Here is a 144,179-nt window from a genome sequence, read left to right as displayed (position 1 = left end):
TTTGGAGTTAAGGTCTATATTTAATAGTCATCAACCCACTTGGGCAGATGTCACTTGTCTTACAGAAATTATACTATCCCCCAGTGAAATCGTAGATATTGTCACATCAGGAAATTCCTTAGTAGACTCAGGACAAGCTTCAACAAAATGGCCTCTCCAGGAAACAAACTGGGATTATAATGATCCCTAGCAATTTCAAGAATTAGAAAAAGCTAGGGAAACACTACTAAAAGGAATGGAATCCTGTTTTAAGAAGTCTGAAAACTGGCAAAAAATTTTTAAAAATCACTCAGGAAGCCCAACGAACAACCGAATAGATTTTATGATAGACTTTACAAAGTTGCTAGGCAATTTACAAGACTGGACCCACTAGATTCAAAGGACTCCTATATCATACTTAATACATTTGTCCACCAATCCTTGCCAGAAGTTCATAAATATTTTATAACAGTGTCCAGGCTGGAAAGATATGACTAGAAAAGATTAAAGCTGCCACCTATATCTAATCAGATCTTTCTGGCACCAGCACTTTCAAGCCACGTATTTAAAGGTCAGTACAAAACCCCTAAGGTGTGTCATTAATGTGACAATGAATGACACTCGTTGAGAAATATAGAATTAGAAAGCAAGAACTTAGGCAGGCAAAGACAGTCTTGAAGATTTTCAGGGGAAACCAGAATAATTATGGAAACTTTTACCAGAATGGAAACAATCAAGGTAATTACAGGCCTTATTACAAACAGAATAAGTATAATTGTAGACTATCAGGGAGGTACAGAAGGACAGAATCAGGGTAACTCTAGAATCCCTCAAATGGAGGGAGGAATGAGGGTGTACAGGGGAGGAATGGACAAGACACTGAAAGTTTTCTTTTTCCAGACCCTGAATATATTAACCCTTTTATACCAATCCATTCACCTCCCCAGAGTAATGAGCCCCATGTGACCCTCAAAGTTGGGGGACATGTATTATGATTCTCTTACACCAATTTAGAGGCTCCTGTACCTTAGTGAGGAAACCAGACACTGGATGCAATGCTATTGGATCTTTAAATGTGGTAGGAGTCTTGGGTAGGGCCCAAAGAGTGGCAGAATTAACCCCTTGCTTGGTATCTATGGGGCCTTTAACAGTAGAACATTCATTTTTACTTATGCCCCATGCCCCTGCAAATCTATTAGGGTGTGATCTCTTTTGCAAGCTTAGAGCAACCATATTTGTGCTCCAGATGGGGCTGTCTCTCTGCAGTTGCCAGAGGATACTGTTCATTTGTTACCAATTTTGATTGCAGACACTCAAAGAGCAGTAGGGGATACATCCAAAATCTCCTCCGATGTTCCCGAGTCCGTATGGGCCTCATCCTCTACTGAAGTGGGGCTCCCTAAGTCTGCTATGCCTGTTACTATTAAAGTTAAAGGGGGACCACCTCCATCCATTCCACAATATCCATTGTCTAAAGAAGCTATAGAAGGGATCACTTCTCTGAAGAGCCAGGGTATTATTGTCCCATGCCATCATTCTCCATGCAATACTCCCATTTTGCCAGTTAAAAAACCCAAGCCTGGCCCAGATGGAAAACCTGTTTGTTTTGTACAGGATCTTGGAGCAATTAATTATGCTATACCTAGACATGCCATAGTCCCTAACCCTGCCACCCTAATTTCTTCAATCCCATGTGAGGCTACATGCTTCAGTGGTAGACCTCTGCTCTACCTTTCTCTATACCAGTGCGTGACAACTTCCAATATTTATTTGCTTTACCTGGAGAAGGCAAAAAGTGGACCTAGACTAAACTTCCACAGATATTTGTAGACAGTCCTAGATTATTTTCTCAAGTTTTACAGCAGAACCTGGCCTCTATTAGTTTCAAAGGTTCCACTTTAGTGGAACATGTTGACTATTTACTTTTAGCCTCCCCTGATGCTGAAACCTGTCAGGAAGACAGCTGCCATTTATTATTAGAACTATAAAAGAGAGGCCATAAGGTCTGAGTCAAAGGTGCAATGGTGCTTACCTCAGGTAGAATATTTGGTCTTCATTCTGGCTTCTGGAACTTGCCGTCTCTCCTAAGAGAGTCCAGGCTATTCAACTTTCTGCTTCCTCTACTAAGAAGTAGCTAAGGGCTTTTCTGGGAGCATTCGAGGATTGCAGATAATGGATACCTTGTTTTGGTGAGATTACCAAGCCTCTTATAGCTCTAACCAAAAATTCTGTCCCAGAACCTTTATAGCTGGATTCCCAGCATCTTTCAGCAATAGAATTGAAATGGGCATTGTTATCAGCACCTGCACTAGGACTCTCAGACTACACTAAGTCTTTTACTCTTTGTACATGAACAGAAGGGAGTGGCTTCTGGGGTCATGACTCAATCATTAGGACCTGTCCAGCACCCAATAGCTTATTATTCCGGCCAAATAGATTCTGTGGCCTCTAGGGTACCACCTTGCCTCAGGGCAGTGGCAGCTACAGCCCTTTTGGTAGAAAAAAGCCTCTGATTTGGTCCTAGGTAATCTTCTTACAATACAATGTCCCCTCTCTTACTACGCCATAGAACACAAGCCTTTTCGGATCAAAGGCTGGCTAAGTATGAAGTAACCCTGTTAGGTCATGAAAATCTCTTTAAAACGCTGTACAGTCCGTAACCCAGCAACACTGCTCCCTAACTTACCACTCTCGGGGGAGCTGTTGCATGACTGTGCCTCTTTAGTTGATATGGCTGAGAAACCCTGTGATGATCTTTTGGATACACCTTTAGAGAACCCCGCTATTGTCCTCTATAGGGAGGAATCTATTATGAAGAAAGGGACCCATTACACTGGGGCCACCATAGTTTCTAATTACAATATTATCTGGGCAGCTTCTCTGCCTTCACATTTTAGTGCACAAGCTGCAGAACTTGTGGCTTACATATACCTGTAACATAGCCAAAGGGAAGAGAGCTACCATTTATACCAACTCCAGATGCCTTTGGTATATGCCATGCTGTAGGCATATTTTGGCTACAGAGGGGCTAACATCCTCTAGCAAAGCTATTGCTAACGGAGACCTTATCAAGGACTTCCCATCTGCCCTGAAACTTCCCTCTGCTCTAGCAATTGTACATTGCCCTGCCCACACAGGGAATAATTATCCTGTTTCAAAGGGGAATGCAGGAGCTGATTCAGCAGCTAAGCTCATTACTTTAGAAGCCCCTGAACATGTATTTAATCTCTCACCTTCTGAGGCCATTTCTCTCCACCTAACCTATGATGATTCTGAAGTAAAAAGGTAGATACAGAAATTCAAGGCTAAACAGATCAATGGAGTCTGGATGTCTTCAGAGGGAAGACCACTTCTTCCCCAGAAATTCTATCACCAGGTATGCCTCTCTATTCACAGGAAAGGCCATTTTGGCACACAAGGCATTGCGGACTTAGGAGGACCTGGATAGCACCAGGCATAACACAGCATCTCAATCAAGTCTGCTTGGGCTGTTCCACATGTCAATCTTACAGTCAACATGCCTTCCATGCTAAAGCATATGGAGGATGCCCTTTGCATATACACCTTTTGAACATCTACAAGTTGACTTTATTTATGCCTAAAGCAGGACATTATAAATTCTGCCTTGTTATTGTTGACCAGCTCACTCAATGGGTAGAGGCTTTTCCTGCCCCATGAGAAACTGCTGTCTTTGTGGCCAAGCCTCTCCTTAATAATTGTCCCATGCTTTGGGCCACCAGCATGCATTGATTCTGATAGAGGTACACATTTTACAGATTCAGTTCTCTGCCAGATTTATTCTTTCTTGGGAGAAACTCCTAGATTTCATATTCCTTATCACCCTCAAAGCTCAGGCCAAGTTGAATGTATGAATAAAGAGCTTAAGAGGATGATTGGCAAATTATGTAATGAACCCCATTTAAAATGGCCCGATGTTCTACCCTTGGCATTATTCTATCTTGTAGACCAAGTGGAGAACATATTTCCTTATGAGATGCTTTTTGGTCACCCTCCTATCCAAGCTAAAACTTTTTCCCCAGTTCATACATCATTGGTGGGAGATGATACTTCTGTTGCTTCCTATATACAGGAACTACGTGAAGTCCATGAGGCAGGAGTCACTGTACAAGCTGGTCCTGTAGACTTTTCCTCACATGATTTAAATCCTGGAGACAATGTATCTAATAAGAATTTTCAGTGGATCAGTGGGGCCCAGCCCGCTTGGGAGGGACACTTTCAGGTATCAGCAAAAATTCTTACTGCTATTAAAAATTGGAGAAAAAGAATCTTGGATTCATCGTTCCCACATGAAGCCTGCACCATTTGTGGGTAAAGTAATTTCAGATAAATCTCAATCAGCTGCTAAAGAGCAAAGAAACCAAACAGAGCCTAGAGGTAGAGTTCCAATTTGCAAACCTTATCACTCAATTGTAAACCTTGGGACTCAAACTCTGTAAGATATCAGGAGATGGATATTGTCTTTTCAGAGCCCTTGGAGACCAGTTAGATCATTCTAGAAACCATATCAAACACAGACAAGAAACTGCTAATTATGTGCTCGGTTAAAGACTTTGGGTCTTTCATAGAAATAAATATTCCCTTTGAAGAATATGTTGCTGATTTTTAAGAAGCTGGTACGTTTGCTGGGAACGGCGCAATTGTAGCCTTTGCCAAACAACCAACTGAATATAATCGTTCATCAGTTGAATAAACCCTTATGGCAAATTTGTGGCATAGACAAAGCCAACACTAAAGAACTCCATATTTTCTACCATAATGATCATTTTGACAGCATTAGAAGAATCAATGCTTCAGAAACCCCTGCCACTTTGGCATGCAGAGAATTGGGGAAGAAGTTTAAAAAAATGTGGTATACAGGGGCAGCTAGATGGCACAGTGGATAGAGCACTGGCCCTGGAGTCAGGAGTACCTAAGTTCAAATCTGGCCTCAGACACTTAACACTTACTAGCTGTGTGACCCTGGGCAAGTCATTTAACCCCAATTGCCTCACTTAAAAAAAAAAGAATTAAAAAAATGTGGTATACCCCAAATTCTAGCAATATAAGCTCTTACCTTGAATAAGCTTTTCCTTCTACAGGTAAAGAACTTTTCCACCAAGAGCACATGGCTCTAACTTCTAAAAGTATTATTGAACCCTATTGCTTGATTTGTAAGGCAATTAATGAACATATTGAGTCTCACTCATGTTTTATTTCCTTTTGATAAATTGTTTATCACTAACAATTGGAATGATGCCACCTGCTGGAGATTTACTGTAGGAAAGCTCCACCATGAGGAGATCCCTTGGCCAAGCCCCTTAATCTTCCCACCAGGGAAGTCCAGAGATCTAAGCATGTACAGCTTGATCTAAGCAGTCAGGCTCAGCCTGGCTGAGCTTCTGACTTGACCTGCTGTGGTTCTCTGAAACCAACCTTGGAAAACCTTTTAAATTCCAGATATGCTCATTTTGTTCATAGTTTTGTTAACCTGCTTCCGTCTTTAATTAGTAGCTGAAATTAACTGATCCCAAAAGATAAAGATGTTTGTTCTGAACCTTTCAGGTGTGGAACAGGTGTCTGGTTATCAACTTTGACCTGCCAGTGGACATGGGCCTTATCCCCTATTGAAGTGGGGCTCCTTAAATCTGCCATGCCTGTTATCTTTAAAGTTAAAGAGGGGGCCACCCCCCTCTATTCCACAGTATCCATCATCTAAGGTATAGAAGCTATAGAAGGAATCGCCCCTGTAATTGAGACTTTGAAAAGCCAGGGTATTATTGTTCCATGCCATCATACTTAAAAGTCCAACTCTTGCTAAAGCTTATAATTTATTAGCTACCACTCATATTTTAGACAAACTAGCTAGAATCTTAGCCCCTTACATCACTTCAAGTACCTGCTATTGTCATTCTACTAGATAGAGAATTCATGGACAAGATGTGGTTTACTTGTTTAATGAAGATTCTGTAAATTTTAATACTATCAGTCCTTTACATTCATTTATCATTTATATCATGGTGACTACTTATACTCTGGGTATGATAGTGGCTATGTAGAACAGTCACTTGACATAGTCCAATTTCTTCCTCTCTCCCTTCAAAAATGGCCTGGTATCATGGTAACTCCAACACATGCACCTGGTTTAAAACTTGGCTTTTTTACTCAGTCTAGTGGCATGATCAGAATCCATCCACCTGAGGCCTAGAACAATTACTGGATGTCTACAGAACCATAAGATGTGGTATGGTAAGCTTTCCATATTTTCAGGTGTCATCACGGACACATTACCAAATTTGGCCTTGATTCAGATATATGGTAGTAAAGTGTTATTTGATATATAACTGACACCTCTATATTGCATTTGGGTATAAGTATCCTACACAGGGGGATACTTATGTATATCATATATACATATATACATACTTGTTCTATAAGAGTTATATTTTGAAGAACTCTCCATTTAGTTTGATCATTGACAATGTTATACTAAAGATTAGTGGAAATCCAGCAGTTCAACAGCTCAAGAAGTAAAAGTATCCAGAGACAACCAGAATCCAGTCTCCCTGATGGGATCTTAACACTCAAAGATAAGATTTCAAGGATTGTAACAAACATTTGTTTTTTTTCCTTTTCCTTCTGTTACTATATACACCATCTGTAATATGTATTTTCTGCAGAGGCAATCCCTCTGTAGACATTGTCAAAGCAATGAGTCCATGAGGGACTGCCCCTATGGACAATTTTCCCTTTCTCCCTTTCCTATGTTGTTAGTATATTGTTTGTTAGCATAGGTTATGATATTCTGTTCTATTTTATTTTGTTTTACTGCTTCATCAAGGAAGCACCCTGTTTCTTGATGAAACAAGAGGGGGAATGTAAAGAATTGTGATTTGAAGTTTCTATGAAAACCATCTTTGGGTCAAATTAGAAGCCCCAGCACACACCCTGGCCAGCCTCAGGCACCACCCCCCCCTCCTCGTTGGCAGTAATCCATCCACCAGCTGCAGCTACCACCATGGCACTGCAACTCACATCACTATGTGCTGATGTCTACATGGGCCTGGCCAAATTACCATGACTAGAAGCCTGGTGAGGGCAGTCAGGTGACCTTTGGCATCTGGAAGCTGGGGAGGCTGGCAGTTCTACAGCCACCTGTTAATTAGCTTGCGGCTGTGTTTCCTGGGAAGGAGAAGGAAAGAGTCATTCTGGAGTGAGAGGGGAAGAGAGGACACAGCTGTTTGCTCTTTGGGAACTGTCGAGTCTGGGAGGAGGTGCGATCGCAGGTTGTGTAATTTTCCTTCTCCTGTTCCTTTTGTTTGTCCCTAGTTTTATTTACCTTGTTTTAAATTTGTTCCCATCAATAAACCCCGTTTTGTTTTTTCTGAAAGAGGGTGTTGATCTTAATCAAATATTACAGGGAGCTGCCCAATTAATTCCCCCATATTAAATTTGGCCCTTACAGTGTTAAGGGCTTTCTACCTTCTTAAGCAGGTAGTTTTTGATGCTGGCAAGGGGTGGGTCGAGTTCTTCTAGCCACATGAAATTTGGGCATGGTAGGATATCTAGTTCTTCACTAATTTTGGAAAAAGTCAGCCCAGTTCTAATTCACCACTGCCAAACATGGAGGCCACCAAATGCGTTTAACATTGCACTGGCCAAAGGCAGTAGGGTCTAGTTGTTCTGTTAATGCCAAAGTTAGCAAATAAATGATATCTTATGCTCATTTTGGAGCTCATCCTCAGCCACCAAATTCTTACAAGTATCAAGCAGGTGTGGATCCACTGCTTGTCAGCTGTCCTGAGGTAGAGAATGCCTCGTAACAGGCATCCGTGTTCCTAACCCCTCCTCAGCAAACTTTCAAGGAGGTTTGAGAGCATGAGGGGTACCAAACAGAATAGAGCTTGTCTCCAGGGGCCTCAGTGACCAGATCCATAAAGCATTTTAAAAATTAACAGGCCCTTCTGTGCATTAGATATTTACTTGTCCTGTGAAGATCTGCACCTGATGAGTGATTCAGTAGCTTAAAGCAAGATTACCCAAATCTAGAGATTTCAGTTTACTCATTTGCTTTGCTAAAACTGGCATGCCTCCCCATAATTCCTCAAATAGCACAAGTTCTCCCCAAGGTTAATGGGAATAAGGTTTTAGAAAATGGCACAACCATAGAGGTCAACATCGCCAATGAATACCTCTCTTAACTAGATAAGACAGTCTCCATCAACCATAGGCTTTAGACCAAGTGTGAAAGATACTTCAAGCTGAAATGGTACAAGAAAGTTTTTGGATAGGCCAAAGAAATTTGTTCATGTCTCATAGGTTGTCTACAAGTTACCAGCCTAGTTAAACCTGGATTCATTTGGATTGTTGGAACAAGCATGAATATTAAAGCTAATGCCCCTGAGAACTGCTGAGGGGCTCCAGACAGTCTTCCTATCCAAGGAGGAGTACCTCACAAAGTTTGAATCTAGAGAATTTTGAACTTCAGTGTTTTAGCAGAGTCTCCCAGATGAACAGTGTCTGTACTACAATGCTGACAGACTAGACAGATTATACAGGTTCATAAGGAGCCCAAAGAAGCTATATCATAGCTTAAGGGAAACCTCTTGAAACTCTCCAAATAGATGAGAAAAAACTTCTAGCAACTCAGTGCTGTGAATTTGAGCCAATCCAGATTTGCTCTTTAAATTTAGGTCCATTTTCCCCATTGGCACTCTTGGAACCTTGTTATGATGGGGGCAGAGAAGAACCAAGAAGGGAATGTAGGATGGCTAAGGCCTCAAGTGGAATGCAAGTGTATATTGAATCTATAGTTAATCAGTACATGCATCTTGAAGGTGGGGATGGGGGGGAATCATGTTTATGAACGGGGAAAGGCAAAACTTTTAAAAAAATTACTTTGTCATGTCAGAGATAAAGGTTTTGTATGTTTATAGATAAGCTTTTGAAGAGTTGATGGGGGTCTGGGTGGAGCATTCACAAATAGTCTTCTACTCAATGATCCCAGAAAATGGACAAAGTACTTTGACACCCAGCTCTCCAGCTTGGAATACTATGAGAATCTTAACCAGTCCTTTATCAACTAGGGGAAGATCCAGTCATGGGGGCGGAAGTGGGCGGAAAACATTTGGAGTTCTTTTCAGGACAGATTGTAGTAAGATTTACCTTAAGGAGAAAATGTGATATTCTAGAAGAGCCCAGATCTCCTCCCAGGGAAGCTCTAAAAAGGGATATGTATGTATATACTTCTCTCCTAGGGAAAGGGCTAGATCAAAAAACAAAAACAACCCTTAGATTGCTGGATGGAAAGTACAGCACAAAAGCAGCCTGGTCCCACAGACAGAGTAACTTGAAAGCCCAGGGAGGCAATAGAAGATAGGTCTCAAGCAGAATTCTGCTTAGGGGCAATCTCAAACCCTACCAAAAGCAGAAGAAAGCTTTCTAAGGGGAGGGAAAAGCCTCAGCCCCAGCAGGAAACCCTAGCCCAATAGCCAAGGCAGCCTCCTACTGTTAAAACCATAGGTGACAAGCCAGATCAATTTCTGCAAAAAAACAAACAAAAAACACCTAATCTTAGTCACTACACTCGAATACCAAAGCAGGCTCTGCCCACACTATTCAAAGAACGCAGATTTTGAGTTGAACCCAAGCAAAAGTGCCCAAACTAGACACAGAGGCTAGTAATGTAAGCCAACTAAAGAAATTACTGCATACTAAGCAATCTCTGGACTGAGACGTAAAAAGTGGCAAACCCAGAAAAGTCCATAACAGGTCTAAGGAGATCCTCAGAGAAAACGTTCTGGCCATAAGAACTACAAGAGAATGGGGGAGGGGCAAGACTAACTTGGGAGAATAAAAATGGCAAGAACTACTACCTTAGAAAGTGGTAAACTTTACTAAGAAAGTAATACCTTGAAAGTTAGAATGGACTAAGATCCATAAGGAACACATTAAAATATTCAAAAGGTATTGAGAGGCAAGCACAAGGAATATAATAACCAAAGTTTACCATGAATACCCATCAGGAATATATAATCTAAGCAATGTCAGACTGAAAGTCATAACAAAAAACCAAAGACCCTAAAAAACCCTTGAATACTGTTTTTCAAGAAAAAAGTGGTAACTTACTAGATCTTAGAGAGTTGGAGGACCAAAGGTCAATAAAAATGAAACAGGTCATCTAAAGGAAACGTGTCAAATGACTATCAGCCAAAAATCCAGAGCTTTTGGCAAAGCTAAAAGCAAAAAAAAACCCCACAACTGCAAGCAGCCAAAAAACATTCCAAGTTCTAAATAAAAAGAATCACAAAAAAGATTTGGTGGCTGTCACTATAAAAAACAAAGGGCAACTTTGAATGACATTTCAAAAGGAAAGATAAGTGGCTTACAACCAAGAAGAAACGCGGGGGGGGGGGTGGGGGGGGGAGAAAGACATGTTCGGGGGAAAAAACACTCAAAACATGATTTTCAAGCAATCCAAACAGAATGGAGCCAACACTGAAATTGGAAACGGGAACTAAGAAATTAGAAGTACATACATTTCTTCAATTGGGTCTGTGAGAAATGAGTCTTCTCAGCACTCCACTATCTGAGAGTCAGAGAAAGCCAAGTAGGACAAGACCTGGAGTGGGTGTGGGATTCTGTTCCATTTCTCTTTGCCTTTAAAGCCATAGAAACAGAAGGGAAACCCCTCAAATTAGGGTTTACATAAGATAAATGCTTTTCATACTTAGAGGAAGAGACTGGTGCTGGGAGGGGAAGTTCTCTTGAACTCTGGATCAAAGGGAAGGTTGAGCAGAAATTCTACATGTAAGAAACAGGTAAACTGAGGCACGATTCCTGGCTGGTGCAAAGCAGGAAGGCCATTTTATTACAATCTTGCAAGAAAGGGCATACTTCCAGAGAAGTTGCGCAAAGTATGCTCATCACAGCAAGTCTTATTGGGTCAAAGATTCCCTCCCCTATTTTTCTGTTTATTTGGCTCCTTGGATTCATATTCTTCATGACACTCTTAAACATGTACCCCAACTCATGGGACAACTTCTAGATGGGGATTTCAGTTATCTGTCTTTAAATAACTGCTAGCTCACCAGGAAAGGAATAGTGCAGAAGGGAAAGAAGCAGCTTCCAGGACTTGAATGTAACTTGCCCAATATTTCCTGAGGAGAGCACATTGCATTCATTCTTCTCATACATATCCCCAAATGACATCTTGTCACTGCCTAGAGGACAATAATTATATGAACATATTATGCTGTATTCAGTCACTTTGACTTCTATTTTTGCCACTACAAAAGAGCCATGAATGGTTTTGGATATAGAGAGCACACTTTTTTGATCTGTGGGGTATAGGCTTAGTGGTATCACTGGTTCAAAGGATGTGCCATTTAGTGAATATTCTTTGTGCATGGTTCCAAGTCACTTTTCTGACTAGCCGGACCAATTAAAGATTCTACAGACAGTGCACTGATGTGCCTACTTTCCCTCAGCCCTTCCAAGTTAGACAGCTTTTCTTCAAGCTCTCAACCGTTTCAGGCAAAAGGTTTAAAAGGCTTTTCTTCAAGGCAGCTAGGTGGCGCAGTGGATAGAGCACCGGCCCTAGAGCCAGGAGTACCGAGTTCAAATCTGACCTCAGACACTTGACACTTACTAGCTGTGTGACCCTGGGCAAGTCACTTAACCCCAATTGCCTCACCAAAAAAAAAAAAAGGCTTTTCTTCATGATGCAGTAAAGAAATAGTAAACTATGAAAGGAAAACCTGAAAGCCTTAAATTGGGGCCATTTTTACACTACACTCTCATGATGTGCTTGAAGCAGGCTCACAAACTCCCTAACTAAAGGATATAGATGGGCAAGCAGGCAGAGGCCGCTACTTCTAACTTATGCTCTGAAAATTGGGCCCTTAGTGCCTAAGTTTCCCTACCTTTCTGTACAATCTACACTAAGAGTTAGCTTAGGAAAAATTTGTTTTTTTTTTTTAATTTTCAAATTTTTTTGGGGGGTGTACAAGGCACTGAGGGTTATGTGACTTGCCCGGGGTCACATAGCTTAGTGTGAAGTGTCTGAAGCCAGATTTGAACTCAGGTCCTCCTGAATCCAGGGTTGAATTCTTTATCCACTGTACCACCTAGCTGCCCCATCAATTATTTTTAATCTTTCAATTGACCATTATTGAATTGAATTTTTATTGCATTATGCTCTGAAGAGCTTGTGTTTACTATTTCTGCTTTTCTTCACCTGGTTTTAATTTGTGTAGGTCCCATGTACTCCTGAGAAGACTGTATTCCTTTCTATTCCCACTTGATTTTCTCCCGAGATCTATCATATAACTTTAAGAATTTTATTTATTCCTTTACCTTCTTGGTTTTTTAAACATTACATTTATAAAGTTCTGAGAAGGGAAGGTTAAGGTCCCCCACTAGGATAGTTTTATTTCCTCCTGTAACTCATTCCACTTTCCAAACATTTGGATACTATACCATTTGGTAAATGTTAAGTATTAATATGACTTCATTATCTATGGGTCCCCCTTTCAGCAAGGTAGTTTATCTTTTAAGGAAAAAAGGGGCTTAAAAAAACAGATCCCGTGTGACCCCGGGCAAGTCACTTAACCCCAATTGCCTCACAAAAAACAAAACAAAAGAACAGATCAATAAATGTTTCCTTTGTAGTCTTATTTTGCTTTACTTATTTTAAAACAAATGCGTCTGTAAGCTTTCATTAGCCTGTTGAATCTGTCCATAGTGAACACACCCATAATAGCTACACTTCACCTGTGAGAAGTGAAATAATGTCACACCAGAAAAATGCTATTCTCACAAGATGGTGGAGGAAAGGCATTAAAACACACAGGGCTCCTGATACAATTGCCCCAAAAATATCAATAAAGGAACCCTTGGGGCAGAAAAACACAAATATGGCCCCGAGAGTGTTCTCCAACTATAGAGAAGTTTCAGGGGGCTGTGCTGGGCCACAAATAAAGCCTAACCCCACAATCAGGCAGGCACACCAGATACTCACCAGAGTAATTTGCCCCAGTGCCTCTGAATTGGCTGCATCACCAGAGTCTTCTAGAACTGAGCATGTGGTCAGGCTGAATGGCTGGCAAGTGCAGGGGTACCAGTGGACTGGGGTGGGGAAGGATTTGGCTGTCCCACCCCAGCAACCAGGAAGAAAACCTGAGCAGCTGAAGGCCCAGGTTGGGGAGGGGCGCAGGGGACCAGGCTCATTGGAAGCTAAGAACCACACCACAGAAAGCTTTGCTGGTTGGTTGCTTAGTATGTAGGCCTGAGGTTAGAACAGGCCAGGTGAGATTAAAACCTGCCCCTCCCCACCAAAACCAAAACACCTGGGACCCTCTGAAGCTGGGAACAGAAGCAGAGCCTAGAAGCAGCCCCCCCCAACCCCACCCCCATCCCCCAGTGGAGAGTTGAAAAATCAAATGAAAATGAGGCCAGGCAGGCTAAGAAGCCCAACCATCCCCTGGGCCACACTGTAAGCTTGAACAGTGTGTCCCGGAAGCAGCACCACACTTTAAGGAGTTAAAAGCCAAGAAATAGTAAGCCAGGATGAGTAGGCAGAGAAAGCAGAAGACCAAGAAAAACATGAACTGGTCTCAGGCCATGGAAGCTCTCAAAAGGGACTTTGAGGAGAAATTAGGAGAAATAGAAAGCTAGAGAAAGGGAGGGAAGAATGGAAAGGGAGATGAGAGCTATGCAGGAGAGTCATGAGAAAAAAAAGTCAGTTTGACAAGTCAAATGGAAGAAGAGATTAAAAAACCTGTCTGATGAAAATAACTGCCTAAGAATTAGGCTTGAACAAATGGAAGCTAGTGACTTTATAAGAAACAAAGACAGTAAAAGCAAATCCAATTGAATGAAAAAATAGAGGGCAATGTGAAATCTCCTTGGAAAAACAGCTGACCAAGAAAATAAATCTAGGAGAGATCATTTGAAAGTCATTGAACTACCTGAAAACCATAACCAAAACAAAAGTTTTGTTACCATCCTCCAAGAGATGGTGAGGAAAAATTGCCCCGATATTCTAGAAGCAGAAGCCAAAATAGAAATTGAAAGAATCCACCAATCACCTCCTGAAAGAGTTCCCAGGGGCAGCTAGGTGGCACAGTGGATAGAGCACTGGCCTTGGAGTCAGGAGTACCTGAATTCAAATCAGGCCTCAGACACTTGACACTTACTAGCTGTGTGACCCTGGGCAAGTCACTTAACCCCAATTGCCTCACTAAAAAAAAGTCCCAAAAGGAGAACCTCCAGAAATATTACCCAAATTCCAGAACTCTCAGGTGAAGGAGAAAATACTGCAAGCAGCTAGAAAAAAGGAATCCAAATACTGTGGCACTTCAATAAGGATAAAGCAAGATCTAGCAGCTTCTACATTAAAGTACTGAAGGGCATGGAATGATATTCCAAAGGGCAAAGGAACTAGGACTACAGCACAAAAAAAAAATCATACCCAGCAACTGAGTATAATCTTTGAGGCAAAAATGGGATTTCAGTTAGGTCTTTCAAGCATTTGTGATGAAGACCTGAATAGAAAATTTGACTTTCAAATACAAGACCCTAGAGAACCATAAAAAGGTAAACAGGAAAAAGACTTCATGAGGGATAGTAAAAGATCAAACTGTTTACATTCCTACATGGAAGATAATACTTTGAAATCCTAAAAACTAGCTCAGTAAGGAATTCAGAAGATACAGGTCTGAACTGAATATGAAGGGATGGTATCTGTAAAGCATTTATGTTTTGTTCTTTGTGGGGCAGACAGGGTGGGATGTCTTATGTCTGGGGCTGGTGCTTCATCCACTGTGCCACCTAGCTAATCCATGACATCATTAAAATAGGGTTGAGGCGTAGGAGGAATAGACTGGGGGAGGGAGAAGGAGAGATGGTCTGGGGAGAGGTAGTTCACATGAAGGAAACTAGAAGAAAGCTTATGGAGGAGAGTAGAAGGGGAAGGAGTTGGGGAGTGAGGGAACCTTAATATCATAAGAATTGGCTCAAAGAAGGACTGACATACATACTCAAGTAGGCATAGTAATCTATTTTTGCCCTGAGGGAGGGGAGGGAGAAAAGGGGAGGTGGGAAGAAGGGAAGGAGGAAAGGGCAGATTGGGGGGAGAACAGTAAAAAGCAAAACACTTTCAAGGAAGATGAAGATGTTCTGCTTTACTACACCAGTATGATATATTGAATTGCTTGATCTCATAGGGAGGGAGGAAGAAAAATTTAGAACAAAATTAGCTCAGGGATCCTGGGCTCATTGGAGTGGGCTCATGGAGGGAATAGCTTCCATACCCAATTAGGAGGAGTAATCTATTTACCCCCCTGCAGGAAAGTGGGGGGGGGGAAGAAAAGAGGATAAGAAAGGAAGGGTGAAAAAAGGGAGTGCAGAGTGAGGGAGAGGATAGTCAGAAGTAAAACACCTCTGAGGAGGAAGTAAAGAAGATAGAGTAAATATCATGGGAAGGGAGTGGGATGGAGGGAAACAGTTATGACTCTTGATTATAATGGCAAAATGCATGGTACCCACTTTGAAGAAAATTCTGTCAAGCTTAAGTTACTATATACAGGTCATAATGAACAGGATATTATCGGAAAGACCTACATGAACTGAAGCAGAGTGAAATGTTCTGTATACAAAATAACAGAAATAGTGGGGGATGATCTGCTGGGAAGCATGTGGTTATTTTCAGCAAGGCAATGATCCAATATAACCCTGAAGGGCTTATGAAGATTGCAGCCCATCTGCAGAGAAAGAACTGATGGTACCTGAAAAACAGATGGAAATACATTTAAAAACATTTCTTTTCTTCTTCGAAAACTCCTTAATCTGGAGTTTGGGGTTTTTTGACCATTTTCTCACAACTAGCTAACATGGGAACTTTTCCATGACTACTCATGCATAACTTATTTTGAATTGCTCGAGTTCTTGTGGGTGGGGGGAAAGAAGCTGGGACAAAGTTTTAAAAAAAAAGTTGATGTTAAAGTTTTGTTTTTACATATGTTTTGGAAAATAAAATTCTATTCAAAAAAAATCACAGGAAAACTATCTGGAACCTAGCAGGTTAGAAGTAAATGTGGTGGTAGTATCAATTATAAGAGTCATTAAAAATAAAAGGAAAGGGAAATTTAAAAAAATGGTATTCTCAGAAAATGAGAGGGAGAGGAGTCTTGGTAAGAAAGGAGGATTGCAGAAAGGAGACCAAGGCTAAAAGATCATCTTGCAGATGCCTAAAAGTAGGTGTAGAAAAAAAAACCCAAACTTCAAGGCTAGTAGTCTAACTATTCCAAGTGTGCCAAAGGTTAAAGCTAGTTTGTACTGCCCTTGCTTAGTTTATGCTTATTAACTGCCAAAATTCTCAAACATGAATTATGTAAACAGGAGGGTGGGGACATGTTAAGGGGAAATATGTAGAGGCATTCCAGGAAGATGGTAGGCTTCAATCTTCAACCAATGGGGCTAAGGGGGGAAGGGACCTTTTCACTAGGATTAGGGATTAAGAAGTAGTTTGCTGTGGCAAAGCATACCACTCTTCTAGATAGCATGCCCATTCTTGCTAGAATGTAAGCAAGCCTTCATATATTCACCAGATGGGAAACTCCAGTATCTTTATTTCCGACACCTGTCCTCCAAAAAGCTAATTTTATACAATTAATCTAATCCTATTAAGATCCACATAAATGTGATTTCCCTCAGATAAACTTGCTTTAAGAAAAACACCTGCAGGAAGAATCTATTCAGACCATCACGAGGTAAATACTTTGGAGCCTGAATTGGAGAAAAATCAGTTCCTAAAAAGTGGGGAAAACCCTGAGGCCATGGAGCCTACACTTAGATAAATTAAGCTTTTGTTTTAGTGGGGCAGTGAAGGTTAAGGGACTTGCTGTGGGTCACAATGCTAGTACAGTCAAGTGTCTGAAGCAGGATTTGAACTCCGGTCCTCCTGAATCCAGGGTTAGTGCTTTATCCACTGGATCATGAAGCTGCCCCAAGAATTAGCTTTTTGACGGCAGAGATTGTTTCCATTTTTTTCTTCCTATGTAGTCAGGGCAGTAGCAGAATATGTGATAGGAGCCTAATAAGTGTGTTATTAGGCCAAGTATTTGTGGTTAGAGAGTATAGTGAAGGGGATATAAGTATACCTTCCTACTATTTCAACAATTTATTTTTAAAGAAAACTTAGCTCATTATCTTAGTAGCTATTATAGAGCCCCTTTCCCTATGAAAGGGTGAGAAAATGGGTAGTTGTCTCCTCTCAATGACCATACTCCTCCTGACCCATTTGTAGGACAAATGTCTCAGATCCCCTTCTCCCCCTCAGGCTAACAAAATCATATGGTTCAAGGAGCCCTGGTCTCAATAAGGTCCCATCTGGAGTTGTCCATACAACAAAGTATAAGGTCCACTCCCGAGTTATGCCCTTACAAGGAAGGGGGTGGGGTGGGAATACTGCGTTCCAGTTAGCTAGTTTTTGCCTGTAGATTGGAACCCTTGAGTAATTGGGCCAAGTATGAAAAAGGGGAGGGTCCATTCTCATTAGGGAATGGGGTATAACAGGGCCTTCGAGCCCCTTTTTTCTTTGTACCCACTAGCTGCACACTAGGGTGCCTCCTCACGAGAAGGAAGTAAAAGAGCCTTTGGTCAAATTGCTGCTGAGTTCCTGAGAATTACTGAGGAGAGGATCGATTTGCCCCTCACAGAGGGCTTGTTAGGTCTTAAGATCTGTCTCATTTTGATAGTTGACAAGAACTTTAGGTCATCAGATACTACTTCCCCTCACCCCTAATGTGGGAGCCTTTTTTTTAATACAGAGGGCATAATGAATTGCTTGACCTCCGATTAGCTACATCGTGCATAGCAGGGAGCTTACTACTTGCTCTTGTTATTGGGCCACCTTTCTATGGACCAGAAGTTCGTTTTCCTTCCACTTCACTTCAACACACCTTGGGGTTCTAATTCTATGCTCTGTGGAGGGGGAGGAATGAGTTGACTCCCCATGAGGTCCCCACACTACTTTTCTTGCTCCCTCCCCCCATACATCCCTTCCCCAAATAAGCTTCCCCTTTTCCCTCCCCACCCCCACCCCAATACTCCCCCTGCTTAAACAGCTATATTGCTCCTTTAATTTCCCTTTATAACAGAATTTAAACACTCAAGCAAGCTTGTTTTAAGAAGTTTTGGATCAGGGAATTGGAGCAAAGAAGGACAAAACTTTTGCATACTTCTCTTGTTCTATTTGCTTCCCCTTTTCTGGAGTTTCCGAATTCAGCATCCAGTCACTTGGGAGGAGCTGCTTAGTTGAATGTTAAGAGAACTTTCTTTGAAGTTTTAATGAAAGATCAGAAAGCTATTGAACATTGTGTTACATGCTGGGCACATGAACATTTAAACAGGCAAGAGTATGTCTTACTGAACATATTCTACTTGAAGGAATAAATAAAAGCTTCATGTTGAAGCTTTAGAAAGCCTTAATATCTTCCCACCAAGGAGATATTAGCGAACTTAGAGCGGACTTGAGGTAGAGAAGATCGAGATCCAAGCCCCATTTCTGACACTGGTTCAGCGATGCCGAGAGGCGCTTGACACCCCACTGTCCCACCTGTCTAAAAAAAACAAGCCAAAGTTCAGTTTTTGGTTGTAGACAGCTTTAATCAACAAGATGCCGCAGTTTTCTCTATACTAATAGAGCCATCAGTTGGCCTATGAAGAAGTCTTAAAGTCAGTATCAACAAACCCCTGGGATCTACTTGAGTCTAGGTCAGATGCCTGAGGACAAGAAGGCAGCTAAAGTACTTTGCCCCCAACATTCAGCTTCCCTAACTGTAAAATCAGGTTGAATTCCAGCTGGTACTTCTGATGTCCCAAGAATTGTTGGGACAATTAAAGTGACGGAATGAGTTAGAAATAGTCTGAGGCTTTCTAGTTCAACTTGTGCCTCACTATACTTAAGATAGCGCTAAGCATTAGTACTTTAGAAAGTACTTCCTTAAGACGTAAATTTTCCATAGGACTTTCAGATAGCCCAAGAAACTCCTTTGCCTCAACTAGCCTAAGAAACAAGATAAGGAAGAGGCTCGAAAAGTAAAATGACGATCCAGCTGCTAGAAAAGATTTAGACAGAAGGGAGAAGAAGTTTTTAGTGATGATCCTCTGCCTCAATATTGAGGTAAAAAATGCCAGTTTCTAGAAAACTAGACTTCTCAGTCAAGTTCAATCCAAAAAGCATTTCGGGAGCATGTAGGATATTCTAACCTCTGTGTTCACAACTAAGTAGAATCTAGGATTTGAATCCCAGTCCTGACTCAAAGCCAATACACTTCCAGCTACCCACAAAGTTTCTAGAAGAAAGACGTTCGTAGGGCAGGCAAGAAAAGAAACCTTTTGAGAGAGAAAAAGGGGGGGGCTAGAGGGGAAATCCCCCCTCTTTTTTTCGTAAGAAAAAGAAAAAGGGAAAAGTTAGAAACCACTCCCTACTACTTGAAGTACCTAAAAGAAAGATCTTTGGGGAAAAAAAAAACAACCCACATTTTCTTAGAGAAACACCAAACAAAACACTCTTTTCCACTGTTGGACTCTCTTCCTAACAAGAACATTAGGAGCCTAATACCTCTCAACCCCATGTTCTCTCTTCTCTTACCTGCGCCAGAAGGCTGCTTTTAAAGTTTAGGGGGCCCACGCATGCTCATTTTGGGTTGGGGGAGGTGCAGATTACACACAGCTGAGGGCTTTTTTCTTCCTTTTTTCCACCTACCTCGTGCAGTAATGCTTCTCCCTTTTACCTGTGATAGTTTGTTGAGGATAAATGGTGGTGTGGCCACTCTTAGATTGGGATTAAGTTCCAGGTGGAAATATTTTGGGATCTTTTCCCTCCCCTGAATTAGAACAAACAATAGTAGCAAACTCCTTCTGGAGGTCAACTCCTGGGGTAGGTAAGAGGCCAGCTTGGCTCTGTAGGATTTGTTAGCGTGATCTTTGTATCCCACTATCCAACTCAGAGTGCTGAGTTCTCGGTTTTTTCTATCATTCACTTATTTTGTTAGGTGTCCTTCTCTTTTTCCTCTCCTCCCCCTTACAGTTGTGTAGGGGATTCCTAGGGTAGGATGAAGAACGACTGGCAAATCCCTTATTAGTAGCAGCTTTTGCCAGGTGAAACCTAAACATTTAGAGGTTCCCAATTGAGGACAGCTTGGGAGAGAGTTCCAGGGCCCCGTTAAGCCCCTGTAGGGGCAGGGGGTGTTAAATCCAAGAATTTCCAGTTTTAAATTCCTCTCTGGGAGGGTGACTGCTGAAGATTCCATTCAATTTGATTGACTCAATAAATGTGTAAATTGGTTGTTTACTCTTGTCCAGCTCTTTGTGACCCCCCCATTTTCGGTTTTCTTGACAAAGATACTGGAGTCGTCTGCGATTTCCTTCTATAGCTCATCTTACAGATAAGGAAACTGAGGCAAACAAGGTTAAGTGACTTGTCCAAGATGACACAGCTAAAAAGTGTCTGAAGTCAGATTTGAACTCATGTAGTAGTCTTCCTGACTCCAGGTCCAGCACTCTATCCATGATGCCACCTAGCTGGCTTTTTTTTTTTTTAAAGATTGGAAATTAGACCTATTATAGCAGAACCAACAGTGGCCCTAGAACTGAAAGTGTCAAAGTATTAAAATAGAGATCCTAGGCTTTGAGCCCAGAGAGCCCTGATAACATCACATGTTAGCATATAGGAACATAACCCTAAAGCTTGTATGGGGGAATCTTAGAAGTCATTTTGTGAAATGCCTCTTTATAGGTAAGGGAGATTAGTTGACTTTTCTACTGGCACACAGGCATTAGAAAACAGAGATGTGGCATTAAACCCTTCAACATGAAATGTCTCCTTGGAAGAGAACCTAGAACTGGAATCATCCGGTACCTTAATTTTTTGGAGGGTAAAAAAAACGTGACCTGCCTAAGGTTCATCTCCAAAGACTTATGTTAGATTCTAATATCTTTTACTCCCCTTCCCTTTTTTGGGGGGGTTGGTGGGAGGTGGGGAGCATCTTTTAGGAAATGTAAGCCTAGTTTAAAGTAGGCAAATCTGTCTTGTTTTAATTTCTGGACCTTAGGGCTAGTATCTGCCAGTTCCCTTTCCTTCTCTGATTACTTCTACATATTAAAGTGCTTTATGGAAGGAAAATAAAAAGCTTTTAGCTTGAAGGATAAAGCTATTAAGAGAAATTTTTAATCCATATGTATGGCATTTTTTTTTTTTTGCAGGGGGGGAAGGGGAATGGGAAGAGGGATTTTGCGTATGAGTACAAGCAGGTGAAGAAAAGTCAATAAGAGCTCAGAGAGTCCTGTACTAAGAGTCAGAAAGGATAGCCTCCACTTTTAGCTGAGCTGATCTACCACTTACTTTACGTCTCCCTTATTTTAATTTTATTTTCATTATTTTTTTCAATTAATAAGTCTCTATTTTATCTTCCTCCCCGTCCATTCACCCAACTAAACAATAAAAAAAGAAGAAAACTCTCTTAGCAAATATGCATATTGGGCAAAACACATCCCCATACTAGCCATGCCCCCAAATCAATGGCTCATTCTGTATTCCATCACCTTTCTGGCAAGAGATGGGTATTGAGCTTTATCTTCTGTCCTCCAGAATTGGAGTTTTTCAGTGCAGTGATCACAGTTTTCAAGTATTCCAAAGCTGTTTCCCCCCCGCCCCCATTACATTGTTTTCCTTGTTCTGTTTACTCAATATCAGTTTGTAGAGATCTTACCAATTTTCTTTGTAGCTCACAATTTTGTCACATTTTAGGATTCAATAATATTCCACTATATTCATATTCCATAATTTGTTTAGCCTTTCCCTAATAGGTGGGCCTCCTCTTAGTTTCTAGTTGGGATTTACTATGAAAAAGATCCTCATTTGTCATTTTCTCCTTTGTCAACTCTGCCAATCTAATGGCTGTGAAGTAGAGCCTGAATTGCTTTAATATGCATTTCTCTATTTCTGACATTTTCTCCATTGATCATTCTTTTCCATCTACTCTATGGATAAGTGACAACAAAGGTTCCTTCTGGATAAGAGGTGAACAAGATGTAACTGAGGGAAATCCCTTCTAAATCCCAATGAGATGATGGATCTGAAAGCACCTAGTGAATTGTAAATTGTAAGGTGTCATCAGTGGAAGTTCTAGGCTAGCTGTTCTCAAACTTTTTTGGTCTGAGAACCTCTTTATCCTCTTAAAAATTAGTGAGAACCTCTTTATAGTCTTAAAAAATATTGAGAACCACTTTATCCTCTTAAATTATTAAGAACTTTTTTATCCTCTTAAAAATTATCGAGGACTCCAAAGAGCTTTTGTTGTAGCTATCAATATTTAACATATTAGAAATTAATTTGATCATTTAAAAATATTTATTAATTCATTAAAAACCAAACCCTTTACATGTAATATAAATAACATTTTTAGTGAAAAAGAGCTATTTTCTAAAACAAAGAGAAGAGTGAAAAGAGTGGCAGCATTTTACATGTTTTTACAAATCTCTTTAACATCTGATTTAATAGAAGACACTTGGATTTTCCTCTGCTTCCACACTTGATCAGGTGTGCTATGTGATTTTACTTGAAGTATGCGAAGAAAATTTGGCTACATATGAAATATGAAGTTGGAAAAGGGAAGAGTGTTTTAACAGGCAAATCACAGCTTAGTATTATGAACTTTTTAACCACAAGAGAGCCCAGAAAGGATTTTGGCAATCCCCAGGGGTCTGTGAACCACTCTAGATTTCTTCCATTGTGCTCCTTTGGATTCTGCATCATTCCCCAGGAATCTCTTCATCCTGAAAGATCACATTAGCCCAGTGCACCTCACTGGCACCCTATGCCCCTGGCTTTCCTCTGACTGGAGGTGGGAGAGCTACTCCCAGAACTTCCACATAGGACCAGCCATCTCCTAATTTCCCACCCTGTCCTTTCCCCTTCCCTTTGCAGCTTCCTTTTGTGTGTTGTCTTCCCCCAATAGATTGGAAGCTCCTTGAAGAGAGGAACTGTCTTTTTCTTATTTGTATTCCTAATGCTTAGCACAGTGCCTGTCATAGAGTAGGCCTTAATGTTAGTTTATTGACTGACTGATTTTGAGAAATACTGGTCTAGGTTATAGTTACTCATTTTATGGTCATGTATTAAACACATACATTTCCAATATATTCTTTTCCTCTGCACTTTGGACATGGGCCACACTTAGAATCATAAGTTCAGTCCATAGCTAGAGATCTAAAGCTGAAGGGAAATTAGGGCCATGTGGTCCAGCCCCTTCATGGTATAGATGAGGAACCTGAGACCCAGAAAAATGAAATGACTTAGCTAAAGTCACAGGGGTAGCAAGAGGCAGAGGGTGAAATTGAACTCAGGTCCTCTGGCTCCAAAAACCATTGCTCTTACCACTGTATCACATCAATCATGTGTATCTCCATTGCTCTTAAGTTCATCTGCAATTTAGGTTCTTCACACAAATTGTGTATCCCCCTCCCCTCCCCTATTATCAGTTCATCAAAAAGAGAATATTAATTTTAAAAGGATGGATTTGTAACAAGGAATATTGTATGTCTGTGAAAAACTGTTTCTAAATGAAATCTAGCCTGCTGTCCTGTTTGATTCTAGGCCAGTTCATCATTCATCTGCAGTTTTTATCCAAGATCAGTGTACTGAAAGGCTGACCCATGGGATCAAAATCACAGATTTCAGAATAGGAGTAAATCTCAGAGGCCATCTATCTGACTCCTGTGAAGCAGACAGAAAGGCCAAGGAAGATATCCATCCACACACAAAAGGGACTCTTGGTCTGGATGTACCGCAGACCAAATTCTTCCTAAGAGAGTCTAATCCCTAACAGATGGGGGGAGAGGAGGTCACATTTCTGTCACTCTCTGGCTCATTACAGCCATTCAGAGTGCCTCTGGGGAAAAAGCTAAAACAAAACTCAGATATGGTTTCTATCTAAGGTCTCTCCCCAGAGTAGGTAACAGGTATTTTGTATATATTTTTTACTTTTTAGTTTGAACCCTATAAAGCATAGAACAATAGATCATGATAGAACTTAATTAAAACACAAAATTTGTGTATATTAACAAGTAAAGAATTATGAAACAATAAGCAATCACATGCATCATCTTATCTGGGAGTTGAAGATAACTTGGTAGGTATGCCAAATAGATATTTAGAATATTCACTTTCAACTTGCAAAGACTGAGAGACAAGTCTGTATCCCCTGACTAGCCTATGTGTGGTTCGAGCTTACATTGGACTTTTCCTGCAGAATCCTCCTGACAGGGGTGTTCCTTTTCATGATAAATGATAGAAAATCCCAGGGGGGCAGCTAGGTGGCGCAGTGGATAGAGCACCGGCCCTGGAGTCAGGAGTACCTGAGTTCAAATCCGGCCTCAGACACTTAACACTTACTAGCTGTGTGACCCTGGGCAAGTCACTTAACCCCAATTGCCTCACTAAAAAAAATAAAAAATAAAATAAAATCCCAGGGGATGAGATTTGTCCTTGGGCAGTCAATGAGAGCTCTTTGACATGAATGTTATGAAATTCTAGATTGTGTGGGTAATAGCCAATGCAAATTCTAATGAGACTACCAGGCACATTTCTCCAAAAAACAATCATGGCCAATGCATTTTTTCATGGAAAAAGTATTCCTTTAGTGGGTGTAGGATGATACTTCTCAATGAATACTCAGCTCTTTGTGAGCATCATTTTTTTTTTTTTTCTGATGCAACTCAAGTCCTGTTACAAATTGATACCCTGGAGATGAGCAGAACCAGGAGGACATTGTACACTGTATCAGCAACATTGTGTGTTGATCAACTGTGATAGACTTGATTCTTCTCAGCAATACAATGGTCCAAGATAGTTCCAAAGGACTCATGATGGAAAATGCTCTCCAAATCCAGAAAAAAAAAAGAACTGTTGAATCTGGATGCAGATCGAACCATACTATTTCTATTTTTGTTGTTGAGGTTTTTCTATTTTGCCCTGATTCTTCTCTCATTACATGACTAATGCAGAAATATGTTTAATGTGATTGTACAGATATAGCCTATATCAGATTACTTGCTGTCTTGGAGAGGAGGGGAGGGAGGGAGAAAAATTTGAAACAAGAAATCTTATAAAAACAAATGTTGAAAACTATCTCTACATGTAACTGGAAATAATAAACTGTTTATATGAAAAAAAAACAAACCAAAAAACCAAATTGATACCCTTTTCTGGTGACACATATGTGTATGGATATACATGTATATACTATTGACTGTTATCACCAGATTTTCCCCTGGTGACATATACTGCCTGTCATGTACGTATGTGACCACCTGACTTTTACAGATATGATAATATTTCCCACCTTTGGCCCAGATATCTTGGGGTCTCTCGTTAGGGACACTATGTTTTTCTTACAACCAGAATGAAGCAAAGTTTCTTAGTCCCATCCTCAGTCAGACCAAAGTATGTAGCTGTGTTTGGCCTAACACAGGCTTTTGAACACTTGCTCCAAAGACATGTTGAGTCAATGAAAACCCTGTTAAACGGAATGACTTAAGTATTCTCAGTAATATGATGATCCAAGATAATCCCAAAGGACTATTGAAGAAGCATATGATCCCCCTCCAAAGAAAGAACTGATATTGATTGAACACGAACTGAAGCATGCTGGTTTTCACTTTCATATTTTCCTTTTATTCATTTTCTTATACAAAATGACTAATATGGTAATTTTGTACATAATTGCACATGTATAACCTATATCTGATTGCTTACCCAATCAGGAAGGGGGTAGGGGAGGGAGGGAATGAGTGATAAAATTTGGAACTCAAAACTTTAAATAAAAATGTTTATTTTTTAAAAAAGAAAAAGAAAAACCTGTTAAAGAAAGCAGTTCTGAGTGTCATGGCTGAATGTGCTCCTCTCAACATTTTGGTCTGTCACTGCTTGATGCTGCTGTTACCACCTTAATTTGGGGGTAGGGAATGGAAAGGGAATCATACTTTTATTTTAATAACTGCATAGTTAATAAAAACTAATACTCCACTTTTCAGCTAACATGAATTATTCTCTGCCTATCTGGGATCACAACTAAATTTATCATTCCATAATCCTAGCACAGGGGGTCTATTCAATGTACTGGCAGTCTTTCTTAGGTTTACTTGACTTTATGATGTTAGCTAGAAATACTCAGTAGCTTTGTGTTTTTTCTCTTTTCTAATTCTTTTCTCTGTTATTTCTTGCTTGGTCATTATAATTCAGGCAATAGTGGCCTTAAATGTGCCTAGATTGGGGGCAGCTAGGTGGTGCAATGGATAGAGCACTGGCCCTGGATTCAGGAGGATCTGAGTTCAAATCCAGCCTCAAACACTTAACAATTACTAGCTGTGTGACCCTGGGCAAGTCACTTAACCCCAGTTGCCTCACCAAATGAAAAAAAATGTGCCTAGATTGGTGATTTTATCCTTAGGAAGAGGATGTTGGTCAGGAGCCCCTCAGGACAATGAATATATTTGGAAGTTTGTTAGGGAAAGGACAAAGGACTAAAGACCCAAATTTTTGAGTATCCTTATTGATAAAAGACCTCATTCTTTCACCTTACTTCTGGGACCTTAGTTGTCTGGCATCTTTTCCAAGAAACCTTGAGTTTGTTCTATTTTGGGGCTGTTCATAGTTATTAAACACAAAGATGATGCTCTATTAAAATAAAGATGACTGCAAAAAAAATTAAAAAGGGCAGCTAGGTGGCACAGTGGATTCAGGAGGTCCTGAGTTCAAATCCGGCCTCAGACACTTGACAGTTACTAGCTGTGTGACCCTGGGCAAGTCACTTAACCCTCATTGCCCTGAAAAAAAAAATAAAGATGATATTACCAAGGGAAGGGTCTGGGCTTTATGGAAACCAAACCAAAACATCTGTTCTTAGAGGAATGCCCATGAAAAGAGATGTTTGGCTTTTCCCTCTCATCTGTCCTCCTCTACTCATACTCACCTATGTCTCCCCCTCAAAATCCCCTTCATCTTCCCTAAGGTGACTCCCATTAGTCTGAAGATAAATCCTGTCCTGCTTTGGAGCATGTATGTTAATATTCCATCTAATACCTCTTTAGCTGGTGATTGCTCTTCCCCTCTGTAAATAACGGGGTTTCTTTTCTCACTTTACTGATCTTTTCACTGGTCCCTCCTTCTAGTCTGCTGCAATCTGCTTCTTTCCCTCCAGCAGTTGTGACAGTCTAGAAAAATACATGGGTATCATGAGGAAGAAAGTCTTTGTTATGGGCCATTTGACTCCTTCTCTGAACCAATGTTACTTTTGGAAGTTTGGCAAAAAGATCAGTTCAAATTTCTTGGTCCCTATTCATATCCTCGCTTGACTGGCATATTTACTGCACCAATGGTTCAAGATTCTCTTGGGGGACAGCTAGGTGGCGCAGTGGATAAAGCACCGGCCCTGGATTCAGGAGTTCCTGAGTTCAAATCCGGCCTCAGACACTTGACACTTACTAGCTGTGTGACCCTGGGCAAGTCACTTAACCCCATTGCCCCGTTTAAAAAAAAGAAAAAGAAAAAAAAAAGAAAAAAGATTCTCTTGGGAGAGTTAACCATATTGACTAATCTTGTGAGTGCTTACCTATCACTACAGGGAGCCAATGCTTAGCAGGATAGAATGTGCCCATTGAATGAGTTAGACTTCATTGGCAAGCATCATCAGCTGCCAAATGGGACATCAGTGCTGACTTTTATTGACTTGTCCTGCTAAAATTTTTTAGTTATCTATATGTTTGATAATATGATCAGTGGTTAAGTTTCACATGAGGAATCAACCTCATGATCTTCAGACTGATTGTGGAAGAATTATTAAGTATACCCCACCAACTTCTATAGTTCATGTTACCTACCCTTTCAACCTCTCAGAGGATACTTCCTTGTGATGGCTCAATGATTCCCTCAAACATGAGTATCCCTGGCAGCCTGGACTTTCAGACTTTTCTACTTTATAAATGGCATAGTGAATCATTTGACATGTCTGTATTTGTATTAACCATATTTCCAGGTAGTTGGCTCTATCTGAGGCATCAAGGAATCCAAATTAATGTTTCTGGGTAGACTACAGTCAATAACCAACTGTTGGGCTCAAACAACTCAAGACAATGAGAGAACTAGGGCAAGGTGGTAGACACCTACAAAGTCAGGCCTCTGCTATTTAGCTCCAGGTCAATAATTGAGGCCATAAGAGAAAAATCAGTTCTTCTGTGTCACCAGGAAAAAAAAAAGAGTAGCAGAGCCACAAGGCTCCCACTGTCTTTGTTCTCTTGTCTTCCAGCCTGTGGAGGCTGGAAGAGAAGCATTAGAGTCTTACATCTCCCAGGCCATGGGGAGAGACTGGTGGGAAAGACTAGGGCCCTTACACTAGAAGTCCTGCCTCTTACTTTGGATCAAACTAGGTTGAGTACTCCTAAGTCCCCCTCAAATCTAGCTCCTGAAGATGACAAGGCTTCCCTATACTAGAAACTTGGGGCTCATGCCTCTTCATACTACTTGAACAAATCAGTTTGGAAGGGACAGAGATCTTCTTTCTCCTTGGGGCTCAAATTATTGAGTCAAGAAGATCTATGTCTGACAAGAAGCCACTGTTCTGACCCATTTATAACCAGTCCTGTCTTGAGAAGGAACTAAGCTGGTACGTAGACTCTTCTCTCATCCTTATTCCCATTCAAACTGCCTGATGGTATCTGTTGTTTAAACTTTCCTACCTTTTTTCTGGGTGGGAGTTGAGGATTCAGCTCTAATAGGCCTTCTTTTTAAACCATGGCATTACTAAGGAAAGTAGAGAGTATGGGACATCTCAACGCCCTCCCCTTCCCCCACTGATGTGTTGATGCCCATTATTGTATCTGCCACGTTATGAAATATGAGAAGATTAGAGTACAAATTAGTCCCGTGATAGAAAATGAGAATGTGAATTAAGATCATTTCTTAATTTCTTGTGCACCGAGATAATTTCTTCATTTCTGTCCTCTATTTTTCATTGTTTTCTTGTTCTAAATAGTTTCAAAATTAAAGAACAAAGCAAAACATTAGCTTTCTGTAAAGGAGCCCAGACAATTTTTTTGGGGGGGGGAAGACATAGAGGATGTACACTTTTATGCTTTGTTCTCATGGAAGGGAAAATTTGCAGGATGGAGAGGAATGACTACATAGGGGGATTCCAACTGGGGACTTCCTGTAGTTGGCACCACTCTCCTTTGTCCAGGATTCTGGGATGCTCCTCTATCTAGGGCAACCAAGCCTCTCAAAGGCCCATGAATATCTCATTATTCAGGTCTCCCTGTTTGTGTGTTGTCATATAGCTGCCCTATAAGGTCCCTTCTGCAAGCACTTCCAAATTCTGAGGGCATTTTGGCTAATCCTATCCCATTCCAATCACTGTGTGGCATTTTCCATTTATTTCAAATTTGAATAAAAGGTTGGGTTTTTTGTTGGTGAGAGGGTGGTACTAGGAAAAAGACCAGTTAGATTATTAGGCTAGCCCATATTGATGAATAGTAGTTGCATAAAGAAGGGGGATGGGGCAGCTAGGTGGCACAGTGGATAAAGCACCAGCCCTAGATTCAGGAGGACCTGAGTTCAAATCTAGCCTCAGATACTTGAGACTTACTAGCTGTGTGACCCTGGGCAAGTCACTTAACCCTCATTACCCTGTAAAAAAAAAAGAAAGAAAGAAAGAAAAGGGGGGGGATGGAAGTGGAAGTAGACATAGAGAAGAAAGAACAGTTGAGATATCAGTCTGAAGTGGTCATATTGGACAGTGAGCTGGGTATAAAGGTAAAAACAGAAAGATGTCTCTGAAGTTTTGATCCTGAATAGAAAATAGAGTCCTAAATAGGAATAAGGATATTCAGCTTGTCCTTACTCTTATAGTTCTGTTAAGGATATATAGAGTTTGAAAAAATTGGGCATGATCAAGGGGTAGATCTTGAGCAGGTACTTAAAGGGGAGTTTAAGAGAAATTAGGAGTAGAGATAGATTTGTGATTCATCTGAATAGAAGTCAGGAGATAGTATAGTGAGATGAAAAGACTGAGCATAGAAATGTGGGGAGGGAATGGATGCCCATGATTAAGGGGCTCAAGGAGACCAAAAGGCTAGTTAAGAAGAGATAAAGGAAAGGCAGAGAAATAGGTAAGACGTCATGGACATCTGGTGGGCATAGAGTTTACTAAGTTGGCAATCCTCAGTGTCCACAACAGAAAGATGAGAATATGAAGACCGAGATAAAAGCAATGGAATTTGGCTGCTTGGAGACTTGATTTTTGGATCTACTACATTTGCCCTTTCTAGTCTGGAAGACAGTGAAGAAATAGTAGGTGGTATGGAAATAAAGTCACTGAATAAGTCTTTCTACTAATTTGGTGGTGTTACAGAAGAAATATATAGAATGACAGTTTGAGGGGGAAGAGGAAGAGTCCCCAGGTTCTCCATTGACTGCCAAGATAATATGAGCCCCTAAGAGAAATGATTATTTTTCTATTATATTAATAACCAGTTATTAAATTAGGATGGATATTTTCCTTTCTATTTCCTTATTCAGGGACCACTGCCTGTAGATCATTCAGCCAGTCTCTGAAGGATAGATGAGATTGCCCAAATCCTCTAGGTACATGCTCCTTGATCTTGGGCAGGACCCTACCCAACTAGAAGACCAGATTTCTATTTAAAGTGTAAATAGAATCTAATCTAGGTGAATTCTTGTCCTGAGGGTATAAGCCCATATCATAGTACCCCTCCATTGGAGTCTAGGGCAACCTAGTTTATGAAGAAGAAAACCAACCAGAGTGGCCTGGATAGAGATGGATCCTTTATCCAGATTGCTAAAAGTGGCTGAATCTCGTGATCAAGCCACTTTCTCAGCAGGGGGAGCTAAAGACTTTTAGCCTACCTCCTCATTAATATGTCTACCCCCTCACTAATTGATAACCAATCAGGGTTGATTTTCACTTGCCAGGGTCACTTCCTTTTCCAAAGGTATTTAAGCATTTAGTGATATCCCTAGTTTTGTCTTTGGTTACTGAGAGAAACCACTAATCATCAATTTATTGATTAGTTGCTAGCCAAATAACAAATTGATTATCAATTTTCTATCTAGAATCTCTGTCTTTCAGGCTTTTCATTCATCTCACTATTTAAACAGGCTTCAGAGCCCAAGATCATGATTTCCACAACCCTTTCTTAGGTGGGCCCAAGGGGTGAGAACCAGTGGCATATACTAGTGGAGCTAATTCAAGATTCCATGAACCTAAGGCCATATGGATTTATAAGCTGATTTGACTAATGGAGGGCTGAATATTTATATATACTCACAGCTATGAGATCATTCTGTAACTAAGCTATTTAGCCTGGGTCTGTGGCCCTTTCCTTCTCTGTGACTGGACCCCTTAGTAATTTACAAGATCTGTCCTACTTTTTAGAAGGGATGGGAATTTCCATGTGTGTAATTTAAGATTCTAAATGTGGGTTCTAATCTGTTCCCCCAGTTTTGGGGAAAATTGACTAAAATCACTGATAAAAATGAGTTTAGGTTTTTAAGGGTTTATTGACAGGTAGAAAGAGAAAGATTGAGAACAGAATTCCAACAGCATGGCAATTCTATCTTTCCTCAATTTTCCTATGAAGTCCTCTGTCGCCACCACCACCACCATAAAGTCAGGAACCAAAAAGAGACAGACCTCTCTGAGCAGCCCTCCTTCCTCCTTCCTGTTCCCTCCCAGAAAATGGGAGGCTCCTCAAGTTGATTGGCTGGTAGCCTTGGTGGACAGTACCCATGGGCAAATGTTACTTCCTGATGCCAAGGAAAAGCCACATGGCCTTGCCCTCTGAGGCATTCTCCTCATGGTGGAGCTTTCCTATAGTAAGTCTCCAGTAGGTGGCGCCATTCCAATCATTACACATGGAGAATATTTTCAATATTCCCTTGATGATGGGATCACTGGTTAGGTGCCCCATGAGGAAATGGGTATCTAATCCATGCCTTTTAGACTAATTTAATGAGTTATTCTGTATACCCCTATCATGCTATCTTAGCATTCATTTTACTCACCCAGGAGCCTCTCCCATTAGGAGATTTCTCAGAGATCCCCTCCAAAATACAAACATTCCTTGAATCCTAAGTTTTTAGTCCTCTCTTCTTTTCCTGATAATTCTTTTTTTTCCCCCTTTTATTATTATTTTTTTGGAGGCAATTGGGATTAAGTGACTTGCCCAGGGTCACACAGCTAGTAAGTGTCAAGTGTCTGAGGATGGATTTGAACTCGGGTCCTTCCTGACCCCAGGGCCAATGCTTTATCCACTGCACTACCTAGCTGCCCCCATTGCCTGGTAATTCTAATCCAGGTGAAGACCATAGATAAGGCTATCACATTGTAGATGGTGTTCAATGACTCAATTCTAATATATCTGGACAGGCCCCAAAAAGAGCTCATTTCCTTACCTACTTCAGGTACCTTAAGGACTGTGCTAATTTGAATGTGAGTCCTACCCTTAAGGAACTCTAAGGATTAAATTCCATCTCTACCCCACTCCCCATCCCTACTTCTGCTGTCAACACATTTTGGGGGGTCATGCTTCCCAGTTTCTTTACTACTTTTTAATTTAATTTAATTTAATTTAAATTTAAATTTTATTTTTTTTAGTGAGGCAGTTGGGGTTAGGTGACTTGCCCAGGGTCACACAGCTAGTAAGTGTTAAGTGTCTAAGGCCGGATTTGAACTCAGGTACTCCTGACTCCAGGGCTGGTGCTCTATCCACTGCGCCACCTAGCTGTCCCTCTTTACTACTTTTGGTAGCTATGACTCTGACATGAGGAAGGTGAGGACTCTAGCCCATAAACTGGATGGCAGACTATGTGAGCCAAGTTTCATGACTAAATACTTACCCTTGTGATATCTTGGCATCTTTTCTGTAGCATCAGATATTATCCATACTGAAATAAGGGGGATAAATCTGTCTTTTTCATGATCTGAAGCTTCTAGATAGAGGACCCAGGTGCTTTCTCTATCTGCTGCACTATGGGCTCTCTGTGCTCCATGCATGGTTGAGAACTCTTCTAGCCTCTCTGTCTGTCTCTTGTGTTTATCTCCTTATTACTTTCTTTTCTCTGTAGAATCTTCTGTATTTACTGGCTCTGGCTCACCCTCTTCAATGAACAGAGGACCATGCCTATCAACAAGTTCTTTATATGAGGTACTTTCCCTTGAGGATGTTTATCTCTGCCCCATGTAGATTCTGCCTTAACTAACAAATCTAGTGAACACACAATCTGATTTTGATCATGATGAGTTAAGGCAACCTCTTCCCCAGTGGAGTTACTTTCATTTTTATTTTTTTTGTGAGGCAATTGGGGTTAAGTGACTTGCCCAGGGTCACACAGCTAATAAATTGTCAAGTGTCTGAGGCCAGATTTGAACTCAGGTCCTCCTGACTCCAGGGTCGGTGCTCTATTTACTGTGCTACCTAGCTGCCCCCCCCCCAGTGGAGTTATAACCCATTGTCCAACAAGGAAGCAGGGCCTGTACTTTAGTCAACAAATATTTATTAAGCAACTACTATGTGCTAGGTACTGGGGGTGCAGAAGGAAATCAAGTAGTCTTTTCTCTAATACTCTAATTCGAGTTTAGTTGAGGTAGACAATCTACATATATGTAGTTCTATACAAAATAGATACAAGGTGATTTCAGAAAGGCAGAACATGGCTTTTTGTCTAGATATGACTTGTAGGAGCCTCTTGTGATTTTAGGGTGCCGTCAGAACTCTGGCCTTTGTCAAGGATCCTTGAAGATCTGTCATACAGCTCCCTTGCCTTTTGGAGCCTGGTTTCCACTGAATTGAAGTCAGGTTCTGCTTTTGGTGTTGCTCTGAAAGAAGAGAAAATAAGCATATCTTGGGTTTATTCCATCATTGTCCAACAGTCCCCTTCTCTGAGGCATGGGATTCTTCATGAGGTATATCTAGTGGAAAGTGAGGAAAATACAGATAATAAGTGTATGACTGCCCTGCTAGTCAAGACTTCACTAAGGATGTTTATAGGAAGAAAGAAGTTAACCAGCTTTGCTGGAGTTTGGGGGCAGGGAGGAGAGCTTTACATTGCTTGTTCAAAGCAGAAATATGAGGTTTTACTGCTGCCTTAATTCTTTGGCAATATATTCTGTTGAATAGGATGCTGAGAGAACATGACACAAACCTATTCTACCCATGACATACTGGAGGGAAGTTTTCTGTTATTATTTTGGGCCTCTGCCGACCTCAAATGCATAACTTCGTGGAGTGAGACGCGCTGGTAAGGTGAATGTGGGGTGAGACAAATAAAAATCCTGAAAGACAGAGTTTCTGGGCGATTAATAATCAATTTATTAACACATATAAATGATGAGGTAGGTTAACAAGTCTTCAGCTCCTCCTGCTAAGAAAGTGGCTTGATCATGAGATTCAGACACCTCCAGCAACCTGGATAAAGGAATCCATCTCTACCCAGGCCATTCTGGTTGGTTTTCTCCTTCATAAACTGGGTTACCCTAGATTCCAATGGAGGGGTACAATGACATGGGCTTATTTCCCCAGGGCAAGAATTCACCTAGATTAGATTCTATTTACACTTTAAATAGAAATCTGGTCTTCTAGTTGGGTGGGGTCCTGCCCAAGATCAAGGCAATCTCATCTATCAGCAATGTCCTTCAGAGACTAGCTAAATGATCTACAGGGAGTGGTCCCTGAATGAGGAAATAGAAAGGAAGATATCAATCCTAATTTAATAATTGGTTATTAATATAATAGAAAAATAATCATTTCTCTCAGGGGGGCTCATATTGTTTTGACAGTCAATAGAGATTCCATTAGCTACATATACTGTTTGATCTCCGTAAGTTATTGCTAATTGAGTCAGGAGGGACTCCACTGAGGATCAAGGTACAGAATCATGAAGGTAAGTTCCTTCATAAATGAGTTTATCCTACTTTGATATAGCTGGCTTGGAAGATGGCATTAGCAACTATATGGACCAGGAAAACCTCATTGAAAAGGAGGTAATGAGCTGAAACAAGTAAAGGTGAAGAAGGAGAACATTCCAGCGATGAGGGAGAGCCTTGACTTGGCAGACTTGAACTCGAATAAGAAAGTGTAGGATAGAATTCATCCAATTACTTAAGCTTGAGAAAAGATTCCAAATACCATCTCAAAAGGATGTGGAATCAGTAGCTGAAACTTGGCATTGTCTCCATACCTGGATTTGTATTTTTTCTATATTAAGCTCCATGTGTTATAAGGGATTAACATAGGTGCAACAAGAGGTATTAACTAGGATATAATCATCACCCTGATGGCATGTCAGAAACAGAGCCTTTGGGGGTTTCTGCAACAGCCAAGATAAAGACATTGACTTTTGCTTGAATTTTTTCCAGGGCTTGTTAAATGCTATTCTTAGTCATTTCCACAATAGCAGAGAGATTCCTTTATGATCTTATGTTTGCTCATTCCCAGACATTGTATTAAATAAATGCCACTATGTTTCTAATTGAGTGCTTGTTGAGGTCTTGGCTCTACCAAAATGTTCCTCCTGCTTATATTAGGAATAGTAGAAATAACCCAAATTTCTGGCTTTCCAAGTACTGATATTAGTATACCACTTATAAAAAGAGGTAGTGATATATAAAAGAGGATCATCTAGACCAGTTTTCAGGAAGATGTTTACAGATTTTTCTTCCACAGAGGAAACACAACACAGGACAAAGGATGATGAGGCAAAGATCATAAGATATGAAATCTGTTTGGACTTTCTTACCCTTTGTGGGGACCTGTACCTTGGTTACATCAGAAAGGAACATTTCCTGGTACCATTATGCCTGGTGGCATAGTAATGACATATTGGCTACATACCCATTATTCCTAAAAAGCATTAACTCATAAAAGTGGCCATTAGTCAGGAAAAATGAGGCTGTTACTCAAGAAAGACCAATCATGGGGTGGCGCAGTGGATAAAGCACTGGCCCTGGATTCAGGAGGACCTGAGTTCAAATCCAGCCTCAGACACTTGACACTTACTAGCTGTGTGACCCTGGGCAAGTCACTTAACCCCAATTGCCTTACTAAAAAAAGATAATTTACTTTTCTAATAATTATCAGATTTATTTTAGGCACTATGTTAAGTACTTCACAATCATTATATAATTTGGTCTTCCCACAAACCCTGAAGGTAGGTACTATTTTTATCCACTTTACAGATTAATACACTGAGATAAAGAGGTGAAATGATATGGCACTCAACCAACAAATATCTTGATGCCAAATAGCAATTGCAGTTTGTATTAAATTCTGAAATAGCACAATTACCCATATAGGGATAATACATTTAGTCTACGTTATGATTTCATTTCAGGACAGATTTTGACCAAATCAAATCTGGCTTTTGTAACCACTAATGGTAGCATTTAAAATCTGAAAAATTTCTAGCATCACTTCAAAACTGAAAGCCTATATATTATCAATTAGCTTATTTTCAAAGACATGTGGTGGCATTCCCAGCTCCCTATAATCTTTTCTCTCTTTTTAAATCGCCCAAAGAGCTGGATCAATTCCTTTTGTGTTCGTAACTTAGTCTACATTCTCTAACTTGTCCCAGAGGTTTTTCAGTTTTAACCCTGGAAGAGAGAGATAGGGGAAGGCTCCACATGAAAGTTTTGCATTCCCATTCCCCTGCTTTGCATTCTGGGAATTTCATGCTGCAATTTTATTACTATACTTTCCACATCATAAAGAATAAACACAGGGCAGCTAGGTGGCGCAGTGGATAAAGCACCAGCCCTGGATTCAGGAGTACCTGAGTTCAAATCTGGCCTCAGACACTTTACACTTACTAGCTGTGTGACCCTGGGCAAGTCACTTAACCCCATGGCCCTACACACACAAAAAAGAATAAACACATAATGTTTCTCATATCCTTCTTATTTCAAGAGATCAAAAACCTCCTTCAAACCTCTCTTTCAAAATTCCAAAGCCCTTTTACCTCAAACTGTTTAAATTTACTTCTTGAGTTGCATAGTTTATTACAGCTCAGGCAACTGAGGTACTAATTTACTCAAACAATTATTTCAAATTACTTTCAATTCTCTAGTAGGTAAAATCAGCTCTATAACTAGATATGTCTATTACCTCCAATAAGGGGAGATGTTTGTGCTTTGTTCTTATATAGCTGCTAATCTCCCGGAATCCATTCAGATGTTTTTTAGCAGTTATATAATAAACCTTTAAACCATAACACAAAATTTACTGTAAAGATGCTACATTTCAGTTACAAATCCCAATTTCTAATGCATTTATAATGCCACCTCACAGTTTTTCCTTAAGTTGGGTGCAGTCAGAAGGGGTGGTACAGGTTGCAGGACCCAGAGGTCTAATAGGTCTGTACACAGAACACAAGGCAGGAAGCCTGCAGTGGTTTATCCCTTCCATTGAGGAACAGGACAGGGAATCTAAGTTCTCTCAATACTAGTTAAAAGCTGGCAAAAGCCTGGTACAATTAAACTCAGTTATATCATTTACAGAAGTAACACAAAACATTTTTCCAACATAAATTTTACTTATTTTAATTTACTTGTAATCTCACTGATGCCACTTTTCACTTTTTAGAATCTAGATTTTCTCTGCAGATTCAATATTCCCCTCCTTTCTTTAAAATACCCAGATGATATTCTGTAATTTCCAAATCAAGAGTCACATCTTTCAATTCTCAACATTTGTTATACAATGGTTTTATAATAGTAACATATATTTTAAAATACTAACTGTTGACATTATAAATCGATTTTATTCAAGGCCAAGATAAGGAGATCTTAATCAAAATATACTTTAAGGAAAAGGACTTCTTTTTTTCAGTTTTTAAACACATTGCCCTGATGTCAAATATTGGGCAGCAACATGAAAATTAAGCTCAACATCAATAATCTATATCTAATACACCCCAGGGATAGTTTTATCTTATGGACCACCTTTATTTCTGAAATCCTTCTTTTTTTGTGCAGTACCTATTCTATAAAGATAGTCATCTTTTCTTTTACAATTCTTAACATTATTTTCTTTCAGATAGTAGAAACATCTTATCTGGACCCTAGGCTTAGATTTGTCTTGTTCTTGATCTTTTCCCTTATAGACACTTGTAGGCTGTATATTTTAAATCATCAATTCTTTTCTCATGCCACCCTGCGCAATCCTTAAAAAAAGTTTCAGGATACAACTAAATATGGATTTAAAATCAATTCTACTTAAGCTATTTAAAAGTAAGGAGTAAATGTCCCTCACCCTTAAGTTGCTCCTTTATTTAAAAGAACTAACCATAGGGATGCAAAGATCTTAAAATTCAAATTGTAAACTTGTTTTGAAATATAGCCCAAACTGATTTGCCTTTCTTTATTCTTACCATCATCTACACAGAAGGTGATGGTCTTTAGTTCCCAGATGGTCTTTTTTGCCAATTAGGGCACAAAACATACAAATACCATCTGGTCTCTGGTAGGGATTGCTTTACAAAAGCAAGTCTGAAAGGGTTTTTTGTTTTTTTTCCCAAGCAACATATGGTTTGGATGAGTCTAGTCCTCCATAATACTTAATGTTTTCACAATAATCTATTATAAAAGAGGTTAGGGAGTCCTTCTGGGAATAAAAAATGCCCAAAATTTGGGGGTGGATACCACAAGTGAGCATAATCTAAAACTTTAATTTTGGGACTCAACTAAACCTGGATTTACACTTTCTAGACAGCTAGATGGTGCAGTGGATGGAATGCAGGGCCTACAGTCGAGATGACCTGATTTCAAATTCAGCCTCAGTCATTAGCTGAGTGACCCTGGGCAATTCACTTAACCCTGTTTGCCTCAGTTTCCTCATCTGTAAAATGAGCTGGCAAAGGAAACAGCAAACCACTCCAATATCTCTGTCAAGAAAACTCCAAATGGTGGGGTCACAAAGTCAGACACGACTGAAAAAATGACTGAACAGCAAAATACTTTATCAGGAAGAGGGGTAAGTTCCTAGAGCTATTCAAAATCCTCAGAGGTTGTTTTTTGTTTGTTTTTATCTTTTTAAATATATTGGAGAAAGGGAAGCACTGGAAAAGATATCAAGCACTTGTGTCAAATCTGCTTATCTCTTATTTCTCATTTTTCCTTTTTCTTAAAACAAATTCTACATAATGGTACTCATTACAATATTTCAGCATTTATAAAGACATCCAAACCACAATTTGCAAATCCACAGTAAAGAGATTATCTTTCTGAAGACTTAGAAAACTCAGGTTTCCATTCTTTCCCCAGGAAAAAAGTTTACAAGACACAGAGAATCATTTGCTATTGTTGCATGTAAAATTATCTGTGGTCACCTTATTTCTATCCCAAGTTTGGGGAAAATTAGCTGGGGTTTCTAATATATTACTACTTACAAATTAGAAGCTTTAGCACCAGTTTTGGGGCATTAAGCATTTATTAAAGCATATTAGGTATTAGTAAAGCTAAAGCACGTTGTCCTGAAAATTAAGAAAGCCTCACTAGGATCTAGGGAAGAAGAGTCTTCACCTATGAGTCTTAGGCCAAAAAGGAAGTCTTTTCCCTGTGTGACCAGAAGCTTCCTGCAGGTCCCAATAAGAGGCGGTCCTTACACACTGCTCCAAGCTAATTGGCTAGCATCACCCAAATTCATTGGTTCACTGGACTTGAGGGCAGTCCATAAACAGAATGTGCCTGAGGTCAGAGTTCAGAGAACACACCCCCTGAGGGCCGGGTTCTGAGGTAGGTGTGGTTTCAATCAAGTCAACTTTAAGTGAGTTAATCAGCAAAGTCAATACAATCAATCCCAATATTATTCTCTTGAGGGGGCCTCTGGGTATCCCCAAACCCATTATTTTCTCACACTATTGAGGTTTTTCCTTCTCATCTCTGTGCACATCATTTTCTATATATACACACAAAATGTTTTGTCCTTCAACCTTGAAGAGGTTGTGTGATGTCATTAGTGTGATGTCATGACTTGTAGTGAATTGGATTTAAGTGAGACAAGGCTGTGCAAAGTCACCACCCTTACTCTCTCCTACAAAGCCATCTGGGTCCAGTGGCGAGATATATATCAAGATGACTGGAGATGGCCTCGGATGTTTAAGGCAATTGAGGTTAAGTGATTTGCCCAGGGTCACAAAGGTGAGATTTGAACTCAAGTCTTCCCACTTTCGGGGCAAGTGGTCTATCCACTGTACCACCTAGCTGCCTCAACACACAAGAAGCACAAATAAACAAACACAGGGCTGATGGATGTTTGTGGAGTGTCTGTTCCCTGCCCCTGTCCAAGTCCCTGTTGTTTTATATCAATCAGGCTGCTATTCTCAGTTTGACCATTAGGTGTCTCCAGAGACCATGCTATAGATTCAAAGCCCTAGCTCCTAAGGGGGTGGAGAGGACATTTTAAGCTATATTTTGGTCTCTCCTTTTTACTCAACTGGGAAGGCAAGCTCCCCATACCTTTAATGGGAAGAACCTCTCTTGATTTAACATTGAAAGCCCTCTGCAGAAGGAATTCTTCAAGGTGTAAGCATCCTCCTAGCCTAAAGGTTTAAGAATCTCCTCCTGGTCTAAACCAGGGGTCCCCTGAAATAAAGTTTGTATGCTTGTTTTCAGGTGATGAATATATAATTACCAGTCTGAACCCTTATTTCTCCAGACTTAGTTGGCTTTGGGAGCTGTCTGAATATTTAAGGAAAAGCTAACCTAACTGACCTAGGGGTAAGGTTCAGGATATTGTTTCTACTACACTCCATTCATTGATGCTAAGATCCTTGAGGTCTTCTAGAGCAGTGGTGTAGTTTCTACACTCACTAAACCATCCATAAGGATCCCTGAATGCTGTAAAAAGTGACTTAGAAAACCACTTAACAACATATCCCTTTGCATTTTTATTTATTTTATTAAACATTTTCCATTTCCATTTTGACTTTTTTTTTATGACCCTCCTGCATCTCTCTCATTTCTCTTTCTATTTTTTCCTCTACCTCTCTTACCTTATCTTCAAAGTCCTTTCTGAGTGTTTCCATGGCCTGAGACCAATTCATATATTTCTTGGAAGCTTTGGATATAGGAGCTTTCACTTTATCTTCTTCTGAGGGTTTATTGTGATCTTCCTTGTCACCAAAGAAACTTTCTAGTGTCCACATTTTTGTCTATCTGGTCATTTTGCCAGCCTGTTTCTTGACTTTTAATTCTTTCTTAAAGTGAGGCACTGCTTCCAGGGCACTGCTTCCAGGGCACGCTGTCCCAAACTTCAGGAGGTCCCAGGTGGGATGATTTAAGGAGAGGCATGTTCTACACTTTCCTGACCTGTGCTCTGGTGTATAAGTAACCACAGGCCTGCTTGCTCTTTAACCTGGAAACAGATTTCTGTTTTACTGTGTTTGCAGGCTCCGGTGTGCCTGTGCCCCACCCCAACTTGGGTCACCACTTAAGACTGCTTCCTGGATCAGAGCAGGGCAACACAACATGAGTTCTGCCTCAGAGCTGGCAGAGACCCCTGCAATCTCCCGCCAGCCAACCACTAGACCCCCTCACTGGTCCATGAGCTGAATTCCAGAAGTAGCAGCTGCCTCAGCTGATTCCAAGGCTCTGGAGGCCTGATTCTCTGGGGCTGGGGCTGGGTTTGTGTGGTACATCCCAGATTTGCACTCTACTTTCACCCCAGTATAACAGACCTTTCCTGCTGACCGTCTAAGCTGTCTTTGTCTGGAAAATGATCTCACCCCATCCTTTTGTAGGTTCTACTACTCCAGGAATTGTCTTATTTTTTTTTTGTTTATTTTTTTTGTTTTTGTTTTTTGGTGAGGCAATTGGGTTAAGTGACTTGCCTAGGGTCACACAGCTAGTAAGTGTTAAGTGTCTGAGGCTGGATTTGAACTCAGGTCCTCCTGACTCCAGGGCCAGTGCTTTATCCACGGTACCACCTAGCTGCCCAGGAATTGTCTTATAGCATTATTTGAAGGGATTTGGAGGGATTTGGGGGAGAGCTCTGAGGAGTCACTGCCCATCCTTCACCATCTTGGCTCTCTCCATTTCCATTTTAACCTGGTTCTAGGTTCATTAGGAGTGTTTGATGTCTCTGTTCTAGAGAACCTCTACCACTTAAATGTCATTTAAGGGTGTTACTGGTCAACCTTGACCTTCAGTGTTCAAGAACCCTGAAAAAGGCAACACTCAAGGAGGGGAAAATAAAAACTAAGACAGGAACATAAAACAAATAATGGTAACAGTTTCTGGAGTAATTGAATTTAGGAGATCCTAAGGAAATAGTTCTTAATAGTTTATGTCTTTTTGTTTACTTATTTTTCCAGCCTTACTTTGTGAATGGGGACTTTGTGTTAGGGCCAGGGTGTAAACAATTAGGTCCTTGTGGTAGGTGATAAGAAATTGTTGCAGTTCACTATGGATCTCTCAATGTAAAAAGGTGACATAAGCAGGAGCAGAATCAAAAACACTAGGGCTACATCATAGGTCAGAGAGAACTGCCCAGTACTACTACCCATTTAGTATTCCCTGGCCACATGGGAGTCCTATGGGATTGAGGGGTAGAATATAAAACATTTACCCCATGAGAAGTCTCTGCAAAATTGTTCCCCATTTTCTATAGGGACTTATTAGAAATTCTGCCCTCCCCCCTTAAAGCCATAATGAAAGCTCCTTCCCAACAATGCCACTCCTTGCTCCTCCATGACATTCCTAGGGAGGAGCTATAAAATGATCAGTGGCTATTGTGCTAGAAGCAATATGGAAGTTCCAAAAGTTTTACAGTATGATAAGCAATGGGCTATGGGGGGTTGGCCATATGGTGGGTCCTTTGCCATTTGGGTATTGTACTTGCCGTGGACTAGTTTTCTGTCACTGTTTCTGGGAGCTGGCCAGTACAACCAGGCTCCTAAGTTTCTGCCTTGTGCCCTGACCACTTTTGGGCTTCCACCCTCCAATGCAGAAAGCTACTGGGGGCCTGCACTATTACTGTCCTCCTGTATTTGGCAGGAGTGCAGTAGGTACTGCTACTACTGTAGACATATCTTGCCCTCTTATCTGTATGAGTACATCTGTAAATGAATATACTAACTACCTTGACTTGCTTAAGTTCCCCAATTATCTAGGTAACCAAGATGAGCTGTATGAGGACTGGCTATATTAACTAAGACACAGAGTGGCTTGACATACCAATAATCCTTTACACTGACCTTGACCAAGAGTAAACCCAACAGAAAATCAGCAACTCTGAAGCTAATTAAGATTATAACAGCTTTGAAGCAGACCCTGTGCCACATTGGTGGTTTACAGACCTTCCGGAGACATCCTTATCTTTAAAGACTCTTTTAACTGTTGGTAATGGGATTCTTGGACACATCCTATTTTATGGTTTTTGGAGCTATCCTTATCTTCAGAGACTCCCCTAACTTTGGCTATGGAATTTTTGGACACATGTTTTTGGAGACACCCCCTTATTTTATTGTCTGTGTTCAGGCCTTAAACTATGGACTGCTTCTCATCAAGAATGCCTTTTGATTTGTATACGAAAGGGTCACAGTTCTGACACTTTAACTTTCTCACTCCCCTTCCCCTTGGGGATGGGGTTTACTCACTCATTCCTTTCTAAGCCCACCTTTCCCCCCAGATTCCTTACCTTCCTTTGTTTAAAAGGTATATAAACTCTTCCCTCTGTTACTTGGTGTTCTGTTCAGCATAGGCTGGACAGTTCCCATACTCAAGTTTGTTTTCTTCCCTGCTTAATAAAAACCCTTCTTTAATTTCATAGGTATCCCCTTTCTCTGGTTTTCTTCCCTTTAGGGAAAACGGAGATTTAGATCTTGAGAACTGGCCTTTGAGGGAAAAAAGATCTAAATTTCTTAAAGAGAGCACCTGCCTTGCATTTTCTTCATTTGTGTTTTAATTTGGAATTTGAAAGAGCAGCAAAAATTTATTTTTTCCACAAAGATTTTGTTGTGATTCTTTGGTGCAAGCCCTTGGGGAAAGAACTTGAAAGGACAATGCAAAATTCTTCCAGGATCCTAGAGATACTTCTAGAATTGGGGATATGGACAACTGTGCCAATTACATCCCATTGTAATTAGCTGAGAAGAGGTAGGGGATTCTTTATCAGTTTAAAAAGTTTATATTCTCACCCCTGAAATGTGAACTATAATTCATATTTCCTTTTCCTTCCTCCCCCTCTTCCTCTTCATCTGTGTTCCCTCTGGTGAACAAAACTCAGGTCCTAGGAGCATTTACCCCAAAGGCAATGGGTATTTGCACATGATTGGCCTAGAGCAAAGCTTTTAATTCATTCATTCATTTTAGCAAAGCTTCTTAAACTGACCCATATAGGGTCAGGTAACTGAATGTGGGGGTCTTTGGCAAAGGCAAAGTTTTATTTTATATATCTATAGACCTGGGGTCACAAATTTCTCAGTCAAAGAGGGGTCTTGAGTGGAAAAAAATTTAAAAGCCCTGGCCTAGAGGCACTGGTTTGTTTCATTGCTTTGTGTCTTTCTTCAAGGATAAAAACATCACTTCTACCAGGAAAATAAGAGTTCATTTTAAATTTAATTTTATTATTATTTTTTCTTTTTTGGTGAGGAAATTGGGGTTAAGTGACTTGCCCAGGGTCACAGAGCTAGTAAGAGTCAAGTGGCTGAGGCTGGATTTGAACTCAGGCCCTCCCGAATTCAGGGCCGGTGCTTTATCCACTGCGTCACCTAGCTGCCCATAAGAGTTAATTTTTAAAAGGGGAATTATGACTTCTTCTCTTTATCCTTCCCTTTTTTTTTAGTTTAGCTTTATTGATAGCTTTTATTTCTATATTACACTTATAGATTACACTCCATTCCCGAGAGCTCTCTTGTCACAAAGAAAAACAGTTAATTAAAACTAATAATAGTGACCTCATCTGAAAGTTCATGTAACAATGCATATCTGTAACAAGCTGTCCCCTCCCCCGCCTCTCTATTAAAAAAATAATTAGCAGAAACTTATTTTTTCCCTCCTACCCCATTGAAGAAAAAAGCGAATTTCTTGTAACATACATAGTCAAACACCACAAATACTCCCAATGGCTGTACACAAAAATATCTCATTCTTCGCCTTTAATCCATCTCCATTTCCTTCCCATCTACTCCCCTCAAAGGGGGAGGAGAAACTTTCCCTTGCAATATAAGTAGTCATTTAAAACTTTTTTTTTTCACAGCCAATTAGTGAATCTGTCTCATTCTACATTTCTTGTCCATCACGTATATGCCAAGAGATGAGAGGGCGTTCAATCTTCCGGGGGTCTGTCATGAATCATGAATGATCATGGTATTGATCATATAAAGTTCTTAGAACTTTCACCTCTTCCCCCCGCCCCCCCCCATAGTGTCGTCACATAAATTGTTCTCCGGATTCTCCTCCTTTCGTTCTTCGTTACTTTAGGGAAAAAGTTCTCAAAACTGTTCACTTGTATATTGATATTGTAGTAGAAACCGTTTTTTCTACTTCACCCTGCATCAATTAATGCCTTTTACATAAAAATATTTCTTTTCCCAGAGCCCTTACAATTCCCGCCTCCAGCCTCTGATTGGTGGGTCTCTACAGGAAGGCTTCTGATTGGTCGGTTCTGGGAGGCTACCGGATTGGTTGGAAACTGGAAACAGAAAACAACGCAAAGAAAGGGGGTACTGGGAGAGAGCGGAGGGAAAGCCGTTGGCGGCAGTCGCTGCTTTTCAGCAGGGGCGCCCCAGCGTGCGGTGGAGTCGGTTGGGTCCTTGTATTTGTTGTCGGTTGGGTAACTTGTGTAACTGTTTTGGTTTTTGGTCCAGCCCACATGGAAAAGATGCTGAAACTTGAGGACAGCTGTCTATGTCGCACCCCCGACTGACCTGTTTCCCACCGCCCCCGCGCTCCCGCCTCCGCCCCCGTAATGGTCTTGTCGGCGGGGCGGAAGGACGGCTTCCGCTCTTCTTTCCGGTTGGGCCGCGGGGGCAGGAGGGGATTTTCATCTTTCACGTCATCCGCTCTGGATGAAGCTCGGGCCGCCTCGTTCTCACTTCTCACTGTATCAACCAGCGTGACTGGACCTCCGGGAGAGGCAGCCGCCTACCCCGGCCTCAGGCTTGGTTCCGGAGCGAGTCTGTGGGTTGGGCAGAGCTGCCCGAAGAGGCTCCTGGTTCTGGTGGCTCCGAGTAATATCCCCGCAGTAGAAAGAAAGGTTTCGGTGAGCGGGCTACAGCTTGTAGCCCACCACAGGGTTCCCGAGCCTCTAATCACCAGCCTCTGACACCGAAGTACAGACCTACCTCCCTTCCCCCCTCATTGGATTGTAGTGAGGGTCAAGTGAGGGAGCATGGAAAGCGCTTTACAGATCTTAAAGCGCCGTAGAAGTGCCGGTAGTAGAAGTATGTTAGTCCGTTTAAGGATGAACAAGCACTTCGTTCTGCCCACCTATTCTCAAAAAACAAAAAAAACCAAGCAAACACAATTTTTTATTATGAAGTTTGCAAATAAGATGCAAAGTAGAAAGAGCCATATGAAAAGTACTACAAATCGCCAATAAAATGTATTGTTATTGAAACTCAAAGCAGCTTTGTACTTTAACAACAGACCCATCCTATGAGCTCTAGGCAACCAAGACTAAGTTGCCCAGGAGGTAAATGACTTGTCAAGGGGACAGCCAGTAATGCAGAAAGAGGCACAACTTGAACTCTGGTCTTCCTGGCTAGAGGATGATTCTTTATCCATTGGGGTTAGGGACTGGATCTGTAATTTTAATGGTATAAAGAATTTACCAGGTTGAGAGAATCCTCTCTACCATTACAGGTTAACATGTGCCACTTAAGTTTAAGGAGAGGTGCTTAGAGCCCTGAGAGGTTAAGTGGTTTGCCTAGGGGTCACATAACTAGTGTGTGACAGGCAGGACTTAAATCTAGTTCTCAGCTTTAAGCTAGTACTTAACACTTGGTACCAAGATACTAATGCAGCTTGTTAAGTAGCCACTGTTGGAAGGGTTGAGGGAAGTCAGGCATGCTGATAACTCTGTGGTTGATCTGTGCATTGGTGAAAGTCTTCTAGAAAACAGTTTAGAATTATGCAAGAAAAACTACCAAACTTTTCAAACCTTTAACCCAGCTACCCTCCTATTGGCCACATAAGCCAGAAGTTGAAGTCAGAAAACCAGCAACATATATACCAAACTATTCTTAGAAGCAGCACTTTTTGTATCAGCAAACTCCCCTGCAAAGTAGATGCTCTCAAATTGGGAATGGCTAGATAAATTGTGATGTATGAATCTATATTAATACTGTCCTAGATTCCCCCCTCCTCCCATGCTTTTGGTATTCTCCCCTCTCTTTAGATACTTTTGTGAATTGATTCCTCAATGTGTTCACAGCTGTGTGTTCTCCAGCACTTATATCTGTTATGTACAGATGCCAGCTGCTTTTCTGATCTTTGTTTTCTTTAGTACCATTTCTAATTCCTATGTTAACATATTTGGGACTGTGACCTCTTTGCCTTAAAGCTCTATGCAGACTAGTCCTGAAGCTAACTTAGACTTGGCCAATACCTCTTCATATCGTATACTCTAATGGCTTTGTCGGTGTTCCAACAACAATGTAGATTCCAACCCATTTATTCCTGCCCATTTCTTATTCTATATCCTCCTATAAGTTTATCACATATTTTACCCAAGGCACAGGGACTTGACATCAATTTCTCTTGATAATGATTTCTAGAATAGCTGGACAAATTCATAACTCCACCAACAGCACTGGTAGCTCGGAAATGTGGAACTGTGCACCAAAAGTCATTAAACTATGCATATCCTTTATATGCATAGTGATTCCACTACTAGGCCTACTCCTCAAAGCCCTCAGAGAAAGAGGAAAAAGACCCATAATATACAAAAATTTATATCAGCTCTTTGAGTATAAGCAAAGAATTGGATGAAAGTGCCCATCAGTTGAAGAATGGTTGAACAAATGATGGTTTATGAATGAAATGAAAGACTTGTGCTGTAAGAAATGACTAAAGGAATGATTCTCTTCCAAGAGAAACCTGTGAAGACTTGGATCAAATGATGCAGAATGAAATGAACAGAACCAGGAGAACATTTAATACCATAACAACTGCATAAAGACAAACAATTTTGGAACATTTAAGAACTCATATCAATGCATTGATGGGGCAGCTAGGTGGTGCAGTGGATAAAGCACCGGCCTTGGATTCAGGAGGACCTCAGTTCAAATCCGGCCTCAGACACTTGACACGTACTAGCTGTGTGACCCTGGGCAGGTCACTTAACCCCCATTGCCCCGCCAAAAAAAAAAAGAAGAAGAACATATCAATGCATTGACCAGTCACCATTCCAGAAGACCAATGTTGTACATGAAATAGAAGCATTGGATTAAAAAATTCCTATCCTAACCATGTCCAAAAATGTCATTCTGTGTTGTCTTGTTAGATCATGCATATAGGGATCCTGATTTTCTTTTTAAATGAGGCAGGAAAGGAGAGAAAATAAATTTAATAGAAAAAAAGATACAATGAAGCAGTATGGGTTGTTCCATGGTTATCCCTCACTCTCAACATGTCCATCTCTTTTTAAATCATTCATTTCTTTGATTTTATTTATTCCATTTACTTATAATTCTGAGTTTAGTGTATGTTGTGGCTTGTTCACCTATGTTGTCTTCTTAGTGATTCATAAATTCATGTATTTGGGAACCATAATGTTCATTGATGGCTATTCAACACCAGCTGAAAAATATGGGTATTAAAAAGATGAGCCTCCTTCAAGGAGAAGATAATGGTTGTTGCAAAAACTTTGCAGTTTCCCAAATGTAGTCTAGACTATTCTCTTACTCCTGTTCCCTATGCAGTATCTGATTATTTATATATACATAATACATACATACATATACACACATATAAAATAAGATATATCACATCAGATACATAATCAGACATATGTATATAAATGTGTATGTGTATGTACACACACACTTTAGGAAATTGTAAAATTTCTCCTCTGTACCCCTTAACTACCTTTCCTTGTAGCAATAAGTATTGTCATGTGAAACAAATTAGCAAATTAGTTGGGTCTGAAAATGTGTCTTTCTGTACCTTATGGTCTATACCAGAGGTTTTGAGACATACTGCAGGTAGCCTGCAAAACTCCTAACTACTGCCAGAACCAGACTGTGAGAAATGTTTAATAAAATAAATAAAAATACAATATAATATAATGTTAATTTGTGGTTTTATAAGTCAATATGAGGTAGAAAGGATCCATTCTATTTGAGTTTAACACCTCAGAGGTGTTCACCAGTGCCCCCAGAACACTCCAAAGGACCACTGAAACCAAATTAAACAAGTCATTGGAAAACATTTGACAAATAAAAATGCAATAAAACACTATTACTTTTTTGGGGGGCAGGGCAGTGAGGGTTAAGTGACATTATTACTTTTTTTTTGGTGAGGCAGTTGGGGTTAAATCACTTGCCCAGGGTCACACAGCTAGTAAGTGTTAAGTGTCTGAGGCTGGATTTGAACTCGGGTCTATCTACTGCACCACCTAGCTGCCCTGACACTATTACTTTTTTAAACTAAGTATGCAGTCAGCAGGGATCCTTATATATGGATTAGTAGCATAATTTCCATTTTGACACCACTGGTCCATACCTCCTTTGCTTAGCAAGCTTTATCAGCAGTCTTCTAGAGCTATGACCTGTCACTGCATTGATCAGTTTTTAAGTCTTTCAAAGTTGTTTTCCTTTACAATATTAGTCATTGTACAAATTGTTCTGGTCCTATTCACTTCAGTTTACTTCAGTTTATAGGTTTCCCAGGTTTCTCTGAATCTGTCCAGAAGAGCCACCTACCTCATCAGAGACTAAAGGAGAAGATGGTGGGAGATGTCAGGATATGAGATGAGAAGGGATGTAGAAGGTTCAAGGTCTCTCTGCTGCCCCCTCTCTCAAAATCTTAGCATAGCCCTCAATTTCCAGGCCTTATGGCTGTATATCTGGTTGAAGGATGGAAGGGGTTGCTGGGTCTCCGTAGTCCTGAAGCTGAGCCTTTCTGCAGGAGACATTGATATATTCCTAGATTATGAGGCAGCTTTTACTTATCTGCTTAATGTTTTATCCTTAAGAAAAGGTAAGCTCTTTGAGGACTGTTATTTTAATTTGTGCCTGTCTAGTAGATTGTCTTGTTCTTAATAAGTGCTTTAAAATGTCAGTTTGAATCTCACTCAACAATGGAATCACTGAGTCAAAAAGTGTGATCAGTTTTATAACAGTATAGATTTTTTGCTATCATCCTTCCTGGAATGTTTCTATGATGGTGCTGGGCAGAAATCACTTCTCCTCTTCAAGCTAGAACTCCATGATGATTGTTCTTTCTTCCATAACCAACTGTACACAGCCATTAACTAGACTCATTAATTTTTGTTCCTAAGAGACCCCTGGGTAGGTAGGTGACCCAGTAGATAGAACACAGAGCCTGGAGTCAGGAAGTCCTAAGTTCAAATTTGGCTTCAGATACTTACTAGCTGTATGGCCCTGGGCAAGTCACTTAACCCTGTTTGCCTTAGCTTCTCATCTGTAAAATGACCAGGAGAAGGAAATGGCAGAATGCTCTCGTATCTTTGCCAAGAAAATCCCAAATCAGGTCACAAAGAGTCGACACAAATAAAATGACTAAATGACAACAAAGAGGCCCATAAGAGGGTCCTAATTGCTAGTCTTACCTCAGTTTCTTACTTCCACAGCACAGTCTAGAACCATTGTCTTATTCATACAGATAAGGTAGATGCTCAGCTTTTTCTTACCTTTTTTTGTCTAATGGAGTTCTAAGTTCCTAAGTAAAAAATGCAGTATTGTATCTTGCACAAAACTATCCAATTACAACAGAATTTCTACTTTTAGTTTGTAGTCCTATGATACAGAGAGCCAATAAATAGTTTAGAGGATGTTTGTGTGTGTGTGTGTGTATGTGTGTTTGTGTACATATGCTTGTGCTTGCACACACAAGTCACACACAAGAAGGGACTGTCACTTCTGAGTTCTGGGGTTTGTTTCATCCTGTGTATTGCTAGGTTATTTTCAGCTGTTGCCTAGTTGGCTCATTCCAGCCATTAGGATTCCTTGACCCCCAGTAGAATTCAGCTTAGCTGTAGCACCACTATCTCCTTTCCTTCTGCCAATAAGGGCAATGTCCTCCATGTGTATACTCTCCACAATGGTAGCTAGGGCCCCTGAGAGTAAAGCCTTCTCCACTATCAAATTTGAATCATTCTGAGGCATTAGGACTAAAGAAATACTCCCAAAGGCTATGGAACTGGGTTTTGGAATCAGATAATTGCCTTATACTCCACTGTTTGGGAATTATGGTACAAGCAGGAATAAAGATTAGAAAGGGAGAAGTAGGGCCAGTTCACAGTCCGAGACACTTGGTGAATCCAGGGAGAATAAAGAAGGAACTTTCTTTTGGAGATCTGGACTTAGCACAAAGGGAATTCATATTTGAGCTCCCCACTGAACCCATACGTAGCATAATCAGGGACCAATTTTGGTCCATCTAAAATTGTAACCAGGGGCCTGATGATGATTTTACTGATAGAACTTTCCAAATTCCTCATCAGCCATTATTTAGAATTGCCCAAGGAGAATGAGAAGGAAAGCTTTCAGATTTCTTATTTGGGAAAGGAGAGTCCTAATTCAGAGCACTTTCTTATTTCACTTATGGTGGGTTGCTTTGTTAGTCCCTAAAGACTTTAGAAAGGCCAAGTATGTCCTTAGTAGTTATTGTTAGAGATAGGGAAGGCTTATCCAGATAATCATCCTCTCCAGTAGAGTGGGTGAAAACAGAAAGCCTTTATCTTCTGTTTAAACCCCATTAGACAATCTTCACCTAATGGGTTTTCCATGATTTTTCTTTTCTTGGTCCCCAAAGAGCTTCTTAAAATTTTGCTGATCTCAGTTTCTGTACTCCCCTAGTTGCAATGCTCCTTGAGTTGTATTTAAGATACTCAACAAGGCAGCTTAACATTTGGAGAAGTAATCAGAACATGAAATCTGGCAGCTCACTGGTACATTTTTAAGCCCAAGAAGTTTTATTAGGCCAGAAACTCCTCATGTGTGATATGTTTTAGTTTTTGCTGTAGGGCATTAGTAACTTTAAGAGAAACAGCCTCTCATTTGCCTTCTCAGTTCATCAGAGACTTATCAGACCATAGGATCACCCACTGAGAACCTACAAGGGACCTTAGAGATCATCTAATTGATGCCTTTTGCTTTTATCATATTCATTTTCACATCTATCCCTTTACCCCTTCCCTACTCATAAACCAACCCTCGTAATAAAGGTTGAAAAAGAAAAAGAAAAAAAAAGGCAGTTTAGCAAAATCATCCAACACCAACAGTGTCTGACAGTATATTCATTACTCTATGCCCATTGATACTCAGTTCTGCAAAGAAGGGAGGGAAGTACATTTTTTTTTCATCTCTGTGTTTTTATTAGGCCTACTAATTGGACTAAATACAAATTCCACTGTGTGGCCTTTGTCTCTACAACCTGTCTCTAATACCCTTATTACTCCCCTTCATATATTCTACAGTAGTCCACTCAAGCTGGCCTTCTTAATGTTTGTTCTTCATTTTTGTGCCTTTGCTTGCCTGGAATACACTCCTTCCATGTCTGCTCCCATGGAATCCTGAATTTCTTTAAGATGCTGATCAGTTCAAGTGCTGCTAAAACTTTCTTTCTCTCTTTCTTTCTTTCTCTCCTTCTTTCTCTCTTTCTCTCCTTTCTCTCTTTCTCTCTTTCTTTCTTTCTCTCTCTCTTTCTCTCTCTCTCTTTTTCTCTTTCTTTCTTTCTTTCTTTCTTTCTTTCTTTCTTTCTTTCTTTCTTTCTTTCTTTCTTTCTTTCTTTCTTTCTTTCTTTCTTTCTTTCTTTCTTTCTTTCTTTCTTTCTTTCTTTCTTTCTTTCTTTCTTTCTTTCTTTCTTTCTTTCTGGTGGAGCATTGAGCATTAAGTGACTTGCCCAGGGTCACACAGCTAGTAAGTGTCGAGTGTCTGAGGCTGGATTTGAACTGAGGTCCTCCTGAATCCAGGGATGGTGCCCCCCCCCCCGCTAAAACTTTCTTGCTACTTTTTCTCCTACTTTGTATCTATTTGTATCTATCACATATTAACTTTCCTGATAGAATGTAAACTTGCATAGAAGGTGCTTAAAAATGCTTATTGATTTTCCCCCTCCCCCCATCAACTGGTCATGGTTTTGCTCTCTGGGGCCAAGTGGAACAAATTTAAGTCCTCTTGCACATGACAGTCCTTTACAGGCTTGAACCTGGAACACAACAGTTGTGTTCAATATCTCTCATTCCTGCCACTGCTTTTTAATTTATTTATTATTATTTGTAATTTAAAACATTATATGTAAAGAGCAGTTCCACATACAAAATAGAACAGAAAAAGAGGATTTTACAACAAACTCTTTTGTATAGCTTGCCTTTTCCTATAAGTACACAGTTCAACATATAATTTTCAAAGATATTAGCATGTAACTTTCAAAACTGTTAAGGTCCTTCTCTATCCTAGCTACTCTGTTTTAGATGTTCTCTAGGTTTTCAGTGATCCTCCTAAATGGTTATACCCAGAACTCCAGATATGGTTAGACCAGGACAGTGTATACCAGGATTATATGTCCCTCTTTCTTTGTTTATATTTTTATAAAGGTATTTTATTATTTTCAGTTACATGAAAGGATAGTTTTCAACATTTGTTTTCATAGGATTTTTAATTCCAAATTTTTCTTCCCCCCTCCTTCCCAAGATGGAAAGCAATCTGATATAGGTTATATATGTACAATAACATTAAACATATTTCTGTATTAGTCATATTGTGAAAGAAGAATCAGAGCACAAGGGAAGAACCTCAAAAAAGAAGGGAAAAAACAGCCCAAAAGTAGAAAACAGTATGGTTCATTCAGAATCCACAGTTCTTTTTTCTGGATGTGTAGAACATTTTCTATCATGAGTTCTTTGAAATTGTTTTGGATCATTGCACTGCTGAGAAGAGCCAAGTCTATCACTATTGTTCATCACACAACATTGCTGTTACTGTGTACAAAGAAGCTCCTCTCAGTCAGCATCAGTTCATGTAAGTCCTTCCAGATTTCTCTGAACTCCTCCTGCTTATCATTTTTGTTTTTTGTTTTTTGTTTTGTTTTAGTGAGGCAATTGGGGTTAAGTGACTTGCCCAGGGTCACACAGCTGGTAGGTGTTAAGTGTCTGAGGTTGGATTTGAACTCAGGTCCTCCTGACTCCAGGGCAGGTGCTCTATCCACTGCACCACCGAGCTGCCCCCTGCTTATCATTTCTTACAGCACAATAGTATTCCATCACATTCATATACTACAACTTGTATAGCCATTTCCCAATTGATGGGCATTCCTTCAATTTCTAATTTTTTGCTACCACAAAGAGAACTACTATAAATATATTTGCACATGTGGGTTCTTTCCTCTCTTCTATGATGTCTTTGGGATACAGACCTAGTAGTGGTATTACTGGGTCAAAGGGTATGAACAGTTCCATAGCCCTTTGGGCATAGTTCTAAGTTGCTCTCCAGAATGATTGGATCAGTCCAAAGCTCCACCAACAATGTGTTCCAATTTTTCCACAGCTTCTTCAACATTTATTATTTTCCTTTTTTGTCATATTAGCCAACTTGATAGGCGTGAGGTGGTACCTCAGAGTTGTTTTACTTTGCATTTCTCTAATTAATAGTGATTTAGGCCATTTTTTCATATGGCAATAGATAGCTTTGATCTCTTCATCTGAAAACTGCCTGTTCATATTCTTTCTATGTCCCTCTTCACTCTGTTTCAGTATAGTTTAAAAACTGCTTTAGCTTTTTAAAATAATCCATATTCCACAGTTGACACACATTGTGTTCATAGTTCATTAAAATCCTCAATTCTTTTTGAGAGAAATGGCTATCCACCCTTATGTGCCTTAAATTAAATACTTCTGAAGTTGATTTTCTTTTCTTTTTTTAAAATTCCATAAATTAACCCATTTATTGTTGGACTATGGGCTACAGATATTTGATGGGGAGAGGATTTTACTGGTCTTTCAATTCCTTCAGTCTTCTGATGGCAAATTTGACTGTGAATGCAGAGGTGGTATTGTAGGTTCATGCACCACCAGCTACTGTTTTCATACAGGATCCACAATGCCAGATACCCATAGCCCGTCTCTTCATTTTGGTCTTGCCACAGAAGGAGCAGGTATACTTGGCATGCTGGCTAATTTCAATTTTCTTCACCATTTTTCTGAGGGATGCACCATAACGTGTTCCATATTTACCAACAATTCCTCCCTTCTTGGTGTGTTTAGCCATGCTGCCAGTTGTGGTCTCGGAGCTTGAAGAGTTGAAGTTGATTTTCTTTTTTTTTCTTTTCTTTTTTTTTTTTTTTGCAGGGCAATGGGGGTTAAGTGACTTGCCCAGGGTCACACAGCTAGTAAGTGTCAAGTGTCTGAGGCCAGATTTGAACTCAGGTACTCCTGAATCCAGGGCTGGTGCTTTATCCACTGCGCCACCTAGCCGCCCCTGAAGTTGATTTTCTTAAGACCATGTTTAGGATTTTATATTTATCCTGACTCAATTTAGTGTTATTACATTCAATATGGTGTTCAGTATGGTGATCTTTCTGAATCATAATTGGACCATAAAATGTACAAAGTATATCTCCTATCTTTAGTGCCATAAGCAAATTGTATAACATATCATTTATATATATTTTAAGTTGTTGATAAAAATGTTAAGTAGCATAGGACAAGGTATTCTGCTAAAGATCCTTTTTACAAAGTTGACCATCAACCATTAATGACTACTAATTAATTTGTTTTCTCTGTAAGAAGTAATGATTCCATCTAATTTAGAGATTCTTAACCTGAGACTCATGAACTTATTCCTTTAGTTTTTTGATGCCTTTTTTGTCTTTGTATTCTTTTAAAATAATAAACATTTTTATTTTATAGTTTTGAGTTCCAAGTTTTATTCCTCCTTCCCTCCCTCCCCTCCCCCATCCCTGAGGTGGCAAGCAATCGGATTGGGTTATACATGTGCAATTATAGAAAACATTATCATATTATTCATTTTGTATAATAAAACTTGAATAAAAGAAAAAAATGAAATAAAGTGAAAAATAGCATGCTTCAGTCTCTGTTCAATCAACATAATTTCTTAATTTGAAGGGGGATAGTATGCTTCATCATTAGTCCTTTAAAATTATCTTGGATCATTGTATTGCTGAGAATAGTTAAATCACTTACAATTCTTCATCAAACAATATTGCTGTCTCTGTGCACAAAGTTCTCTTGGTTCTGCTCACTTCATTATGCATCAGTTCATACAAATCTTTACAGGCCTTTCTGAAATCATTCTGCTTGTCATTTCTTATAACACAATAATATTCCATCACCATCATATATCATAGCTTGTTTAGTCATTCCCCAATTGATGGGCATTCTTTTTATTTCCAATTCTTAGCCATCACAAAAAGAACTTCTATAAACCTTTAATTTTTTGATAACTGTATTTCAAATAATTAGTTTCCCATCTATTTTATTTTATGCATTTCTTTCTTCAAAGGGATCCATAGGGGGCAGCTAGGTGGTTCAGTGGATAGAGCACTGGCCCTGGACTCAGGAGGACCTGAGTTCAAATCCAGCCTCAGACGCTTGACACTTACTAGCTGTGTGACCCTGGGCAAGTCACTTAACCCCAATTGCCTCACTTAAAAACAACAACAACAACAACAAAAACCCAAAGGGATCCATATGTAGCCTTTACTAGACTGCCACAGAAGTCTATAAAAAACAAAAAAGATTAAGAACCCCAGATCTCACTATGGGGCCTCCTCAACTCACTGGTGAGTCCCTGGCCCAGATCCCCATTTCCTGAAGAGCCCCAAGCATGCCTGTGCTTTTGCTTCACGCCTAGCTCTCCCATCTGCCCCACCTACTTAGCAGCCTTACCCCCAGCTTGATTACCCAAATTCCACCCCAGCTCTCCTTTATGTGTTGTATTCCTGCATTAAGATGTAAGCTCCTTGAAAGGAGGAACTGATTTGTTTGCTTGTATTTGTACAGTATAGCATCTAGCATGTAAATTGTCAATAAATCTAAGCAATCAAAAAAGGGGGAGGGGAATCTAGGTTGCACAGTAGATAAATCACCGGCCTTGGATTCAGGAGCTCAAATCGGGCTTCAGACACTTGACACTTACTAGCTATGTGACTCTGGGCAAGTCACTTAACCCTCGTTGCCTCAAAAAAAAAATTAAAAAAAAGAGAAACCCAGATCTAATTGTACTATTGACTAGATCAATGGTGTACAATTCAAATAGAAACAGATCCCTGCTGGCTGCATATTGACCTAGAAAACCACAAATTAACATCTATATCATATTGTACTTTTACTTATTTTATTAAACATTTCCCAATTACATTTTTATCTGGTTCAAGTTACATTCCTGAGTTTTGCATCTTTGCAACTGGGCTATTAGTTTGAACCCTCAGACTTAGACTTCATTTCTCTATCTTAACCACAACAACAACATGAGAGGCTTTGTCAAATGTTTGGCTAAAATCTGAACTATATCTACACCATTTCCCTCATCTGCCAGACTAATACTTAAGAAAGTGAGGTTAGTCTGTCATGATCTATTTTTTTTTTTGCGAGGCAATGAGATGATCTCTTCTTGATGAAGCCATTATAGCTCTTTGTGATTATGATTTTCTTTTCTAGGGGTGTTACACATTATCCCTTGAATAATATATTCCAGAGTTTTGCTAAGAATCAGTGTCAAGATTATTGGTTTATTGTTTGTAGACTCTATCTTCTATTTTTTCTTAAATATAACCACAATCATCCTCCAGTCATGAGTCACCTCTTTCATTCTGTACAAAGATCACTGTTCATAGTTCAAACACAGCTACCACTTCTTTTACTGCCTAGAGAGAGTGTAGCTATCTGGAACTGTTGATAAACTCATCAAGGAAAGCAAGTTATCTATCTACTTACAAAATCCCCACTTACTTGGATTTTAGCTTCCTATTTTTGTCTGTCTTTTTCAATCCAAAGGATTTTGTTCTTCCTGGAGAAAAATTTAAAAAGAGTTGAGTACTTTTGCCTTCTTCCATCATCCATCTTTTATTGTTCTAGTAGAAAGCAGGCCTATCTATTCTTAGATCTTCATCTTAACCTCAAGACAAAAGTTCCACCCCTTATTTTCATGCCCTTAGCATTTTTTTTTTTTTTGCTAGCCTCAGTTCATCCTAAGCTTTGGTACACTTGACATTTTTACATAACTGTCATCTTTTTGTATTCAGCTTCTACCATCTGCCCTTCCTCCCATCTTCTGTCTTTTTAAAATATGAGTTGATTGACTCCCCTGTGTGGGTATAATACACACACATACATACATTTATATGTTTACTGGGATTCTAGGAAGGTGATAATTTTTTGGGATAGTTCCTTAACAGCTAATTCTTTTTCTTTTCTTTTCTTTTTTTTTTTTAGTGAGGCAATTGGGGTTAAGAGACTTGCCCAGGGTCACACAGCTAGTAAGTGTTAAGTGTCTGAGGCCGGATTTGAACTCAGGTCCTCCTGACTCCAGGGCCGGTGCTTTATCCACTGCGCCACCTAGCCGCCCCGCTAATTCTTTTTCAAGGCTGAAATGCAACAAAGTATGAATTGATTGTCTTCTGCTGACTCATTTTGGCCTAACAACAGCAAGAAAACACAGATTTTTCACCAGCTAGCATCACTACATCCATATGTGGAACCATCAGTTATGGCAAATGGAGAAATTTTGAATGCTATGGATAAGTTCACTTACCTTGGCAGTATACTTTCCACATAGATGATGCGGTTTATGCGGGCATTGCCAGAGTTAGTCCAGTGTTTGGATGGCTCCAAAGGAAAATATGAGAGAAGTAGACTAGAAGAAGATAAGACTGCCTACCATACCAAAGGGTCTACAGAACCACCGTGCTGACCCCATGGATATGTGCCTGTGAAACCTGGATAGTCTACCAGTGCCATGCCAGGAAGCTGAACTGCTTCCATTTGAATTGTCTTAGGAAGGTTCTGAAGATCACCTGCAAGATAAGATACCCCACACTGAGGTCCTTTCTCAAAGCTGAACTGCCAAGTATTCAAACACTACTACAGAGAGTGCAACTCTGATGGGCTGGCCACATTGTTCAAATGCCAAATGTATATTTGCCTAAAAGACTATTTTAAAGAGAATTCAGACAAGGCAAGTGCTCACATGGTGGTCAGAAGAAATGATACAAGGAAACCTTCAAGGTCTCTCTGAAAAACTTTGGAATTGACTATGAGACAAAGGATGCACTGGCACAGAACTGTCCAGCATAGTATGCCCACATCAAAGAAGGTGCTGTACTCTATGAGCAAAGTAGAATTGCAGTAGCTTAAAAGAAATGTGAGATTAACAAATAGAGAGACATCTCCACTCCAAATGTTCACATGCAGTATTTGTGCCTGACCTGTGGTTGAGCCTTCTGAATTCATATTGGTCTGATCAGCCACAGTCGAACACACTGTCCCTTGACACCAGCATAAAGATGTCATTTTAGTCCTCTGAGAACAAAGGACAATAAACAACAACTATTCTATGAGAAAGTGACATCAACAGTCAAAGTGATGCCAATATAGTCGTGAGGAATGCCTCAATCCCTTAAAATATTTTTTATTTAGTTTATTAATATCTTTTCAAAAATATCACCATATTTCTCCCTGGTGTCCCTCTCTCTTCCTCTCCCAGAAAACTATCCATACAACAAATAATATTTTTAAAGACAAAGGGAAAAAAGAGGGGGAAAACCCAGTATAGTTGATTAATACATTGAAAAAGTCTAAAAATGTGTGCATTGTACCAAACTCATGCACCTACTACCTTTACAAAAGGTAGGATATCTTCTTTCATCTCTTCTTTAGGGCCCTGCTTGTTCTTTGTAATTTACAACATTCACTTGATTTTTGTGTGTGGTATTGTTCTTAAAGCCCTTTATATTATTATAGTCTTTGTATATGTTGTGTTCTTGACTCTTTATTGGGAAAGTATCTAATTTATTCCCATTGCAGATAGTATTTGCTGTTGTTTTCTTTTCTATCTTCTTGTAATTGAGTTAATTTTTCCTTTATGAATTTGGACTCCAAGGTATTTATAGCATATATATGTATATATATATTTAATATCAATATTGGTTTGTTAACTTTCAGCACAAGGAATTTTCTTTATCTCTTTTTATTTTGTGTATTTTTTGTTTTTGCTTTATTTGATAGCATGAACATAACTCTGACTTTTGGGGATTTATCTGAAGCATAAGTAAATTTTTCTCTAGACCTTAATTTTTATATTCTATGTATGTCTGTTTTTTAGGTGTGTTTCTTGTAATCAATAGATTGTAGGGGTTTTCTTGTCCATTTTTTTACTCTTTTTTTTGGTTTGTTTTATAAGACTATTTAATCCATTTTGTATGCTGGACTCTTTCCCTGAGGCTTAGTGTAGCACCACACATACTGGTGTCCTGCCTCAGTTCCCTTTGTTTCTTACTACTCTGGCTCAGCTTTATTGTGGCACAGGACTCTGCCATATAGCAGTTTAGACAGAGCAAGTTTCTGCCTTTTGTTTTCATGGCACAGTGAGGAAGGGTGTATGACAAAGCTGAGTTCTGTTACACACCTGTGGGTTAGCCCATGCAGCTCTGCCAGAGTGTGGTGGCAGGTGAAGGAGGGGATGATAAGTGACCATATTAAGGGTTAGGAATTAGCCTTCTCTGCTGTTAATTTATTGGGTTATTATGTGATAAATTCGTTGTGTTCTTCCCCATGGAGATAGCTGAAGCTGTTTTATTTCTTATACATAATGACTCTTTTGGAGAAGTCTGAGGGATGTGGTGACTGGATACAGTATCCAGTCCTGCATACTGTTGGTTACATGACTTGGAACTGTCTCAATACCTTTAAAGGAAAAACTAGTCTAATAATAGAGGAGGTGTCAGGATTTTGCTCCTACCACAAAGGGGTGCACTTGAGAAGTTATTATTCTTTTAATGCTTTCAGCTCCTTAATCTATATAATCACTTGTAGTTAATGTTTCCCTTACATCATTGACCCAATGATTATCCTTTGGATATCATTTAATCAATTAATTAACTTTTTTTGTGTGGGGGGCTTTGGGGGGTTAAGTGACTTGCCCAGGGTCACACAGATTGTAAGTGTCAAGTGTCTGAGGCTGGATTTGAACTCAGGTACTCCTGAATCCAGGGCTGGTGTTTTATCCACTGTGCCACCTAACTGCCCCCTAATTAATTAACTTTTACAAAAGGTATATTTACTGAGCATCTATAGCCAGAACAGAAGTGGAAATACATAATGCCATAATGGAACACATTCTCCCCCATACCAACCACCTTGACCTCTGGGAGAGTCAGTTCAAACTTACAGTGTTTGTTATCAAGCATTCACTTCAAGTTTCTCCCTTTTTTTTCAGAAGCCATTGTCTTGGTATTAAGCCACTGGTAGGCAAAGTCAAACAGTTTGCTGGGTGCTTTGTCCCTTACCAGGCTTGGCCACCTGCAAACTTTACCATGAATTCTAGTTCCTGGACCCATGGTAGTTTCCTGACTTTCTAATGCTTACAAGATTACAGCTTGTCTGTCCAATCTCCTATTCTCCTTTACCTATAACGGGGGAAAATAGATATAATAGGAATAGAAGAAATATGTTCTCTTTGCCACATGTTGACCCAGATCTGGAGAAAGGGCCACTGGAAATGTCTCCCCCTTTCTCAGCAATGGCAGAGCCATACATTTGCAGCTTCATGCAGGTCAACTCTGGATGAGAGAGGGAAGGAGGCCCCTCCCCAACCTGTGGACTCAAAGCAACTCATCCTCTTTGCTTGACCCCAGGGAAGAATAATGACTAAGCTGCCCCCATGAAACTATTTTGTATGCATGCTTAAATCCTGGCTCAATAGCATGTCAAAGAGACATGCAGTAAGTTGACTCGAAACAGTCATAGAATGCCTGTGCATGTTGGGAAGTAGATAGACCTGTTCATTCCATATTATTAAGCATTTCCAGAAGTAGGCTTGCCAAACATGCATGTTTCCAGGATTCAGCTTTCTTGACTAGAGCCACATTATATCATTAAAATCTATTTTTTAAAAAGAAGAAGACGTTGCTGTCTAAATCTCTGGTCATTGCTGGTACTTTTCTGATGCTTCCTTCTCTATTTCAAATTCTAACATGAAGTTACCTGTTTCCCTTAAAGTTCTTATCACTTTTATTGGGGGAAGCTAGGTGGTGCAATGGATAAAGCACTGGACCTGGATTCAGGAGAACCTGAGTTCAAATCCAGCCTCAGACACTTGACACTTACTAGCTGTGTGACCCTGGGCAAGTCACTTAACCCCCATTGCCCTACCCCGCCAAAAGTTCTTATCACTTTTACAGCCTATGCCCCCTTGTTAAAATCAGGTCCAGAATAGCAGTACATTGCTTTCATTACCTTTTGAAGGATGAAATTATCACTAAATGAGCCAAGAATTGATCAGTTGCTCTACTTTTGTTAGGAAGAGAATTCTAGCAGATGTCCAAATAATTAAAATCCCTCATAACTATCATACCTTGCCTCTTAGCCAATATTATGATATTTTCCATTTTCCTGTACTCTGAAATATATACTCTGATGTCAGTAGGATTTCTGTTGGTCTCTTTTGACCTTTACCCAAATACTTTCCACCATGCTACTCCACTCTGGTTCCTGACTTTCCTCCCTTGAGTCTATCTTAATATAAAATACTGTCCCATTGCTTTCTTTCATGTACCCTGTTCCTGTTGAATAAGATCTTTCTTTATTCAAAAGTATAGTGTCTTCATCCTCCATCATCTTATGTCTGTATGTGTGTTTATCTGAGCTTGTCATCATCATTTCCTCCAGGGTAGAGAGACTGTGTTTGTAAACAACCTACCAAACCCTGTAAATTGCAGACCTTATAGTTAGGGGTAAGTAACTACTGAGCTAAAGTAAATCCCTAGGGCAATGTCTGGGTTTAATTAATTGCTTAATGAAGAGTTCCCTATTTGATAAGAAATGCAGCAGTAAGCATGAATTTATGTCACACCATAAAAATATTGATTCTTTTGTGAAGAATTTATGAAAGGACATCAATAAGAATTAAATAGGATAATAGGATGTAGGTCAGTTGCAATCTGTACTAGTAAAGTAATATCAATGAGATAAGGAATTCATTGAAATATTGAAGTACTCCGTATATTGAACAAAATAAGCCTTTTTCTAACTTACACCCATTTGTTATAGTTCTTTTCTCAAGAACCAGGCAGAAAGTGTAATGAGTCTAATTATCCCTAAGTTTTATAATTTTTCAAGCCGTCCCTGTTTGATATAATTTCCTCACCATCCATATCTCCCTGTTTTGTATACGCTCCAACGTGATAATATCAGCGCGTTAAATAGAACAGAGTCAGGTACAGAACATTGAGACACTTCATTTGAGGCATTCCTTCCAGGCTGACATCTATCTGTAACCATGTCCTGCTTGACTCATTGGGTTCAAGCTTTCAACCAGTTTTATGTTCCTGGTATTCTCAATTGTGAAAACGCTTGATCTCTTTGTATTTAGTTTCAATTTTAGCTTATAGTCTTTCTACTGCATCTTTCTGAGACAAATGAACTAATAGACAAGGTTGATGGGCTGCTCATCCAACTGTATGACAAAATCAAAGTAATGTGAGTCCTTCATTCACTTGGTTTTCTTCTCTTTTTCACTTTTTCTTGGTGACTTAATAGTCTTTCATGAGTTCAGTTATCACCTCTATGTAGGTGACTTTGAAATCTATAAATCTGTTCTGAATCTGTTTCCTGAACTGCCAGTATTATATTACCAGTGTCATGCTGGACATTGCCTAGAAAGCTCATCACTACCTCAAACTCTAAATGTTCAAAATGGAACTTTCCACCAGAAACCTACTAATAAACCATTATTTTCTGGTTGAGGGCACCATGCTTCTAGTCATTCAGATTCTTTTTTTTTTTTTTGGGGGTGAGGCAATTGGGGTTAAGTGACTTACCCAGGGTCACACAGCTAGTAAGTGTTAAGTGTCTGAGGCCAGATTTGAACTCAGGTCCTCCTGACTCCAGGGCCAGTGCTCTATCCACTGCGCCACCTAGCTGCCCCTGTCATTCAGATTCTTAATCTTGGAGTCATCTTCAACTTTGCTTTACATTGGACTTTGATGACTCTGGAAGAGAGAGTGAGGATGACAACTTTGCACAGCTCTTCTTTTTTTAAACCCAGACAAGTCAAAACATTACCCTGTGATGTCAACAGTCCTCTTAAAAAATGAAGGCTGAACAGTAACAACCTCATTTCCCATATATAATCAAGTTTACCATCACAATATTCTTCACATCCATCCCTTTCCCCCCCACTCATACTATCACCACCTTATTTGTGGCCCTTGTCATTTCTTACCTGATCTCTAATAATAACCTCTGTAGAAAATGGAAAAAAAACAAAACCATTTATGATGACAAAGAGTATACCTGGCAGGATGTGCAAGTAGTAAAAATCTTGAGGACTATAAAAGCACATACTAGCTTATCTGCAGTGACTTCTCCCCTGAGCCATTTGGGAATTTATGGTCCTTCCAGGGACATCCTTATCTGCTAGAGTACTGGAGACTCTGTATCATCTCCCCAACATCCCTGAGCCATTTGGAGGTTCATGGACCTCTCAAGAGATATCTGTAATGGGGAAAAATGAGGTACGGGTTTGGGTTAGGGGTTGGGGTTCTTAGGAAATCCTCTTTAAAGAATTACACCCTCTTGCACACAAAAGCAGTTAGAATAAGGTGGTAGTTTATTTAGGGGCAAAGGAGGGGAAGGGTGGGGGGAAAGGAAACCACGACAGAAATCCTTGGACCTCTCATGGGGAGGTAGGCACAAAGCACATGGCTCAGAGGTACCAATCTCCTCGAGCAAGAGACTGGCAGGTACTTTTATAGAGGACTGATGGGGGTGGACCATCTGCTGGTGGAAAGTTCCTTTAGAGAGGGGTGGCTATGGATCTCTCTTCAGGACACAAAGGCCGCAGCCACACCCAAATTTATCTCCCCAGGGTAAGGGAGACCAGAATGAAGGGTGGGAATCCGAAGCTAGCTCAGTCCGATTTGGTTCCACTTATCTCTCTAGGCCTATCTGTCCTCTGGTTTAGCCTCTCAAGGGCAAGATTCCTCAGTGTGCCCCAGAGAACTTCTGGGGTGCTCTGTACCCCATGACATATCTTTATCTGAAAAGACCCCCTGTTTCACATCCCCTTATCATATTGTTTGCTTTCAAGGCTTGAACTATCAGACTGATTTGTATTGTGCAAAATGGAATAAAGAACATCCTGTTGTAGACCAGGAAGCAGGGAATTAATCAGATACCGAACCTGACTGATGCAGCAATAAACCTTTAAGCCCAAACTAGATGCCTTAGTGTCTCTGCAAGAGTAGCAAATCCCAGCTGCACAAACATCTTGTGCCTGAGGCCATAAAACTTAACAGTCCAAAATACTATAGACCCCCCCCCAACAATTACCTCGTTCAACTGTTTATATATTTCCCCTCTCCAAGTTAGTGCAAGCTCCTCTTTTTAATAAGCTCTCAGGCATGTATGCTTTGTTTTGCTGAGAAGAATAATAATAAATGGGTGCTTGTCTTACTTTTTACTCTGGTTCATGGGGTATACTGTCTGGTTTTTTACATTCCTCACTCTGTACTGTAGTCTGACTTCTCCAAGCTCTGTTTCATAGGGAATTGGTTTTCTCACCCTGTTTACTGTGGGGATAATTTTCTTCTTGACACCTCCTAATTATTAGTTTTCCAATAATTGGTTTTTCTGATTCCAGTCTTTCTGCTCTCCAGTCCCCCTTTCTCTTACATTTTCCAAAATAGGCTTCCTAAAACATAAGTCTGTATCAGTCTCCAGCTTAGAAAATTTTAGTGACTTACTTTTTTGCTACTAGGTTAAAATGCAAACTTCTTTGCTTGGCATTTAAAATGCCATAGTCTGGATCCAGCCTACATTTTTGAGATGGGAGGGAGGAGACGAGCATTTATTAAGTGCTTAACAAATATTGTTTCAGTTGATCCTCACAACCCTGAGAGATAGGTGCAATCTTTATCTCCATTTTAAAGTTGAGGAAAATGAGGTAAACAGAAGTTAAGTGACTTTCTCAAAGTCACATAGGTAGCAAGCATCTGAGACCAAATTTGAACTAGGGTTTTCCTGACTCCAGGCCCAGTGCCCTATTCTCTGTGCTACATAGCTAGAGTGATTTAGTATTATTTCCCTTCATGCCCTCTCTATTCTACTCAAATTTGCCTTCTTGCTCATCTGGAAACTGAGTATTCTCTCTCCTGTTTATGGGTCTTTACATTGACTGTTCCCAGGGGCTGGAATGTGCTCCTTAACTTCTGCTTCTCTAAAGGCTTGTCTTTCTTAAAGGCTTAATTATCCAGGAAATCTTTTCTGATTTCTTCCTCTTTCCCCACTTAAAGTTCTTTCTATCCTCAAATTATCTTGTCTAAGGACATTGTAAATGTCACATCCTCCCTATTAGAATGAAAGCCTTTTGAGGGCAGGACATTTTTTGTTCGTTTATTTTATTTTATTTTTTTGTTCCAGTCTTTGTATTCCTAATACCTAGGTCAGTACCTGAGCAGCTATATGGTATAGTCAATTGAGCACTGGACTTGGAATCAAGAAGACTCATCTACATGACTTCAAATCCATACTCAGAAACTTCCTAGCATTGTTACTCTAGGCAAGTCATTAAACCTGTTTGCCTCAGTTCCTCATCTGTAAAATGATCTGGAGAAGGAAATGGCAAACCACTCTAGTATCTTTGTCAAGAAGACACCAAATGGGGCCCTAAAGAGCAGGACATGATTGAAATGGCTGAACAATCAAGGACAGTATTTGCATCTAGTATGTACTAAATACATGCTTGTTGAATGAATGTATGAATGAGTTTTTAATTTGATATTTTTTGAGTGTTATGGATCTCATTTAAAGTCCCAGAGTGATGTAATTATAGTACGATGCCATCTACAAAAAGCACATGCTTGGCACATAGTAAGAACTTAAGAAATGCTTATTGACTGTGAGAAGCAAATTGTGAGAAATCCCATTTAAAAATATCTGGGACTCAGTGTTGGAGAAGTATCAAAGGCCTTTATTTATACATTTGCACATGAATGGGCCAGCTCCCTAATGGAAATGGTGTCCAGTGTGGGACTTGGGAGCCCTTTTCTCTCTTAATGGGCTGGCTCCACCTTTCTTCCTCAGTTACAATCTTCTTGCCAAGACGCCAAACACTAGCCAATTGGGATGCAGTATAGTCAAAGGGGCAGCCCTCTAAACTCCTCCCTTCTTCCTCAGTTACAATCTTAGCACCAAGACACTGGTGCCAAATGCTAGCCAATCAGAATACAAATACAAAACACGTGACCAGCCCTGGGTCTGTCTGTCTGTCTGTCTGTCTGTCTGATCATGTGATCCTGATTGCTGGTGAGGGGGAGGAAAGGAGCCATTAGTAAGCACCCTTCTCTCAGCTGAAATGCACCTCCCAGACATTCCCCCAGACAACTTCAATCAGCTTAGGAGGCTCTGTAAAGTCCCAGAGTTTGATGTAATTATAGTACAATGCCATCTACAAAAAGCAGGTGCCTGGCACATAGTAAGAACTTAAGAAATGCTTTGTTGACCAAGTTCTGGAGATATATAATGAGGGAGGGAACAAATGTTTATTAAGCACATACTATGTGCCAGGCACTGTGCTGTGTTTTACAAAGATTATCATATTTGATCTTCACCACAACCCTAGGAGGTTGGTGGTATTATTATCCCCATTTGTTGTTGTTTGTTATTCAGTCATTTTTCAGTCATGTCCAACTCTTCCTGACCCCTTTTTGGGTTTTCTTGGCAAGACACTGGAGTGGTATCCCTACTTTACAGATGAGGAAACAAGATATCAGAGGAATCAAGGAATCAGAAAGAGACATGCTCAGAAAAAGGCCAAATTTGTTCCCAGATTCACCTTATGACGTGTAAACCCCCAAAACACACCTCCACCGAAAAAGGTACCTGCCACGGGGGTTGGCTTAGGACCCCAGGAACTCCAAATTAGGATAAACCCTTCCTTGTACCTCCCCAAGGTGGAGAATATTATAATGAGACTGATAATCAATTTATCCATACTATAAATACATCTTTCACTATTTGAGAGATACCTTTCCACTATTCTGGTTCTCTCCCTCTGATCACTCACAGAATTGCAATAAAACTTGGGAAACTGAGTCACTGAGTCTTGTAATTCTTTTGGGATGACTCATGATCAAATTGACCCCAAATTCCATCCCACATCAATACTATGCAGGTATTTTATGTGTTTCTGTGTTTCTAAACTTTTCTTGTCTCATCTGCTGGCTTTTGTGTGTTGTCTGAGGCTTCTACAAAACTTTCAGAAAATTCCCATTTAATTTCTTATGCTGATCTTCCATATACTGAAACAGAGATGGGGAAGATCATGATGGGGAAAGTCATGATGTAGAAAGCAAAGCTGAGTGTCTTTCATCATCATGTCTCTTAGGACCAGGTTTGGCCTCTGAGATTAATTTGCATTTAGCTAGCTGTGAACATTTTTTGACCATGATATTGTTAGTTTATATATTGTTTTCCTGGAGCTACTTTATTTTACTTGGCATTGTTTTACATTAGTATTCCCCTTGTTTCTCCCAATCCCTTATATTTGTGTTTTCATTTAGCACAACAATACTCCATTACATTCTTTTTTTTTTTTTTTTTGGCGGGGAAATGGGGGTTAAGAAACTTACCCAGGATCACACAGCTAGTAAGTGTTGTGTCTGAGGCTGGATTTGAACTCAGGTCCTCCTGAATTCAGGGCTGGTGCTTTATCCACTGAGTCATCTAGCTGCCCCCTCCATTACATTCTTATAAAAATTTTGTTTAGTCATTGCACAACCAACAATATTTACTTTGTTTTCATGTCTTTAATGCAAAAGCACTGCCATGAAAACTACCATAGAAGCTGAAGACCACATATACAGCAACTTCCTCCTCCAGTTTTAGAGGGGAACAAATTGAGGCCTACATGGAGATACCTTGCCCATGTTGACAAACTCTGGCAGCTGTGATTTGAATTCTTGTCTTTTTCATTGTATCAAATTTGTAATGACCTGGGGTCAAGGTTGGGCTGTATTCCAGATCTTTTTTTTCCCTCAGGGTTTTAGAAAGGGACTATTTTCCTTATCTTTTTCTATGGTTCCCATTATTCACTGTAATCGAATCACACATAGGGGTAATAGAGAATAATTTACACTCATTAATGCTACTTCTGAGATTTCTTCTTGACCCAGGTGAGCCAATAAGATTCAAGGGCAGGGGGCAGCTAGGTGGCGAAGTGGATAAAGCACTGGCCCTGGATTCCGGAGGACCTGAGTTCAAATCCAGCCTCAGAAATTTGACACTTACTAGTTGTGTGACCCTGGGCAAGTCACTTAACCCTCATTGCCCTGCAAAAACAAACAAACAAAAAAAGATTCAAGGGAAGAATAGTACAGACAGCAAGTTGTGCTCAGGGTCCCTTTCTTGTTGCCTCCCTCAGATCTGACAAGTCACCAAAACCTAATGTATTCAATGTAATGAACTGACATCTAGCATAATCTGGACAATAGATATTTTTTATCTGATTTTGTTTGTTTGTTTTGTTTTTTTGCAGGGCAATGAGGGTTAAGTGACTTGCCCAGGGTTACACAGCTAGTAAGTGTCAAGTGTCTGAGGCCAGATTTGAACTCAGGTACTCCTGAATCCAGCACCAGTGCTTTATCCACTGTGCCACCTAGCTGCCCCATGATGTGTTTGTTTTTCTTATGACTGATCTCTTTTTAGTGGTAATGGATTGCATTGTGGAGGCATTATAAAGTTCTAGGGTTTGATACGAGCAGTATGATGTCATTTACAAAAAGAAATATTTGGAGGTATAAACTGAGGCAAACCTTTCTTAAATGGGACTTAGATTGCTCATTCCCCAAAGGGGAAGACCTGATAACACAAAAGCAAGTTCTCCAGTTGACAGTTCTTGAGACTTAAATCCCCTTCTTCCCAAAAGGGAAGGAAGCCAGAGAAAGACAATGCTGGTAGAATTGAAGAAAAGTTTTTATTAAGCAGGGAAGAAAAGAAAAATTTAACCTGCTGCATGGGTACCATCCAACCTATGCTGAATAGGACACCAAGTAGTAGATTGTGTGGGTTTATACACATTTTATTTTTTATTTTATTTAATTTTTTTTAATTTTTAAAAAAATTTTTTAGTGAGGCAATTGGGGTTAAGTGACTTGCCCAGGGTCACACAGCTAGTAAGTGTTAAGTGTCTGAGGCCGGATTTGAACTCAGGTACTCCTGACTCCAGGGCTGGTTCTCTATCCACTGTGCCACCTAGCTGCCCCTATATACATTTTAAACAAAGGCAGTTAAGGAAAATTGGAGGGAAAGGTGTGCTTAGTGGATTCCATTCTCAAGGGGAGAAGGAATGAGGAATTCTAGGGGTTGAGGAGGTGGCCTTTGATACACGAACAGAAATTATCCTTGATGATAAGCAGTTCACAGTTGAAGGCTTGATTAGGAGTTGTCTTAATAAGGAGATCTCTTTTTTTTTTTCAGGGCAATGAGGGTTAAGTGACTTGCCCAGGGTCACACAGCTAAAAGTGTTAAGTGACTGAGGCCAGAGTTGAATCCAGGTCTTCCTGAATCCAGGGCTGGTGCTTTATCCACTGCACCACCTAGCTGCCCCATAAGGAGATCTCTCAAAAAAACTAGGATAATTCTGAGAGTCCCATAACCAGGGTTGGGGGAGAGCTGAAGACAATAAGACCATAAATGGGATATGTTCATAGCCTTATAACTTGTTGTCAGGTAAGATAGGAATGTCTCTTGAAGGTCTGTAAACCACCATCACCAAATAGTTCAGGATCCACTTCAATGTGGGTATGAGCTTAATTGGCTTCAGAGTTACTAATTTTCCAACTAGGTTGTCTTTGGTCACTGCAAAGGATCGTTAGTCTGTTGGCCAATGCATCCAGTCCTCATAAGTTGTTCTGATTACCTGGATAAAGTGGGGGACTCAAGCAAATCAAGGTATACATTTTCACAGAGGACTTCATCCTTTAAACACCTATCTTCCTTTTGAATGTATCAGTTGACATTAATAAGGAATGTTTTGAAGAGACTTCTCTGTTACTGCATTTTATTTTATTATTTTTTTTGTTGTTGAGGCAACTGGGGTTAAGTGACTTGCCCAGGGTCACACAGCTAGTAAGTGTTAAGTGTCTGAGGCCTGATTTGAACTCAGGTCCCCCTGAATCCAGGGCCGGTGCTCTATCCACTGCGCCACCCTGTTACTGCATTTTTTAGGGAATCATGCATGATCTTTCCATATGCACTAATGCTTCCTTGTCAAAGAGACTTATAATCTGTTTTGTTCTACCAAGTCAAATGCTTTAAAATTTTTATATTCAAACCACAAAACACAACCACAACTCATATTCCCTGGACCTTTCATTCAGTTTTGTGAAAGAAGTGGTGTACTCTAGTGAATTGTTTGTGAAAACCTACCTCTTCCCTTTTCATATTTTTCTTAGGCCTATCTTTGGTATGAATATAAAACATTCTCATAAAAATTTTATAAAGCTAAGAAAGCTGGTCTGTGAGTCATTAGTTATTGATGTTCTCTGAATCACATTTTGAACACAATAATATTGTTTGTGATTTTTCACATTCTTCTAATAGCTTTCCCTTCTAGACATATGTTTTAAAGTGATCTCTCAATACTTTTAATATTAGATTGGCTCCAACCCAGATGTCTTTGGTGTATACTTTGCTCCAGCAGCTCTTCTCAACTTTAACTTCTCAAGTGTTACTTGTACTTTTGGGTAGGTGGGAAGGACTAAGGTATTAGGATCCAATGATAGTTATCTCATTCTCATAAATTATGAAAATAAATCACTATAGAGAGATTATAACAAAGGTACTGGAGATGGGGGCGGGGGGAACCCTTTAGTTGAAGAGTGGCTGAGGGGGCGGCTAGGTGGTACAGTGGATAAAGCACTGACCCTGGATTCAGGAGTTCCTGAGTTCAAATCCGGCCTCAGACACTTGACACTTACTAGCTGTGTGACCTTGGGCAAGTCACTTAACCCCCATTGCTCCACAAAAAAAAAAAAAAAGAGTGGTTGAATGAATTATAGCATAGAAATGCAATGGAATATTACCATCTTGTAAGACAGTGGTGTCAAACTCAAATAGAAATAGATTCCTGAAGGTGTCACATTGATTTAGAAAATTACAAATTAACATTATCTGTGTTGTGTTGTATTTTTATTTCTTTTGTTAAACATTTCCCAATTACATTTAATCTGGTTCACTGTCCTCAGGAGTTTTTCTGCCACCAGCAGCCTGCTAGTTTGGGGTTTGACACCCATGCAGTATAAGAAATGACAAAAGGCATGTTTTGGGAGAAATATAAGAAGACTTTTGTGAACTGTTGAAGTGAAGTGAAACAGAAAAACAATTTATATAACTGCATCTACAACATTATAAAGATGATTTTGAAAAACTTATAAACTCTGGACTCATGGCTCAGCACTGCATTATCCAGAGAATGAAGGATGAAGCATGTTTCCTGCCTCCTAACAGAGAAGTGAGGAGATGGATTTAACTACAGAATAAGGCCTATTTTTGGATATGGCCAATGTAGAAATTTGTTTTACTTGAGGATGCATGCTTCTTACAAGTGGTTTCTCTCTCTCTCTCTCTCTCTTTTTCCCCCTGTGGGAGGTGTAAAGTTGCTATCTGTACAGGGCTAAAATTCTAGCTAAACTGTCTAAAAATCTATTGAGTGGTCACCATAAATTAGAAGCTTTAGCAAGAGTTTAGACTTTTAAGTATTTATTAAGGAGCATAAGAATTTGGAGAGGAGAGAGAAAGAGGTAATAGATTTAACTATATCTAAGAGACTCCATCATCCAACCTCTCCAACCTGAGGTCAGGAACCAAAAAAACCCCAACGCTTCTTCCTTCCTTGTCCCAGAAGTCTCCTCTCCAACAGGAAACAGGGCCGTCCACACACACAACCCCAAGTTAATTGGTTGGCAGCCCTGATTGACAGAACTAACAGGCAACTCTACAGCTATAAGCTGACCAGCTTCCTGCCACTAACAGCTGCATGGCTTGTCCTCACATGTCTTGTCCTTACATGGCTTCTCCTCATGGCAGAGCTTCCCTACAGTATCTTTCCAGCAGGGGGCATCATTCCAAATCTCACAGGGGGGAAGGAATAAGTCCCTCTCCCTCAAAGAAAAAAATCAAAACGGAGCCATTGCAACATTGTTAAAAACATATGCAGAAGGAAAGAGGAGAAAACAAAAAAGCGGGGCAGCAACTTTGAAGGTTAAATGTTGAATTTATTATATACTTGAAAAGAAAAACAAGCCATACACAATAAATTCCTGATTCCATGTATAATACTGTCTGTTCTAACATATATACAGAAGTGCTCATTTTATTTGATGTGGAGTTCAGAATTTCATAAAAAGAAGGAAAAGAAGTAAGCGGAGTCAAGAAAATAATCCACACAATCACTACAACAATGTAAATGGATAGAAGAAGAACAATGAAACAGTAGAAACAGGTAATGGTGTGAAATAATAATGCCCAAGTGTGGACCAAAAGAAGTGTTATGAGAAGGCAACCCTTTCTTTGCAGAATTAAGGGACTATGAGTAGAAACATCAATGTCACTTCAGCAAAATTAATCGACACATCAAAAAAAAAATCTGGTTTTTCTTCTTTTTTATAGTTGGTTATATCTTTGGGAAAGGGAGGGATACACAGGGATAAAATGCCAACAAAATTTACTTTTAAAGAAAAAAGTATAATAAAATGAAGCATTACCATTTTCCAAGAAGCTAAAATAATATAGTTAGCAATCCGCATCAATTTTAGGAGATATATTTTGTGGGCATGAGTTGGGTGCAGCATTATCAGCAGGGATGATTTACATACAGTGAGTGATGTAAAGATATAACAAAAATGTCTGGTCAGAAAAGAAGCGGGGCAGTCATGTATTAACATTGAGGGATAACAGAAGGACAGCTTAAGCCTCAAAGTATGCTGGGTGGATCTTTTGTGGAGGATTTAGGGGAGGACCTGGGCAAGAATGTACAAGGATGTGTGGATGATTTATAATACGAAATATGTACTGATCTTTAACATAGCAGACAATGGGAAAAGCTTAATTTCATTCCACCAGTTGTATTCTTTATTTTTAATTGTACTCTGTCTCAGAGTTTTTAAAGCTGTGGTGGGGGTGGGGGTGTGGACTGAGAAGGTATCCTTAACAGAACTGGGAATGAGAGGGTGGAATTGTGGAGGAGAGAAGCGTAGCGTGTGTGTGAGCACGATTGCAGCATTGAGCAGGAGCTGGGAGCCAGCCCAGACAGCCTAGACTGTACCGTAATTACCCAGGGAGCAGGAACTCTATCCACACAAATCTTGGACCTCATTACTTTTCCAAGGATGGGACGGTTGGCCTAATAACAATTCAAGGCCCTCCCCCTAAGGACCTCAGTGGCCCTATTCTGTGTTAAGGGCAGGCTCATAGGGACCTCTGTCATTGTATGCCAAGCACTTGACTGGCAAAGGATTTTTAGGTCTTTCCGATGAAAGCTGTACATTGGCTCCTCCAAATAGTTGGGTAAATATGTGGATGGGCTCAGGGACTCACCCAGTGAACACACCTGCTAGTTATGTTACTAAAGACTTTGAAAAGAAGTCAGACTTAAATATACCTGTTATCGTGGGGGCGAGTTGTCTTTCTTCAGTGTCTGGTTCTTTATTCTGAGCTTTCAGTGATATGTGGTCCAGTGGAAAGTGTCAGAGAATCTGAATTTGAATCCTAACTCCTGCCATTTACTGCCTGTGTGACTTTGAACAAGTCACTTGACCTCTATGAGTCTCAGTTTCCTCATATGTAAAATGAGGGGATTTGGACTGGATGTCCTCTAGGTTCCCTTTCGGCTCTAAATGTATGATCCAATGAAATTAAGAACACAAACACTAGTGGATAGAGTGCAGGATTTGAAGTAAAAAAGATCTGGGTTCAGATTCTACTCCTGATAATAGCTGTGTGACTCTGGGCAAGTCACTTTCTGTTTCTTTGTAAAGTGAGGAGGCCAGCCTAAGTCTCTAAGGTCCCTTTCCAGTTCTAAATCTGTAATCCCATGACCCATATCTCTTTTGTATTTGTATGCCTATAATTACGTACATATGTCTCTGTATAATTATGTTTGTTTCTGCAGCAGTAGTATCTATGCATATGAGAATATGTGGGAGTACCCATGTGTGAACGAATATTATCTTTCTGAGTTCAAGCATGTCTTTCTGTGTGTGAAGGTGTGAGCATGATCTACCACGAATATGTGAACAACCAGTGTTTGCTCCAGGGAATCTGGAACACATTTGCTACTTGAGGTTGAATATTGGGCACCTCTTGCTTTTGGCCTCAGTCACTGATGAGATTGTCAGATGTGCTTTTCCCCTCATTCATGAAAAATAAGGCAGTAACACAGTCAGGAAACATGGCAATTTGGTCATTACTTTTGGGATGATCAGTGTAAATGCTCAGGCTCAGGAAAGATCAGAGTCCACACTAGGAGCCCCTTGCATTGGCACTCACTCTGATAGAAATGTTAATGCTCCTGTTGGCTTTTGGTTACCACTTCTGATGAATGAGCTGACCAGTGTGCTGTCTGAGAGGGATCTTTGGGAGACAATGATTCTCTTATTAAGCTTCCATCCAGCTGTCACCTCGTTTTCTTGGGGCTAGGTTTTTAGCAAGTGCCTTAGAGGGTGGTCCTCCATTTCCAGGAGGAATAGAGTGAGAAGGTGAAAGTATAGAAGAAAGAAAACTAGATTTGGAGTTAGAAGACCTGGACTCAAATATTACAACCTGGGGTGACTGGGGCGGGGGGGGGGGGTTGGAGGGGTTCCAGTTCCAAAGCCACGATTCCTGACACGAAAAGAATAGGGCCAGTGAGGAGGGCAGCTCTGTTCCTCTCTGGGTATTGATCCTTTTGCAGAGGGGAGGGGCTGGAGGGCACTGGGGCTTTTCCCAGATCGTCTTGCAAGGCAGTTCATAGGCACTCCTTGGTGTGAGGTCGTCGAGGTTTTGGCTCTCTAGGTCTGGCGGGCCGGCTCTGCCCCCTGCTCGCTGCTCGCTGCTCCAAGGAATACGGGCGGGGCCGGGCAGTCTGCCCAGGAGGGAGGGAAAGATGGGAGGGGGGGGGGCTTTACGTGGCCGCTGCTCAATCTGGGCGGGAGGCGGAGCTGGCGAGGAGGAAGAAGCCAGAGAGATCCCGAGTCTGGCGGGGCCGAAGCTGCCAGGCTGCTGCTGCTGCCACCGCCAGGGAGAAGTCGTTTGCTCAGGTGAGTTGCACTGGGGGCCGGCTCTGCAGGGACAAATGAGGTCCCTCGCTGATGTGGCGGACCAGCCCAGAGCCCTTTTTTCTCCCTGACCCCTCTGACCCCCTGTGATGCCGGCGCCCCCCGGGGGCCTGCTGTACTCTAGCCAGAGATGATCTCATAGCTGAGGCTCTTGGCCCGTCTCCCCACACGGAATCAACGAAACCAGGCGGCAGGGAAGCACAGGGACCAGTTGGGGATCTCCAAGCACCGCATCAGACTGAACCAGTACTGACTGGGACGCTTTTCTTGCCACACCTAGCACCCCTTCCTTAAGTACAGTTTCCTTATAATTTTATTTATTGGTCCCTGCAGGACCAATACATGTGTGCCTCTGCCCGTTCACCAGCTTTTCTGGGCTGGTCTATGGGGGGAGACGGGCTTTATAGAACTCAACTGCCCCCTAGGTGTTGCACCTTCACTTCTTACTCATCTGACGGCTGGACAGCTGTGAGCTTTTATCCTTGCCTGAGGAGGCGAGAAGCGGGGAGGGTTCCAATCGGACGCTTTTCCCTCTTAGACTGGGAGATGCATGAAGGCTTGTCTTCTCTCCTCATCTCTGCTAGAGGCCTCCTCCCATAACATCTTTTGAACTAGCCTTGTATCCCAGCTCTGTCAGCACATGTAACTGGGCTGTTGTCTAGATGGAGATGGCCAATGAGTCTATGTCCTCCTGGATGTAGGAAGGGACAGTGTGGCAGTGGACAGAACTGAATTGGAGTCAGAAGGCTAGGGTTTGGGCAAGGCAATTAACTTCTTTGGAAGTTAAATTTTTCATCTCTAAAACAAGGGGGTTCCAAATCTGAATCTATGTAGAAATACTCCCCAAGGGCTAGGGAGATTTCTTGTGGGTTCTGGACATTTGGTGAATAGAAGCAGCTTTCTCACTAAATAGCTGTTGGTTTGAATCCCAAGTTCTTTTCTACAGAAACAACCAGAACTGATGCTATCCCCCACTTCAGAACTTGTGGAAGTGTTCAGTGATGAGTGTAGCCCTCATTACTTCAGTGGGATACCTTGCTCTTTCCTTGTTGGAGACTAGAGCAATAGAAAACAACACACCTATAGAACAATCTGTAGGCAAATATGTGTAGGGTTTTTTTTTTCCTCTTGGGGGTGGGATGAGGAGGGTTGGAGTGTCCAGATCTATGATTTTGTCAATATAGGGAACTCTTGGTGTGGAAAGTACCTTCATTGATGCACATTGTCAACTCATCCTTAATTTACAACCTTAGCCATTTGAAGGCACTGAGAAATTAGGTGACTCGTTTGTCACACAGTCCCTGATAAAGGTGAAATTTGAACCCAGCTCTTCCAAATTCAAGGTCAGTCCTCTCCAACGCTATATCATATTGTTTCTCAGATGTGGGGCAGACCGTGAAAACACTGAAAATGACACTACAGCCTTTTCTGGTGTCATAGCCTATTTTGGAATCCTCAGAAATCCTGGTATAAGAAAGGAATAGCGTCTTCCAGGTGCCTGAAGCTAATGTGCTGTGTCGGGGGTTTTATAACAATTAAGCAGCTTTAAGCTAGGCAGAAATGACCCCCTCCATTCCTCTGTCCTCACAGAAGGGATGTTATGGGACAAAATTGGGGTCCTTCTGGATGCCTCTAAAATCCTACACTTCCTTAATGACATTAAGTAGACTTTCCTAGGTTTCACTGATTACTGTCGCTTGGAAGCACAATGCTTGAATTTTGCTAAAGCACTCTTTTATGGGATCTACAGAGGGCTCTCTCCAATTCACGAATTGAAGGTATGATGAGCAACTCTGTACCCCCTATGTGATGTGGCAAGATTTTAATCCTGTGCTTTCCTGACTGAAGAGTCCTTGTGCCTTCACAGCTGGCCAGAGGAGATTTAACCCTTAAGTGACGAGGGAGGGAGAGGCCACCACTTTCATCAGTATAAAGGCTTGGTTGACTAGGGGTGTTACTTATGGGAAACTGTTTCAGGGGAAAGAAACTGGCTGGCTGAGCTGCAGAGCCAGCTGGAGGAGGCGCAGTCTACCTTCTCATTTAAATTTTTTCTTTTTGTGGGAAAATGAAGGTTAAGTGACTTGCCCAGGGTCACATAGCCAGTAAGTGTCAAGTGTCTGAGGCTGGATTTGAACTCAGGTCCTCCTAAATCCAGGGCCAGTGCTTTATTCACTGCACCACCTAGCTGCCCCCTACCTTCTCATTCTTAATCCACTGCAGTGTGTTCATGGTACCAGATAGTTTTCTTAGAGGGAGAAAATTTTGTTTGTATTTGATTTGGCCTGTCAATGTTGTGCTCATCCATTCTTTCATTCTTTATCTTTTGTACTGTCTTTGAGACTTTCCCAACTATCGAATGTCATAGTGATGAGAGGAGACTTTCATACTCTCATGAGGAAGAGAAGACTTACTTACCTGAAATAAGACTATCAGTTAGTATCGTGTAGGTGCCAAACAGATGACAAATAGTAAGTAATCAAAAGTTCAGAGGAAGGAGATATCAATTAGAATATTGGGGAAGACTTTATAGAAAAAGTGGGATTGGGCCCCGGGTTCTCATAGAAGATGGCATTGAAGGGTGAATGCAGTTTGAAAAGGTACAAAAGGGGTGGGACATTGTAAGCTCTATCTCATTTCCCAAAGGGAATTGAAGGGACCTGTTGAGAAGCAACTGCCTGACCTGGTTTACATGAGCCTGTACTGTCAGGTGGGGAGAAGAGCCTACATATAAAATACTCTGTAGTGACTTCTTGTTTGATCAGCTGAGGACATGCAAAGGGGCTGGTGTGCTCCTTGGTCCCAGGGATCATGTTAATATTTAATACTATACAGCTGGAGTTTGGCAGGAAATGTGGTGCAATGTAGGCATGAAAAGGCATGTGTTATGTAGTGAGGCCAGAAGTGAGACTCTGAAAAGAAAGATTGAAACCAGGCCTCATAGGAAAATGAAGGACCTTGGGAAGGGAAACCACTTCTCCCTAGGAAGGAGTTTTTCAGGCAGAATTGGCATTGATGGAAATAGGACATAGACTTCCTTTTAAACTTCAGCTATGGCAGGTGGGATGTCATTTGTTTGTTTTAAAATTAAATATTTTTTTCAAATGATATGTAAAAATAAACTTTAACATTTGTTCTAAAAAATGTCGAGTTCCAAATTCTCTCCTTTCCTTCCTCATTGAGAAGGCAAGCAATTTGATATAGGTTATGCATGTACAGACATGCAAACATGTTTTCATATTAGTAATGTGAAAAACACACAGGCAAAACCATGAAAAATAAAGTAAAAAAATAATATGCTTCATCAGTTCTTTCTCTGGAGGTGGATAACATTTTTTATCATAAGTTCTTTGGAATTTTGTATCTTTGTATTGCTGAAAGTAGCTAAGTCATTCACAGCTGATCATCATACAGTATTGCTGTCACTGTGCACAACTTTCTTCTGGTTCTTCTCATTTCACTTTGCATCAGCTCATGTAAGTCTTTCCAGGTTTTTCTGAAAGCATGGGATGCTGTTTGTAAAGGTTAGGCCTGTTTGGATCATTAAAAAAAATTTTTTTTGGTGGGGCAATGAGGGTTAAATGATTTGCCCAGGGTCACACAGCTAGTAAGTGTCAAGTGTCTGAGACTAGATTTGAACTCAGGTCCTCCTGAATCCAGGGCTGGTGCTTTATCTACTGTGCCACCTAGCTGCCCCTGGATTAGTTTTTATTAATTTCCATGTGAGTCAAATGATCCATGGTCTCTGCTCAGGAGAAAAATTACATGGAGACCTTTTTCTAAAAGTCTGAGGAAAGTAACTCATTGGTATCTACTTCATCAATGGTGAAGTGCTAAGATTCCTAGGCTAGGAGTCAGAACATCTGGCTCCTAGCCTTAACTCTGCCAGTTTGGGGGTAGCTCATTTCTCTGGACATCTGTAAAGTGGGTGTAGTGGAAAGAAAGAGCACTAGGTATATAGAGAGCCAACCCAGAGTAAAACCTGAGCTCTTTCACTCACCTTTCTGTGTGACTTTGGGTTTGGACTAAATGATCTTTGGATTACATAGTCCCTTCCATTTCTAAATCTACGATTCTATAATCTGCCCTTGTTTTTCCCTAACATATTTCACAGAGGTCTTCAGGATAAAATGCTCTAAAACAGGTGAAAGGATCCTGCGTAAATTTGTCCAAATCTAAGGTGTTGATGCCTCTTTTAGTTAAAGGCTTCAAGGGAAGTCAGTTTGGGCATGAAATGGTAACATTTTTCATTCAGTAAGCATTTAAGTGCCTGACACTGTGCTAGATGTTTGTTACATAGACATAGAAACAAAATAGTCCCTCTTTTATAGGAGGGAATAGTCTATTGGAAAAACAATGTATTCACATCAAAATAAATACAAATTGTATACCAAATATATCTAAAGTCATTTCAGTGAGGGAAAGCACTAGCAGCTGAGAGGATTAGACGAGGTCTTGTGTAAGCAGAGGGGTTTGGACTAAATTTTCAGGGAAGGGAGGGACTCTGCAAGGTGGAGAGTATTGAGGAGAACCTTCTAATCCTAAGGGACAGCCAGTGTAAAGGGCTTAGAGGAAAGAGATGTGTATCACATATAGGTGCCAGCAAAGAGACCAGTTTGCCTGGAATTTTGAATGCCTAAAGGAGAGCAATGAATAAGTAAATTTGGAAAGACAGTCTGGAGTCAGATCATGAAGGACTTTAAATGCCAACCAGTGGAGTAAGAGAAGTTATTGATCTTTAGGAGGTTAGTCAGAAGCATCCTAAAATATTTATTTCAACGAACCCTTCTGTGGATAGTAGCATTTCTTCCTTTTTCTTCTTGCAATCTCTAGCACCTGGGCCCCTATGCCCACTGATGGGAGGAAGATGGCATGGCTGTTAATGACTTCCTAGGCCACTGTGGCCACATGATAAACCTCTGGAAAGAGCAACAAGGACGTGTCAGCTACATACCCCGCACATTCAGCTTTTAGAGATGCTTTGTTGCCAGCTCTGAGTGTGGTCCTTTATTTCTGATAAGCCAGATTTTGGAGCATGAGCCTCATTGCCCAGGATTATAAGGGCAAGTCTGGGACCTTTTGCCTTCTCAGGAGTAATGGACACCCGGTTTGGTTACTTGTTTTCTTTAAAAACAAGTCCTGTCTGTAAAAGGGAGGGAGGAGGGAGACAATGTTTCAGGAACAACGTGGCAGCTGGGGGTGGAGGAGCTGGCCAGCAAGAAGAGACAGTTTGGATCACCCCCTGGCTCAATTTGGAATTAGGTTGGAGGGATCTGACTTAAGCAGGCAGTTTATGTGAAAAAAAAAAAAGCTGGAGTTTTTCTGTAACCAAATGATCCCAATGGTCTGGCAGCGTGAAGTAGAAGCAAAAAGCCAACCTTAGCCTGCTGTAGTAGAATCATTTTCTAGAACAACAGAGTTCTGTGACTGGCTGACCACATCTGGAGTAAAATGTCTATTTCTGGGTACCTTGTTTTATGAGGGACATTAGCAAAGATGAATGTGTCCAGACAAGAGTCTCCAGGATGATGGGGGTGGGGGTGGGGTGGGGCGGGAAGACTAGAAATTATGTCCTGTGGGGAATGAGCAAAATAAGATGAAGAGGTATTTAGCTTAGAGAATAAAATATTTAGAGGGAGGGACCATGGCACTTATTTTCAAATATCTGAAGTATTATCATATAGAAAAGGGAGTTCTTCACCAAAAATCAAATAACAATCTGAGTTCCATGAAATTCTCTGACATCTTGATCCTATCATTGTTTAGTCATTTCAGATGTGTCTGACTTTCTGTGACCTCTTATGCGGTTTCCCTGGAAAAAGATACTAGAATGGTTTGCCACTTCCTTCTCCAGCTCAACTTACATAAGAGGAAATTGAGGCAAGTGAGGTTAAGTGACTTACCCAGGATCGCACAGCTAGTGTCTGAGATCAGATCTGAACTCAGAAAGATGAGTCCTTCTGACTCTAGGCACAGCACTGTATCTGCTGCCTGGTTTTATGAAATTCTCTGAGGGTTTAATTCTAGAGATGGTTCAATCCTTAGGGAAGCTAGGAAGAGACATTCTTGTGGAACAAATGTCCTGGAACTAAGCTGGTCCTATAACACCAGAGATGGTTCACTTTTTTTAGAGGTCTGAAAGAGAATGCCCTTGTAGAGTAAAAGGCCTGAAGCTGAGCTAGAGAGCGTTCTGTTCTGAGCAGCTTTAAGCTTATGCACAGCATTTAGGAAGACTGGGTGGTCCAGCTATATCTGTGATGGTCAGTGGAAGGTGGGTTACCCATACCCAGTCTGAAGTTTAAGGGCCTACATTGTTCCATGGCCTGTTGGTCTGGGTTTAGTTACTGGCTTCATTTGGGTTCTATTCTCTTTCTGGTTTTTTTTTTTTTTTTTAATTCTTAATCCAGTTATTTGATTTTGTCCTGTTGCTCCCAGGACTGAGTTCTGAACATTTGAAAAGATATGTATTTGCTGTTTGAAATAACCATTTGTGTCTGCAATGCTGGCTTTTATTCCAGGCCAAGCCAAGGGAGAAAATGGCTCATATCATTGCCTTAGAGCTGGAAGGAAGTTCAGAGGCCATTGAGTTCAAATAATTGAGACTGTAGCTTTGGTACCTCCATATTGCCTCCTAAATAAATCCCAAACTGGATTTGCAGTTTAAGGACTTCCATTATCTCATCCCAACCTTCGTGATTTAGTGGCTACAACTATGTGGCTTGCAGTCAGGAAGAGCTGTATTCCAATATCTTCTTAAGTACTAAGTTGGTGTGTTATACTGTAAATGAGGCCTGGACTCGGTGGCCTCTGAGGTTCATTCTAACTCTAAGTCTATAATCTTATGATTCTTCCCATTGCTCCACTCAGAATAAAGGACAGCAATGTAACCACAAATGGTTTTTACCTCAGATTCTATGTATCCAAGATCACATATCTGGGGGCTCTAGGAAACAAAGGGCAGATTAAAAAAAAACAGATATAAGGGACTCCCCTTTATTTATTTATTACTTATTTATTATTTATTTATTTTTTTGGTAAGGCAATTGGGGTTAAGTGACTTGCCCAGGGTCACACAGCTAGTGTTAAGTGTCTGAGGCCGGATTTGAACTCGGGTCCTCCTGAATCCAGGGCCGGTCCTCTATCCACTGCACCACCTAGCTGCCCTGCAAAGGGCAGATTTTTAAGGGGAAATCAGCCAAGATGATGCATTGGGTGGGAAAAGACAAAAGTTCAGAGAGCTCCCCAAAAGGATGGGAGCTTAGGCATAGATGTCTACATTGGGGATGGGAGCCCAGATCATTATTGCCAGTGGCTAGGAGGCAAGAGAATAGACAAGAGTGGTGAGGAGGACGAGAGCAGTGTATTCTCACTGTTGGTTTAGAGATAGATGCACATGCTTTGGATATGGAGTCTGACGTGTTACACAGATGTACACTGTGTAGTCCAAGAGAGAAAGGACCATGGGATCATGGATCTATAGAAGGATTAAAGTTTAGAGACCATCTAGTGCAACCCCTTTGATTTTACAGATGGGGAAACTGAGGTTAAGTGATATTCCCAAGGTCAAACAGTAATCACCAGAGGTGGGATTTGAATCCATGTCCTCTGATTCCAGGTCCTGTACTCTTTTCACTGTACAAGTCAGCCTCAAGTAATTACCAAAGTTAATTAGATCTTTCCTAAGGAGTTCTTAGAATTAGGGATCGTTCTTGTATTTATGTGGTAAGGACCTCAGATGTTACTCCTGATCCATGTAACATGTGGGATGGCTCAAGGCTGCTCGTGGGGGTGACCTGAGGTGTGTAGCTGTCCCATGACTGTCACTGAGAGCATACTTGTGAATACTGCCTTTACCTATTGGACATGTGCTTTGCCATGGAGAAGCCCATTATGGAATCAGTGCTTCTAGTGTTCAAAAGTGTTCGTTTTTAGCACTCTGGTGTGGAGCAGGATTTAGAGCACCAGGGTCACTGCTTATTAGCTATAAGGGAATGGCTTGGATATGATGGAGGGATAGTTCAGTGGACAGAGCCCTGTCCTGGAAGTCAGGAGATTTGAGTCTTAGTCTCAGTTCTCCTGCTAACTCATATGACCTTGGACAAGTCACTTCCCTCTCTGAGGCTGTTCTCTGTGAAATCTCTGTCACACCTCCTGCTTGTTGTTGTTTGTCCTTCTTTCTCAAAGAGGACCATGGCATTGGGATTATGTCATGACTTGCAGTGAATTGGATTTAAGTGAGGCAGGGCCGTGAAAAGTGACCAGCCTCACTCTCTCTTCCAGAGTCATCTGGGACCATTGGCAAGATATACATCAGGATGACGAGGTGGCCCGGGATGTTTAAGGCAATTGGGGTTTAATGACTTGCCCAGGGTCACACCTCCTGCAGGGTAGGTTTGAGAAAACAGAATAATGGATGGATTTGACTCCAGTCCTTTTGTGTTCAAGGTTTTTTGTTTTTGCTTTTTGGTGTTTTTTTGTTTTTGGTGAGGCAATAGGGGTTAAGTGACTCACCCGGGGTCACACAGCATGTAAGTGTCAAGTGTCTGAGGCTGGATTTGAACTCAGTTCCCCCTGACTCCACGGCCAGTGCTCTGTCCACTGCACCACCTAGCTGCCCCACTGTGTTCAGGTTTTGATTCTAATTGGTCCAGGATACAGAAAAAGCTCTTTTCTAGTACTACCTTTGGAAGTGTGATCTGGCTTCATAGCCTCCTGTTTGGCATATACATTTGCATGATTGCTTCTGTTTCTGTTCTTTTTTTGAAAAAATATTTATTTTATTCTGAACATAAGAAATAAAAGAAGTATTTCCATAACATAGTAGAATACAAAAAAGATGCTTGTACCTGAAACTTCAAATTATGTATAACTTGCTATTCCTTTTAAATATATGATAAAGTTATCTTGCAACTTTCTTTTTTTTCCTTTTTTCTTCCTTCTCCCCGACCCTAGATATGCCTACCATTAAACACACATATATACACACACATAGATATGTAAAAAATTCCATACATACTTCTATCAATCAGTTCTTTCTCTGGATGCAGATAACATCTTGCTTCATAGTTCCTTTGTAGTTAATTTGGATATTTATAAGAGTCAAAACGATTTAGTCACTCAAAGGTATTCTTAAAACAACATTGCTGTTATTGTACAAAATGTTCTCTTGGTTCTGCTCATTTCACTTTTCATTATTTCATGCACGTCTATCCATGTTTTTCTAAGATCATCGAGCTCATTATTTCTTACAGAACAGTAGCATTCCATCATGATCATGTGCCACAGCTTGTTCAGCCATTCCCCAATTGATGGGCATCCCAGTAGTTTCCAGTTCTTTGCCACCACAAAGAGAGCTGCCATAAATATTTTAGAACATATAGGCTCTTTTCCTTTCCCCCCTAATCATCTTGGGAAACAAGCTCTCTTAGATACATTCAATAGGGGGACAGCAAGAGGCAGAAATCAATGTATGTCCATGATCACATATACATCTGCGTTCTTGGGGGATGAATGCCAGGAAGAAAATAGCTCATGCTTGTGGCTTTAGATGAGTGTTTGAGCATTTTGCCTGTGAAATGGATGTTTCTCGTATATTGATACATACATTGGCATACATATCAAGGCTTGCTTGCCCCTAGGAGAACAGATGGTAGTGGTATGTTTACAATTTTGAAGGGTGTGGTAGTGAAAAGTTGCATGCATCTGGGAAACATCTGGCAGACATACTCTGAGTCTGCTCACAGAACATCTTTGAGGTAGGAGTGGGATGATAATTAGAAACTTAATGTATGTTGTTCTGAATATGGGCAGGCGCCAGTGAGACTCTGGCTCTTCTCTCAAAGGAAAAACAACATGTCAATGAAGGGCCACGTTTAGTCTTTCATCACCATTTGCCTGAACTCTGGTAATATCTTCCCAATTGGTTTCCCTGCCTCCTAAGTGTTCCCTTCAGCACACCTACCCCTCTGTGCTCTGGCTGAGTGCTGTGGGCTTTTAGTACTTTGCATCACAGCAGGAACCTGGAAGATGGAGAGAAACCAGAGGAGCAGGTGAAATATTGCTCACATAACTGCATCCAGGGTATTTAGGAAGAGGTGTGTGATTACTCTTGCCAGTGGATTTGAAACTAACCTTGCCTTTGGGACAATTGTTTTAGCAGCAGAGAAAACTAACTCCTAAAAGCCGTCAGCACATATTGGACGCTGCAACTATGTTGCATCAATGATAATCATTCATGTTTTATAGTTGTCTGGTGGTGGAGTTGTGGTATAGACGTGTAGCTCCCCTCTCTCCCCCCTCCAGTTGTAGCCATGTTTGATTCCTATTCTGTGGTGATATTCAGATAAAGCCTTTTTACAATGTGACGCTGAAACTCTGGGAGCAAGAGGTAAAAAAGGATATTGATGGGATGGCGAGCATCCAGAGAAGGACAGCCAGGATGGTAAAGGACATTGAGTCCATGTCATAGGAGGACCAGTGGGTGCAATTGTTCAGCCATTTCCCAGTCGATAGGGGAGAAGACATGGGCCAGGAAAGGGAGAGAGTGAATGAAGGGGAGCAGATAGTGTGAAGTCTTCTTTTTTTCTTTCTTTTTTTTTTTTAGTGAGGCAATTGGGGTTAAGTGACTTGCCCATGGTCACACAGCTAATAAGTGTTAAGTGTCTGAGGCCAGATTTGAACTCAGGTCCTCCTGACTCCAGGGCCGGTGCTCTATCCACTGCACCATCTAGCTGCCTGTGTGAAGTCTTTAAAGGATTATTAGATTAGATTAGATTAGATTTCTTTTGCTTTGCCCCAAATTCCAGTTAGGAATAATTAGTGAATTTGTAGAGAAGCAAATTTAGGCTTGATGTCAGGAAAATTTCCTAGTAATTAGAGCTGCCCCAAAGTGAAATGGGCAGCCTTGAGAGGTGGTAGAATCCCCTTCTTGGAGCTCTTCAAGCAGAGGCCAAATAACCACTTTGGTTATTTGAATTTGGTGAATTTGATGGCCCCTGATGATCCTTCCAATTTACACATTGATTCTGAGACTCCATCTTGTCTTTTTGGGAAGGTATTTGACAGCCTCAGATGTAACGTGTATGGCCTCTGGCACTAAAACCAAGACACAGTTGTAGAATCAGCTCCAACAAGATAGCATATCCCAACTGCTGAAAGTGAATGTTTCTATCTCTGCTGTCTTCTATCTGTACAGTCTACCAAAGCTTCTCTCTCCAAAGTAACCAGGGATCTTCTCATGTCCAAGGTCCAAGATCCAAGATCCGGATTTCAGTGCTCTTACCTACCTTGATCTTTCTGTGTTATTTAACATAATTCACCATCCTCTTTTCTTTCTTGGTAAGCCATTCTCCTCTGGTTCTCCTATCTCTCTAACCACTTGGACTCCTTTGCTAGCTCCCTGTCTTCCTATCTCTGACATCTTAATATGGGTGTCCCTCTTCTTTCTCTCCACTCTCTCCCTTGTCGACATCCTACCACTTTAAATTACCACCTCTAATCAGGTGACTCCCATAGGTGTTTCTAGTTCTGATCTCTCAACCTTCAGTCCCACATTTCCAACTGCCTGCTGCACAGCTCCATTTAAATGTCCCATTGGTACCTCTAACTCAGTCCGTCTAAATCTGAGCTCATCATCTTCCTTTCTAAATTGCCCCTCTTCCCTATCACCCTTTGACTCTTGCTTCTCCCTCCCCACCTCACTCCCATCCAATTAGTTGCCAAGTCCTATTGATTCTACTTCCATAATCTAACTTCCATCCATCCTCTCCTTTCACCTCACACTGATACCGCCCTGATTCAGGCCCTTGTGACCTTTAGTTTTTAACTGGTCATCTTATTCTCGGTTGATCCCTTCTCTAATCCATCCTTCACAGAGCTGACAAAATCACCTTTAATGCACAGTATCCTATCACATAGTTCTCCTGCTCAAAAAACCTCCAATGAATTCTTATTACCTACATGAGAAAATACATGTTCTTTTGAATAGCTTCCAAGCATTCAATAGCAATAATCTGGCTCCAATTTACCTCCATGTCTTACTTTACCCTATCCTACTTCCCCTACTCTATGTTATAGCCAAATAGATGTTAACCAGTTTTTCCTCAATCTTCTGTCTCCCTCTTCTGCCTCACAAATTTGCATGGGTCATTCTCCATGCCTGGAATAAACTCTTGATTCCTTATGGCTGAAAGTGTTTTCTTTGTCCTCAAATATTCCTAAAGCGTTTTGTCTGAATCTCCTTTGCCTCTATCATTCTGGACTTTGTGCCCTATTTTGCTGGATATATGTTGTAATCTTCTAACTTTTGCTCCCCAGACCCCAAGCTTTTCTTGTGCTATTTTCCAGGCTAGAAAGTTTGCTCTTTTCCTTTCAGGCTCTCCACAGCTACACATCCTTCGAGGTCCAGCTTAAATGTTACCTTTTTCCAGGAAATCTTTGATAGTTAAGATTCCCGGTGTTATCTTCCTTTTTGCAAATATTCCCTATGCTGAGAATCTATGTGACACCACTTAGCACTTGGTTGGATGAACTTTTACACACTGTTCTCAAGTTGTTTCCATAATAAAAATTAAAATGACATCCTTAAGATAATGCATTGCTTTTGCATGTTGCTTTACAATTAGCAAAGTTCCTTACATGTCGTTCAGTTGTTTCAGTCATGTCCAACTCTTTGTGGCAAAGTTGCTGGAGTGGTTTGCTATTTCCTTCTTCAGCTCATTTTACAGATGAAGAAACTGAGCTCAGCAGAGTTAAGTGACTTGCTCAGGGTCACACAGCTAATAAGTGTCCAAGGCTGGATTTGAACTCAGCTTTTCCTGACTCCAGGCCTAGCACTCTACTCATTGCACCACCTAGCTACCCTGTTCCTTACATATATTATCTCATATGAACTTTAAAACATGGGTATTATTAGCCCCATTTCACAGTTGAAAAAACTGAGGCTCAGAGAAGTTAAGTAATTTGTCTAGTTTGACATAAATAGCAAGAGGAAGAAATGAGCTTTTAGCCCAGGTCTTTTTGACACTGAGGCTAACATCTTATCAATTATAACAACAGTACCTTTCTTTCTTTCTTTCTTTTTTTTTTTTGGTGAGGCAATTGGAGTTAAGTGACTTGCCCAGGGTCACACAGCCAGTAAGTGTTAAGTGTCTGAGGCTGGATTTGAACTCAGGTACTCCTGACTCCAGGGCCGGTGCTCTATCCACTGTGCCATCTAGCTGCCCCAACAGTACCTTTCTAATGTGAATCTTGTTGTTTCAACTAGATTGTAGTTCTTCAAGCTCACTGCAATTTCTCCACTGTCACTCCCACAGTGTAGCTGAGCATAACTAGGTATGAAAGAGGCATCGGGATCTTTTTCACTAGCTAGCTTCCTGACCTTGATCAATATGGTGGTCTGCACAGCATAGAGGCACCAAACAAGAAAGACATAGTGAGCAAGTAAAATGGACTGTTTGCCCTGCTATCAAGCTCAGAAGTTAAGAATTTAGCACATATATCCCAGAATGCCTCTAAATTGTGTCAAGCTCTGTGATTTCACTGGTGTGAGAAAACTCCCTTTCCCAATGCAGATAAGTAATTGTTGTGCAACTTCTAGTCTTGGACAGTTGCCTTATGTGATTTGCCTTGAGTCACACAGCTAATATGTGGCAGAGGAGAACCTTGGATTCTGGTCTTCTTGACTCAGATCAGCTCTCCATCCACTGCCACATTGCCTCTCTAGCCACAAATTCATCTAAACCTCCTTTAATGATATTTGGCTTAGGCTGTACCACATCTGAGGGTATCAAATTCCATTCAATTATTTATTTTTTTTCCCTTTAATTATTTCTAAATTTACATTTTGGAAGATTCCAGTGAGTTCCTTTAACCTCATAATTTGAGTCTGGTGACAGTTTCCCTTCTCTATCCATTCCCTTTGTGATTGGATGCATGTTGATCATAGCCCCTCTCAAACTATCACCTTTCCAGACTGAGGAGGCCTCCCTCAGTTTTTCGGTCACTTTCCAGTTATCCCTTCCACATTGCAGAGGTTAGGGGCATGGAGCCCTCTCTATCTGGAAAAATCCATGTAAAATTGTTTGGCCCTCTCTTTGTATCAGAGAAGTTTGAATTCTTTTTTTTTCTTTTTCTTTTATGTGGTGTTTATAGTACCTAATTGTAAAATTTGGGTTAAATATTTGGTCATAGGTTATATTATACAATACTATCCATGTATTTTAGGCATTTCTGAGTTTTGAAACTTTTTCTGTGTCATCTGCAGCTTCTGCAAAACTCCCCCCAGATCCCCATTTAATTTCTTATGCTGATCCACAATATACCAAAATTACAATGGGGGAAATTGTAATGTGGAAGGGATAACTGTATATAGCAGCCCCTTTCCCTCATATAAATCACTTGAAAGACTTGGGCTGACCTTCTCTGAACTTTCATTGGTTCAATAAGTTCTTCTGTGAGCTTTAACTCCAGACGTGCCCACAGTGTTAACATACATGGATGCACATAAAAGCATTTGCTGATTGCTTTCCAGTTTCCCTTGCTGATGATATAGAGCATTGTTGGTTTGGGAGAAAGGCCTGTTGGGGAATAAAATCCAGGAGACAGCTGGAGTTTGGCTTGGGACCAGAGCTTTTTGCACAGGAAAAGGACCAAGAAAATGTTTGCTATGAAAATCTGCTTGAGTACTTGTTCAGCTAGCCCTTGAAGAGGCAATTCCTAAGGAATCATTTGCCACAGAAAGTCAGTGAAATGCCAAACTATTGTAAATCAAGTCCCCTGGAAATATCTAATAATTAAATCTAATAACAAGAATATCTCATAGCAGCATTGTTTGCTCTAGTAGAGAACTAGAAACAAAGTATATATCTAACAGCTCGGGAATAACTGAACAAATTATAATATATGAATGGAATGGAATATTATATCATAAGAAATGATGAAAAGGACAAATTCACAGAAATCTATGAGGACTTGTACGACTAAAACATGATCAATGCAATGACCAATTTTGACTCCAGAAGACTAATGATAAATCAGGCTTCTCACCTCTTCATAGATAAGTTATGAACTTGAGGTACCAAATGTGACATGTTTTATGATCTAACCAATATGTGGGTTGTTTTGTATAGAATACATGTTTTTTTCATAAGGCAAAGTTTTTTGTTTTGTTTTTTGTTTTGTTTTTTAGTGTGTAGGACATGGGTGTTAAAAGAGGTTATAAGGGAGAGTGGATCCTTGGGGAGGAGGGATTGTGATACTGAAAAAAAAAATAGAAGAAAAGAAAGAAAAGAACATAAATAAGCAGAACAATGAAGAAAATTCATAAAGAGATGCAGAAAGGCAGGGCAGCATTGGAACTATAAGGTTAAATTTGAATTACTTAAAAAAAGAGGAATCCAAGCTACATGTAGTAAGTAGGGGGGACAGACAAACTGTACAAAACAGAAGTTCCATGTACAATCCCCTTTTAAAAATACCATTTCAATAATGTCCATCAATTGGGGAATAGCTGAACAAGCTATATGATTATATGTGAACAAGGTATATGATTGTAATGGAATATTATTGTGCTATAAGAAATGAGAAGTAGTATGATTTCAGAAAGGCCTGGAAAGACTTATATGAACTGATATATAGTGAAGTGAGCAGAACCAGGAAAACCTTGTGAACAATGACAGCAAATTGTTCAATGAAGAACTGAATGACCTAACTGTTCTCAGCAATACAATGATCCAAGATAATTCCAAAGGACTAAAGATGAAGCATACTAATCCACCTCCAAAGAAAGAACTGATCTTGATTGAGCACAGACTGAGGCATTCTATTTTTCACTTTCTTTCATTTTTTCTTTTATTCAAGTTTTCTTGTACAAAATGATAAATATGGCAATGTTTTACATAATTACACATGTATAACCTATATCTGATTGCTTATGGCCTCAGGGAGTGGGGAAGGGAAGAAAGGAAGGAGGGATAGAATTTGGAACTCAAAACTTTAAATTAAAATGTTTATTATAAAAACCAAAAATTTCCTTTGAATATTGAAATGTTTACATATTTATTAATGTTAAATTTATAATTGAAGAAAAAATTTTAAAGGACATTAAAGATATTACCTGGAATAGAGTGAAACCTACAGAGGAACACCCGTGTTTTTTTTTTTTTAATTAGATAATCAGGGCATTTTGTCAGGCCAAACTGGCCTTGCTATTCCTTACACTTGACATTCCAACTCCGTTTATGTGCACGGGCTACCCCCCATGGCTGGAATGCACTCCCTCCTCATTTCTACTTCTTAGAATGCCTCATTTCCTTCAAAGCTCAGTTCAGTTACTGCCCTCTACATTAGCCCTTTCCTGAATCTCTCCCACCTACTAGTGCCTCCAAATTGCTTTTTATTTCTTTTACATGTTGTTAAGGACTGTTAAAGGGTCTCCTAAACTTGCCTTTTTGAATTGCCATATTTTCCAGAAACACTGGACCCAGAGTATGCAGGAAGCCCTGCATGTGTCAAGGATTAAGCTCCCCCTGAGCTGACATAACTTGTTGTTGCACCCCATGCTGGGCTATCTGTGTGTCCTTGGAAGACAAGTCAGGCGTCAGCCAGTCTGTGCCAGGCTGGGGTAATGCTTGTGCAGCGGGGGTCCTTTGCAGATAAACAGACCCTCCTATCTCCATAATCTAGCACAGAGCTTCTTAAACTGTGGGTCATGACCTAATATGAGGTCACGTAACTGAATGTGGAGGTCATGAAAAATTTGGCAACGATAAAAGGTTATGTATACCTATTTTATATAAGTATATATCCGAGGTTGGAAAAATTTTCTCCAGGGATAGAGGGGAAGAGGTTGAGAGTGGAGAAAGTTTAAGAAGCCCAGCTCTAGCTGTTCCCAAGGGAAAATAATGAGGCTTTTCCATCAGCTTGCTCTTCCCTGTGGGGAGTGGTCTTGACTTTTTTCCCCACCTTTGCTGTACCATTCCCCCTCCCAAGTATCCCCTCATCCCTGTGTCCTGCTATTATAAAAATGTAAACTTCTGTAAAAACTAGGAACCCTTTGGGTTCCACATGCATGTTTATTTCTCTTGTTTTCTCTGGTTTTCACATAAGTCTTGTGAAGTTGTGATTGCCTTTTGATAATGTGTATATTTGTTTTGGGTTCCCCATACCCTTAGTTGCTAATGCCTTCTCCCCTCAGAATCCTTTTCTTTAACTCTGTATTTATCTTCTTATCTACCTAGTTGTTTACATGCTTTCTCACTCATAAGGACATAAGCTTTTTGAGGGCAGGGACTATGTTTTGCCCTTCCTTTGTATGCACTGGCAGGTAGTAAGCCCTCCATAAATGCTTGTTGACTGACTGTCATATATGTGTATATTCTGTCTCCCCTTAGAGAATGTAAGGTCATTAAGGAAAAGAGACTCTTTATGTCTTCATATCATTGATCCCTAGCACAGTATCTGGCATGTAGTAGGTATTTAATAATTTAATTGTGGATTTATTGACTGAAAATGACCTGTCCAAGGTCACAAGCTAATGTTATAGAGCTCCCCTTGGCTGAAGTGTAAATCTGATCATGTCACCTCCCTACTTATTCAATAAACTTCAATAGCTCCTTATTACCTCTAGGATCAAATATAAAATCCTTTGACTTTTTTCTCACAATTTTTTAAACATTTTTATTTAAAGGTTTGAGTTCCAAATTCTACCCCCCCTCCCTTGCTTCTCCTTCCCTGAGAAAGTAAGGAATCATAGGTTATGTATGTACAATTATATAAAACATTTCCATATTAGTCATTTTGCAAAGAAGACTCAAAAGGGAAAAAATGAAAGAAAGAAAGTAAAAAATAGCTTTGGTTTGTTTTTGATCAATATCAGTTCTTTCTTTGGAAGTGGATAGTATGCTTCATCTTTAGTTCTTTGGAATTGTCTTGGATCATTGCATTGCTGAGAACGGTTAAGTCATTCACAGTTCTTCATCAAACAATATTGCTGTCACTGTGCATAATGTTCTCTCGGTTCTCTTCACTTCACTATACATCAGTTCATACAAGTCTTTCCAGGCCTTTCTGAAGTCATCTTGCTTGCCATTTCTTACAGCACAATAATATTCCATTACCATCATATAACACAGCTTGTTTAGCCATTCCCCAATTGATAGGCATCCCTTTGATTTCCAATTCCTCCATCGTAATAGCTCTTTCATGCCTCTTTTATGTGGGATAATATACCCCATTCAATGTCCCCCCCTTCTTCTTCCAATGCAATTTTCTTTATTTTGTTTTTTGGGGTATAATCCCATCAATTTATTATATTCATATCCTCTTTCCACATATACTCCTAAACTTATAGTAATAAAGTTAAGTTACAAATATTATCTTGCCATATAGAAATATAAACTGTTTAACCTCATTGAATTTATGTTTTTTTTTCTTTTTTTTTTTCTTTTTCTTAACCTTTTCATATTTCCCTTGAGTCTTGTATTGGAGGTCCAATTTTTTATTCAACTCAGGTCTTTTAATCAGAAATGCTTGACAATTCTCTATTTTGTTAAATGTCCATCCCCCCCAACCCTGAAAGATTATATTCAATTTTGCTGGGTAGGTGATTCTTGGTTGTAAACCTAACTCCTTTGCCTTCTGGTACATTGTATTGCAAGCCTTCCAGTTCTTTAATGTGGAAGCTGCCAAATCCTGTGTAATCATAACTGTAGCTCCATGATGTTTGAATTATTTCTTTTTGGCTGCTTGCAATACTTCATCCTTAATCTGTGAGCTCTGAAATTTGACTATGATGTTCCTAGGATTTTTCATTTTGGGATCTCTTTTAGGTCATGATTAGTGGATTCTTTCAATTTCTATTTTCTCCTCTGGTTCTAGTATATCAGGGAAGTTTTCTTTGATAATTTCTTAAAAGATGTTCAGGCCTTTTTTTTTTTTTTTGGATTGTGGTTTTCAGGTAGTCTAATAATTCTTATATTATCTATCCTGTATCTATTTTCTAGGTCAGTTGTTTTTTTAATGAGAAATTTCCTTTCCTTTCCTTTCCTTTCCTTTCCTTTCCTTTCCTTTCCTTTCCTTTCCTTTCCTTTCCTTTCCTTTCCTTTCCTTTCCTTTCCTTTCCTTTCCTTTCCTTTCCTTTCCCTTTCCTTTCCTTTCCTTTCCCTTTCCTTTCCCTTTCCTTTCCCTTTCCTTTCCCTTTCCTTTCCCTTTCCTTTCCCTTTCCTTTCCCTTTCCTTTCCCTTTCCTTTCCCTTCCCTTTCCCTTTCCTTTCCCTTCCCTTTCCCTTCCCTTTCCCTTTCCTTTCCCTTTCCTTTCCTTGTGGGGCAAGGGGGGTTAAGTGACTTGCCCAGGGTCACACAGCTAGTGTCAAGTGTCTGAGGCCGGATTTGAACTCAGGTCCTCCCGAATCCAGGGCTGATGCTTTATCCACTGCGCCACCTAGCTGCCCCTACTGTTGCCTTTCACTGGGCTTTAGGGCATAACTGCTTTCTTTCTCTGGAAGGTAGGCTTCTTTTCTAGCCTTTACTGGGAGTAGGGCCTCTTTTTTGGTCTCCCCTGGGTGTGGAGTGTAGCTCAGGGGTGGGGCCCTGCTGCTGGGTTGCTTTGGAAATTGGGTCTCTCTGCTGGTAGAACTCAGGGGAAGGGTCTCACTGGTTAGCCAGTCTCCAGGCAGGACTTCACTACTGGACAACAGTGTGGTCAAGGCATTGCTGGTGGCCTGTGCTGGGGGTGGGTCGCTATACAAACTGCTCATTTGCTTAGGGCGCTGCTAGTTTGCAGGAGGTCTGGGCCTTGCTGGTCGATTGCCCCAGGCTTAGAACCTTGCTGTAGGCCTCCTGCTGGGAGGCTGGCTTTTATTATTGCTGCTCTTGGACCTCACTCTCCCACTCCAGTGAGACAGACCTTTCTTGGCACCCCAGTGAGACAGACCTTTCCTGCTGGGTTGGTAAGCTGCTTCCCTGAATCCAGGGCCAGTGCTTTATCCACTGCGCCACCTAGCTGCCCCCCTCCTTTAACTTTTAAAGACTTCAGAATTTGTCCCCTTCCTACCTTTCCAGTCTTTCCCCTTAATCCCATCTGTGTCCTCTGAAATCCAGTGATAATAGCCTTCTTGCTATTCCTCACACACAATTCTCTGACTCCCAACTGAGTATTTTTACTGCTTGTCCCCATGCCTGGAATTCTCTCTTTCCCCATTTCCATCTCTTAGAATCCCTGGCTTTCTTCAAGTTCCAGCTGAAATCTGACTTTATTAAAGAAGTCCTTCATTATCTCTCTTAACATTAGTGCCTTCTATATGTGATGATCTCTAATTTATTATATATGTAAATCAATCTATCTATAAATCTATTTTTATTTTATCATAAATTAGATTTAGATATTGAATGTGCCTTAGTTTTTCTTACCAATAAAATAAAGGGGTCAGACTAGGCTGAGGTACAAATGAGTTAATATATGTAAAGCACTCTGCTAACCTTAAAGCCCAATTTAAATACTAATTATTATTAGTATCATTATTATGAAATAAATTGCCCAAGGTAATATAAATAATAAATAGAGACCGGATTTGGAAGATCTGTTTTTCCAACTCCTCCTTGCTTGGAGAAGATCTTACCTAAATGAGACTGAGCAAGAATTAGTGCTCATAGCTTTTTTTTTTTTTTCCCCTTGGCAAATTGTTTGGGTTTTCCCATGCGTCAGAGGGAAAAGTTCTCCAATCATTGAAAAATTGGGGGAGTTAGACTGAAATCATGGTTTGATTGGCTGGAGAAGCTTCAATTGTTCTTTGGGCCACCCAGCTGAACCTTACAATAAGCATTTATTTTATGCTAAATGCTAGGGATATAAATTTTTTAAATGAGAGATTTCCCTTTCCTCAAGTAGCTTCTTAGAACTTCTTAAGTTTTTGCCTAGACTCTCCTGGCTTCTTATTCTTCCTCCTGTTCAGACCATCCCTGCTGCCCAGATATGTTTTGTTTCTTTGTTTTTTGGTAAGTCCAAATGCTTCTGCTACTGCCAGATCTCACCTGAATATACTTCTGCCGCTGCCTTTTGTTTGGGGCAGGGCAGTTAGGTAGCTCAGTAGATAGAGCGTTGACCATGGATTTAGGAGGACCTAAACTCAAATCTAGCCTCAGACACTTGACATTTATTAGCTGTCAGCAAGTCACTTAAATATCTCAAATATCCGGGACCATCTCCATACATACTAATGTATAACTTGCTACTAGACCCAGATGGCTCTGGAGGAGAGAAGGAGGTTGCTGACTGCACAGCCCTCCTTTACTTAAATTCAATTCATTGCAAGTCATGACATCACCCCCATGTCATGGTCCACTTCCAGAATGAAGGACAAACAACAAGAACGACAACAATTGCTTGGGGCCAAGACCCAAAGATGAGTAAAAGAGCTTCCTCTAACTAGGACATTGGAGCAAGACATTTTATCTGCATACAACTGCTGATTGAGCCCCAAAGATGATAGGAAAGCAGTTCCAGGCTCTGTATCTAGCTCACCCCACCACGCTACTTGTTCCCTAAATCAGTGTCAGAGTCTAGCAGAGGCTTCCTGGGAAGGAAGAGCCTCTTATGGAGGACTCTACCATTTGTTATTTGCTTAGAGTGTTCCAGTCACTTCCTGACTTGAAGGCCAGGGTGTGCTCTAATTTCTGTTGAGTTTTTATATAACAAAAGGTGAATCACTGCTTCTTTCTGCATCTCAGTCTCTCTACTTGTAAAAATAAGGCATGGGAGGGGCAGCTAGGTGGTGCAATGGATAGAGCACTGGCCCTGGATTCAGGAGGACCTGAGTTCAAATCTGGCCTCAGACACTTGACACTTACTAGCTGTGTGACCTTGGGCAAGTCACTTAACCCCAATTGCCTCACCAAAAAAAAAAAAATTTAAAAAATAAGGCATGGGACTAAACGATTCTTTTTTATATGATGAGTTTTCCATTTGAATGTGAGTGTGTGCATCTCTGCACTTGTCTCACCTTACTGCTCTGGTGGGCTAATGCTAATGACAGTCTTATTTAACTGTCTTACAGGCTGACATCTGTGACCATGAAGTCTTGGATCTCCTCCTTGCTGCTGGCCTGGGTCAGCATCCTGCACTGCACATGGGCTGAGTTCTTCACCTCAATCGGTATGCTCTAGTCTGAGAAATCCCAAACGTTAATCTCATCTACCCTCTCCTTTTAGACCTGATCAGGGTCTTGGTTCTTTGTTGGATTGGGATGGGGGGGACTGACAGGTTCCCATCACACTCCGTATTGGAGAGGACCATCAGAGGGTGGGGCTTTGGAGACTTGATGACATCCTATATATCACTAAAGGGTCAAGACTGAGCCTGTGGCAAGGACTCATGTCAGATGGATGGTCTCTTTAGATACTCAAATAGAAACAGGCTACTAAGCCATATGTAAGAATCCCTTTGGGCTATATACTGACTTATAAAAAGCCAAAAATTACAATTATCTGTATTTTATTGGATTTTTTCTTTTTTTGTGTGGATTTTATTTTATTAAATATTTCTCAATTACATCTTAATCTAGTTTGGGCTCCATTTGAGAGTGTTGTGGGCCTACAATGCCCAGTGGGCTCTGTATTTGACACCTCTCTACTACAACTCTGGCATCCCTGCTAAAGTTGTCCCTCTGTTGGTCCACCCAGACATTTATTCATGTAGGTACCTAGAATCAGGGTGAGAGTTGGCTCTGAAGTTATTTTTTTAAATTATTCTTGCTCTTCAGGGCAGATGACAGACTTGATTTATGCAGAGAAAGACCTGGTTCAATCTCTGAAAGAATATATCAGAGCAGAAGAAACCAGACTCTTCAAGATTAAAAGGTAAATCATACATTCCTTCATCAAACATCTATTGAACAGGGCAGCTAGGTGGCGCAGTGGATAGAGCACTGGCCCTGGATTCAGGTGGACCTGAGTTCAAATCCAGCCTCAGACACTTAACACTTACTAGCTGTGTGACCCTGGGCAAGTCACTTAACCCCAATTGCCCCGCAGCAAAAAAAAAAAAATTTAAAAAAATCTATTAAACAATTATTCTCTGCTGGCTGTGTTCTTGGGAATATAGGAAGATGAATGAGACTCACAATTTGGTGAAGTAGTGGTGCTACTGAGCTGGCTAGTGGGACATTTATCTGCAAATAGCTTCTGATTCATCTGCTAGAGGCCTGGCCATGAATAAGAGTTAGTTAAAACAAAGGCATAAATAACTTATCACAAATAGTAGTCAGGAACGTAAGCTACTAATGAGGAACTTTGAGTTCCAGGGAAGGAGGTATATTTCCTGGTTTGGAACATGATGGAAAGCTTCATGTGAGAGCTGTGAGTGAAGGCATTTGAAGTATGATGAAAGCAAAGGCATAGGAATAGAAATGCATGAGATAAGTATGGGGGGCTGAGAGGGGCAGCTGGGAGCAGTCAAGCTGGACAGAAACTTAAAAATTATTAGTAGTAAAACCTCAAGGCACAGTGGATAAAGCAGTGGCCCTGGATTCAGCAGGACCTGAGTTCAAATCCAGCCTCAGATACTTGACACTTACTAGCTGTGTGACCTTGGGCAAGTCACTTAACCCTCATTGCTCTGCAAAAATAAATTAAAAAATTTAAAAACAAACAAACTCAAAGGCCGAGCATGTGGTAAATTTCCAAGCAACCCCCCAATTCAAACTATTTGTACCTCAATTAGATGGGAGAGAAAGGGAAAAAGTTGTCAAAGTAAAATCAAACAAATTAATAAACACACCATAGAGAGAAAATGCGGGAAGAGTGGTGAATTTAGAGTCAGAATAAAGTCAGAATAATATTATTTGGACTTAGATTCTATTCATGTGACCCATGGCAAGTCTCTCGAGCCTTTTGGGCCTCAGTTTCCTCATCTGTAAAATAAGGCGTTTTGATTGAATGATCTCCAAAGTCCTGTCCAACACAAAATCTGATAGACAAATATACTGCGTGTGTTTGTGTGAGAGAGACAGAAACAGATTTTTCTTTACTTTATATGCATATACATATGTATCTATACATACACAAATACATAAATACACACATATATACAAGTATACTGTCAACAGGAAATCACACTTTCACAAAACTTATGTGAAAACTAGGTTTATTATGTAATGATTGGAATGACGCCACCTGCTGGAGACTTACTATAGAAAAGTTCTGCCATGAGGAGAAGGCTTCTGAGGGCAAGCCATGTGGTTTACAATTAGAAGAGGAATAAACATGTGTGTGGAAATCAAAGCCAGGGCAAAGATTCATAGTTTGTTTGCATTTTTATAATAGCAGGATGAAGGGAGGAAGGGATACCTGGAAGGGGCATGACGTGGGAGAGGGAACAGTACAGTACAGGTACAGGACACCAAGACCACTCCCCATGGAAAGGAGCAAGGTGATGGCAAAAGACTTATTCTTTTCCCTTGGGAACTGCTAAACTATGAAGATACGGTGAGGCTGCTTCTCTGCAAAGGACCTCAGCCACATAAGCAGTATCCCAGCCTGGCGCAGACTGGCTGGCGCCTGTCTTGCCTCCCAAGGACACACCGGGAGTCCAGCTTGGGGTACACCAACAAATTATGTCAGCTCAGGGGGAGCTTCATCCTTGACACATGCAGGGCCTTCTGCATGCTCTGAGTCCAGTGTTTCTGGAAAATATGACAACTCAAAAAGACAGGTTAAGTTGGATTCGGGGCAACAATACACATAAGTATATATACATATACAGATGTGTGTACATGCATATATGCACATTATCTGTCTCTTGGCAACTTCTTATTTTTTGTTCTTTGGGACAAGCTTTTGTCTAGGTGAGTAAACAAGTACATTTGAATCTGGTGGAAATGAACAGGATTGGGAAGACACTAATATACATACACAGACATAAATTTATACATATATATTTATATTACTGTTTTCCCAAACCTGTTTCTGTGTGTATGTGTGTGTATTTGTAGACCATGAGCATTCTAGGTCTGCTGATCTGTCATTTTCTTTGAGTCTTACCTCATTTCTTTGTATTCCTCCCCCCTCCCCTCCCCTCCACCTTTTCAATTTTTTGTGGCACAATTGCATTCATATGCTTCAATTTATTTTCAGTCTTTCCTGGAAGACTTTCCAGGCCCTCTTTGATTTGCTTTCCACCCTGGGCCCACTTCAACCCCCTCCCCCTGACTTTGCTTGTGCTATGCCCCTAGCTTGGAATGCATTTTTTCCCCCTTTCCACTCGTCCAAGTCTTACTTTTTCTTTTTCTTTTGTTTTTTTGTTTTTTTGGTAAGGCAATTGGGGTTAAGTGACTTGCACAGGGTCACACAGCTAGTAAGTGTGTAAAGTGTCTGAGGCCAGATTTGAACTCAGGTCCTCCTGAATCCAGGGCCGGTGCTCTATCCACTGCGCCACCTAGCTGCCCCATTTTATTTTATTTTTTTTTTACTTTTTCTTAAAGAATCAACTTCAGGATTTCTCTCATTCATGAGACCTTTCCTAGCTTCTACTATCCACAAGGCTCTCAAGCTTCTGTTATACTTAGGATGCCAAGAAAACCACAAAAGGGATCATGAAGAGTCAGATACGACTGAAAAATGACTGAACAACATACCTACTATGACATATAACAGACACCTATGCACACACACACACACACACACACACACACACACACACACTATCTACCTCTCTGTGACTTTAACCCTTTGTTATTTGGGGCAAGTTTTCTCCTTCCATACGATAACCCTTCAGATGTCTGAAGACTCTTTAAGTCATCTATTTTATAAATTAAACATCCTCATTTCCTTCAATGTTTGAGTCCTCTTTCCATCTTTGGTTACTTCCTCTGGATATTTTCCAGCTTGTTGATGTTTCTCTTAAAACATCATGCCTAGATATGGATATAGTATTCCAGGTTGATGGTCTGACTTTTCAATGCCTATGTGGGTAAACAAGTCCATCTGAATCTGGTAGAAATGAACAGGATTGTGAAGACAATCTGAATTTAAGGAGAAAAATTATCTTTTCTGTGTCTCCCTCTCCCTCTAGCTGGGCTGAAAAAATGGATATTTTGACAAGCAAATCAACTTCTGATCCTGAGGGCTACTTGTCTCATCCAGTAAATGCCTACAAGCTGGTGAAGCGTCTAAACACAGATTGGCCAGCTCTGGAGCACATGGTCTTACAGGATTCAACCAGTGGTGAGCAGAGAAAGCTCTGTGTGTGTGTGTGTGTGTGTGTGACAGAGATACAGATAGATTGTATCGTATCTCTACTGTCATGCCAAGTGCATGCATGTACTTGTTTATTCAACAAATATTTGTCACACACCTACTCTACAGTTCTGATCCCAGGAGTGAAGTAGATATAGAAAAGAGTAAGATGTCTCTGCCCTCAGAAAGTTCATCATCAAGTAGGTTTGGAGCCCTGGCTGAGGCCTTGTTGGGCAGAGGAGCCCCAAGATTAGGTAAATTGAAAGGCCATTCAAGACCACAGAAAGAGATGTTGTGGAACAGGGGAACCACAGCTCCCTCGTCACTCATTAATATTTAGACATAGTATGTAATAAGTAGAATCCTAACTCCTTGTATGTCTAGAGATTCTGTTTTCAGAGTGCTTTCTGTTCTGTCGTGGTATTCTCACAATACTCTCTGAAGAAGGTAAGGGAGGAGTTACTGCATTCCTTTAACAGAGAAGTTAAATGACTTATTCCAGCCTTAAAACACAGAACTTGGAACTTTGCTCTCCCAACTCCTAGCCACGTGCTCTTCTTACTAGACTCTGCTATCTTCTTCTTTGAGTTTACAAAGCATATAAAATTGTAAAATTTGGCCAATTTTATTGTTTTTAAATATTGATGCATTCTATTTTTGCATCACAATTATTTCCTCAAATCCCCACCCCAGAATCAAACTGTTTCTTGTAACAAAAACAATTAAGCAGAAACAACCAAGTACAGTGCATCTGGCAATATGTGTAGCATTCTGCTCTTACCATCTCTCTGTTGACAGTTCTTAAATCTGCCTATTTTGCCTAACTTCTCTGCTGACTGTCAGTCTTGCATCTCCAGCTGCCTTTCAGATAAACTCAGTATTTCTAAAATTGAAATGATTATCTTTCCCCGTAACTCCCCTCTCCTTGTCTCCCCTTTTACCATAGAGGGCAACACCACCCTTCTAGTCCCCTAGGCTCATCACCTAGGTGTCATCCTCAACTTCTCACTGTCTCTCACCCTCTATATTGGATTTGTTGTCAAGGCCTGTCAATTTCACCTTTGCAACATCTTTCAGATACACCACCTTCTCTCCATCAACCCTACCACCACCCTTGGGCAGGCCCTAATCACCTCACACCTTGAGTATTGCAGTAGCCTTCTGGTGGGTCTGCCTGTCTTCAAGTCTCTCCCACTCCAATCTATTCTCCATTTAGCTGCCAAAATGATTTTACTAAAGCATGGGTTTGACCAGGTCAGCCCCTATTCAATAAATTACAGTGGCTTCTCATCACTTTCAAGATCAAATAAAAAGTCCTGTTTGGCATTCAAAACCCTTTATGACCTATACCCTTTCTACTTCTCTAGTCTTCTTATTCCTTACTCCCCTGCATGTACTCTTTAATCCAGTGGCATTGGCCTCCTTGGGTATTCCACAAACAAAACACTTCATCTCTCAACTTTAGGCATTTTCTTTGGCTTTTTGCCATGCCTGAAAATCACTCCCTCCTCATTTCTGCCCACTGCAGCACTAAGAGGTTAAATAACTTACTTAGGGTGATAACCAGAAAGCTTCAGAGGCAGGATTTGAACCCAGGTCTTCCTGATTTTGAAGATGCTAAACCATGATGTCTCTTGCTGCAGCAAGTAAGAGTAGAGGAAACTAAGCAATGACTCTAGGGTGTTTTTATGCAGTCTAGACGGTTTGGGTCAGGACAGCATGGCCATCTCTCCCCGCCCCCTACCCCGCCCTGCTTTCCTGACCCGTCCCTTGAGGACCCTGGGGTGAGGGCCAGCATTCTGAGGCAAGGAAGACAGCTTTAGTGTAAAGCAAAAAGTCCTGGACAGAGAGGCAGGATGTCTGAATTCCAGACCTTGGTTTCTTCATGTTTAAAATGAAGGGCTTGGTTCAGATGCTTGCCGAGGCTTTTCCCGGTTCTAATAAGTATGTGTGAATTTTTCCCTCTTCCCCAGCCAGTAGCACAGAGTAAGAAGATTCCCTGGTGAGAAATTCCATAGCTAGAGCCAGACCAAACTGAGAGGTAGGGGGAGGGGGAGGGGTGCATGTTCCTGGTGAGCTCATCCCTGTGTGGGGTCTGTGCCACTGCTGAGGTCACAGGCAGCCCAGAGCCCTTTTCTAGGCTTTTCCAAAGCCTTCTCCTCGCATGGCAGCCTTTCCTGAGGTTTCTGACTATGAGCTAGTTATGAGGAAGACAAGAGATAAAACCGAATCCCAAACTCCTCTGCGAGGGAGTTTCTTTTTCTCTGCTCTTTTCCTGGGTTGATTCTTAGTGAGGGCTGGTGCTGAACTTTCAACCCCACATATGTTTCTAAATCGAAAGTGTGCGTGCGTGTGTGCGTGTGTGTGTGTGTGTGTGTGTGTGTGAATGTGAGTGTGAGTGTGAGTGTGAGTGTATAAGAGGGAGGGAGAGATGGAGAGAGGGACAGAGAGAGAAGAGAAGAGAGAGAGAGAAGAGAAGAGAGATAGAGACAAGAGAGCGAGAGAGAGAGAGAGAGAGAGAGAGAGAGAGAGAGTGTACTATCTTCAGATAAAACCATGAACAGCAGCATAGAGTATCTGAGAGAACAGACCTTCAGTATCATCCAATCCAGTTTTTTCATTTGAGAAAACTGAGGACTGGGTTACATTAGAATAGTACCAGTAACTCACAGTTACATTTTAAAAAAATGTCTTTTTAAACAAAGAATAAAAAAGAAAAACAAAGCACAACTGATTTTATGTGGGCAATATGCCATCCCTATAGCCTCTTGTCTCTGTAAAGACCAGAGAAAGGTCCATTTTCTCATCTCATCTCTGGAGCCAAGTTTGGCCATCATAATTAACAATGTTCAGTTTTTTTTCCTTATATTTGTACTTTTTAAAACCAGTGTCATATTGAGGAAAAGAATGCTAGAATTGGAGTCATGAAAAATGGGGTTAAGTCCTGACTGCCTCAAAGTATAAAATAAAGGGGGTTAGTCTAGATAATAATAACTATGATAATAGTACTTAAAGGTAACATTTATCTGGTGTTTTAAGGTTTGCAATGCCATTGACATAGATGATCCCAAAGATTCCTTTCCCTACTGCCATTTTGTGTTTCTAGGAAAGTGTGCTTTCAGAAACCTCTCCCTCCTTCGGTCTGCCAGAACCACCACTGATCTGAAGGCAACAAAGGAAAATTAGATCTCTCTGAGAGGCCTACACAGTATGGTCCTGACTCTCCTTTCTACACAATATGGCACCCCCTTGGAGCATTCTCATTGCCACAGTGTCTTGTGTTCACTCATGATTTAGGTGCACTGGAATATCATGGAGAAGATAGGGGCTCTCTCTGAAGCCCACGTTCTTTCTTTCTTACTTTTAAAAAAAATTTAGTAATAAACATTTTAATTTATAGTTCTGAGTTCCAAATTTTATCCCTTCTTCCCTCCCTTTCTTCCCCCCTTCCCCAAGGTGGTAAGCAATAGATATAGTTTATACATTTGCAATTATGTAAAACATTACTGTATTAGTCATTTTATACAAGAAAACTTGGATAAAAGAAAAAAACAAAAAGTCTGTGCTCAGTCAAGATCAGTCCTTTCTTTGGTGGTGCATAGTATGTTTCATCTTTAAACCATTGGGATTGTTTTGGATCATTGTACTGCTGAGAATAGTTAAGTCAATAATTCTTTTTTTTTTTTTTGTGAGGCAACTGGGGTTAAGTGACTTGTGCAGGGTCACATAGCTAGTAGGTGTTAAATGTCTGAGGCCAGATTTGAGCTCAGACCTCCTGACTCCAGGGCCGGTGCTCTATCCACTGCACCACCTAGCTGCCCCCAAGTCTTTAATTCTTTCCAGGCCCCTCTAAAATTATCCTGCTTGTCATTCTTATAGCACAATAATATTTCATCACCATCATATCTCACAGATTGTTTAGCCATTCCCCAATTGATGGGCATTCCCTTGGTTTCCAATTCTTAGCCACCACAAAAAGGGCTGCTATAAATATTTTTGTACAAAAAGGTCTTTTTCTTTTGGGGGGAATGTCTTTGGATTATAAACCTAGCAATGGTATTGTGGGATCAAAGGGTATGCACAATTCTATTGCCCATTGGGTATAGTTCCAAATTGCTCTCCAGAATGGTTTGATCTGTTCACAACTCCAACAGTGGATTTGTATCCCAGTTTTACCACATCCCCTCCAACATCCAATATTTTCCTTTTTTGTTATATTTGTCACTCTGATACATGTGAAGTGGTCCCTCAGAGTTGTTTTAATTTGTATTTCTCTGATCAATAGTGATTTGGAGCATTTTAAAAAATGACTATAAATAGCTTTCATTCATTTGTCTGAAAACTGCCTATTCAAATCCTTTGACCATTTACCAATTGGGGAAAGACTTTTATTTTTTATAAATTTGATTTAGTTCTCTATAAGTTTGAGAAATGAGGCCTTTATTTGAGATACTTCTTTCAAAAATTTTTCCCAGTTTCCTTTATAATCTTGGTTACATTAGTTTTGTTCATGCAAAACCCTTTTAATTTTATATAATAATTTTACATATTAAAACTATCTATTTTACATTTTTTATTTCTCTCTATATCTTCTTTGGTTCTAAATTCTTCCTCTGCCCATAAATCTCATAGATAAACTATTCAATGCTCTCTTTATTTGCTTATGCTATCACTCTTTAAAAATTTTTATTTTTATTTTTGCAGGGCAACAGGGGTTGTCACTTGCCCAGGGTCACAAAGCTAGTAAGTGTCAAGTATCTGAGGTCACATTTGAACTCAGGTCCTCCTGAATCTAGGGCCAGTGCTTTATCCACTGTGCCACCTAGTTGTCCCTGGGTATCACTTTTTTTTTTTTCAGCAACAAACATTTATTTTATTTTCCAGTTACATGTAAGGGTAGTCTTCAACATTCATTTCCGTAAGATTTAGAGTTCCAAATTTTTCTCCCTCCCTCCCTCCTTTTCCTCCCCCCTCCACAAGATCACAATCAGGTTATATATGTACAATCCACAAGTGTTCTTTTTATCAGTTCTTTCTATAGGGGTGCATAGTAAGCTTCCTCATTAGTTCCTTGGGATTGTCTTGGATCATTGCACTGCTGAGAGTAGTTAAGTCATTCACAATTGCTCATTGAACAATACTGCTGTCACTACGCACAGTGTCCTCCCAGCTCTGCTCACTTCACTATACATCGATGTTCATTAGTCTTTCCAGGTTTTGGGGGGATCATCCTGTTTGTCATTTCAGTAGCAAAAGACCATTCCACCACAATCATATAGCACAGCTTTTTCCATCATTCCTCAATTGATAGACATTTCCTTGATTCTCAATTCTTAGCCTCCACCAAGAGTTGCTATAAATATTTTTTGTACAATTTTTCCCCCTTTTCTCTTTTTCATGATTACTTGGTATTACTCTTAATGTGTAACTCATGTACCCATTTTGACTTTATTTTAGTATATGGTGTGAGATGTTGGTCTCCACCTAGTTTCTGCCACACTCCATGGTGTTCTTTCAAGATTGCTCAGGGACCTTCTTCAGGCAGGTTGAACCTGGTTGCTCCTTAGGAGGTTGAGGTCTGAAGAGACTGTGCACACTATTGGCTACATAGCCTCCACATTATGAACCTTTTCTCTGCCCATCCTCAGTCTCCCAGTCTCCTTACTTCTAAGCCCCTTTCTGGTTTCTCTTACCTTCTTATTCTACCTTGGTTGAATAGACCCCATGGTCAACTTCAAACTGTTTAAATGACAGGCTCACTACCACTCTAATATCTTTGCCCCCTTAACCCTCTTTCTCTGCCAGTCTCAAACTCTGAGCACTGGATAGCATCTTCTCTCTCTTGAGCCACCAACCTCAAAACTACACTGATTTTGTCCACAATAGAAATTCAGCTGACACTGATTAAAAACCTACTATATGCAGAGCATCATCCCACAGCATCACTTCAACTGTTCTCTGGTTGCCAGCTTCCCAGCTCTGTCATTGTTTTCCTCACAGAGCTATGGCAGTCTTTCTCCTCTTTGTTCATTACCCCAGCTGTCTCCCCCCATTCTTCACAACTATGCTTCCCACTGTACTTAAAAGATCAAGTCCATTCAATGAGAACACTCTTTTTATCTCAAAAATCTGTCTTCAATCAATCAACAAGCATTTGTATCTCTAGTACCTTGACCAATGTCTAGCACATGATGACTTTAATAAAGATAGAAATTAAATAGCCCCTGCTCTCAGAGAGAGAGCTAACAATCTATTGGGAAAGATGTATGTGTGTTTCAGTTGTATTCATCTCCTCTACTGTCACTGAGGAATAGGTGACTCTTTTTTTTTTTTTTGCAGGGAAATTGGGGTTAAGTGACTTGCCCAGGGTCACACAGCTAGTAAGTGTTAAATGTCTGAGTTCAGATTTGAACTCAGGTCCTCCTGAATCCAGGGCTGGTACTCTATCCACTGCACCACCTAGCTGCCCCATGGAATAGGTGACTTTTATTAACAACCCTTGGCAAGGGCCAAGAAGCCAAGAAGTTTGCCTACTTTCCCTGCAATAACTTCCCAGTGGGGTCAAGAGCTGACCCCTGGATGGGAATGTTTATTTCAGGATGCAACATAGAAAATGCTACCTACCCATAGGCATCTGTGCAGAATGAACTGCCATTCAGGCCATCTTGGAAGGGGACAAAGAGTTCTGGGCCATTGTCATTACCAGTAACTTCAAGAATGACTTTGCCATACCATGCAGAGCCTGTAGACAAGTAATGAGAGAGTTTGGAAAACTTTGGTATTTCTACATGACAAAAGCAGATAGTACAGTTGATGTCAGAATAGTCCATGAACTACTGCCTGTATAGTTTAGACCAGAAGACCTGCAGAAGTCCAAGTAAACCCTGAAGATGGAATTGTCCAATTGAGAACCTTTTCAACCACATAGGAGAAGTTTCACTCTCAGTATTGTCCAGTAGCATCACTCCCAGAGAAATATTGATATGAATCTATCCCAGTGATGACTAGGCCTGAAGCACTGGCTTAGGTTGGCAGTGCTGCTTTTGCCTCTCCTATTCAACCTATGGGCTTCTTTGCCATTTATTATTTGAAGTGCCTTGAACATACTGCATGGTGATAGTGGAGGGAGTGCCAGCCTGGAAGTCAGGAGACCTGTGTTCTATTCCTGGCTTTGTCTCTGACTTCCTTTGTGACCTTACAGTACGCATTTAGCCCTTCTAGGTTTCAGTTTCTTTTTCTGTCAAATCAGATTGTTGGCCTAAATCAGAGGTTCTTATTCTTTGTGTCCTGGACCCTTTGGAAAGTCTGGTGAAGTGTATGGACCCCTTCTTAGAAGAATGTTTTTAAATGCATAAAATAAAATACAAAAGATTACAAAGAAACCAGTCATATTGAAATACAAATATTAAAGTATTTATTAAAAAAACAACAAAAGTTGGAGGAAGCTAGGTGGTGCAATGGATAGAGCACCAGCCCTGGATTCACTAGGACCTGAGTTCAAATCTGGCCTCAGACACTTGACACTTACTAGCTGTGTGACCCTAGGCAAGTCACTTAACCCTCATTGCCCCGCAAAAACAAAAACAAACCCCGCCCCCCAAACCAAAAAACAACAAAAGTTCACAGAGCCCAGCTTAAGAACCTTTGGCTTAGATAGTCTCCGAGCTCTTTTCCAACTCAAACATTCTATGTATTGGGGTCCATACTGTGTATTATAGTTCAGCTTTAACATTTGTCAGATCTTCCCTAGAATTGTAGCCTTCATTGAACCCAGGTTCTAATTGGGAATCTACTGACAGCCAAGACCTTTTCCCCTGCCTCTACCTTCTATTGTGGTTGGGGTCATAAAGTAATATAAGGGAATTATCCAGTTACTATATTAATCCTACATAGTTGGAACCAAAATAATCACCCTTTGGTGGCCAATCTTTGATGACTTTAGTTGGAGCTATGGGAGCCAAGGTCACTGTGTATTTGTGGCTTGAGTCCAGCTTCCTCTCTGGATGCTGCACCTTACATTCAATGAGCTCTATTCCATTCACACCAAAGCCAAAACCAGAAGGTGTGGCTCCTCCCCAAATGTCACTCAAACAACCCCAAATGTCACACAACAGCCCAGAAAGGACACACAGCTCCGACATTTAAGTGACAAACATCAGAGCTTTATGTCCTTTCCTGGTTGTATGGTACAATTTGCATTGTCTTGCACTGGTCCTATCCAAGCACAAGCTTGGGAGGGAGATGTTCCTCCATGGTCCTAGTAACAGTGCTACTGTGCTAACTTATCAGAACCTCAATTTATCCTCTGGTTATCCTGACTAATTCTTTGATGATTCCACATTGTGGTTTTCTTATCTTCTTCCTGTAGCATCTGGCTAATTTCATGTACCAACTCCAAGGCCAAGGACCTACTAACTTTTCTATCTCTCATTTCTTTTCTTGAACCCTTGATATAATATACTTGTAGTATTACATTCTTTTTTTCCTGATAAAAGTATTTTATTATTTTCCATCTACATGTAGAGATAGTTTTCAACATTTGTTTACATAAGATTTCCAATTTCAAATTTTTATCCCTCCCTCCCCTCCCTCCATCCCTCTCCTAGACAGCAGGTAATCTGATATAGGTTATATATATATATATATATATATATATATATATATATATATATATATATATATATATATATATATAAAACATTAAACATATTTCTTCATTAGTCATGTTATAAGAGAAGAATTAGAGCAAGAAAGGAAAAACCTCAAAAAAGAAAAAACAACAGCACCCAAAACAAAAGAAATAGTTTGGTTCAATCAGCATCCATATTCCACAGTTCTTTTTTTCCCCCCTGGATTTGGAGGGGGTATTACATTCTTCTATTTTTTCATTTTTTTTATTCTGCTTGACTGATTCCTGGTGTCTCATGGATTCCTTATCTTCCAACTGTCCCACTTTAATTTTTAAGGCATTGTTTTCTTCAGTGAGATTATGCACCTTTTTTTCCATTTGGCCAAATGAATTTTTTAAGGCTTTGTTTTCTTCAGCTTCCTTTTCCAAGCTGCTGATTCTTTTTTCATAGTTTTCTTGTTTTGCTTTCATTTCTCTCCCCATTTTTTCTTCTACCTCTTGCAATTGATTTTTAAAATCCTTTTTGAGCTCTTCCAGGAAGGCTTTTTGTTCTTGCGACCAATTCACCTTCCCTTGTGAGGCTTCAGATGTAGACAATTTGAGGCTATTGTCCTCATCTGAGTTTGTGTTGGCTTCTTTCCTATTGATACAGAAGCTCTCAATGGAGAGGGCTCTTTTTTGCTTCTTACTCATTATTGCAGCTTATTTATTTATTCTTTAAGTTGAGGTCTGCTCTGGGGGCACCAGGGTCCCTGTTTTGGGCTTCTTGTGCAGGGGTATAGGTGCTGTGTGACCGGGCTTTTACTCTGAGGCCTTTATGGTGTGTGGAGATCCCCCACCCTGCATTTCCTGTCTGATTGCGCTCGGCCAGCCAGGCGCCAGACCCCGGCGTCTGATGCCGCCTGACCCGTTCGTCTCCCTCCCGGCCGGTGCAGGTAGGTTTTTCCACTGTCCTTCTTGGCCACCAGATTTTTGAACCAGGTTCCGGGAGCCTCAGTTGTCCGGCTGTGGCCCGCAGCTCCTGCTGACTTGCCCCGACCCCCTCGGCGCTGGGTTGCTGCCCTGTGCTGGGCCTCCCTTTTGCCCGAGTCAGACCAACCTTTTCCTGAAGTCTTCTAAATTATCTCTGGTTGGAGGACTGTGTCTCTCTGTCTCTTTGGAGGTTCTGTAGTTTCAGAATCCGTCCAGAGGCTTGATTTAATGTTCATTTTGAGGGAACAGAAGGAGAGCTCAGGCAGCTTGCTGCTTCCTCTCCGCCATCTTGGCTCCGCCTCCCGGGGGTATTACATTCTTAAAGATAAAGTTAATGAGGTTATTGTAAATATCATAGAGGGTCCTCTGCCCAGGCCTTGCTCACCCCAGCCCATAACCAATTTAGCTACTTGTTCACCATAATACTCCCCATTCTTTGATAAATACAATAGAATAAGGATAATCAACAAGTAAGACAAGTCAACAAGCATTTATTAAGTGCCTGCCATGTGCCAGACACTTTGGATACCAAGAAAGGCAAAAAAATAGTCCCTGCCCTCAAGGAACTTACAGTCTAATGGGGGAGACAACACACAACTATTTACAGACAAGATAAGACAGGATAAACTGCTGGTAGTCTCAGAGCAAAGGCACCAAGATTATGGAGGACTAGGGTACGGATCTGTTATTTCATTGCTATGGTGAACACTCAGATAAAGAAATTCCTTATACCAAGGCTGATCATCCCCTTCTCTGTAACTTTATAGTGTCAGAATAGTTTGGAACATTGAGGGCTTAAGGGATTGGTCTAGGCTTCCACAGTCAGTATGTATCAGAGGCAGGGCTGAAACTCAGATCATTCCAGGTTCAAGGGTAGATCCCTATTGTGATGTTTAAAATCTAATGTGGGTCCTAACATGCTCCCCCAAGTTTTGGGGGGAAACTGGCTAAGATTTACTGATAAATTCAGTAAGAGTTTAGGTTTTTAAGGATTTATTAAAGTGTATTAGAAGTTAGTGAAGAGAGAGAATGGAAAACCCTAGCTTTGATCTATTTGGTATAGCCAGAGAGAAACCCTTGCTTTTCCAAGGAGCCCACGTGAAGTTCTACTGCCAAGCCAATGCCTGAGGGGCCCTCTCTTTTTCTTTGTCTCTCTGCTGCCAAGCCAAAGTCTGAATGAAAAAGAGCAAGATCCAGGGAGCTACCCTCACCTTCCTACTTCCTGTCTCCCTCCTCGAAAGGGGAGGTCCTTCAAGCTGATTGGTTGAGGGTGGTCTCCTGTTGATGTTGTAGTCCACAGCTCCTGAGAACAACACCCCACTTAGGGCCAGCCAGGTGTGGTCTCGATTTAATCATTCTTAAGTAGGTTCTCAGTCAGTTTCTCAGTCTCACCCAATTCATTCAATTCCAAATCAAGCTTCAGGTGGGGCCCCTGGGTGCCTGCCAAATCCCATTATTTTATCACACTATCTACTATGCAACTTTGCCTCAAAAAATGTAGTAAGAGAGTAAATGATTACTATATACAAGAAACATGGTACATGGTCTAGAGTCCCAAATTGGTCCCCAGGTATCAGCCTGCATCATCATCTCCAAATGCATTATTTCACCTGTCATTTCCTTTCCTGTGGATGCCATGAGGTCACCTTTCATATACTTTATTTTTTTGTTTGTTTTTTGAGAGGCAAATGACTTGTCCAGAGTCACACAGCCTTTAAGTGTTTGAGGCGGGATTTGAATTCAGGTGGTCCTGATTCCAGGACCAGTGCTCTACCCACTGTGCCACCTAACTCACCCCCCCCACCTTCATATGCTTTAGAGGATTAATAAAAATCTAGGCAACATTTCTCCAGCATAGGTCAGTCGAACCCCTAGCCATAGTGAGATGACATCCAACCGACCAGACCTGAACAGAACACTCATCACCAAAGTCTTGACTTCAAAGTATTCTTGCCTATTGTGATTTCATTGTTGAGGGGTGCTCTGGGTGGGGAACTTCCTCTACCATTGTAGATTGGATTTACTCTGCAATTTTTAATCTATGGAATTGACTGGGGCAATGAGAAGTTCAGTGAGAGTTCAGCCCAGGGTCACAGAGCTAGGATGTGTGTCAGAAATGAGATTTGAATCTTTCTGATTCTAAGTCAAGCCCTCTCTATTCACTATGACCTATTACCTCTTAAAAAATTGTCTTAGGACTGGAAGCACCTGCCACAATCTTGTTAGTCCCTTAGGGGCCCAAGTTATTCAGTAATTGTCTACTAATTGAATCTGATTAAAAAAGAGTTATTCAGGGCCTGTTTCCTTGCCCAAAGGGCAATCAAACTGTGCATACTCTGATCCAGCAATATCACTACTAGGTCTATATCCCAAAGAGATCATAAAAATGGGAAAAGGACTTGCCTGTACAAAAATATTTATAGCATCTCTTTTTATGGTGGCAAAAAGTGAAATTGAGGAGATGTCCTTCAATTGGGGAATGGCCGAACAAGCTGTGCTATATGATTATGATGGAATACTATTGTGCTATAAGAAATGATGAGTAGGTAAATTTCAGAAAAACCTGGAAAGACTTACATAAACTGATGCAAAGTGAAATGAGCTGAACAGAAACACATTATATACAGTAACAGCAACATTATATAATGATCAACTATGAGTGACTTAGCTTCTTTCAGAAATATAATGATCCAAGATAATTCCAAAGGACTCAAGATGGAAAATGCTCTTCACATCCAGAGAAAGAACTGATAGATTCTTTTTTCCCCCATATAAATATTTTATTATTTTCCAGTTACATTTAGAGATAATTTTCTTTAAAAGTAATTATGGGTCCATGGTTATTGAGTCTTAATTTTGTAAATGTGTAATATTATAATTTCTCGAGTTCCTTGACCTCGAGAAATCCATTGTAATCATATCACTTGGTATGCCTTTTAAAAAATGCTTTCCTTTGCTCTTATGACTTTTTGAAAAAAATTTTTGTGGGGCAGTGAGGGTTAAGTGACTTGCCCAAGGTCACACAGCTAGTAAGTGTCAAGCATCTGAGGCTAGATTTGAACTCACATCCTCCTGAATCCAAGGCCAGTGCTTTATCCACTGCGCCACCTAGCGGCCCCCATTCTTATGACTTTTTAAAGTTAAATATTGGTTGGGGCAGGTAGGTGGTGCAGTGGATAAAGCACTGGCCTTGGATTCAGGAGGTCCTGAGTTCAAATCCAGCCTGAGATACTTGACACTTACTAGCTGTGTGACCCTGGGCAAGTCACTTAACCCTCATTGCCCTGCAAAACAAAAAACCAAAACAAAATGTTAAATATTGCTTAAATTCTCCATATGTAATTGGGATATTTTGTATTTTTTATTTTCTCATCTATATCACTGTTACTTTCACTATTTCAGCTGCTTCCTCTGTTTTGTTTTGTTTTGCTCTTTTGCTTTGGTAGATCTTTAATATTTTGTATGGTCTTTTTAGTTAATTTTCTTTCTTTGGTGTGAATTGTTTTTTATTTATTTTTATTTTTTGGCGGGGCAGGACAATGAGGGTTAAGTGACTTGCCCAGGGTCACACAGCTAGTGAGTGTCAAGTGTCTGAGGCTGGATTTAAACTCAGGTCCTCAGAACCAATCACAAATTATGCCATTTTGCCAGGGGAGTCCCTTTCTACTTTTCATTGTCTCTTATTTCTTCTACCTTCATAATAATGTCATTCCTCAAACCTCAAGATCATTAGCCCTCTTCTTTTCCCTCCTTGTGCTCTTTCATTTGGTGATCTCATCCAGTCATACAGTTTTATTTATCACTTCTATGCAAATGACTAACAAATCTATATATTAAGGAGTAAATGAGGTATAAGGTCAATAAATGTTTTAGAATTTCATTGGAGGGGGAGAGCACAGTGGGTTAATCAAAAAGGCTTCCTAAAGGAGGTAGAAGTTGATCTGGGAGGAGGAGGCTTTATTTACACAAAGGTCATCATCTTTGATCGCCTCAGACATCTCCTGTAAATATGCAAAATTTAGTTGCTGATTTATCTTTCTCTCTTCTCCCCTCCCTTTATGGGAAGGTTTTATTGCCAATCTCACCATGCAGAGACAATTCTTCCCCACAGAAGAAGACGAGACAGGGGCAGCCAAAGCTCTAATGCGCCTTCAGGACACGTACAAACTGGATCCTGATACTATTTCCAAGGGGGACCTGCCAGGTAATGGTTCTGAATTTCCCGTGTTCAACATTTCTTTGAAAAGAAACTTTTCAGGGGCCCCACCAGTGAGGGTCCATTCACTGTAGCTGCAGGGTCTTTTGGCAGTGTCTAGAAGGAAGTAGACTCTTTTGTCTCGAAACCACCCTTGGTATGTTGACTCTTGGGTGGTGGGAATGGTACCTCTGTGCTCAGGTGCTCACTGCTCTTCTTGCTCTCCAGGGACCAAGTACCGTTCCACACTGAGTGCAGATGACAGCTTCGGCATGGGTAAGACAGCCTACAATGATGGGGACTACTACCACACGGTTCTGTGGATGCAGCAGGCACTGAAGCAGCATGATGATGGCGAAGATGCCACCACATCCAAAGTTGAAATCCTGGACTACCTCAGCTATGCTGTCTTTCAGCTGAAAGACATTCACAGGGCAGTGGAACTCACTCGTCGCCTGATTTCTCTTGGTAATTTGCTGTGATGTGCTCTCTAGGACTGGAAAGGGGTAGTTGGGCCACCCCCATGGTTGCTTCTCATATCATAATGTGGAGACTGGACATAGCACAGAGTCAGAGCAGATGTTGGTGTTTCCTTGTATTGAACCAGGAAAAGATGGTGTTTCAACCCAGTGACATTTGACTCTATAACTAAGTATATGATGACCTCTGACCTTGGCTATAGACTGATATCCTAGACTCCAGCACAGTCTGACCCTTTAATCCTAGTCAGAGACAAAATAGTAACTACAACCATAGCTGTTATTCACTGGGTACCTTGTAGCCAGAAAAAAATATATACAATGTGTTGCATTATTTTTTTTGTTTATTTGTTTATTTTGCACAGGGCAATGAGGGTTAAGTGACTTGCCCAATGTCACACAGCTAATAAGTGTTAAGTGTCTGAGTCCAGATTTGAACTCAGGTACTCCTGAATCCAGGGCTGGTGCTTTATCCACTGTGCCACCTAGCTGCCTCTGCATTATTGTTAATGGAGGCATACTGGGAAGCCAAAGTATCAAATATGTTAACAGGGAATCAAAAGGTGGGTGGCAGGGCCCCTTTTTCATGGAGCAATTGCAATTTAAACAAGAATCTATTTGATGTCTGCTTTGAGCCCAGGCACTACAGTGGACATCAAGGGCACAAAGATAAAACCAAAATAACTCTTGCCCCCAAGGAGTTCATGTTTTATTGGGGTAAAATTGAGTATTAGGCGTAAGCCTGGGAGGGACAGCAAGAAAGGCGATGCTGATAGCGACACTTCCAAAGAGAATCTGGCTAAGTCTCTCCCTTTCTTCCTTTCACCCTCTCTGTCCTGATGAAGGATGCACTCTTGATGACCAGATAATAATAACTCACCTCTAGCTTTGTAAGGTTTGCAAAGGGGTTGGCCTCTCTCCATGGAGAGGTTTGGGGGCTGAGGGGTAACAGCCCAGTATTGAAGCAGCTGACTCTTCCATCATGATTCTGAGCCACTGCCCTATGGGGAGAGAAGCCCTGGATGCAGGAAGAGCTCCATCAGCTCTTCTGTTACTAACATGGGCAGCAGCTGCTACTGTTCAAGTGTGGGGCATCTGCATTTGCATTTGGGTTTGGCAGGACTTCGGTCACATTCTAGTCTGGGTTGTGTATTTCCTCTGCCTGTGACAAAAACATTGGGTACAACCAGGCCCTGGAGAGTTGGAAAGTTCCTTCCAAAGGAGTTTCTCCAGATGTCTCCACAGATCATCTGTGGTTTCCTCATCTTTTCAAATCTCTCTTTTTTTTCCTAGACCCTAGTCATGAAAGAGCTGGGGGGAATCTGCGATACTTTGAGAAGCTGTTAGAGGAAGAAAAGCTTGAAAAGAGGTTAAATAAGACTTCAGAGGCTGAACCAGCAGTACAGGGAGGCATCTATGAGAGACCTTCAGACTACCTGCCCGAGAGAGATGTCTACGAGGCCTTATGTCGAGGGGAAGGCATTAAACTGGTGAGACCAAATTACAGAATCAAAGGAGTTGGGAGCTGGAAGGGACCTTGGAAATAGTGACCTTATTTTATAGGGAGGAATCTGAGGCTTAGAGAGGTGAAGTGACTTGCTCCAGGGTACACAACTAGGCAGTGGAAAAGCTAGAACTAAAATCCAGATCTTTTGATTTCTAGTCTGGTATTTTCCCCTTTCTCTGCCATCATACAACTATCATAGAATAGGCATGTGGCTATTCTGATATATATATGTAAACTTATATATATTTATATGTATACATATATATATATATATATATATATATATATATATATATATATATATATATATATATATATATATATATATATATATATATATATATATAAAATTTTTTTTTAACAAGGGACTGCAGAATCCTGGTCCTAGGTTAGATATAACACATGAGCTGTGAGTCTCAATATGGAAACCAGAAACTCAAGCAAATACTGTCCCAAGAATTCACCATTTTGGTGATGCCTTTTTGAATTTAGTTTTGAAAGCTTCTGGGAGGAAGAAGCCAGAAGAATTAGATCATCCATGGGAGGAAGTGCCACTGGCTGGATCAAGATATACAGTTGCTAGTGGCCTTTTATCTTTCTCTATAAATGACAAGTGTAGACAATACCTATTCCTTTAGGGATTTTTCTATTGCCTTTTTTTATAATGAATGAGCTTGCAAATAAGCAGTTTTGGATGTGGCTATCCTCCTGCTAGGAAGTCCATCATTATTTAAATTGGTGTGATTAGAGTTTGGTTTTGTCCATAGGATCACAGATATAAAGCCAGAAAGGACCTTAGAAGTCATCTAGTCCTTAGAAATAAAGAAACTGAGGCCCAGGAAGGTTTTTAAGTTGATAAAGGGAGTAAGTGGGATTTGAACCAAGGTCTTCTGACTTGGGCAGCTAGAGAGTGCAGTGGATAGAGCACTGGCCCTGTAGTCAGAAAGACCTGAGTTCAAATCTGACCCCAGACACTTACTATCTGTGTAACTCTGGACAAGTCATTAAACCCTGTTTGCCTCGGTTTCCTCATCTGTAAAATGAGGTGGACAAGGAAATGGCAAACCATTCCAGTATCTCTGCCAAGAAAACCCCAAATGGTGTCATGAAGAGTTGGCCATGACTGGAATGACTGAACAACAACTTCTGACTCTAGATCCAATGCTCTTTTCTTTGTATCACAGTTTTTGTCACATCCACATATTTTCTTTGACTCGCTTCTAAAGCTGCTTTACTTCCTGAAGCTGTAACATAACTGGAATGGTATATTTAGAAAATGAAACTCCTTTTTGTTATAGCCAGAACTGTTAAATTGCCTGCTTTTGAAAATAATTGCCACAAAACTTATACATTCAGTTGTTTTGAGGCATTCCCCTGTCGTCACTAGCCTGGTTATGAGAGACAATTACTTGGAGTTAAAACCAGGTGAATTATTAAAAATTGCACTTATATCATGATCATGCACAGGCAAGGATAGCTGAGGTGACTGCTTATGGCTTCATAGGGATCTATTTCCTGGAGATGCTGTACTCTGAAAAACTAAACTTGCACAGATCCATAGGACTTTCCATCTACCCATTAGTCCTTTCACGATGCAACTAAATGGTGTGGCTTCGTTGGCATGGGTTGGAGGGGTAGGACATTTCAGTCATTTAGAGCCTCCGGAGGCTCAACCATGGGAAGTGCCTGCTGGCTGACCAAAGCATGGTACTTATTTCTCTGTGTCCCCGACAGACACCCCGGCGACAGAAGAGACTTTTCTGTAGATACCATGATGGCAACAGGACACCTCAGCTGCTGATTGCACCCTTTAAGGAGGAGGATGAGTGGGACAGCCCACACATTGTGAGATACTATGACATCATGTCAGACGAAGAGATCGAGAGGATCAAGGAAATTGCTAAGCCTAAGGTAGGTGGCTCTGTGTTTCCCTCATTTTTCCTTTTTGTTCCCAAGGGATTTTCTTTGTGATACTGTTGGGGGAAAAAATTAAATATTTTAAAAAAGTAAATGTTTCATGAAAAACTTGAGAGGTAGCCATGGTATAGTGAATAGAAAATTGGCCTCAGTCCTTCCTACAATAGCTATGTGCTGGATGACTGTAGAGAAATCACTTGACATTTCAGTGCCCTAGGCCAGGGCCGTTTAAACTTTTTCCATTCTTTTTTTTTTTTTTTGTGGGGCAATGGGGGTTAAGTGACTTGCCCAGGGTCACACAGCTAGTAAGTGTCAAGTGTCTGAGGCTGGATTTGAACTCAGGAACTCCTGAATCCAGGGCTGGTGCTCTATCCACTGCGCCACCTAGCTGCTCCCCACCCCCACACCTTTTCCATTCTTGATCCCTTTTTGCTCAAGAAATTTTTATGTGATTCCAGGTATATAGGTGTATAAAATAGGTATACATAGTGATAATATACATAACCTTTTAGTGTTGCCAAATTTTTCAGTTATGCCATCCCATATGGGGTTGAGACCTGCAGTTTAAGAAGCTAGGCCCTAGGCAACTCCCTAAGCCTACAAGATGCATAGGAGAGGCCGATTTAAATTAGTAGACAGTTTCCTCACTGAGAATTCCCTTTAATGATTAAATTACAGATTCCAAAAAAAGAGTAGAAAAGTTAAAAACATTGAACATCAGTTCAACTAAGTTTGCATAGCAACTATTTACATTTTAATTAATTTATTGAAATGAAACCCAAGTTCTTAGCAGAGGATGAGAGACTGGATTCATTCCTCTCTCTTCCATACATCAACCACTTGCTTTCCAGAGCAACCCAGAGATTAAAAAAAAAGTCCCTATTTGTAGATATCCTAATAAATGGGAGGCAGGGTAGACAGAACTCTCCCTCTGTTTGATCTGGAGGATCAGGCACTTGGGTCTCAAACTGAGCCTTGGGAAGGTGTTTTGGAACAGACATGCTTGGCATGAATCACACCTGTTTATGTGGTCGAGACATAGTCACAGCCAAGGTGTTGTGCCAAGAGGGCCCAGTGGGATATTCCTGGGAATCGATGATGGTCTTGCAGGGGTCAGACAGTAGCAAGCTCAGTCACTTGGTCCTTCTAAATCATTCAACCCACGACCTTTGTAAACAGCTCCTGGAAAGGAGAGCAAGTGAATGCATGTCTCAGGAGATGTGAGTTACATTTGGATGTTTGGATGTCCCTAACAGCAAGTTTTCTTTGAGTGTTAGCCAGAAAACCGATCCCCATCTGCTAAAAGAATCATACCCTGGTGAACCTGGATGTGTGCCCTACTACCATCTCATAAATATATGAAATTCATTCCAGGGACTGTGTGAAGTGAGCATAGATGGAAATTCAAAAGGTTGCTTTTATAGGGTGTTTCCTCAGGCCAAGGAATGAGCTGGTGGCAGACATAAGCTATTTTTGAACACCCATTGAGGATACCCTTAACGCTCTCATTTTTCCTTTCTTGAGGTTTGTTTTGGGAATTAGCAATGAGTTTCTGAGGTCTTTTCCAGCTTGAACATCCTGTGTTTTGTCATTTGTACCCAGATTCACGCTGTGTGACAGTATAGCACCTCAGAGGTCAAGTTTCCAGATTCTGCTGGGAACATTTTGAGAGAGAGAGAGAGAGAGAGAGAGAGAGAGAGAGAGAGAGTGTGTGTGTGTGTGTGTGTGTGTGTGTGTGTGTGTGTGTCTGTATGTCTGTGTGAAAGAGAGACAGAGACAGAGAGATAGACTGACAAAGAGAGCATGAGTGAGAGAGAGAGAAATAGAGACAGAAAGACAGAGAGATAGACAGAGGGAGATACAGAGAGACAGACTGACAGAGAGAGTGAATGTGAGAGCAAGAGAGACAGACAGACAACAAGATTTCATAAGGGACTACTCTGCATTTTATCACCATAGAAGACTGCCTGGGGCACTGAGAGGTTAAGTAATAGCTAACACTTACATAGTTATATATTATGTGCCAGGCACTGTTCTAAGTGCTTTACAAATATAATCTCATTTGATCCTGACAACAGTTCTCTGAAGTAGGTGGTATTATTATCCTCATTTAACAATAGAGGAAACTGAGGCAGAAGGAGTTTAAGTAACTTGGCCATGGTCACATAGCTAGTAAATGTCCTAGGGCTGGATTTGAACTCTGGCTTTCCTGACTTCAGGCTAGGTGCTGAACCAACCAACTAATTGTCACAGCTTAAATGACTTGCCTAAGGTCATATACACCTAGTATGTATCAGAAGCAGGACTTAAATTAGATTCTTTCTGACTCTGAGGCTGGAAGTCTTTACAAAACAATGGGGAAAAAAAATCCTACCAAAAAATAACAAATAGAACTGGAATCTGTATACTTAATAGCTAGTTAGTAAATACTGTGCTAAGTGCTAGAGGTACAAAGAAAAGTAAAAGACAATCTCTGCTTTTAAGAAGCTTATGATTTATTTATTATTTCTTAATTTCTTGTTTGTTTGGTTTTTTTTAGTGAGGCAATTGGGATTAAGTGATTTGCCCAAGGTCACACAGCTAAGTGTCTGAGGTCAGATTTGAACTCAGGTCCTCCTGAACCCAGGGCCGGTGCTCTATCCACTGCGCCACCTAGCTGCCTGGAAGCTTATGATTTAAACAAGAAAGCAACAAGGGAATAACTGTACAAATAAAGCACATAAAGGATAAAATTGAATTAAACAACAGAAGGAAGAGAAGTTGGGAAAGACTTCCTATAGAAGGTATAATTTTAGGTGGGATTTGAAGGAAGGCAGGAGGCAGAGATGAGGAGAGAGAGCATTTTAGGCATGAAGGATGGTCGATGGAAATGTCCAAAGTGGGCAAATGGAGTTATCTTTTTGGAGAAATAGCAAGGAGGGTTTGAATATCACTGGGTTGAAGAATATGAGTGTGTATATGTGTGTGAGTGTGTGTAAGTCTGAGTGTGTGTGTGTGTGTGTGTGTGTGTGTGTGACCCACCAATAGGCTATTGTCCAAGAATGAGGTGGTAAAGGTCTGCACCAGGATGGTGGCATAACATTCAACAGGACGTGACACAGGATTGGCTATGATGGGGGTGGGGGGAGTGGTGAGAGAGAGTGAGACATCAAGGATGCCACTTTGGTTGTGAAGCTGGTCTCATAGGGGGTTTCCTCTTAGACCAAGGAGTGAGTTGGTGGCAGTTAACAATTTGTTTTTAACACTCATGGGCGATGTCCTTAACACTTTTATTTTTCCATATTGTGATTTATTTTGGGAAAGAGCAGTGCATTTCTGAGGTCTCTTCCAGCTCTACCCTCCCTCTTGTGCTTTGGTCATCAGTACTGAGCTCCAGGCTGGGTGATGGTGCGGCTGCTGACATGTGAGACCATCAATCTAAAACTGGAAAGACATCATAGACCGTTTACACCAGCCCCTTCCTTTTACCATGAAGAAGAACCTCAGAGAGTGACTTGTCCAAGGTCACACAGATAGGATTACAGAATGGAACTTGAACCTGGGGCCTTAAAACGCCAGAGCCAGTGTATTTTCTACCATGCCAATGTTTTTCTACTAATGCCAATGGCTCTTCCTGGTAGTAATTCACCCTCTGGAAGTCCTTTACTCTCTATGATTCTGGTGCCTGAGTGCAAAGAATGTTACTGCTTGTTTCAGTGAGCCAAGACATATCTATCTTTGAATTATTCCACACCAATTGACTTTCCACCCTGAGGCTAACAGATGCTTAGCCTGCTCTGAAACTGGGCTGGTGGACATACTCTAAGCTTCCTAATCTGGTAGGGAGGGTGGGTTTGAAGTAGCTTCAGTAACACAGCCTAGCTCTGGAAATAGCCCCAGTAGGTCTGGGCACAGCTCTACCTTCCTTTATTGCCTTTCTGGGTTTTACATCCTGTCTAAGGGTCAGCGAGGTTTGGTCTGAACTGGGAAGGGACTGTAAAATTAAAGGGGTGTAGGAAGGAGGGTGGTGGCAATCAAAGCACCACCATTTTACAAGCAGCAAGCATGCTGCTTTACAAGCAGTTGTGAAGGCTGCCTGATGACCTTGAAGAGGAATTAGGAAGTTAAGTGAAGCATTAGTTTCCTTTCCCAGATGAACCTTGTGACCAAGGTAGGTTATTCAAGGTTATAGAAGGGCAGCAGGGGAGTGGAATATGGTTTATTGGTATGAAGATAAATCCCTAGAGCTGTAGATGTCTTAAGCAGATTAACAGTAAGCCAGAAGTGCACTGTGGTCTCAAGGGGCCTTCTTCATATCTGGAGAAGTCGGGGCTGGCCCAGCGTGCCTGTATCTAAACCCAGAATGACTCAGCTCATTCCTGGAGAGGTAAGACTGTGCTGCCCAGGTAGAGGCAGCTAGGGAGTGGCCTTATTTGGCTACTTGAACAGTCTTTCTCATAATTCTGCATTGGAGTTTATGAAAACCCATCCTTATGGTTAGGGAAGCTATGTTTTGTTTTTCTTCCTTCTGTGATACAGTAGGGGACCATCTGTTTCTGTTAGTGCTTTCTGTTGGCTGAGGGTTGGGGTTGGAGTTGTTCCTTCCCTGGTTATCTAGCCATCACTGGAGGTTCCAGGCCACACAGGGCTCATACAAGACTTAGGGCAAATCACTCTCCATCCATATCTTTTTTTTTTCATTAGCCTCAGTTTCTCCTTCTTCTCTGATTCCTAGATTAAGTTAAGGATGAGTCTTGTTACATACAGCTTTTCTGTTTCCATTGGGCTACCATGGAAACGCGTGGTTTAGTTTTTGAGAAAGAAGCCAGGTTTGTTCCTTACAAATAGCCATTCTTTTTACATGGACATGAGTCATATTCCTAATTCTGGAGAAAGCATTCTGTTCCCTGTCCTCTGCCTTTCAGAATGGGGTGGAGAAGGAGACTCAGGAGCCAGCTGGCAGCGGGGGATGGGGAGGTGCAATGCCTGAGTAAGATGATGACTATAGATTAACTTTCACAAATGGAAAAAAATAAGCCTGTCCTAGGGGTCAGAGAAGGGCTTTTGGGCCCATTGACAGTAACTTTTGGACTGGAGAAAGCCTTGGGATCCTGGTTTTGTTTGAGGCAGCACTGTGACAAGCTGTCTCGCTGAGGGTGGATGCCTGAAGAAGTGGGGGTTGGGAGGTGTGGGTGGAGCTGAGTTTGCTGAGTGAGCTTGTGGAAAGAAAAGGAACAGCCCAAGAGGACCACCTCTTTCCTTTTTCCTGCAGACTCAGTCCCAAAGTGACAAAGAATTGGATTTTTTTTGGGGGGGGGGCATTTTGTGTGTGGGGGTGGGTGGGTAATGAGGTGCCAGCAGGTGGGTGAGGCCTTGGGCATTCAGGGATGTGTCAGTAAGGGAAGTTCTGTGTACCCTCAGGGAATAGTGGCCAGCCTTGGATGAGGGCTACACTTCTGGGTGGTTGGGCCAGTCTTCTTTCCTGGGGACTTCTTTCCAGTATTGGCCACCCTTAACTCTACTAGGGGAAGATGCCAAAGGACTCACCTGCCTCCCAGCGAAGCAAGAGCTGGGATGGGAAATGAGCATCACAACTATGGGGCTTTTGACTAAGTCCTCTGTTCCCCTTGGCATCACAGCCCTTCTGGGTGTAGGATAAGGGGTTCTGAGGGAGGGACCCCTCCTCACTTTCCCTAGAGTCCTTTGGGTTTAGCTGTGTCATCACCCTCTATTCCCTACTCCAATACCAGGGGTGGGTGGGGGAAGAGGGGATATTGGACATCCTCTCCAGGTAAGGAGATTCCCTCACTTAGAAGGTAAGGAAGACTTGGACTGTCTTGCTTTTATTTTTTTATTCCTAGCACTTAGCACAGTGCCTGGCACCTAGTAAGCACTTAATAAGTGCTTTTCCATTCATTTATTCATTCACTCATTTTCTTCTCTGTAACTAGGGATATGCCTGGGGACTCTGTTATGGAAATAGGCTGGTGTGTGCTCCTTGTGGCTGCTGGGCAGCAGACAGCTAAACTCTGCCCTGTGTCTCTGCCCCACTGCCACTTGGCGTGTGGTGGTATTGTGTGTGCCCATGGCTGGAACATGTGGCTTCTCCTCTAAGCCAGGCTTGGGTTCTTGAGCCTCTCTGTTGCTCTGGGCACTTGGCACGCCATCTTTTGCCCCTGTGTCTTTGAATGCTGAGAATACTCTCCTCACCACCACCTCTTGGGATCCCTATTTCCCTTCAAGCTTCAGCTCAAGTGCTGCCCCTCTTAAGAGGCCTTTCCCAATCCCAGCCTTTAGTGCTGTTCCTTCCCCTCCAAAATAAACATTTATTTTGCATATACCTTGTATTTAATTGTCTATGAACATGTGTCCCATGAAGGGTGGGACTTTATTACTTTTGCATTTTTACAAAATACATAACACCGTGCACCAGCACAGTGCCTACCACATAGTGGGTCAATTGATTGATTTGGGTGCTTCATGTTACTTTGAGGCCAGAACAGCTTGGTCTACTTCACTGTGTAAATCAGTTACATGGAGCAGAAGACTAGTACCCCTCTGCTTTATTGCATCATGGTGAAACCCAATTGTGGGGGGGGGGGCTGTGATTAGTAAAAAGAGGCCAAAGTCCTTATCATCTTCTCCTACTCCCCACAGCTGGCAAGAGCCACAGTCCGTGACCCAAAGACAGGAGTCCTCACCGTGGCCAACTACAGGGTTTCCAAAAGGTAAGGAGGGTGCTACCCTGCTCTATGGGCTCCCAACCCTAAACTTGTCCCTGCGGCATCCTGACTCTTGATTTAGAGTTTACCTTTTCGCTTTCCAGGTAGATCCCTTTCCTATCTTCTTCTGCTCCTGCTGGCTAACCTTCTGTTTAAGTCCTGGCTCACAGGCCAGCCAACCCATGTGACAGAGAGAGAGAGAGAGTGTGTGTGTGTGTGTGTGTGTGTGTGTTTCTGTACTTGTGCAGTGGGTTGTAAAGAGGCATGGTTATATAATGGAAAGAATGCAGAATTCAAACCCTGTCTCCTCAGCTTGGCATTGAAAGCCCTTTACAGTCTGGCTCCTGCCTACCTTTCAAGCCTCATTTCACATCATTCCCCATTTTATATTTTAGCTAAAATGGCTTCCTTGCTGTTCCCCAAACTCAGAATTCCATCTCCTACCTCCATGTCTTTGCAGGGATGGTTCCAAATGTCTGGATTGTATTCTTCTCCCTTCTCCCTCTTATATTCATTAGCTTTTATCAGGATTTAGCCAAAGTGCTATCTTCTGTGAAAATCTTTTCCCCATAAACTGGGATCTGTGAACTTTTGAAAAAATATAAATAATATAACATCTATGAACCAGTATAATTAGATTCTTTTGCATTTCTATTTTTCTGTTTCGTAATTGTTTGCATTTTATTTTATAAATTTAAAAATGTGATTGAGTCCATCCATTTGCTTTGCCAGACCTTGCCAGAAGGCTCTATGATGCCAAAAAGGTAAAGGCTGCCCTAATTGTTGGTACACTTGCCCCCGTACCCCTTCAAATTATCTGGAGTTTACTTATGTATATAAATATTATACCACCTATTGGAACACAATTTTTTTGAAGGCATGGATCATTTTTTTGTTTTTGACTTTGTAACTGCAATGTTTTTCACACAGTAGGCACTTAATTAATGCTTGCTGAATTTAATCAAGTTGAATACCTACTATCTTTGTAACCCCCTGGGCAAGTTACCTAACCTCTGAACCTCAGTTTCTCCATCTGTAAAATAAGAGGGTTAGACTAGATCATCTCTAAGGTCCCTTCTGTCTCTAAATTCTATGACCTTTGCTTTTCATTGGTGGTGTATTTGTGTGTTTCTACATAGGGTGTGAAGTACATTTGTGTACCAGTTGTGGGGTGGGGCTAGTTGGTGTTTCCCATGGAGCTCCAGGTATATTGAAAGTGTCTTGACTTTGGTTACTGGCAACTTTGACATGTAGGGCTATGGCAGGAGAACTCCCTGGTAATCCAGTGCCAATCCTGACCCTAACCCTTCTTTTTCCATTTTCCACTTGAACCAGCAATGCTCTTCCCCTCCTCCCCCCTTCCCTCTTTCCCAAACTGGGCTGTTCCCATGCTTCCTTGAGGATCTACTCCATGCCCCTCTCCTCTATCTGTTCCCCATGCTTAGTTCATGGCTAGAGGAAGATGATGACCCTGTTGTTGCTCAAGTGAACAGAAGAATGCAGTACATCACAGGATTATCTGTGAAGACAGCCGAATTGCTACAGGTAGGGGCCCCAGATGGGGAAGGGAGGGGAGAGAGTAAGAGATTTGTCTCTGTAGGGCCCAGGGAGGGGTCTCCAAGGGAATCGGGGGAGAGTTTTTTCTCTGGAGATGCTGAGATGTGGAAAAAAATTGAGGGACGACGAATCCCAATCAATAAATGTTAATTAAGTTCCTGCTTTGTGTCAGACACTGTGTGAGGTACTGAGAATTCAAAGGCAAAAAATGAAACACTTCCTGCCTTCAAGAAGCTTACAATCTATTGTTGGGAAAGCACATGTACAGGTGAACTCAAATGAAAATACATAGAAAGTAGTGACAAGCTCCTTTCACTTGGGGTGAGTCTGGGGAAAGTTCTCATTAAGGCAGCTGAAATCATTGGGGTGTGTGAAGTATCTCAGAAAATGGTAGAACTTCAGTGGGCTATGACTTTTGAATCCACTCAAACCAAGGAGACATGATACACCTCTGGTTCAAGTAGATGTGATATGGGGTGGAGCTCCTTATAGATCCAGCAAAGCAGCATTTCCAGCCTGGCCAGGTCTTGGGTTTTCCATCAGTTCCTGTGGGTCAATTTCTTCTCATTTCCCAAACCAAACTGAGCCTTGTTTTCCTAAAGCCCAAGGACCTAACAGGCACTGCCCACGAGAAGTCCTCATTATGGTCTCCATTTGGGCATTGTTTGCTTAACCACATCCCTGTCACTTCCCCTGCAGGTTGCTAATTATGGAATGGGAGGACAGTACGAGCCACATTTTGACTTCTCCAGGGTAAGTTACATCACTTTGCATTGGGCTAGCCAGTCCCAGGGGTGAGAGAATCTTGGCTAAAGGTGGGCTATGGGTGATGGGTCCCCCAGTCTCCCAGGGGTTTGGAGTTTAGACTATAGCTAAGCAAAAGTAGAACAGAGAGCCCAGAATTTCTTAGGAACAGGACTATTTCTGAGTCACACTGAGTATAACTGAGACCATAATAAAGTGGGACTCTGAGGATCTAGATTCAAAATACAGATTCTCTGATTCCAGATACTCCAAGAGCCTCAAGGATAAAGCCCTTTTAATCATAAGAGAAATATGACTCCATTATATTTCTTCAGGCCCTTCCTCCCTCCCTCCCTGACCCCTGTGATGACCTGTTTTTGAGATTAATTCACAAGCCTTAACAGACAGCGTCCCTAGCCTCCACTGGTTTTGTTAGCCTGTCAGGCTGCTCCTTTCCCTTTGTTCATACATACATATGTACATACGTGTGTACGCATGTATGTACATATATATGTGCATACACGTGTATACACCCATATATTTGGTAACCACTCTGTCTGGGTTTATTCCTAGCCCTAGTTTTCAATCTCAGCCATAAATAAACCTCTAGATAGGTTTCTTCTTCTCTCTCAGGGAAGCCTGGTGTCCTGTAAATTTCCTGCTTCTTCTTCCCTGCCCCCAGACACTTACCAAATATACTTTACCTTGTCTGTCCTTCCCCCGCCCCATCTAGACAAGCTAGTGGTGTCTCTCAATGAGGCCCTCACTCCACAGCTGATGCTGGTCGTCATTTCCTGGACTTCTTGTGACTCCAAAGTCCTTCCCTTGGGGTAGAATGTCCCATGCGGTCTCTGTTCCTAGGGTCTCAGTGTGGGTTCTCTGTGTTTCCCTGGTCCCCAGCAGTGCTTGGCCTCTGGTTCTATGGTATCCGAGTGCCAGTCAATCTGGCAGGCCTCTGTGCCCCTGGGTTGTTGACTTGAAAGATCTCCATGAGAAATTGTTTTTACTCCCTGCCCCTGGGGCTCCACTCATGTGATGGGCAGTACTGATCACTCACTCAGGTGGAAGTTGTTGTCTATTACAGCGGCCTTTTGACAGCGGCTTGAAAACGGAGGGGAATAGGTTAGCGACCTTTCTAAACTATGTAAGTACTGGGCCTTGGCCCTCCTCTTCACTCTTACTTAATTTTTATAGAAAGGTGCGCCAGATGCTTTCAAGCATTTAGGGACGGGGAATCGTGTGGCCACATTCTTAAACTACGTGAGTATGATGTGTGCATAAAGCCAGCACCACAGTGACCACAGCCTGAGGGCTCACCCTCCTCCCAGCTCCCATGCCCAGGGCTGACCAGAAGTGCAGTCAGTTTTCAGTTATCCAGAGCCTGCCTTGCAACCTACCCCTTCCCCCCACACTCTCCTTCCCTATTCTTAGCTGTCTAGAGCAGAAGAGGTAGGGACAGTTTGTTATGTACAGATTATTCAGGCACCTCTGTAAACCCGGGCTGATTTGCCTAGCAGGCTCTGAGCGGCTTCTTCCACAGGGTCAAAGGAGGAGACCTCTCCCCCCCATTGTAAAGATGAGGAAACTCAGGCACAGAGGGGAAATGACTTGCTCAAGGTAGTAAGCAGCAGAACCAGGTATTAAATCAGGCTCTTTGACCCCAGATTTAGTAATAATCATCATCATAAATAATAGCTAGGATTTATATGGCATTTTAAGATTTGCAAAATGTTTCATCTGATCCTCACAACAGCCCTTTGAGTTAGGTGCTATTATTATCTCCTTTTCACAGAAGAGGAAACTGAGGCTGAGGGAAGTTAAATTGCTTGTACAGTATCTTATAGCTAGTTAATATCTGAGGAAGGGTTCAAACCCTTGGAAATTTTCCTGACTCCTAAGTCCAGTACTCTTTCTACTATGTCACCTAGCTGCCTCTTGGGTGCCTATAAAATACTAAATGATTCAAACAGCCTGGGGAAGTAGAATAAGAAGGTTCAGTCCATTGTATGCTGTTCTAGAGTCAAGAAGAATGATGAATCATGGCTCCATCCTCCAAAAATGCTGAGAATGAGGAGCTGGCAGTGACTGCATTGGATTCTTTGGGAGCACCCCTTGTTACATACTTGGGGATTGGAGAGGAGTGGAAATGGCATTTGGGATACCTGTGAATTTCAAGTGTCCCTGTCCTTCCAATGGACTTCCCTATAATTCCCAAACGCTATGGATAACTGAGAACTGGCTGGAGCCGAGGACGGTGTTACCCAACCTTAGCTTCTATTCCCATCCATGGGACTCTCCTCCAGAGTGGACAGCCCAAGCTCTTTCTTCATGACCTCAGATATCTATCAGACCTTGAAAAACCAGGACCCATGGTTGAAGGAGGTTTCTGGCTGGGAATAGAAGGGAATAACCAGTATATGAATTGCTTTTAACCCTGATCTGCTTCCTGCATTTTCTCTCCCAGGGACAGGGAATGCCCATTTCCTAATTCCTCTGGGCTGCTTCTCACATTTTTTGCTGTTACTGGAGGCCTGGGGGGCAGGGCCCCAGTTTGCAGAGATGACTCATTTTACCTTCTAATCCAGGGGACTTTTTTACTTTATATTCATGGGTGGGACAGGTCTTATCTTGTTCCAAGGAGAGTAAAGAGATTTCTCCCTCTGGGAAGAGAGTTTGGGGGTTAAAAAAAGTGTTTCTTTGGTAAAATTTGACTTTTGTCTCCAAGATTTATTACCACGATCTGATGAATCTTCAGCTTTGAAGCCATTTTTGGGTCTAGTTTTGATTCAATTACAGTTAAAAAAAATAGCCATCCAGAGCTCCAGATGTGGAACAGCTGCTTGCTCCTTTCTCAGACCTTCTGAACTGGATATGCACAGGCCCACATGGTAGAGCTATGCTAATAATGAAATCTTATTTGGAATGACTCACCTCTACAGGAGAGGAAGAGAGTGCAGGCTTTAAAGCTCTGTGCCTAGTCCCTGTCCCCAGGGCCTAAATATTTGCTGTTCATTCTTTTCTTTGCTTTTGTGTACTTGAAGAGGAGATTCTTCCTTGGGGTCTCCTCCTTACACCAAGACTATAAGAAATGGATAGACTGACAAGATAGTATGTAATATGTTGTCTACATACTGATCTAACGTCAAAAACCTTAAGAAAAAAGAATTATAAGCCAGATTAAAAAAAAAAAAAAGCTGGGGCGGCTAGGTGGGGCAGTGGATAAAGCACCGGCCCTGGAGTCAGGAGTACCTGAGTTCAAATCCGGTCTCAGACACTTAACACTTACTAGCTGTGTGACCCTGGGCAAGTCACTTAACCCCAATTGCCTCACTAAAAAAAAAAAAAAAAAAAAAAAAAAGCTGACTCCATAGTTGTTTTAGGCCTGACTCATATTTTCTTAGTAGTTGAAGCTCAGTGTTGGAACAGAATGAAATATTCATAGGCCATTCAACTATTAACTTCCTGGTGCTCTCCTGTGTGTGTGTGTGTGTGTGAGTGTGTGAGTGTGTGAGTGTGTATGTAATCTTTTCTTCCTTGCTTAAAAGGCAAGTGCTCTCATATGACAAAACAACCTTAATACCTTCATGCCTGTTACCGAGGATTTCTTAATACTGTTGATTGTGGAGGTCCAGTGAGCTCTATGGTGTAACTCTGAATTGCTTCTCTTCTGGGTCAGGTCTCTATCTGGGATATCCCAAGCTCTTTCTTTATGACCTCAGACATATATCAGGCCTTAAAAAACCAGGAGCTATGGTCGAATATGCTTGATGTGCTGATCTTACTCACAGGGCCTTTAGCTGGCCAGTCCTTCAGGCTGGTCCTTTGGTACCAGCTTTGTGTTTTGCTATCTGCCTTAAAAACCGGGGTAGGAAGTGGGGTAGGTGTAGAGGATGGATCCCCAAGAGACTGAGTCACTGCCTGTTCACTTGATAATACTTCATCCAGTCCAGTCCAGTGAGTATTTATTAATGATGCTAACTCTGCACGAGACACTGGGGATACAAAGACAAGATGAAAAAGAAATCCTGCTCCAAGCGGCTTATACTCTGCTTGGGGTAGGAGGTGCAGCATGTGCATATGATAATTTGAGATGGGAGAAAGCACTGACAACTAAGGACAATCAAGGGAAGCTTCTTGGATTTGGGGAACATACAGAAAGCTAGAGATTTTGAGTCAGAGATAGTGGGGGGCAGAGGAAGAAGAGAGTACATGCTGCTCCCCACCACTCACCTCCCACTCCCACCACCACCCTCTCTACCATATGCCTATTTATATTCTCCTTTTGGCCACGTGTAGTTTTGATTCTTCTGAGATTGCAGAGTTTCATGATTCACTGCTGCCATGTAGCATCCCTAGGTGAAGAATTGTAGGACCCTCTGAGCTAGAAGGAAGTCTAGGATTTTTCCTTCACTTTGACAAGTCACATATATCACCACTAAGCCAAGGAACTGGACAGACATCCAAGAATGGGATCCTGTGCTGGAGGGCTGCTCCTTGTCAGTCAGACAGGTGGCTAAGCTGAGACCATGTCCAATCCATCCACAATATTGGTTGTATTTAGTTTTTTTCCGGGAGGATTTGGGTTAGGCACAGAATGTTATTCTTCCTGAAATACTGATGATAACCTTTACAAAAGGAGGTTATTTTGTAATAGGGGAGCACCAACCTTTGAACAAATCCAGTGTATGAAAATACAGATTTAGGGGGAAAAAAGATAATTGGGGATGAGAAGTTGTCTGGAATTATTTAAAGAAAAATTCCCCACAGGAATCCTTTGAATAGTGCATCATCTCTTCCTCACACCCTTTGCATTCATATAGCATTTGAATAAACAAAAATTCAGTATATAACTGAACAACCATTCTGGAGAATAACTCTTGCTTAGGCAGGGGGCTGACCTCCAGTCTGGCTGGCTTTGTGAGACTTTCCTGAAATATCTTTTCTTATTTTCTTAGATGAGTGATGTTGAAGCTGGTGGGGCCACAGTATTCCCTGACTTTGGGGCAGCAATTTGGCCCAAAAAGGTAAATTGTCTTGTTAGATGAAGCTGAGGCCTAGGAAGCCGACCTTATTCTCACCACAGCCTGTTCTATTCTCATGAATGAAATATCATAGATCCAGAGGCTAGTGGTCACCTGCCCTCCAAGACTCCAAGGAACCTCCAGCTCCATTTGTGAAAATGGCTGGAATGCCTTGAATCTCAGACCTACTGAGCTGAGCTTCTAGGCAGAGACTAGCAGATCCTCTAAAGGGACAACTACATAGAAGGGATAGGAACAAAGCCTGTTGAGGAAAATCTCTGACTCTTTGGGCACCACAAGACTGTTATCAGAGGCCTGGTGCCTGGCCTTGGCCCAGGGTGGGGGACCATACGAGATACTGCATTTAGTAGAATTCAAGTCACTTTGTCTCAGCACTTCCAGGGAAAAGATGACACCACATGACCTCTGGTTTCCAAGGCACTGGCAGAGTTATGGCCCACATTCACCCCCTGACTTAATCGACCAGGTTTGTCATGTCCAGATGGTCTCCCACATTGACAAAATTCTCCTTCCTTTTACTATCAATTTACAAATAATCTATGCTGTCTCAGAGCCTTGCTATCCAAGGGCAAATGGTGCATCCTGGGCTTCCATCCTGATCAGGTCCTCTCTCTTCCAGGGCACAGCAGTATTCTGGTATAATCTCTTTCGCAGTGGGGAGGGTGATTACCGGACGCGGCATGCGGCCTGCCCAGTGCTTGTTGGCAGTAAATGGGGTGAGTGACAGGCTCTATGAGTTTCTTTGGCCCCTAAAAGGGTAGCCTGGTATTGGTGTGAGCACAGGGGCTGAATGTTTCCTATCAACCAGATTCTTATTCTTCATAGAATCTATACTACCAGATTCACCCAAAGCCTAGATAAGGATGTCCCCCAGGTTTGGGTTTTCTATGCTAAGCCACAGTTTCTCCGGCTTCAAGCTCCCCTGTGCAGAACCACGTGCACACTTGGACATGTGCTCAGGAGGGGAAACAATAGCACGATCATGGGCAGTAATCCAGGAGCTGTATTTACCACTAGTGTGAATGGTTTAGGCGAGAAAAATCTGGACTGTGGAGTGAGAACCTCCTCTATAGGACCCCAGGGAAAGGAGAGGACTCTTGGCCAAATTTTGGGTGCCCTTTTTGTCCCAACTTGTGCCTAGTACAGTGCCTGGAATATGCCAGGTATTTCTTTCTTTCTTTTTTTTTTTAAGTGAGGCAATTGGGGTTAAGTGACTTGCCCAGGGTCATACAGCTAGTAAGTGTTAAATGTCTGAGGCTGGATTTGAACTCAGGTACTCCTGACTCCAGGGCCGGTGCTCTATCCACTGCACCACCTAGCTGCCTAAGTACTTACAAAATTTAATTAAAATAAAGGGTCATAGTGGAAAAAGTGCAAGACTTGGCATTAGGAAGAATTGGGTTTAAAACCCATCTATAAGATGGATAATTCTCTTAATTTTTCTGAGCCTCAGTTTCCTCATCTATAAAGTGGGGATAATAATACCAATAGTAGATACATGATTAAGATGCAGCTAAAATAACATGTTAATAATAATTGCTAACATTTGTATAGCACTTTAAGGTTTTCAAAGCTCTTTAAAAACATCTCAATTTATCCTCATAAAAACCCTGGGAAGTAGATGCTATTCTCATACCTTGTTTACAGATGAGGAAACTGAGTCAGGAAGCGATTAAGTAACTTGGCCCGGGTGATACAGGTAGCAAGTGTCTAAGGCTGGATTTCAGCTCAGGTGTAACTGATTCTAGTTCTATCACTGTTCACTGAGCTACCCAGCAATTTAGATAACGTATCTAAAGACCTTGACAAACTTTAGAAGTACAATATAAATGGCAGCTCTGATTATTTTCATACTGGGGATGGAATGTTGAGAAAACAGCAAGACATGACACATGTCCCATAAGTCTCTGCCCTGGACATCTTTCATGATGATGGATGCTCATCTCACAGCATTCTGGGGTCCTAGGTTTGCCCTCAATCATTTCCTAGATAGCAGATGTGATTGTAACTCACTGTTTCACTTATTCACAGTTTCCAATAAATGGTTCCATGAGCGGGGGCAGGAGTTCTTGAGACCATGTGGATCAACAGAAGTCGACTGACCTTCCTTCCAGCTCCGGCTTCCCCAGTGCTCTTTCCATGCCTTTCCCCACCCTTCTAGATCAGTCCATTGGCCAGGCCAACACAGAATTGTCCCAATCAGTCTCTCAGCAAGTGGCCATTTGTGAGCAAAGTGAAGGTAGAATGGGGAGGGAAGGTGGGGTGGGTCATTGTACCCCCCCTACACACACACACACACACACACACACACACACACACACACTCTCACTGTCTCTCTCTCTCTCTCTCTCTCTCACACACACACACACACAGTGACCTCCACTCACCCTTCCCTGCTAGTCTCAGACTGTCCATTAGTGGTGCAGGATGCGTGACTGCCAAGCCAGTCTATCTGGTTCTGTGACGATATTTCCCAGATGGTTTTGATACTAAATATTTCCTTGAACCAAAGTTTTAAAACGTTATGTGTTCATTTAATTTTATTGTGTTTCTTTGGCTTGTGGAATTTACCTGGAAAATAAATATTTCTAGACAAAGGCCAGAGGGATTGTCTTTGCAGTGCGTGTGTGTGTGTGTGTGTGTGTGTGTGTGTGTGTGTGTGTGTGTGTGTGTGTGTGTGTGTGTGTGAAAAGCAGGAAGTGCCAAATTAACAGGTATTTCCTGAGCCTGGGGCCCAGTCTAGGGTAAACTGGCTGGGGCTTGTATAGAGGGACTGGTGATGGTCTAGATGTCTAAAGCCAAGATCTTCGAAGTTCAGCCAATCAGAGATGGTAAGGTGGTTTGCATTCCACATACCCTGATACCCAAACAATTGCTGGTTTGCCTACAGCACAACCACACCTACTCTAGTTCCCCTATACTCCCCTACTTCATCCCTTCCTTTCCCCAAGCAAATCTTCTGAGCTGGGTGTTAGCTCCATAGGGTTATAATCGAAGTACTCTCCAGTTAGTCAACTAGCATTTATTAAGTGCCTACTATGTGCCAGACACCCACAGCAGCCATTGAGCAGGTGCTATTGGCAAAATTCCACCCTACACCCAGTATATGTGGATCACTTGATGGCTGTGGTAGACCCTCCTCAGAGGCAGCCTTCATGTCAGTAACCTGTGAAGAAGAGAGCTCCACTGACCCTTTTCATTTTGGGTGGGACAAAGGGAGTCTCAAATGAGTGAGTTGTGATTTGTATCTAAGGTTTCATCGAGTTATGTTTTTCCTTAAATCCACCCGTCTTCCTAACTTCTCTATTTTTGTGGAGGGTACCACCATCATTCCAGTCACCCAGCCTTAAGATTTAGCTATTATCTTCAACTTCTTACTCTCACCCAACAAAGTTGTCACATCTTGTGATTTCTACCTCAGCAACGTCTCTCTCATCTGTCCTCTTCTTTCTATTTACACAGCTACCTCCTTAGTTTAGACTCTTATCCCTTCTTGCCTGGACTATTGCAATAATCGGTCTCTTTGTCATAAGTCTCCCCTCCCTAGTTGATTCTCCATTCAACTGCCAAAGTTATTTTTCTAAAGCTCAGGTCTGACTATACACTCCCGTATTCAGTAAACCCCAGTGGCGGGTCTCTATTGATTCTAGAATCAAATACTATTTCATCAAAGAATTATGTGATTCTTTTAAAACTTCTATTTTATGTAGGTTTTAGAATGTATATGTTATACATTAGTACATGTATATGTACTAGTATATATTAGTGTAGTAATAATATGTGAAAACAAGTAAATATGGACATTGGAAGATGGGCTCAATTTTTTTTTAATTTTAGTTTTAATTTTTTTTTGCTGATAGGAGTTCCTGATCAAAAAAGTTGATCTACATTTACCACATTTCAGTCATTTCTCAGGTGCTTTACTCAAAGTTTTCAAACTGTGGTAAATGTACTACTACTTCTGATCACAGTTCAGAATGAACCAGCTCTTTTGGGAATCAACCAACATCAATAGGTATTTATTAAGGGCATACTGTCTTCCAGGAACACAGGGGTTACAATACAAATATGAGACAATCTTTGCCCTCAAAGCGCTTACATTTTTCTAGACAGACCAGAAAGGGTATCGAATTTTGTAGACGTCTTTGCCTCCTCTAAGGAAGACCTATATCAGTAGAGTTTTCACCAAATTTCCAATGGGCACTTAAGCTTGATTTCTTTCTTTCTTTCTTTCTTTCTTTCTTTCTTTCTTTCTTTCTTTCTTTCTTTCTTTCTTTCTTTCTTTCTTTCTTTCTTTCTTTCTTTCTTTCTTTCTTTCTTTCTTTCTTTCTTTCTTTCTTTCTTTCTTTCTTTCTTTCTTCCTTCCTTCCTTCCTTCCTTCCTTCCTTCCTTCCTTCCTTCCTTCCTTCCTTCCTTCCTTCCTTCCTTCCTTCCTTCCTTCCTTCCTTCCTTCCTTCCTTCCTCTCTCTCTCTCTCTCTCTCTCTCTCTCTCTCTCTCTCTCTCTCTCTCTCTCTTTCTTTCTTAATTCTTTCGTTTATTTATTTTGCAAGGGTGGAGGTGAGGTGGCTGCTTTTTACTTAGCCCTTCCTATGAACAAAGTCAATTGGGTTATTCTGGAACACCTCATTGGTAGCATATTTAAGATTTAACGATTTTATTTATTTATAAACAATTTCCACCACTTCCCCGTCCCTAGAGTTCATGGCTGCGGCCCCTCTGGGTCTCCTGAGGGTGTCCTTTTTCTTTCTCTTCTGGTCACAAGTGTTGGGGTGCTCAGATTTGTCCCAGAATTAGATATGAACTTCATTATAGATCATAGCTTTAGAGCTGGAAGGGACCTCATAGACTATCTAGACCAAGCCTTTCATTTTATAGATGATGAAATTGAGGCCCAGAGAGATTAAATGACTTGCTCACAGTTACATGGGTAGCAAGCATCAGGCATTTGAACCCCGGTCCTCTGAATCTAGGTGGTACTTTTTCTATTTTACCACTCAAGGGCCCTACAAGCCAAGACGGCTTGAAGTATGGCCCCAGTGAGATCAGTGTGTCATCTAAGGGCTAGTCTAGGTAAGTAGGGAGAAACTGATCATTAGGTCTTTTATGGAACATCTTCCTCAACCTTCTTAATTCTAGCACCTTCCCTCTGTTAATTATTTCCTATTTATCCTGTATATAGCTTGTTCCTTATATATTTGTTTGTATGTTGTCTTCCCCATTAGATTGTAAGCTCCTTGAGGGCAGGGACTGTCTTTTACCTTTTTTTTTTTTTTTTTAAATAGCTCAAGCACTTAGCTCAGTGCCTGGTTCATATGTGCTTAATAAATGTGTATTGATTAACTGGTTTTCATGGTAGCCAAAAATTGGAAAAGAGGGATATGTCCTTCTACTGGGGAATGGTTAAACAAATTGCAATCTAGGAAATGAAATTTGCCAGAAGAAATGATGAAATCAACAATTTGAGAGGCAACTGGAAACAATCTCCATGAATTGATGTAAGGTAAGTAAAACCAGGAGAGCAATTTATTTAATGATAAGGACATTATAAATAAAAACAGCTTTGAGAGACATTAGAACTCTGATCAATGCAATAATAAACTGTAAGTCCAAAAAAACGAGGATGGAACACAGTATTCACCTCCTGACAGAAGTGATAGGCTTTAAATTACATTAAGAGATATACATTTTTGACCTAGGCTAATATAGACATTTGTTTTGCTGGACTATGTAGATATGTATTGAGGAATTTTTTAAAATTGCTCAATAGATGGATAATGGAAGGGACAAATTCATTAAAAACCTATTATTTGGGCAGCTAGGTGGTACAGTGGATAAAGCACCGGCCCTGGATTCAGGAGGACCTGAGTTCAAATCCGACCTCAGACACTTGACACTCACTAGCTATGTGACCCTGGGCAAGTCACTTAACCCTCATTGCCCCACCAAAAAAACAAAAAACAAAAAAACCCCCAAAACCTTGTTATTCAAAAAATAAATGTTATTTTAAAAATAAAGCCAAAAAAGGAAATGCAAAATGCTTTTTGGGAAGAGGCAGGAGCTAACAATTGGGAGCATCAGGAATACCTCAAAAAAGTTGACAATTGAGCAGAATAAGCCTAATTCAAGGCAGGTAGGTGGCACAGTGGATAGAGAACTGGCCCTGGATTCAGGAGGACCTGAGTTCAAATCCAGCCTCAGACACTTGACACTTACTAGCTGTGTGACCCTGGGCAAGTCAATTAACCCCAATTGCCTCACAAAAAAAAATAAGCCTAATTCCTTTTCCATACAACAGCCCTAGTGTGATGTAGTAAAAAGTGCAGGGTTTGGAATCAGAAGTCCTCAGTTCAAATGTGGATTCTGCCAAATGTTGTATGACCTTGGGCAAGTTACTTAGTCTCTTTGGCCCTCAGTTTCCTTATTTGTAAAATGAGGGGGTTGAACTAGATTTTCTCTAAGATGCTTTCCAATTCTGATCTATGACCTATGGAGAGGGGCATAAATTTGAAGACAACTCCTGTAAAATGCAACCTCCTTTCCCCAATTCTTCCCCAGGCTAGCTTTTTCTCATCTTAATTATCCTCCTCTGGACACTAGCTTTTTTATTGTTCTTTCTAAAATGAGTTGCCCAGAAATGCACACAATTATTTTAGATATAGTTCTACCAGAGTAGAATGTAGCAGGACTATTATTACCTCTCTGGTTCTGGAACCTGAGATTCTCTTAATGCAGTCTAAGATCACATTGCTTTCTGGGCTAATGTTGACTTGTGAAGAAGCAGTTTGCTAAAGCCACCAGATCTTTTTGATGTAACCTGAGTTTCAGTCCTGGAACATTTTGTGTAAGATTCTCTTATTTGGTGAGGGACAGAGTTTTCCAGAGAACTTTGCAGAGGAAAGATATTCTTTTTTTCTTGTTTTGAAAAAGACACGCATGGTTCCAGACTTTCCAGGGAGAGACCCCTGGAAAGAGAAAAAAGACTTTGGGAAGTAGCTGACATGTGGAGGAGTCATTCATTGCTTCAGCAGGTTCCTAATTTCCAGATTGAGTGCCTAGAGACTTCAGGGAATCTCTCCTTGGGTGATATCAGGGCTTTTCTTTCCATTGAATGAGATTTTTAACTCACTTCCACTCAAAGAACTCATTCAGTCTTGTGTATTTTGGGGCATATTCTAATCTGTAGAATTCCAATTTATGTTTGTTATCTGCTTGGATAAATGGGTTTACTCACTATCACTATTCGTAATGGTCATCTGTATAACCAGCATTTGGTGGGAAGGAGTCACTCTCCCCATTTCAGGGACAGCAGGCAGGGAGGTGCATGGCTTTGTTGCTTTTGGACCTAAAAAATCTTACCATTCCAACAATATATAGGGAGGGCAAATTGAGATCTGGTATTTTCTTTTAGAGGAGAACAGAGGGGCTAGCCTTGGGAGCCCTTCTGCTCCCTCAAGGCAAGAATCAAAGGCTTCCTTGAAAGGAATGAGCAAGATCCCTTTCTGGGGTCGGCGGAAGGCAATTGGGGTTAAGTGGCTTTCCGAGGGTCACACAGCTAGTAAGTGTCTGAGGCTGGATTTGAACTCAGATCCTCCTGACTCCAAAGCCAGTGTTCTATTTACTGTGCTACGGAGCTGCTCCAGCCACACTATCCTCATCTTGAACTGAAGTTGATCTTTTGAATTCCAGTGTAACTTCTGCTGGAGCAAGTCGTAGTCACCAAATACCTCTGCAAGTACAGATGTTTACAGAGCATAGAAGTACCCCCTGGGCACCTTAGGTGCCTGCCAAAGAACTTCTGGGAAATCAGGGGAACAGAGTTTTGGAAGGCAGCTTACAGACTATCTGGTCTCTCATTTTATAGATGAGGAAAATGAGTTCCAGGGAGGTAAAGTCAGCATCTTCTACACTGTACCATGATACTTTGGCCATGGGCAGAAACTGTCTCATTCGTCTGAGAGCCTGTGAGATGGCCACATACTGAGCCTCTTGCTGAAGGGAGCCAAAGAGGATGCGACCACTAGGGGGCACTGTGATGTCACAGAAGGGCAGGCTTACTCCCCTGAATCCTACTGGGATTTTATCTAATGTGGATTCACAAATTGGAGAAGCTGCATTTGTATAGGAGGTCTTGGTTAGGGAGGAGCACTGGGGCTTTAGGAGTTGAGTTAAGCTGGTCTCATTGGTCCCATTTCCGGATAGTACCACCTGTGTGACCCCCAAGTAACTGCCCCCTGGGTTTCTCCCTTTCTTAAAAAAAATTTTAGGGGCAGCTAGGTGGCGCAGTGGATAGAGCCCCAGCCCTGGATTCAGGAGGACCTGAGTTCAAATTTGACCTCAGACACTTGACACTTACTAGCTGTGTGACCCTGGGCAAGTTACTTAACCCTCATTGCCCCACCAAAAAAAAAAATGTTTTATTGATGCTTTAAAAAAATGCCATCACTTCCCAAAGACTCTCCCTCTCCTGCTCCCCTCCCCCAACAAACCCCAATTCTCAAAACACATAAGTACAGTAAATCAAAGCAACAAAGTAAATTAACACATTATGTCTAACAATGTGTGACTCATTCTGCACCTGTGGTACTCTACCTCCCTGCCAAGAAAAGGCAAGTATGATTCATCAACAGTGCACTGAACTCACCATTCCTTTTCTCCTTCTAGACTGAAGGGAAGAAGTAGGAAGATGATAGGATACTTTGATCAGTCTCCTGAACTTACATCTTTCGCTCTGTCTTGCTCCTAAACCTTCACCCTCACCATGACCTCCACTTAACTCCATTCTTCTCTGTTGTCCCAATCTATCACCTCTGTTGTTATTGGGGTTGTTTTTTGTTGTTGTTGTTGTTGGGTTTTTTTTTGCACATTGGCTTCTTAATTATTTTATTTCCATTCTTTAGATGTAGTAGATTGATAGTTTTTTTTTCTTCCCTCAATAACTTAGGAAATCATTGGCATTATTTTATCCAAACTCTCTGAGAAAGCAGTATGAGAAGCTATCCATTTTTGTTCTAAGAGGCAGTTCACATGAATACTATGATACAAAAGGCTGGTACTGTATTTTTAAGAAAAATTATTTATGAAACTACAGTTCTCAGAAGAGTCAATGAACAATAAGAATGGATCTCTCAATTTTATTCTAAAATTGTTTTTGCACATGAGAACAGCATTCTTGGTATCATTTCTCCCTCTCTTAGTTATTTAGTTTTATCTAGAGCCAGAATTCCCTCAGTGGACAGAGTGACTTCTCCATAATCACAGAACCTAGGACAGCAGATTTCAGACTTGAACTAAGGTCTTCATGATTAAAAGATAGTCCCTCTATCCACTATACCACAGAATGTGCTCCACTGAAACACAGTGAAAATTTCTAAAGAACTAAATCCAGCCTTTATAAAAATATGGAGCCATATATCACTTTCTGCACCA

The 144,179-nt window shown here is 41.0% G+C and overlaps 1 protein-coding gene and 1 pseudogene across 5 annotated transcripts; one reads left to right on the top strand and one right to left on the bottom strand.

Moving 5' to 3' along the window:
• Positions 1-55,225: 55,225 nt before the first annotated feature.
• Positions 55,226-55,504, bottom strand: LOC122743921 (annotated as a pseudogene).
• A 21,149-nt stretch (positions 55,505-76,653) lies between these two features.
• P4HA2 (prolyl 4-hydroxylase subunit alpha 2) lies at positions 76,654-137,350 on the top strand. Of its 5 annotated transcripts, XM_043989601.1 has the most exons (16): positions 76,654-76,769; positions 98,833-98,930; positions 99,538-99,634; positions 102,846-102,997; positions 116,677-116,814; positions 117,034-117,273; positions 118,578-118,774; positions 120,526-120,702; positions 127,345-127,415; positions 128,855-128,954; positions 129,666-129,719; positions 130,795-130,854; positions 130,905-130,970; positions 134,666-134,734; positions 135,372-135,468; positions 136,784-137,350. In XM_043989601.1, the coding sequence occupies exons 2-16, from the start codon at positions 98,849-98,851 to the stop codon at positions 136,852-136,854; spliced, it is 1,671 nt and encodes a 556-aa protein (XP_043845536.1). In that variant the 5' UTR covers positions 76,654-76,769; positions 98,833-98,848; the 3' UTR covers positions 136,855-137,350. The 5 variants fall into 5 exon arrangements, with proteins under 5 accessions (XP_043845536.1, XP_043845531.1, XP_043845532.1 ...); XM_043989596.1 differs by lacking the exon at positions 130,795-130,854; XM_043989597.1 differs by lacking the exon at positions 130,905-130,970.
• The last annotated feature ends 6,829 nt before the right edge of the window (positions 137,351-144,179 follow it).

Source organism: Dromiciops gliroides, chromosome 2 (genome assembly GCF_019393635.1).
Source record: "Dromiciops gliroides isolate mDroGli1 chromosome 2, mDroGli1.pri, whole genome shotgun sequence".
In the NCBI taxonomy this organism is placed as follows: domain Eukaryota; kingdom Metazoa; phylum Chordata; class Mammalia; order Microbiotheria; family Microbiotheriidae; genus Dromiciops; species Dromiciops gliroides.
The sequence above is the reverse complement of the archived record's forward strand: the minus strand, read 5'-3'. Positions and strand labels throughout refer to the sequence as shown.

Excerpts from the sequence above, each read along its gene's own strand:
- P4HA2 (XM_043989601.1), top strand. The coding sequence starts at position 98,849 with ATGAAGTCTTGGATCTCCTCCTTGCTGCTGGCCTGGGTCAGCATCCTG. Across the intron at positions 102,998-116,676 it reads CTTACAGGATTCAACCAGTG|GTTTTATTGCCAATCTCACC; the intron begins GTGAGCAGAGAA and ends CTTTATGGGAAG. Across the intron at positions 130,855-130,904 it reads TAGCGACCTTTCTAAACTAT|AAAGGTGCGCCAGATGCTTT; the intron begins GTAAGTACTGGG and ends TAATTTTTATAG.